Source organism: Hyalella azteca, unplaced genomic scaffold (genome assembly GCF_000764305.2).
Source record: "Hyalella azteca isolate HAZT.00-mixed unplaced genomic scaffold, Hazt_2.0.2 contig17292, whole genome shotgun sequence".
Taxonomy (NCBI): domain Eukaryota; kingdom Metazoa; phylum Arthropoda; class Malacostraca; order Amphipoda; family Hyalellidae; genus Hyalella; species Hyalella azteca.
In genome coordinates this window covers 93,153-227,162 of record NW_025947080.1, presented here as the reverse complement: position 1 = coordinate 227,162, position 134,010 = coordinate 93,153, and the positions used below count along the sequence as shown (strand labels likewise).

Below are 134,010 nucleotides of genomic sequence, written 5' to 3'. Positions count from 1 at the left end.
AAAAGTCTGCTTGACAGCGTAGTCACGGTAGCTGTAATTACTTTATTAAGTTTACTTCTTTGCAGTCATATTAAGAGACAAATCTTTAACGAACTAATACTTTGTATAATTTTAATTGTTGAGTGAAAGCTGCGCCTGCAGCCTTGCTGGCACGCAACATTTCCAAGTGAATTACCTTATACCTAGAAACTTAGCATACCCATACATGTTTTAAGCCTATAAGAAGTTCATTTTTTGCCTCAAATAATGTTGTATCGAAAAACTGGCGTAGGTGTATCGGGAATAATATATGAACCGTCAATATTAGAACTCCATCCTGCGGTACATCCTTAATGTGTCGGAATATGGTGCGTTTACCCTATTCCATGCCATGCCGATGCCTTAATAGCAACAGCTCAAAAATTTCAAACAGAGATAAGATTTTTTGTTTTTATTTTATATTTATCCACTGAGGAGGGCTACACTCATGAGTGGAGCGTCTGGGTCCAGGGTGAAAATAATCGCAGCATCACTGAATTATATATATATAGTCAATAAAAGTCAGCCAATCATGTTGCATACTAACATTGTTGATTCAATGATGGTTAGGACTTAGGCCTACTCAATCAATTGCATGAATTGAACTTAGGTAGATTCTTAGACCAAAAGTACCTAAGATAAATATGAAAGCATTTTTTGATGTTAGTAATTAACTTCTTAGAGTACAACATTCATTTCAAATTTAGCCTACCTAGTAGGCCTAGGATAGCATCATAGCTATTGAACTCAGAAAACCCATATCATAATCAATGATCAAAATGACAAATCCTGTGGACCTGATCCAGTCATTGCAATGATTGCATGCATAGCCTACTATAGCTAGGCTAAACTGATACGATACCTAAATCATAAAGCCAAGTACTAATCTCATTCTTATCAACAAAATTAGGCATTCTTCATGTAAATTACCACTGATGAAAATCTGGTTTTGTAAAATTAGTTAAAATATCAATGAATTCACTGTAGCCTTGTAGCGTAACCGTAACTGCGTAAGTCGTAACAAAATTCAATATTCAACACTCAATCAACAGCGGCATCTCTTCTCAGGAGAGCAGAACAGCCTACACTCAGGCTACAGGCTACACTCCCAGCTCCCTTACAGCTGTACAGGCAAGTTGCAATACGCTTGATTCGGCTTAAATAATAACTGAATGAAATACTCATCAACCGTAAAAATGACTACAGCTGCGGCAATTTTTCTAGTGACGTTTAAGAAGAAGCACAATGTTTTATTCGCAATGGAAACTAGCAAATTTAATTGATTTTCAACGACAACCTTCCGCTGAAAACATTATGTCCAATATTTGTTGTGTTTCAGCAGTGTTGCCATCCAATTTGGCTAATTTCACTTTCGAAAAATTTTGGCGCGATATTCTTCAAAATCATAACATAGCAACTTCAGACCACAATTTAAACAGGACAGTGCATTTTATAGATAAATTTGAGACATCTATGGTTACTGATTTGATTTAGCTTTTCTACCTGAAAATTATAATAATGAAACACCTATTCATATTAGGTATATCATAGTGATGTCGGCGCTGAGAGCCTGATGTGGCCTGTAGCCGATTCTTAGAATAGAATAGAATTGTCGGCCCTGAAGAAATAGGCCCATGGCCTGTTGCCAATTTTTGTACTTTTCGTGACTTGATTCCACAAGGGATCCGGCCTTCTGACAAGGGATTCCGGCTAAATCAAATCAGTAACCATAGATGTCTCAAATTTATCTATAAAATGCACTGTCCTGTTTAAATTGTGGCCTTCCGATCTTTCCATAACTGACAATTGATTGAGATAGCTGCTGGACTTCTTGCAAAGCCCCGTAAGTTTCTATAGGCATTTCAAGACTGAACATATACTTCTGTAGTCCTGCATAGCTTCGTCTAGTCTGTTCTTGAAGGCGTTCAAACTTTCAAACAAATCAACGATGCATGCTGTCAGGGAGGCTGTTCCACATGTCGGTGACTCGAAGCGGGATCAATAATAATAGCGGTTTCAGCGTTAGTAGGCCACAGGCCTGTTGCCGATGCTTAACATCGCAGAACATTCACAGCATTTTGCAGTCTCGAACTCGCAACTCACTGCTACAAGTCTGCAGTGCACAACCGCCCGGCCTCCTTGCTTATTCTGACCAGGAACTGGGGCACAGAGCTGGGATCGAACCCGCGCCTCTCTGCGTTTATCTTGGTACACTGAACTGTAACCACTGGGTTACAAAAGAAATGTTGTTGCATAGATGTGCTACAACGAAGTTTTTTAGTTTATAGCCATGGGCCATGGCCCTGGTGTTGGTTCTTGTTTCAAATTCTAGGACTCCTTCTGGCACCTTGTATAAACCGTGGGTATACATGTATACTTCAATGAGATCACCACGCCGACGTCGATAACAGAGGCATGGAAGCTTCATAATCTTCGTAAGTTTGATGAGAACCTTCTAATATGATGAATCAATGTATGATTTAATGAATACTGGGTCATTTTTTTTTATCTCTACCCGTAGTATATGATGAGGCTGAGTGTATATCTTAATCTTTCTGCAGAAGGCTTGCCCCTTAATCCCGGAATTATCCTTGTTGCACGTCTTTGAACACTCTCGACTACATTTTTGTCCTTTTCTAGTTTTGGTGACCACACGGCCTTTTCCAAACTCTAGGCTCGGACGCACGACAGCGAATCAAATAACAGCTTTATCTCTTCTGCATCTAGGTACTCGTGAATGAATACTAATTCTGTTTTAAAGCCGTCTCTAAAAGCCGTCTGATCAGTCCAAGTCTGATGTTGGCTATATTAATTGAACTTCAACATGCTTAGAAAATTTCAAAGCATTCTCGACATTAACTCTCAAGTCTTTCCCATTGTTGACTTCGACATCATTACTCTCTCATTGCAACTGTCTTCTCATTCTGTAATCTTTCTGTTAATTGTTCTGGGTGGGAATGGTGGATTACTTTACACTTGTCATCATTAAAACGCAGCTGCCACGTATCAGCCCAGTCTACTAACCCTTCAAGATCACCTTGCAACTGTACTTTTTGTGACGTGTTCATCACTGTATTATAATCTTTTGTGTCGTCAGCATACATCGAGCACACGGTAGACACAGCTTCTGGTAGATCGTTTATGAACGCAACGAATAAAACAGGCACGGAAACGCTTCTTTGTGGCACGCCTATGATCATTGAAGCCCACTCTGATACATTCGAATTATTACTGATACTTTGTCGTCTCCCGACTATAAAATCTCTTATCGATTTGAGTACATTACTCACAATTCCCAAGGACTTCAATTTACGCAACAGCCGATCATGTGTGACACTGTAAAATGCCTTGGCAAAAGCGAGGTACACTGCATATACTGGCTCCCATTCGTCAAGCAGGCGGGTTCATTCAAAGTAGAGAAGAGGTTACTGGTGCAGGATCTACCGGTAATAAAGCCATGTTGACGGTCTAACAGGAGATTATTAACAGTCAAATGATCGATCAATCGATCCCTAAAAACAGATTACATTACCTTGCAAACGACACTCGTCAAACTGACAGGGCGATAGTTGCCCGGGCAGCTTTTGTCACCTTTTTAGCGCATTTTTTCATATATGGAAAAAAGGCGCTATTGCGCTCGTCATGTCCGTCATGTCCGAGTACTGATCTAATTTTCTTAACAATGGTGTCACTTAAGCTTCTTTCTAGTCAGCTGGCAAGATCCCTTCGTTCTAAGTTTTTCGAAAAAATTACGTCAAAGGCTAGGACGGTTGCCAACTCTTTGCGTAATCTGAGGTGGAAACCGTCCGGCCCGCGTGACTTTTTAATTGGGATTTAGGGCGACTCGGCGCTTGAGAACTTCTTCTCCTTGTATTTCAAAACTTGTTAATTTAGAGCCAACTGGGCGCTCTTTAATAGCTGGAATATTATTAAAGTGCTCTTCAGTAAATGCGCCACTAAAAAACTGATCAAGAACATTAGCCTTGCTCTCATCAGAGGATATATTTCGTTGATCTTTGGAGGGGGGTCAGTCCTCTTGACAGTGGTTGGATATGAATATTTAAGATTTTCCGTCTCTCTTCCCTAATTAATTGCGGTCATTGTAAATCACGTAGGGTGGAGCGAAGAATCTTAAGTTTCAGTTATTTTTTGAAGAAAGTCGGGCTGAAGAAAGAATCCGCCGATCAACACCTGTATCAGGGGGGTGGATAGCTAGAGGTCAGTATAGCCCAAGTCCACAATGCGATTCATATACCTTCCCGAGCGTAATGCAGCCGGGCATCTTCACGGCTTTTGACACAAAGCGCCCACCACAACAGAGCCGTTCAGTCACAGGCCGGAGCACAACCGGCCGGGGCGCAACAGGCCCTACCGCAACAGCTACTCCTAACGTAACCTAACCTAACCTGCGTGGGATGGTCGTTAGAATCGACATGACATGAACATCATGGAATAACAATATCAAAGAATACAAAAAATAAAAATGATGCAATTATGGCAGTTAGACTGAAATATTTATTTCATTAAAAGAATTGAATTGTGGTGAAGAACTTATAGCGTCTTACCTCCTTAGCAGATGTTCACCTCACGACGTCGTTCAGAAAAATGATTAACACGCGACTGACAAATGGTTCCCCACTGGCATTCTAAACAAAACACACAATATTTGTTGGTACGATTTATGCATAAAATTATTTCGATATTTACTACACTTTCTATCATTCAGGAATTACACTTGTGTTAATCGTGTTCAAAAATTGATGATTAACTGACTGGATATTTTTATAATCCGAAATAAGCAATCGAGATCAAGATAATTAAGTAAGATATTGTTTCAGAGGTCGATAATCACGAGTTTCAAGGTTTATTAAAATTAATTATGAGATTCAAGAGAAATACTAATGCGAGATATAAATTCGAGTCACTACAGATCTACTTTTAAATCAGAAATACCATCCTTTGTCTTGCACTTCGAGTTAGCGTACGAAAAGAAGGCTTTCGGGTTCTTTTAGTGCATTTGTGGCAATATTTTTTTCGAAGGTTTTTTACTCATCATCGCTACGAGTCTGTAAATAACGCTGGTAATCTTCCTTCTCGGTTTTCAGCTAAGCTAAAACTGTTCATCGACAGAGCTTAAATTTATGTACACACGTATCAACTGCAGACATAATTTAACCGTGTCCTTGAGAAATGACCATGACACAGCCACATTCATGCATGTCCTTAATACAGTTCGAAATATTCACTGCATTCACTGCTTCACGGAGTTTATCATAGTCGCCTTTCGCAAAATTCAAACGCTCACGCTTTCGAGGCGTCCTCTCTGTACAGCACTTAAGACTGAAAAACAATGATTGGTGATGGCTTTTGCCCAATGGATCATGTAACATTGTTTCATCACTAGTAAACACCAGGAGCCTGTTTACTTCTATAATGGGATGATTTTGTAACGTGCTGGACTAGGAAGGAGTCTCTCACATACTACATGAACAAGGATGCTGGGGGATTCCCATCCCTAGTAGAGGATTCATCTGTCCAGTCTAATTCTGAATGATTAAAATCACAAACGATCAACGTGTGTGACCTAGGAAAAGTCTTGCTTTGTAAAAGACTGTTTAGTACTTCATCGTAATCAGATGAACTGTTTAGTGATCTATACACGACGCGTCGACGCCTATGAGGAAACTATCTTTGCCTCTGAGATAAAGTTTGCACCACACTGATTCTCTACAAGATTGGTGCTCTGCAGATAACTTGACTTGCTGGCCCCCATAAGAGGTTCTAACCCACAGATCTACACCTTTACTGCACTGCTCTTCATTCAAGTTATAAATACAATCAAAGCCTGGCAACTGAAATTCAACAGGTACAATTTTCCCCCGTGATTTTCAGGGAGTGTTTCTGTAATTCAAATAATGACTATGCACTCGTATGCGATTACAGTTCGCTTTTTTCTTGTTCAAAATGGAATCCAAGTTCGTGTAAAAACATTTAAAAAATTGTTGTGCAGTTTCACTTAGATACAAGCGTTTTCTTCTTACGTTATTTACAGGCCTGCCCATACTTTCAAAAAAAGTTACGAGATCGTAAGTTCATCATCCAATCATTGACGGCCTTTCAAGCAAAATCTACCAATCATAGACAAGAAAATAGAGCGTAAGTACTTACGTTCACTTAGCGAGTTTTGAAAGTAAGCTGGCAGGATCTTTGGAAATGACTTCTTACTTGCCTTCCAGCTCCACTGACTGACAGTGTGCGGCCGGTGCTGTCGTGACATCGGTTGACCTCAGTTACAGTGCTTTTCCGCCTGATTCTCTCTTTCTCTTTGGGTTCAGTGATTACAGACCCTGGGCCATCAACCATAAGCGTATACACCAGCAGCTTGAACTAATTATTTTTCACCAGAGATTCATTATAGACCATCTTCTGGTCCCCTACGTTAATAAATTGCTATCGAGTATATACTAATGTGTTTTACGTTCACCTCGTCCTTGCCATCGGCTAATAACAAGCGTACATCTGTATTTCTAGATGGCTTACCAAACCAATCTTCTAAGTACAATAATGCAGGAAGCTTGTTGGGGCGTAGAAAAACAAGAGTAATTATATATGGTGAGCAGATTCAAATACTCGAATTTATTGGGTTGTACCATTAATCTAGACTTCTGACTGCTTTTGTAGCTGTCCTGTGCAAACGTATAATAACATAGTAGGAGCGCGATCATTAATCCTTCTTCACAGGGCTTGCCCTTTAAGCCTGGAATTATCATTGTTGCAAGTCTTTAAACATTCTCTATTAAATTTTTGTCCTTTTCAAATCTCGGTGACCACACAACGTTTCCAAACTCTAGATTCGGGCTCACGACAGCAACAAACAACAGCTTCATCGCTTCTGCATCTAGGAACTCGTATGAGCGCCTGATTAGTCAAAGAAGTTTGTTGGATGTGTTAGCTTGCGTTTCATCATGCTTAGAAAATTTCAGCTCCTTAATTGTCGACATAAACTCCGAGATTATTTCCACAGCAGACTTTTCAATCATTACTTGCTCGTTGCAACAGTGTCTTCTCATACTGTAATCATTGTTCTTCCCGAGGTGAAGTTCTTACACTTGTCAGCATTAAACTTGGGAGAACAGAATACATACATACAGAATTAAAATAATTATCAACGTTACCAACGGTTTGTGACTTAAAAAATTTTGATATATAAATTTTATCTTGAATTTGATAATATATAACAGCTTGATTTTTCACTTGATCATCATGGCTGTATGTATGATTGTATGATTGTATGAACAGAATTCATACATAGAGAATTAAAATAATTATCAACGTAACCAACGCTTTGTGACTTTAAAAATTTTGATATATAAATTTTATCTTGAATTTGATAATATATAACAGATTGATAGACGATTTTTGTGTGAACGCAGCAAGGTTCACGCCAACAAATCACGAAGATATGTGAAAATGTTTTTTAATCAACTATAATGATATATTTTTACTTGGTATACGAGTCAATGTAAATAGTTGCTATAGAATTAAAACCAGTTCTAGAGAAAAATTTTATTGATATTGTTTGAGTTTTTAAAAATAAGGTACTCATTTATGCATTTTGGAGGCTTCAATAGGCGCTACTTAGATTACCATCAAATTTTTCAAGACATGCTAGTATTTTGATGAAGCTAATGAAAATACGGAGTGAAATATTTAAAAGGTGCTAATTACTTACGAGCAAAAAATAATAATCATACACGAGAAGCTCCACTAATGAAACATAATAAAACAAATCAATACGTAAAATTCCATATACTCGACTATATTATACTGCATCGTATTATTTTGGTCAGTTGGTTCGGTGTTTGTGCAGTTTGGCCGTTATTCTCGCCAGCTGCGCCGTTATTTCTTAAAAAATAAATAATGATAAAAATTTAAAAACGAAAGTCATGGTGACGAGAAAATTATGATCGTATACAATCTTGAAAAATCTTGAAGGCAAAAAATTGAAGAGCATACAAACACTGCAAGAAAAGGACGGTTAACAAAAGCTTATGCCCGAGCCCTAAATGTTTAGATTTTCTGCAGCGAAAACTCGGAATCATAATGTGGGCAATATAAAATCCTCAAGCGAAGTTTTTCCACTATTAGAGCGAATTCTGATCAATGAACTCGAACGAATTTGTGCACGATACAAAACACTCACCATTTTAGTGGGAATTTAACACGTTGACTACGAAGTGGTACATATGCGTACCACGAAATGTGGTACGCATAGTGACATAATCCTCATCATAGTGGTACATAATTTAGGTTGCCTAAAATTGGCCAAATCCGAGAACAAAAAAGGCCAAAAATGCCAATAACTCAAAATATACTAATTTATTTGTAGGTTACGCTATAAAAATTCCATTTATTTTCTTTTTTGCAGTATTTAAAATTTAATTAGGAACTACCCCTATCATAAATTTTAGCAGGCCAACGCAATTAAGAAAAACTAAATCACGGAATTTGTCCGGAAAAATAACCGTCTGACAACCCTGTTTAAAAACAGTACAAAAAATGAAATAATAGTACAAGATGAAGCAATCGCAGTCAACGTGTTAACGAAATTTTGAACTTTATTACAAGATATGGAGCTTCTGGCACACTAGATCGGCACCAGTGTCGAATACTTGATCCTTCAGAATGGTTAGAGCAATGGTAGTACAAATATTGGAACGTTCCGATTGGTTGGAGTAATGACAGGGGCGAATATTTGATAGTTCCGATTGGTTGAAGCAATGACAGTGATCGCTTTAATCATCTGGAGCACTAATTGTGCGAATATTTAATCAGTTCGATGACCTGGACCAAAGTAGGTGCGAATATTTGATCGGTTCGATCGTCTGGAGCACTGATGGATCGAATATTTGATCGAATCAAGCACCGGTTATGATTGCTCCTGATGAGGCAGGCACTGAGAGCACAATATGCACGATTAAAATAACGATAATAATAATAATTTTAAATAAAAACAACATTCAAAAATAAAATATGAATGCAAAATGCATTTGTAGGAATTGTCACAACTAATGAAATATAGATTAAACCAGCAAACGTCCAAAAAATTTATCGATGCACTCAACTTTCATTTTATGGTAGAATTTCATAATTTTAGTAATAATATTCTATTAATCACAAACATTATGCTTATAGAAATTAGTCTAATATCACGCCATGCTCATTTAAATCGAAAGTTGCAGTTCTAATTTAAATAATCATGTTTCTAGAAGGTATACTTAATTTATGCTGTAGAATGTGCTTTTAATTTTCCATTTTCAAACAAGTCTTCTTTTTGTAACATTTTTACGGCCGGTATGTTAATGAGAATATCGTTTTTACTTCAGCATTCGGAAGTTGGCAGGGCTACACATTTTCATATCTGCTGGAATCACGATCTGAATCGCCAAATATTTAGTCTCATGTATCGAGATCATGGTCGGGATTGTTAACTATTATCGGTAATACCTCAGTTACCAATACCATTGAAATTACTACTCGCTCATTTTTCATTCAGTATTCAACATGGTTGATCTAAAGCTCTCAGTGTTTAGCTAAGAAAATATATTGAGGAGCTACATCCCTACGCGGTGCTGATAAAGTCAAATTTAACATTTTTATCACCAATTTTTAAAAAATTTAAGAAATTTAAAAAATTTAAAATGCAAATTCTGACTTTTTATCACAAATAAGAATACACTAAAACATAATGGGATAGTGATTATCAACCATCTTACGAGTTTGATCTAATGAATATTCTGGGTCATAAGTGCAGAGCTTCTGTTTAAATTTATAAATATTGCATAATTTACATCAGGTGGGATCGAAATTGTATATTTAAGAGAGTTAGTAGAGTATGCGTAATAATTTTTAATTATCAATTTAAAGTGAACTATGTTGGAACAGATCAAATGCATAGATTATTAGCACTAGTAGTTGCAGAATGGTTTACAATAAGCGCTTCAGCTATCAAGTTTTTTCGCACTGGATGTAAAAAANGAATCCTACCTACATAATAACTTAATGTAAGGAATCCTACCTACATAATAACTTAATGTAAGGAATCCTACCTACATAATAACTTAACCCTGCAACTGAGACCTGCAGTCAGACACTGCGAGCTCAGCGGTGGGGCGCTCAATAACTCAAATGAATGAGTTATGATGAATGGAATTTCGGGTTTAGGTTAAATGTTAAGCATCAGCCAATATACCTTTCTACCACTTTATCTACAGCAACATCACAGTTGATCATCCAACATCGGGCAGTCTTAGTGTCATTATTTGCAATCAAGAAAATCAATAACAATAACATTAAAGTTATCAAAAGCCAATTTCTATAGCTCTTAAAATTGACAAGAAAATTATTAATTTTAGAAAAATTACTTGAATGCAGGACATTGTAATCAATCAACTAAATCAACAAATTAGTCAACTGAAAAATACCTTATAACTGTTATCATAATAAGAATGAATAATTAAGAGGATGAATGAATGATTTCAAGAGCAAGTGGGCAAATGATATACACAAGAATGAATAACTGGAAGAATGAATGAATTCAAGAGCAAGAGAGCAAATGACACACATATGAATGAATAAGTGGATGAATGAACGAATTCAAGAGCAAGTGGGCAAATGAAAAAAAAAACATAAGAATACATAAGTGGATGAATGAATTTGAGTACGATCAGTGGAGCTAGAGCTAGACATCAGTGATCGCTTCGAGTCCCGCGGGGCCTATACTTTCAAAAAAAGTTAAGAGATCGTAAGTTCATCAGCCAATCATTGACGACCTCTCAAGCAAAAACCACCGATCATAGACAAGAAAATAGAGCGTAAGTACTTATGATCACTTAGAGAGTTTTGGAAGTATGGCCCTCGAACGATCGTTTGAACTTAGAAGGACATCAGACCGTCATACCTGCAAGAATTTGCCCCAAAAAAATACAAACCTCCATAATGAAATGATAATGATAAGCCACATGAACTTGAGTGTTTCAGAAGGCTCTTCTCTACAAAAGTATGATATGAAAAAGCCGATCTACTTCGCACAAATGGAAACAAGATAGGAGAGATATACCTTATTCTATTTTAAGTATTATTTTCATTTCAAAGAGAAAGAGAGATATATTGGGTACTAAATTGCTTCTTGACATCGTAGGGAAAAGTCAAAATTATGGATATTATATAATGTTGATACAATACAGTATTGATATGGTGAAAGTAACTGGCAAGAAAACTACTATATAAGAAGCTCATAGTGTAAAAATTATTCATGCTAAAAACACATAAAAAGTTCCGCAGAAAAAACATCGCAAATACTGCAGTCACTATTGTGCAAAATTAAAGCCCTAACTGCAAACGTCTGCATTAAAAACTTGCAGAAATAGTGAAATGTAAACAGTAACTCCAACTTTATAAATTCTGCAGTCCACACTGCACAAAAACAACAGTCTTCTTGAGATGCACAAATACTGCAGTGAAACGGCGTAGCTGCTACAGCTTGAACTGCTCAAACAAGACAGCCCAAACTGCCAAAATACGGCGGTCATAACTGTTCAAATAGAGCACACAAAACTGCAAAAGTATGGCGGTCATAATGCTCTAATGGAGGAGCCAAAACCGCCGAAGTACAGCGGACATAACTGCTCTAATACAGCAGCTAAAACTGCCAAAACACGGCGGTCATGACTGCTCAAATAAGGCGACCAAAACTGCCCAAATACGGCGGTCATAACTGCTGCAATAAGGCAGCCAAAACTGCCCAAATACGGCGGTCATAACTGCTGCAATATGGCAGCCAAAACTGCCCAAATGCGGCGGTCATAACTGCTCAAATGCGGCTTTCAAATAGAGAACGAAAAACTGCCAAAATATGGCAGTCATAATTGCTCTAATGGAAGAGCCAAAACCGCCGAAGTACAGCGGACATAACTGCTCTAATACAGCAGCTAAAACTTCCAAAACACGGCGGTCATGACTGCTCAAATAAGGGGACCAAAACCGCCGAAGTACAGCGGGCATAACTGCTCTAATACAGCAGCTAAAACGGCCAAAACACGGCGGTCATGACTGCTCAAATAAGGCGACCAAAACTGCCCAAATACGGCGGTCATAACTGCTCAAATACGGCAGCCAAAACTGCCCAAATGCGGCGGTCATAACTGCTCAAATACGGCAGCCAAAACTGCCCAAATACTGCAGTCATTGCTGCAAAAAAATGAAATCCAAACCGCAATACGGATATCATTTTATTCGCGATGAGACTTTCTGGAGCATAGATATTATTTTGTCATATAATACGGAAAGGTTTTCGTGCTAAAAATATGATAAAACTATAACGGTTAATTGTGATAATATATAATAAAATATTTTAACGATAAATAATAAAAATAGTCGTTACTGGCGGTTGTTCTATTGCATGAAAAAATTAAGATATTATGATGAATTGTGACATAAATAAGTTGAGATACCGAATTCATGCATAAATCTCATTCTCTGCAACATTGAAAGGGAAGGAAATCTGCTGAGATTAGCTGTGTGCATCGAATTGTATAACACAATCGTGTAATCCAATGCATTGACCCTATGACAGAGTAAACAAATTAATTAATATTTATATGACTGAGGAATAAATAAATTTGGCCTGATAGGGCCAAGTATTCACCAAGATAATTAAGTTAAAATAAATACTTCAATATACTGTAGTCACTTAAGTGTATTGTAACCGACAGTAAAGGATGTAGTACTTTATTCACTCTCATCTGTAACCGAGAGTAAACTATAATTTACTAAAGACATAGTATTCAAACATTCACGCCCAGGACCTTAACCTATTTTTAGACTATTTTCGATATCGGATATTCAATATAATATAACTTCAAACAAGAACAATAAATTTGCAGATAAATATCTTCAGGAGAGTTCTAAAATCCTCTATATTTATATCCTGTAAAGTCTGCTTCTGCGCGGCACTTTGGGACCAGCGTTATTGAGCGAACTGAACGAATTTATCCTCGCGCCGCGAACAAATCCCGGACCCATGGGGAGGTTATGGGCATTTCTGATCCCGGTTAGTGAACTAGATCGACTCCTAAGCTCCGACCGGAAGCGTTCTCTTAAATCTAAGGTGGACTTTGCTTCCATGGGATAGTGAGAGTCGAGATTAGGATTAAATCTCCGACTCGTGCCTTGCGGTCTCGGTGAAGTAGGTCTATAAGCGCCGAAATGTTGCGGAGAAAAATGTGAGTCAGGTGATGCTTGATCGTGCTCAGATCCGGGCACTTGGATGGTGGGTAATGTAGGTGGGCAGGTGGGTGATGGGAGCTGTGGGGATACGTGGTTGGGGACGGGTAGGGATTGCGCTCCCCGTGTCTGGAACCATACCCTCTGGGAGGGAGGTTTCGGGGAGCTGTTTGGATGTCAAACGATCGTACCGTGCAATTGTATAGACGGCACTGAAGCATCTGAACCTGACTCCTCGGGTGGAGTCACCTGTAGAATTCATATTTTTAACATGATTTTTTAACATGGGCGGAATTGCCAAAATTCATATCTTCAAGATGAATGTTCAACATGGGCGGGGTCGCTAAAATTCATGCTTTCCAGATGAATTTCCAATTTGAGCCGGATTTCCAAAATTCACATTTTCAAGATGGATTTTCAATAAAGCGGGATTGCCAAAATTCATATTCTTAACGATCAAATATCAATAGCATTTGAAAAATATTCAACATATATATTATTGATTTTCTCTCGCTATCCAAAATGTTAAAATCAAATGCTGATATCTTGTTTAAAATTCTAAAGATGCACGAATAAAAATATTGAGCAAAGACATCAACCTAACCAATTAATAACAAACACCCACTCACCTCAAGCCCTATGGATCCATTAGCAGGGATTTTAATAGAACTCCGTCTCTCCCCATTCCCCAACGGTCCTCCCCCACACACCCCGCCGCTGGGGGAGATGCCTAGCTCCTCGAAACTGTTGATACGCCGCGTCGCCTCGAGACCGAACCTCAGGCTATTCGATCTCCGCATGAGAATGTCGTCCACACGTAGGGAGTTGGATCGACCTCGTAGGTATCCTGCAACGAATCATTTACTTTTGGTGTAGAATCATTTAGTATCGTCTCACTCGAGGCATCGCCTCACTAAGGGCATCGCCTAAATTGGCACAACCTCACTTGGGGCATCACCTAAAGTGGCATTATGTCACTTGGGGCATCGCCTCAAGGCATCCCTAACTTAGCATCGCTTGACTTGGTATTGACTCATTTAGCATCATCTCACTCGGCATCGTTATCAGTGTTGTTCACTCACATTAAGAGATTTGGAAAAAGCGATCAATCGTATTATTAAGCCTAAAAATCATTAGTGTCATATAATAATGGCAGAAAGAATTCTCTTCGACTTTATAATTCGTTGACTACCGTTTCCGTATCGTGCCAAGGATCGACACCGAGAGCGATCCGAACGCGGAAGTAAAAATAATATTCATATGTATAAATAAGATAATTATAACCTAAACTGAGTATTTTATGTTTAACGAGTTCAGTTCTGAGTAAAAATTTTCGTAAAAATAGCCTGGCTAGTCTTCCAAACATCTATTCAAAAGACGACCAAACTGAGAGTGGCGAATAGAATTGCTCATATGGAAAAAATCTAATTTTGAAAAGACAATGAATAAGTACAACTGAGGCGAAGTAAGAAGCAACAATTTGATGTAAAATTAATTTAAAAATTCCAACACACAAGCAAGGGATCGATGGTGACAGGATATTACAATCAAAGGTATAAACAGAATCGCGGTCCACCTAGAATGGACTTGCTATTTATATTGGTACTCCGACACACAATAATGGGAATTCAAAGTCAATTTCGAATTATTCTGATGAGGTTAACACGCTATTTCAGCTCGTAAAACGGCGATAAACAGTGATAGATATTGGAACGTTAACAATATTAAAATCGAAAATTTGAATTATGAATTTGAATAAACATAAAAATAAATAGATAAAATATAATAAACGTTCAATTCATAAGCATTGATAAAACACCTCAAAAAGTGTAAATAGCGCAGAATTTAAAGATTTTTGGGGTCAGTAGGAGAAAGTATATATCATGGACACATGGAATTTAAATTCCAATTCCTCCAAAAGAAATTTCAAAAAGCAGTGCAACTTGAAAATCGTAACGTTTGTGCCGATGTACAGCAGGAACGAGCTCTGAAAGGAAATTGAGATTTTAAAAACAATTAGGCCAAAATAAGTTCGCGAATAAAAAAACTCGTTTCCAAACAAACTTTGAGAACATTTTGTGACTATGAACAGTTAAGAGTTGGTTATGCATGCTGAGTTGGCTCAGAATACAGCTTTAAAATATGAATGATGAAAGTAAGCTCGCTCTACCGCCGTCATATCTTATAAAAAGCATTTCTGTGCATAGCGCGTACTGTTCAAGACAGCTGACTAATATACACAATGGAACTATTAAAAGCGTTATCAAAGCTCAATCATTTTATCTCTTAATTATTCTGTGCCTACAAACATTCAAGTTTGAAATTTTGTCGCATTATTTTGGAGGAAATATTAAATGGACATGGATAAGGAGGTATGGTAATCGGAAGAAATTGGGAAATTGTAGCAGACACATTCGAACACAGGGAAACTTCAATAACACTTAGAACAAATTTTTTGCATCCATTTTTTCGAATTCTAAAACAACAAGTTTCCTTTCTGTAACTTGTTTCATTTTTAAGAAGCTAAACCAATCGTCCATGCTGCCATTGGTAAAGAAGTCTTTCAGAGCCTTCGTAAACGGCCAAAAAATAGATAAATTACTTGCTGGTGTATGGGTAAAAATATTTAAAAAATGCCATCATTAAAAGAAGACAAAACATCTAGCAAAAAGAGACACGTCATGATTTTTTCCTATTTTCGCCATGCCCGACAATAATCAGGTAAGCCGTCTCTCAGCACGAGACAAAGTGGACCACAGACGGAAATGATTACGGGCGTTGAGAAGTAAAATATTAGGCCACAGAAAACCATTATCTATTCACTCATTTAATAAGTATTTCCAATAATTAGGACAGGTAATGGCAAATCCACTAAAATATTTTCATTAAATGAAAAAAGCCTGCATGGATGCATGTTCTTAAGCTGAGAGAAAAAGTCAGCTTCCGGCACAACACGAAAAGAGGTCTAGAAATTTGAATGGAAATGTGGGAGATAACATTGAAGCAAGGCTAAATCTGATGAAGGGGAACAAAATTTCATTATTAAAATATGCCTCAGAAAAGGTACTCTAAAAATTCAAGCCAATTATTGCAGTGCAAACGCAGACAGAACATCAGCCGCAGCGATGGCTTTTTGAGGCAAAAAAAACCTATTACGAGGTGAAAAAATATTCATATATGTCGGAAAATCTTTACCATGGAGGCACAACATTTAAAACGGTTTTTTTCTAAGCTATCACTTGGATAATTTTACACACGGGGATGCTTGCTTCCCCAGGAACGCTGGCTGCATGGAACGAAATAAATAGGATAAGTTATCTCCTATAATAGAAATTTTTCTCATATCTTTTTAATAATCTCCAGTAAGCTGACGGCTAAAGGGAAACGCAAAAATTTTATCTATTATATTTTCCTTGCAGGTTTTAAATTTGTTACTGTTACCGCCAAACTGTAAAAAGAGAATTTTCGATTTCGTTCAGAATCCTGTAATCATAAATCCAGTTTAAGCACATGACGATTTCTCGGGCTCAGGCAAAAACATGTTTCAATCATTTATCTCCGAATACTTACTCCTTGTAAAACATTTATCCCTGTTTCAGTGTCTAAAACTCTAGAAACAATATACATAACTTACCAGATCTTAGAAAATTGTAATTAGCGCATCGTGAGGATTTATAATTAAACCAATTCCCCGCAGTTATAAGTGTGATTAAGAAATTAACGTTAGAATTTCTGTCATAATGACGAAGTGTTAAGAAACTTACTCGAATATTTCTATATTTATTATCTAGCTGATTATGAGGCTTCAGAAAGTTTACCAGAGGAAATCAGAGTCTTGATGATGATGTACCAGGAAGCTAACTCGAGTCAATTAATATGTATATTCAGGTAATGAAGAATTATTTAATGCTAACCAGGGGAAATTTGTGGACTGTCGGGTAGACTGAGAGAGGTGCTCTTGGGAGCGGTGTGGAGGGGCGGCGGTCTGCTGAAGGTGGTGCTGCGACGACGAGTTTCGGCCAGGCTGATGTTGCTCTTACGTCGCGAGTTGTGGCGTTCAAATATCCGATTAAACATTAGGTGCCCGAGTGCCGCATTGGAAAAAGAGGCCACGAAAATACAATCTTGAAAGTAGATGTTGCGGATACGCGATTCAGACCGACACGGTCTGGATACGGATACGCTTATATCAGCAGATCCAGGCCGAGATTGCGTCTAGAGAGGGAAATATCAGTTAGACAGTCAGTTCATGCTTCTAATGAACGACATGCAGATTATGAGGCAGATTATGAGCTTCAAATCAATTTCCTGAAAATATGATCGTAAGTAGAATGCGAATCATTTATACAGAGCACCAGGATTAGAGCAGAGAGGCGAGGTTTTGATCCCAGCTCTGTGCGCCAGTTTCTGGTCAGAATCGGCAAGGAGGCCGGGCGGTTAAGCACAGCAAAATTGGAGCAGTGAGTTGCATGTTCGCGACCGCATCAAGCTGTGAATGTTCTGCGATGTTAAGAATCGCGATAGGCCAATGGCCAAATAAACGATGAAAACGCTATATTGCCATTTATATAAACAAGTTTTGGCAGTTAGAGGGCATGTTTCGGCAGCAGAGGATATTTCAACGCAAAAACTAATGTTTTAGACACCGGTTTGTCATTGCGGACGATTTCCGACACCGTTCAAGTTCCGTACCGTACTGAACTTGGTACGGAAAATCCTAGCATTTTTCGATGAACTATCGTATAATAGGATTAATAAATAATGAACTACAAAAATTAATTTTCGACTCACACTATGTCGCCTTCTTCGAGGTTGAGGTCACACGAAGGATTGATGATCACAAACGACAAAGAATTTCTCTTCTCAGAGACGTCGTCATAGGACTCCGGCGGTAGAGCTAGAATAAATATAAATCCAAGTTCATTAAATTAAATAAATAATTTATTGCATTATTGATATAAACCAGAGTAATCTTGCACTGAGAAGCTTGCAGTTAGGTTATTTATGTTGAGTTAGAGAATATAGTGTTTTGGTTGTAAAAAATATAATCAAACAACGGAATGAATTACATAATTTTTTTAAATTGAACTCACCTAAACTGGTCATTCGTGATCTTACGAGCTGAGCGATCTCAGCTCTCTCGATCTGGTTGCTGTGGCCTTCTTTGGGATCATCCGAAATGTTCAAGGAGAACTGAGAACGGAAAAAAATTATATATAGCCATAGAAATAGCTGAATGCTTCTGGTGGTGTCACACGGAATTAATTTGGCATGAATTTTACATATGTACATAAATTCTCGGGGCAACATAAACTTTAATGTAAAATCCATTGAATTTACAAGAATTTTTGACTGAATAAATTTAATTATATTCAACACGAATAAATGTATTTTTTATTTATTTTGGCGATTTTGAAATTGCACACAGTGTCTAATACAATATTTTCAATGATTGCACATGAAGTACATCAACATTGAAGTGTTTCAGTAGTAAATTAGTGTATTTCACTTCAAGTTACATATGCCAATAATAAAGAAAAAGAATAATTTTCCATCAGAAGATGTCAGACTAGAAATGCAATCGCATTATGAATTAATAACCATAATAATTGACAAACAGAATTTGTTATTGAAAATTTTTTGTTATTTAAATTTCGGGAAAGACCTATTTACAGGGAATTGGTAATTATTAAATTTAGAACAAAAAAATAAAATTATAGATAGGCTAATAGAAAAAAGCTAAGATTCCTTTAAATGAATTCATAAAGCCAACACTCATAAACAAAGTTAAGCAGCAAGATCCATGCTTCAGAAATACCGTCAGTTGATATTTAAGCTTCGAAAAATTAAAACTGATGCTCGAAACATGCTACCCATTTTCATTCACAATGAAAAATTTACATATCAATGGAAAAAGAAAGATTGAAAGTTTTTTTAGATCTTCATAAATGTTCAATCTGCATGCCTCCCTTGATGTCTGAAACTTTTTAAATCAGCCACTCCCTGAGCGTTGGATAGGACTCATAGGAAATTAAGATCTGTCTCTACACTTGAGGCCACCGAGATCACCTGGGCCTATACTTTCAGAAAAAGTTAAGAGATCGTTAGTTCATCAGCCAATCATTGACGGCCTTTCGAGCAAAATCCACCAATCATAGACAAGAAAATAGTGCGTAAGTACTTACGTTCACTTAGCAAGTTTTGAAAGTATGGTCCCTGGTCTCACTCCATCTTACTATTTCTTATTGGGTTACGTCAAGGAAGCTGTTAACGTCCCGCATCTACCAGCAGCTATTTCTCTTTCCATTGGTGCATGAATGATTATTTTTGAATTTATACATGAATAAATACGAATTCATTAAATTGCGTCCATCATGTAGTATAACCCTGTATATCTAAAACAAGAGGAGAAAAGACTATCAAATATGGAGTTACATAGATCTCATGAAGATGGAACACGGGCATATTGGAAATCATATCAATCATATGTAGAGAAACACTGTCAAATTAAGTAGTAAAATCATTGAATGAAGAGCAACACTACCAAGTTTGGGTTCAAGTCCAGCAGAATTGAGAAAAAAACACTGTTAAATATGAAGTCAGTTTAAGTAGCGAAAAATAAAACGTTTATGATATAAAATATTTATTTTACGCCTCCAAAGATTTCTGCTTCTCGTAGGGTGTGAGAGTTAGTGTAATAATCAGAAAAATTGTAATAAAAGGGTATTATTCATACTTAAAAATTGCTCATACGAGTTCTTGATCCGAAATTTCCCATGCAACGAAGATGATAACGACGATCAAGTGGTTTTAACGAGGTCGGATAATCATGATATAAATAAAACGTTTAAAATTAAATTATTTGTGTAAAGACATTCAGTAAATGAATAAGGGGATGTCGTTGTCCGGTGATTGTTGTTGGTGGAAATTTAAAAGGCTTGTAGCATAAAGCAGGCGACAAAAGAAAATGAAAAATTTTTAGGATATATAAGGTTATTGCAGGCGACAAAAGAAAATGAAACATTTTTTAGGATATATAAGGTTATTTTTACGATAAAATATACATAGAATAAATTATTATGCGGAGATTGTTAAGCAAATAATATATACTAGGGAAAAATTGAGGAAATTTTATAATTAATCTATTCAAGGATTGATGTGGTGGACTGAGGAACGGTATTGTGCACTAATAATTTATTCTTCGAATCAACATAATTTATATTCATGTATTGACACGGAACGAGAGTATTTATACACATCAAGACTCAATAATCATGTATCTTGTAATTTAGATATTTTAACGAATGTACATGCATGCAGTTCGGCATCTGTTGCAGAAGTGAAGATAAAACTCTACGAATGGGCCGTTCTATCAAAAAATAGTAACGAGTTTGTAACTACGCCAGCCAATCACTGACGATATTCTATAGTGGAACCAATCAATAAATGTTAAGAAATCTGCCTCTACGTGTACTTCGCCCACTGAGTGTACTTAAGCTAATTTTGATAGTACGGCCCCAAGATTTGTATGGAGAAATTTGCTAGTTTTAGGCAAGGAATACGGTGTATTTTAAACATTCTTTTCGTGATAAAAAATTACGGTGCCACGGACGCCGGATCCGCAAAAAATTCAAGTCCGTGTGTGACTCTAGAAAAAAGTCCGTGTGTGACTCTAGAAAAAAGTCCGTGTGTGACTCTAGAAAAAAGTCCGTGTGTGACTCTAGAAAAAAGTCCGTGTGTAACTCTAGAAAAAAGTCCGTGTGCGGCTCCAAATCAGCGTAGAGGGCAACGTGTTACCAACATTCATTGTGAAATTATCTGAAGCCGCTACATTTTCTCTTCAATAAAGCATTAGTTTAAATCTTTAAAGATGAGTGGATTATTAATCCACTCATAATAAGATAATAATAAAATTTGCAGATTTTCTTAGTGGTCGGTGATTTCAACATTGGTTAATTTCCATCCTTTTCATCCAGAAGTAGATGGATGAATACAATGTAAATGTTGCACGATTAAAACCATTCAATTGATATCCGAAGCAGATTAAGACAGATTAATGGTATTTGTATTCTAGTAAGAATATACGTGATATTAGTAATCTAATAATTGATATTCATATATACTTGACATTAGAAAACACATAATAATATACTTGATAGCTTGGATATTATGTGTTCTATACTGTAACATCATAAATAAAAATGACAGAGAAGTAAGTGGCTTCCGACAACTTTAACACATGAGGTGCTTGAGGCACGTACATGAAAGAAATGATAGAAAAAGCAAGTATTTTCCAGGATTATTTTTTTGTTGGGTCTCCCAAATTCGTGGAAACGAGGTCAAGGAGTCGCTACAAACGGGATTAGGCATCCAGAAAAATAGATGGGTAATTTTCTCCAAATCAACGACACTTTCTTACTCACAGTACGTATTTTTGCCGAGCAAAACTGGGTCAGAGTGACCCGAATAGGGCAACAAGTGCATCGTTCTTTGGACAAAATCCCACTCATTTCCCTGAGGATGACGTTAAACTTGCAGGCGACCTAATCAAAAGCCATGTAGGGAGGCAGCTAGGAGTTAGGGAGCAAATAGTGTTAGGATGCAAGTAAGTTTCAAAAAATGTAAGCAATTGGAGGCAGGGATTAGGAGGGAAATAGTATTTAGGTGAAAATTAAATTCTCCTGAAAATAAAATTTTAATGACTTGAATCCTCTCTCCATACTTGCTTCGTCTATAAAAGTTTGCCGGCATGTCATTCCCGAGGTTCTATGTTGGGGCTTCATTTGTAGGATCAGAAGAATTCAAATAATTTCTGTCAATAGTAGCATTCTTCGTTTAATTTGTAGAATTTCTTTGTGGCATTCTTTGCAGAATGCTACATATTTTTTTCCGATAATGAGTAAAAGAATTAGGATTAATAAAGATACGGTACCAATAACTCGACATAAATGTTGCCACGAACGGAGAAGCCAAGTGACACGATCAGTTCTAATTTATCCTGTCATAAAAAAGTTACTGAAACAATTTTTAACATGGAGTTAGCACATGAGAAATGGATTGGAAATACTTTGAACTTCAAACGAACTATTTTTTTATTTTTAGAAGGTATGGAAAAATAAAATCATTTTCCCTTCACACCAGAAAACAATGGCTGAACTAATTCCTTTTTTTATGACGGATTGACGGTAGACCAACGAGTTCCAACCACGATGTAAAATATTTCCAATTCACATGCATCTAATTCACTGACAAATCTAAAGATTCCACATCATCCCCAATGATTTAAGATTAAAGATTCATCTCCAACGAAATTAATACACTTTACGAAATTGTGAAATAACCGAATCTTTAAGAAACGTCAACATAGAATCTCGTGATGTAAAGATGCACATGAATTTACTGGTCATTATACCTTTTATCTAATAAACGGTTAATAAACGGATAAAGTTCAAAACGTTAAATAACGGTTAACGTTAATGAAGTTAAATCAACGGTTAACGTTAATGAAGCTAAATCAACTGTTAACGTTCATAACGTTAAATCAACGGTTAACGTTTAAAACGTTAAATCAACTGTTAACGTTCATAACGTTAAATCAACGGTTAACGTTTAAAACGTTAAATCAACGGTTAACGTTCAAAACGTTAAATCAACGGTTAACGTTTAAAACGTTAAATAAACTGTTAACGTTCATAACGTTAAATCAACGGTTAACGTTTAAAACGTTAAATCAACGGTTACCGTTCAAAACGTTAAATCAACGGTTAACGGTCCATCACAGTGATTACCTCGGGGTTGAGACTCGAGAAAGGGAAATTGGAAAAGGTTTCGGCTGATTTCCACAATGCTGGGAACACAGAAGCAAGCTGCAAATAAACATGAGATCATCTTGAAATGAAAATATTTCCATTAGGAGATGAGCGACTGAAAAGTTAATAAAAAAATTACAGAGGAAAATAAACGATTCTAATCACAATGGAATATTTGTTATTGGAAATAAGAAAAAAATTATATTAGTATGCAACATCTAATCGTAGAGTAGTGCTAAATAATTGTTTTTTAGGTAAAGAAATAGAAATTAATTTTTGTAGAAGAATATTAGCTACAAATAATTCGACCAATAATGTTGTTTCACTAGTCCATTTAATGTTCTTTTGAAATAATTTGCCATGTTAAGTCCTAATGGCACCTTAAACCAGGTATNCAATAAAACAACAATGCACCTGTTAGTTTCATTGAGAAATAACAAAAAACATGCGTTGCCATAAATATGGCGGACCCTGTATGTAGCTTTGCTATAATGGCTAAGTCTGCCGACCCTCTAGGCTAATTTGATTTTTAAAAAATTAACTGTGGAGCAATTCTGGCCATGGAGAGAAGAGTCTTACAATAGATTCAGGCACAAGTATTCCAATGTAAATAAATATAATGAAAAGAATCCCGATGAAAAGTTTCAAAACGGCTTTAAATTGTAAATTTTTAAAAGCCATGCAAATGAGCCCCCTAATTTTTTTTAAGGATGATATTGGCAGAATTTTAACTGATTGTAGACTCGTACTAATGCTATGAGTTATCAAATGATTAACTTTAAATTACACTTGGTCGAACTAAACAACACTGAGCGCCTGCGATTATATTCAAGGTTGAAAATAAAATTTAAGTAATAATAAAGATAGGCAAAGTTTTACTAAATATGTTCAGCAATGTCACATGTATACACAATTTACAATCTTACATCAGAACATTCATCTGGAGACTGAAGAAACAAATTAATTTTATTACAATGAGACGAAAAATATGAGCGAAATACCAATAAGAACTACGCTGTGACCAATAATTCCGCTATGTTCAAACCTCTTGTTTAATTCAGAAAAAATTTCAAGTTTGTTAAATGATCAGTAAAAATTGACTATATTTTCTATCAGGACACAGTAGATTTTTTATTACACGATATAGGTATTTTAAACGCTGAAAAGATATTAGTTATTCTCATAAAAATGAACTGAAATACACCAATACACGAACTTATTTGTGCATTTTGTTTAGCTATGTGAAAATAAGATAACTTCTCGAATAATGCTTTGAAACACATTAAAACACGAAGTCATTTTCGAGAGACAAATCTTTATTTTCATCCCATCATTAAAATTGATTTTAAAGTAAAAGTTGATTTTTTGTGGGGCAAAAAAACAATTGGCCGACAAAAAAATATTTGGGCTGCAAAAATAAATTTGGAAACGGCAGAACATATTTTAGGCAGCAAAAAATATTTTAGGCGGAAAAAAATATTTGAGGCAACAAAAAGTTTGTGCGGCAAAATGTTAAGCGGGAAAAAATTTTGAGCGGCAAAAAATTTTAAGCGGCAAAAAAATTTTGCGGCGGCCAAAAATATTTGGGCTGCAAAAAGTATTTGGGTGGCAGACAATATTTGGGGCGGCAAAAATTTTTTGGGTGGCAAAAAATTTTTGGGAGGGCACTCGAATGCCTCCAATCATGTTGCCAGTAATGAGTGTTAAATCGTTAACTTGCAACGTGGCAATCACTAGACGCGCTACTAACATTTATACTCACAACACACAACACAAATATGTATTCTTCAGATAAATAGAAGCCAATCGCTACACATAATGTCAACGACAAAACAAAATTATTGCAAGAAATTTAGCTCCACAAAAACTTTCAAAGATGCAGAAAAATATTTTCAAATTAAACCATCTTGCAGAAAATCAACAAACAACAAAATTTTGACACCGAACATGTTTCATTCTGCTTTTAATGGTACGCTTTACGTGTGCTTCACAATACTCAACACCGAACACATTTCATTCTCTTTAAACAATAAGATTCAAAATGAGACACGAAAAATTAAAAAAAATTCACAGAGGTATTAGAACAGTACCGAATACTTACGTTATTACTTGGCTCGAGATTTGAAGTATCTATAGTTCTGAAAATACCCATAGGAATCTCACACGTTGTCGAGCACAGCTTCTGGTATAGACGACCGTACGTTCTGATCCATTTATCCTGTTTCGTGATTTTCATCTGACCATAAAAAATAATTGATGGAATCAAATAATGGCATAAGAAACAATGAATTAACGTATTTATTTAATGACAGGTATATAGATTTGGAACGTGTGTTTAATTACTTAGAAAGTAGACTTCAGGGTATTACCTTCAGAATATTTGCGGCATTTGGCACCTTTGAGAAGATTTTGTACATATAAATTTTTTACTAACAATGAAAGAATCAGTACAAAAATATTCTTCTCAGTTTCCACGATATGGAATTTTAGTTATACAGGTAATAAAAACTTCGAAAAACTACAGATCACAACTTGGAGAGGCTAGAGTGTCATGGCAATTAGCTGCTTTTCAAAGGATATATTCATGGATACTTCAAGATATCAACTCGCTCAATATCCCATCATTAAATTTATAAATTTTAAATTATAATTAAATAATTCATAAATGCGCTACAGTTTTATTGAAAATTCAATTACTTAATACCAACACTATGTCATTGAAGTTACATATTTATACTTTCAGATTCTCTAAATGTGGACTTACGGAAGTAAGGAAACCGGAACTAAGTCATTGAAGTTACATATTTATACTCTCAATTTCACTTAAAAAGGACTTACGGAAGTAAGGAAACCGGAGCCAGGAGCTTGGTCGATGCCGAGCAGTAACCTGACGAAGGTGATGAGGTAGTCTTTAACGAAGGCCTGGTACAGGAGAGTGTCCAACATGCTGGCCGAGAACACCGACCCCGCAGCGAACGGCAGCCGGAACATGTATGAGATGTGCGAGCCTCGCTCCTTCTCCCGCTGCAATTATGAATATCATATATTAATGAATCGTGATATTTTTTATGAAGTTCTCAGTCACCTAGAGTGTACTCAGAGTCTCTTTTTAAGTTCTCAGTCACCTAGAGTGTACTCAGAGTCTTTTATTAAGTTCTCAGTCACCTAGAGTGTACTCAGAGTCTTTTCTTAAGTTCTCAGTCAGCTAGAGTGTACTCAGAGTCTTTTTTTAAGTTCTCAGTCACCTAGAGTGTACCAGAGTCTTTTATTAGGTTCTCAGTCACCTAGAGTGTAATCAGAGTCTTTTATAAAGTTCTCAGTCACCTAGAGTGTACCCAGAGTCTTCTATTAAGTTCTCAGTCACCTAGAGTGTACCTAGAGTTTTTTTTTAAGTTCTCAGTCACCTAGAGTGTACTCAGAGTCTTTTTTTAAGTTCTCAGTCACCTAGAGTGTACTCAGAGTCTCTTTTTAAGTTCTTAGTCACCTAGAGTGTACTCAGAGTCTTTTATTAGGTTCTCACTCACCTAGAGTGTACTCAGAGTCTTTTATTAGGTTCTCAGTCACCTAGAGTGTAATCAGAGTCTTTTATAAAGTCCTCAGTCACCTAATTTGTACTCAGAGAAATAGGCGAGGCTTTTGTCCAAATAGTAATGATCTTTTTGCCAGTTATGGGTCATCCTGACCTAGCTTGGCCCGAATAAAGAGCGTCTCAGTGCTACGTCCGCTCTCGGCTCGTGATGTGCGAGAGATATTTTGTCACTAGTTAGACAATATAACTGATCGTATTTTTCAGAGTGTAGTCTAATACCAGGAAAATGTTTTGTACATGAAATAAAATTGCTTTTGAGCAACCCTGAGAGTTAAAACCACATTTTTTATGATTACCTTGAATATTTTCGGATAAAATTTTTAAGATTGCAATTTGGAAAAAAAATCCTCTCAAATTCTATCAAACTGTAAGGTATACAAAAGTCAAACCTGTTAATTTGCATTAAAATTATTTACTGCACATTGAACTTTGATAAAAAATTGTGTGAAGCCCAAATGAGGAAGAGAGCTGTTCCCATTTACCTGGACTACGCAGAGTTTGTAGATAATTCCCTTCATTTGTAAAACAATAACCCTTTGTGCGCATAAGTCATCAAGTTATTATCATTAAAAGTTATTTATGTTTATAGTTATAAGTTATTTATATTGATAGTTTGCAGTGAATAATTAGCATGATGTTTTTAGTAATTGCTGTGAATGGGAGATTAACCTGCGTACGTTACAAAAAGTTCTGTTTAGTTATAGAAAAAGATTTATTTTAGTGATTTCTTTAACTGGAACATTCGTATGACATCCTATAGTATTGGTCATCATGGTGCAGATAGTGAAATATTTTACCAAACAAGCAATACAATAATGTGTAAAATTTTTAGAAAACTAAATCTTCATCTATAAAATATTTCACACCAATTTATATTAAGTTTAATAGTTGAAAAAATAGCTTGAAAAAAACGTGCAAATTAAATGGATAGGGCCGCTCTCGAAAAGCTTATGCAAGACGGGAGGTGTTTAAAAAGTATATCAAATGAAGCTAGGAAGCACAATTTTTAAATGTACGGCAAACAGCTCCCTCAGGGAATGCAGGGAAGATTCCCCAACAAAATTCAGGNATCAAGAAATTTCGCTTCAACAAGTGAAATCGGAAGAATGAAATATATCTGTAGCAAATACTTCAAAGCAGTTCCCAGAATAGCGTAACACCTCAATGAAACCGAGAGGGAAATAGTGCAGCAACATATTTATATGAATTTAAAAGCATGTTGCACAAGTTGAAAAAACAATGCATAATAAGAAAAGATGAAATGAATCATGAAAGCCCGAACGCCATTCTTGAACCAGTTTCGCAAAGCCAGGAAGCTGAAAAACAAGATGTCGTTATCCCCTCCAACTGCGAAATTATCAAAGCAAGTCATCGTTATCGTTATATAACAAGTTATCGTTATCGTTATCAAACAAGTTATCGTTACCCTCTCCAACTGTGAAATTTTCAAAATAAGTTATCGTTATCGTTGCAAAACCAGTTATCGTTACCCTCTCCAACTGTGAAATTGTTAAAACAAGTTACCGTTTTCGTTATAAAACAAGTTATCGTTACCCTCTCCAACTGCGTTATTATAAAACAAGTTACCGTTTTCGTTATAAAACAAGTTATCGTTACCCTCTCCAACAGCGTTATTATAAAACAAGTTATCGTTTTCGTTATAAAACAAGTTATCGTTACCCTCTCCAACTGCGAAATGACTTCCGAGTAGTAAACTGGCTTGCGAACGGTATTTTTGCGGTGGAAACTTGAACGATAGAGACTCTTTTTGCGTGTGCGTGTTGTGCCATTGACGCCGTAAACACGAATTTGTCTTCTGTTCACTCTTTCAGCATCGACACTTTCAGATTTTTCCTGTAGTTCAGAAAAAACAAAAATATCCATACAAATACAGAGAATAAAAAATGTATAATGATTGAGTCAGAAATATATAAAAAATAATCTACAGTTGGCATCAAACTGAAAAATGATCAGAAATAAGATGGTGAAAGAAACTATCAAAGGAAAATAGCTGTTCAATGATTAAAAAACTGATTAATAATTAGGTTCTTCCTGGACATAAGTTAGAATTTTATCAACTAAATAATCAATTTAAATATTAATAATAAAATCACAACAAATATTTAAATTAAAAGTAACAGCTCCTCACATTACCAATTAATATCCGCACATTTACAAAATTATACAAAATTAAAAAAGAAAAACAAAAGTAAGTCTCATTGCACCTGAAGAATTTTCATTTTCAAAATACGAAATAAAAACAAGGATTTTCGGACTTAAATAACGTCAGAAGAGACAGAACTTTGTGCGAATTTCAGAATAGCATTTTGAATGCTGCATTAATGTGTTAAAAAAGTTACATTAGAAATTAATATGCAGAAATTAATTAAGGTTTTGCTTCTAATATAATTTTCACTGAAAGAAACCCCAAAAAATGATTAAAAAGTTTTTCACTGCCAGTCAATGCCATTAAAATGAGTCAAATTGAAATGGGTTCATTTCGTATCGATCGAGTTCAGGTACAAATTTTTTTCGTACGACTGGAATAACCAATATTTATTATAACCAATGTATGTTCAATAACCAATATTTATTATAACCAATGTATGTTTAATAGCCAATATTTATTTTAATATCGGGGTTTTGCCTAGTAAGAATTCAATGCATTGATTTGCGAAGCTTATGTTCCACTACATTTTTTAAAGTCCACTTTGGTTAAATGAAAATGTTTTTTTCTTTGAAAACCAATCAGATGAAGGTTGACGAGAGGTTTTAATTATCTCTCCAGCCCCGAGAAGTAATCACATGTATGACCATAAAGTAATCTAGGAGTTTCAAAAGATTTTAATTTAAATTAATGAGAAAAAAGAAACGTTATAGGAAATGAACGATATTAATTTGAGGCGAAAACCTATTAATTTAAAGAAGTCAAAGTTTTGCAGTATATTAATAAAAAGTCAAGCTATTAACTACCATGACGAGTACAAGAAATGATATGGATTTCATATTGAAATTTCCTAACTTTAAAATCTAAAAAATTTAAAATAAAGATACAGTAAACGCATTTAAATCTCAGTACGCGGTCAAGCAAAAAAGAAATGAATAGATAAATTTTTAATATTATATAATGATATATATGGATATAAAATATACAAAATAATTAAATGTTCACATGATATGTTTCAAAAATTTAAAACTGTTGTTTTACATCTCAATAGCATGAAAGGTGAAGTTAAAATGTCTTCAGTTATGAAGGGGACTACTTTACATCATATAATTATTGTATTCATTTTATTGGATGAACTAAATAGGAATAGTGTAGTAATAGTAAGAAAATAATACGTATAGCGGTCAATATTTTACTAATATTTTCCTCCTGCTATCTTTTCTATTAACGAAGATATATTGATGAATGACTAGACCGTTGATTTTCCATCAAGTCTCGGTAAACCGTATGCTTTTGTTGAGGCCATAACAAGTGTGCATGATAATGTGGGGGAAAAATGAAGAAATATTTTTGTGATAATGATATTTGAACACTTTCATAAATTTAGATAATAGGTGCGTTTTCAGGTGAACGTATCTGAGAATTGCTTTCATTGAATTGCTAGATAATTTCAAAGATTTATTGGACAAACATGATAGTTTTGAAAGAGATGCGACACACAGAAAGCAGTGCGCGTCAATGTGACAGTAACAGCCTCTAACCTGCGCGTCTTCAAGAGCAGCGATGGCGCTGTCACGACGCAAGCATTCCAGTCTAGTCTGCGCACAGTATAATTTCGTCAGGCTTAATTAACTCGCTTCAACTAAATTGTAGAGAAATTCATGAATATAGTTACCAATTCAATCGTAGAGAAATTCATGAAAATAGTTAAAAAATTTCGTCAGGCTTAATTAACTCGCTTCAATGTAATCGTAGAGAAATTCATTAATATGGTTACATACTTTTTCAGGTTTAATTAACTCGTTTCAATTTAATTGTAGAGAAATTCATGAATATAGTTTAATAATTTCGTCAGGCATTATTAACTCGCTTCAAATTAATCGTAGAGAAATTCATGAATACAGTTACAAAATCTTGTCAGGTTTAATTAACTCGCTTCAATTTAATCGTAGAGAAATTCATGAATATAGTTACGAAATTTTATCAGGTTTAATTAATTCGCTTCAATTTAATCGCAGAGAAATTCATGAATATTGTTACAAAATTGCAAAATTTCAATTAACCAGTCCATGGTATTAGGACGAGGAATTTTTAATCAATTTTTTTGACAATTACATTTTAGTAAGATGGGGAAACTTTGAAAATAAAGCTTCTATAAAAAGCAGCGTATAAACAAAACTTCATGATATTTATTATCCATAATTAGATGGTAAATAATTATTATAGTTTATGTTGTTTTAAATGCTTGCACGCATAATGACGACGGATAACTTTAATTTAATAATCTTTGACTTAGATTTATTCAAATTGAGAATAAATGAATATAAGTAGTCTAGTACGAATTTTTGCTGTATAAATAAATTGAGCTATTAAAAGATTACCAATTAGCCAAGTTTGAGTGCCATATACTATTGATTTGAGGTTTGAGCAAAACATGCAAGTTAAAGTCATGTGTGTGTAGTAAAAATTTTTAGCGATTTATTTCGCTGTAAAAATGTGATTGTGATGCAATATAAAATATAGTAGCGGGATTCTGTGATTGATTAATGCTTATGAATCATCACGAGGTAAATATGTATGATAATAAATAAAACTAATTCTCTGGTCTTTAACAAAACTTGTTTAAGAGAAGAAATTCTGCCAGCCTATACTGATAATAAATAAGTGTACGTGAAATAAATAACTACGTTGAAGAGAAGTTATAAATTAAAGGATATGTAAATATTTAAACAAACGAGAAATTGAAATTATTGAAAAAACTCGGGAATCACGATGATACTTTTGTATGATATTTTTTCAAAGCATTTAAAATTTTCTTGACAGATTCACAAGATTCTCTGATCTCGCTGATGCTTCAAACGCTGAGATAACTGATGCCTGACAAAGGACTATATTTCAACATAATTAGACTATGTTTGTTGACATAGTCTAATTTCCGACTGTCGATGAATATGAGTAACAATACGATGTTAAATTAAGCACGATTACTTGAGGGAAATTGTCTTGCCATCTAACTTAAAAGGAAAAATATTTGTTATAATCATTTTCAAAATAGTCGAAATATTCTGGTCAATGCGAGACTGTTTTTCCTGACAAAAGAGGGAAATGTATCAGGCCGTTTCCTTGAAATACGGAATACGGAAAACTTTTACACATTTATTTTACAAAAAAATTCCGCTCAATAGTAGACTACAACACTACATTAAAAAGAAAATGTAGAGAAAATATAGCGGAAAGATTAAATGTATGTAGAAAATCTACCAATCTTCACATTGAAAACTCAAATGTACACAAATGTTTCCACCAGTAACGGCGACATGTAAGATACAAAGCCAAGAAACTTTCTTTTTCAACATAAACAGTTTTTTATCAAGAATTTCCTGTTAAATATCAAGATTACTTTATTTTAATCGAAAATGATGGAATTCACTGAAAAATGGTAATTTAACTAAATTCTTCAAATTTAGAATGGGTACTATGTGAATTTTCTTTCTAAATAACCATTTATGCACATATGTTGAATTCTAATATACCATCTTTTTGCAATTGGAATGAGATGAAGATGCGACGAACAAGGGAAATGAGATGGATGAGATACGTATGATATGAAAAATAGAACATTAGGCACATTCCATGGCGTAAAAAGACATGACGGTACCAAACGAGCTCTGATGGAAAGAAACAACGATAAAAATTATTTGGCAATGTAGAATGAATATCTTTTGACTTCTGTTTAAAATTGTTTGTCATAGGCGCGCGATTGGATTAGTAAAAAAGTTTTTTTTGTTAAGTTGTTTTGTGATTTTTCTATTTATTATACTGTTATCATATCGGTAATCGCTCTAATTTCGTCAGATTGGTCCGAAGTGGTTTTTTTCAGCACGTGACTAGGTTCTCGTATGAATAGGTTGCGGAAAAAAATATTACATATACATATGATGAATTAATTTATTCATTCCTATTAAGTTCCATCGTTTTTAGAGCATATATGTTTTGATGTCTATAACAGAGATGTCAGCATCCATACGTTATTATTTTTTTGGTACAAATGTTTGAAATTCCTAACAACGAAGTCGCGGCCCATATATTGTTGATATATAAAAATATATATATTTTTATATATATAAAAACTACAAAAATATAATAAACTAAATGTTAAAATATAATAAATACAGAAATGTTACACGACTTTCCAGATAGTTCATTCTGCCTCTCATCCCGGGGTTCATTAGTATTGATTTCTGGTTCCTCCTCAATGTAGTAATCGTCTGCCAGGTTAAACATGTAAATTTTTATTAGGAATAAATATTATTTTAATTAAAATAAATAACATTTACAACATCTGACGGACGCAGCAACTGCAGTTCGGTGGCCTTTTTTCATTCAAATGTAAAATATTTAAATAACTTATCATAAAAAATCATATGAATTCGCATTCCAACTATAAATATGAGGTTCTTCTAAGAAACAGAAATAGAAACATCGTATAGATGAAAAAAGTAAAAGACTAGTAGTCATAATAAAGACAATAAAAATGCATTGCTAGTTCATAATATTCAGAATAATTATTTATTCTGAATAATAATTCAGAATAAATAATATTCACTGATAAAAATCTAATTAAGCATGATAAGTCTTTAAAACTCAAATCTTATTATCTTAACGAAGTATTACAAAACATAATTTTGCAATGAAAATCTTGATAAAGTTCAGTTGAAAAAGTTGAGTTTTAAACAGTTGAGTTTAAAAAAAATTAAGTTTGAAAAAGTTGAGATTGAACAATTTGAGTTTGATAAAGTTGAGTTTGAAAAATTTGAGTTTGTTAAAGTTGAGTTTGAAAAATTTGAGTTAAATAAAGTTGAGTTTGATAAAGTTGAGTTTGAAAAAATTGAGTTAGATAAAGTTGAGTTTGATAAAAACGAGTTGGAAAAAGTTGAGTTTGATAAAGTTAAGTATGATAAAGTTGAGTAGAAGAAGTTGAGTGGAGTATTTTCCGAAGCTTTCACACGTTTTGTGATATTGCAGGGAAAATTAAAAAATATATATTCTTACCTGCTGACATATTGAATTTTTTTTAAACATTCGTTTTTATTTTTGGTACGTTTTGTAATGCATCACGACAATTTTATAATTATGTAGAGAGGAGGCAAAGAAATCTGTTTTCACAATCCAGATTCGTGGTAGCTAATTTCTCTTGTGCGACCAATATGGAAAAAATTCAATTTGGTTCGAGTCAAACAAATATGAAAACAAGAGCTTCAATTTTTTTTTATTTGCCAAACGAATTATTTTACGCGTAATAAATTTGCTAGTGTATTTCCGATCCCTAATTATATAGGATAGTTTCTGTCTCTTATACACATCTAGATGTGTATAAGAGACAGACTGTATTCAAAGAAATTCAAGATCATCTTGCAATTGCGCTTTAGTTGACGCATCCTTNTCAGTTCTTTATTTTTGAACAAACATGGAAAATGAACATATGAAAAATATAGATTTATGAATTATCAATCGACAATTAGTTTCCTTGTCAATTAGGATTACATTTTACGACCGGGTGATTTAAATCCGGATGAATAAATTCAAATTTTCGACACACACTCTAAACTTTACAAGGAAAATCTCAAATGAAAAACGCGAACAACATTAAAAAATTAAATAAAATTAAAGAAAAAAATAAATAAACTTAAAGTTAAGTACCACCTTTCAGCTATTCTGTTTAAATTAATACATGACAATTATTAGCTAGATTCATAATTGACAGGGAAGAAATGAAGATAAAAAGCCCACTTGAACATAGTCTGCACGGCAACAATAGTGTTGCAGTCAGATAGTGTGTCCTCCTCAGCAGAGTTGTTGAGTTCCTTGTTGACAACGACCACATTCTCGGCCAGGTTGATACCCGCTTGTAGGAGGTGGTCCAAACTGCGCAAATCAACGAAATCATCATACTTGATGAAATGAATTACGATGAATTACCAACAGTTTAGTATTTAGGGTGCAGTGAACTGCCATCAGTATACTTCTCAGGCTGTCTTAGCCTTTTTTATAAGGAATTATGATGAATTACCATCTGCACACTTTTCATTATCCTTGTATAATGAATTACTACGAATTACCATCAGTATATTATTCAGTCCAAGATTATCCTTATTATAGTGAATTACCATGAGTATAGCTTTCAGACTATCATCATAAATAAGAAATTACCGTGAATTAGCCTGAGTCTAGATTTTCTGTCAAGTTCCAAGGTCTGTTTTTTTTTTCATGGACATTGTCATCAACATCTTCATCAGTTTCATCAAGATTTCATCAGGTATCAACATGTTTTATCAGCTGTTTCATCAATATAGTCAACCTCAGAATCCCTATCATGAATGGAAATGGTTTCAGTGATCGTCGTTTTAGAAATGTAGTTCGAACGGAAAAGATAGATTGCTCTAAAAGGTAACATTGAAATAAATACTATTGATTAAATTGAAGCCAACCAAAAATATTGTACCATCAGAAGTAAAATTCCTCATCAACAAGCATCAGTTATTAGAGCCATGCTATACAAGAAACTCTGCGATGATTTAATGAAAAGACGAAATGAGATATAGAATAAAAAATATAACTCAGTACTCACTGCAGTGAGTGACAGAGAGCGCATTTTCTCGTCGACGAAAACTTGAGGTCACGGACGGACGGACGGACAGACAGACGGACGGACGGACGGACGGACAGACGAACATGGCGAGCACAATAGTGCAATTTTTCCACAAATGAGAAAATGCGCTAAGAAGTATAGAACATAATATAGAACAAAAACGTAGCCATAAAATCGTACCAGCTGATGGATCCGAACATCCAGTAGATGAGTGGGAACCAGGAAATGGCATCCTGGAAAGCTGGATCGGGGCGACTTTCCAGCAGCAGGATTATTGGATTTAGTGAAGACTTGGATCTGTGGTAAAATTTAAAGCAATTTTTAACAATGTAATGAAGGTTGTACACTCAGAAAAATGTCCCATTGTCCGAATAGTGCCGCAATTTTCTACACGTAACCTGATGCGTCGATTTGCTGGGCAAAACAGGTTCAGGATGACCCGCAAGAAGGCAAAAAGTGTAGCTCTATTTGTACCAAGTCTCACTAATTACTTTGAGTGATAGCTATGAAAACGACCATGGGTCGTTTACCCATAGCAACGACCTTACCTATTAATCGGTTCGCATCATGCATGTAGTGAAATAAAAATCTTGTGTTCGAACATTTGACGTTGGACGAGATAAAATCTCACCTTCGTATCATATATGTATGTATGTAGTCCAATAGTGAAATAAATATATTGTGTTCGAACATACGTTAGACAATATAACATCTCACCTTCGTATCATATATGAAGTGAGATAGTGAAATAAATATAATGTGTTCGATCATTTAACTTTAGTGTATATAATATCTCACCATCGTATATGTATATATGTACTGAAATAAATATATTGTTTTTGAGCATTTAACTCTAGAGAATAAAGTATCTCACCTTCATATCATATAAGTAGTGAAATAAATATCTTGTGTTCAACATTCAATTTTAGATGGTATAATATTTCATCTTCGTATAATATATGTAGTGAAATAAATATCTTGTGTTCGAACATTCAACTTAAGATGACATAATATCTCACCTGAAGTGCGCTCTCAACGGAATAATGAAGTTATATATTCCGTTACTGGCGTAATCAGCAGCCAAGATGACAGCTCTGTTCTGCCAGTTGTACTCTTTAGCTGATCTGTAGGAGCAATGCTCACACACCTAGACAAAAGGGAGACAAAACGTAGAAAACTGGCAACAAATTGATCAATTATTAGATAATACAAAGTTAAAATCTTTTTCTTTATTACAAGAAAAGAATTTTGATGTAAACTTCACCGTCAGGAAGAGATATGTAGTTGAGAAGCACAAATAAATGTGACAATTACTGCATTACATCGAGCTAGAGTTTTCCAATGTATTGCAAGAAATCGCATCAAATAGGTATTGCAATTGATCGTTTAGAAAAATATCAATAAACTGATCCCTTACCGCAATATTATTGATCTCTTACCGATAATAAACTGATCCCTTACCGATCCCTTACGTTAAGTTTTTTTTTCATTGCAAGTAATCGCTTCACATCGAGTTTCTATGTCGTATAAAGGAAATAACGGCGAATCAAAATACTTTAGCAAATGAACGCATTCCGAACAACAGGGAGAGGCAGAATATAGGGAGAATATTGACTGAACGAGAATATAGACTGAATGAATTAAGGGAGAATATAGATTGAATGAATTAAGGAGAATATAGACTGAATGAATTAAGGAGAATATAGACTGAATGAATTAAGGAGAATATAGACTGACTGAATTAAGGAGAATATAGACTGACTGAATTAAAGGAGAATATAGACTGGCTGAATTAAAGAAGAATATAGACTGACTGAATTAAAGGAGAATATAGACTGGCTGAATTAAGGAGAATATAGACTGACTGAATCAAGGGAGAATATAGACTGAATGAATTAAGGAGAATATAGACTGACTGAATTGAGGGAGAATATAGACTGAATGAATTAAGGAGAATATAGACTGACTGAATTAAGGGAGAATATAGACTGACTGAATTAAGGGAGAATATAGACTGACTGAATTAAGGGAGAATATAGACTGACTGAATTAAGGGAGAATATAGACTGACTGAATTAAGGGAGAATATAGACTGACTGAATTAAAGGAGAATATAGACTGACTGAATTAAGGGAGAATATAGACTGGCTTAATTAAGGGAGAATATAGAGTGACTGAATATAGGGAAAAGATAGACTGACTCAATTAAAGGAGAATATAGACTGACTGAATCAAGGGAGAATATAGACTGACTGAATCAAGGGAGAATATAGACTGAATCAATTAAGGGAGAATATAGACTGAATGAATATAGGGAGAATATAGACTGACCTATTATATGGAGAATATAGACTGACGGGGTTACGAACTCGTAATTATTTCAGAAAGTACGGCCTCTGAACATCATCAGTAAAATTAAAGAAGCACCTGCGCCAGCTGGAGGCAGCAGAAAGGTTTCTTCTCTTTGAGGAGGTAGCAGAGCGTGGGACTCACGCCGATGTACGGAGACACCGGCGGGAAACCTTTCACAATTCTGCACAAGTTCCCGATGTATAAAACACAAATTAATGCAATGAAGATTAAACAAATTAATTAATAAAGAGAGTATTACTTTATTTCTTGAATTAATTACAAAAGTTGACAAGTAGTTTATTTATAGTATACGTCATCACAGTTCCCGATGTATGAAACACAAATTAATGCAATGAAGATTAAATAAATTAATTAATAAAGAGAGCATTACTTCATTTTTTGAATTATATTCACAGTAGTTGATAAATAGTTAATTTATAGTATACGTCATCACAGTTCCCGAAGTATAAAATACAAAATTTGAGAACATAGATTAAACTAATTAATGAATAAAGAGAGCATTACTTTATTTACTGAATTATATTCACAGTAGTTGATAAATAGTTAATTTATAGTATACGTCATCACTGGTCTGAGTGAATATAAATAAATGTTTAATGCAAATGTTTAATGCAATGGAAGGTGAAACGCCGTTAGTAAATCTGGTTGTAGAAAACTTAACAGAGCGACTAAAAGCCTCTACAGAGCGATTGAAGGTATTTAACTAGTGACTAGTCTCTACAGAGCGAATAGAATATATACAAATCGATCAGTACCCTCTAGTATAAATTAATTACAAAAGTTTACATGTGGACCAGTAGCTTCTACTGGAAAGCAAAAATACCGCCAATATCGATTCACGACTAATTTTTAACAAGATTAAATGTTAAATCAATACAACCCACATGAATAATTTGAAAAATTATTCTTAACTAATTAATTAACATAAAAAATTAAATAAAAAATATAATCTAACGATGTTTTCTCGGACATATTAGAATAATAATTTGAAAAAGAGTATTCTTAATTATTTAATCAACCTAAACATATTAAAACAAAAAATATAATTCTTAATTAATTAATTAACATAAATAAATTAAAATAAAAAATATAATCTGACGAAGTTTTCTCGGAAGGCGAGCGCCACGGCACTTCATCGTCGAGCTCGTCGTCGCTCTCGCCGCTCGCCTCGTCGCTGCCGCCGCCCCCGTGGCCCGCCAGGTTCTGCGACGAACCCNATGTGTATAAGAGACAGGTTAGTAGGTGCGTTCATAGGTATGTTATTAGTTTAAAATCCTGGCACGCGCATGAAATCCTGGCACGCGCATGATAACCGAGAGCCGGCAATCTGCTGGGTACGTTGATAATTAGCAGGTACGTTAGCTGGTACATTAGTAGGTTAGTTTGTTGGTACGTTAATAGGTGCGTTAGTATGTACGTTTTTAGTTAGTTTTTTAGTCAGTAGGAACGCTCCTACTTAGTAAGTTCTTTAGTAGTTAGCGTGTACGTTAGCAGTTAGCACCAACCTTACAAGCTAGCACATACGTCACTGGTTAACATGTATAGAATACATACATATATACAAATGAGAGGCATGCATTGAAAAAAAGTAGAGAAGTATTACTATTAATTATCATTAATCAATATATCTAATACTAATTATTATTATTATTCATAATTAAAAGTAATTTTCATGGTCCCATTTTCAACATTTCCCTCGGCCCACCGCTGCGCTTGTAGTCAAGCAGCGTGCCGGCGGTGTCGGAGCGCGGTACGTCTAGGAAGTGAGCGGTGCCTAGTGAAGGGCTCTCGCTCTTTGTGGTGTCTGCGCGCTCCAGCTTATGGCGCTGGGGGTCTTTCTTCAGCAGCTCTGTACCTAGGAACACAATCACGAGTTACACAATGAATTTTATTGTTAAGGAAGCATTATTTTTGCTTGCGGAAATTCAGTTTATAGGACACGGGAAGTTAATTTGGGCCTCTGAAGGCATTTTTTTCGGCATTTCTGACCATAGAAATTCAGTCATGAGTTACAAAATTACGTTTTATTGTTAAGGAAGCATTAGTTTTGCTTGCGGCAATTCAGTTTTTAGGACACGTGATGCTATCTTGTGCCTCTCTGCAGGTCTTCCTTCAGCAGCTCTGAACCTAGAAATTCAGTCACGAGTTACAAATTACATTTATTCTTCATTTTTTGCTTGCTGACGATAGAATTCAGTTTATAGAACAGGGCGGATGTTAGCTTATGGCGCTGGGGGTCTTTCTTCAGCAACTCCGTACCTAGAAATTAAGTCAAGAGTTACAAATTACATTTATTGCTTCATTTTTTGCTTGCTGACGATAGAATTCAGTTTATAGAACAAGGCGGATGTTAGCTTGTGGCGCTGGGGATCTTTCTTCAGCAGCTCTGTACCTAGGAACACAATTAATTTAATTAATTGTGAATTATTTTACACAATTAATTTTATTCTTAAGAATGCTTTATTTTTGCTTGCGGACGATAGAATTCAGTATATAGAAGAGGGGATGTTAGCTTGAGGCGCTATGGGTCTTTCTTCAGCAGCTCTGAACCTAGAAATTCAGTCATGAGTTACAAAATTAGGTTTTATTGTTAAGGAAGCATTATTTTGCTTGCGAAAATTCAGTTTCGCTTGCCTCTGAAGGCCTTTATTCGGCATCTCCGAGCCTAGAAATTCAGTCACGAGTTACACAATGAATTTTATTGTTAAGAAAGCTTTATTTTTGCTTGCGGAAATTCAGTTTATTAGAATTCAGTTTATGTGTGACGGATTGTTATGTTGTGTCTCTGTGGGTCTTTTTTCAGTAGCTCCTCACAACGCAACCTAGAAATTCAATCACGAGTTACACATTTTGATTTATGATTAAGGAAGCTTTATTTTGGCTTGCGGACGATAGCATCCAGGTTATGGGTAACCGGATCTGCTTATATACGACGTTTGAAGTTAGGTTCTTGGGTATCTGGATTGTCCCTTCTTTATCAGCTCGCCATAAAAGGACAACGGAAATTCGGACGCGAGTTATACATTATAGGTGTATGGTAAGGAGTACCGCTTGTGGACGATGGTACTCAGGGTAACAGGATTAATGTTTTAGGAAAATTATTTAAAGTTTCCTTCTATCGCAACATAACTCTGTTACTAATTCCATGATTAGCGCAAATACTCTTAAGGGAAACTGTGTGTTTGCGGTGGGAATTAATATTCATTACAAAGTGTATTTTCAGCAGATTTTTTTTCTAGGCCAAACAAAAGTAACTAGACCGAGGTCATTTAGGCTTCCAGTATTTTTAGCTAGAGCTAGAGTGAAATTCAGAAAATCAAGACTTCCTGTCACGAACACCAACAACTCGAGGAAGGCCCCGTCAAAGAAAGAAGAAAACACAATTTGGAAGGAATTATAATTTTTCTGCCGTACTGTACAGAAAATTACTCACGGTCGCGGATAAGGGCCTCTTCTCTCAAGACTCCTCTTCCTTGTCCAGCCTCCCATTCTTCCCTTCGTTTCTCCACTTCTTCTTCTAATTTCCGTTGAAGCTCGTTCACGGAAACTGGAAGCGACAGACCTAGAGTAGTGACGGCGGATGAAACAGTGAGCAGCTAAGGTCAACATCAGAGCAACCGCTTTTGGACCTCAAATTCTCTGGGCTGATTGTCGGTCGGTCAAACTTTGTCAAGATCCTCTAGAAAAACGCCAAAAATATCTAGTATAGAAAAAATGTGACTGAAAACTCTTGAACTTTTTCGATTAAAAAATTATTTGCGGGTAAACATTTCAAAGAGAAAATCTAAGTGTAAATCTTGAGTTTGTAATGGAGGCTTCTTAGCCTAATAGATAGTATTGTTTATGTTAAGAATATAATATGGATAATTAAATTGGTTGGAAAACCATAATAGCTTTTTACTATTCTTTTAATGGAATGATTGTAGTCATCGAAAATTTAAACGGTGCTAAAAATTGTAAAGATTCTCCCTTAAAAGTTCACTGTACATGAAACATTAATGATAAATTTTGATCCATTTTAAAAATTCTGGTAGAATTGACATCAGTGACGCTTAATCATTTCATGCATTAAGTACTCGTTAATTGGCAATTGTTTTTATTTGAATTTAGTCAAGTAACACTGTAAAACAAATTTATTTATTGATAAAGTACGCCGACAAGTAAAGGAAATGCAAATCCTGTTGTCTGATGCAATAGTGAACTTTATTAGATAATTAACAGAGGATGACCGACCAAACAACCGCCACAACTTGATTTATATCGTGAAAAAGTTTCCAAGGAATTGAGAATTGTGCAGAAAGTTAATATTTTAAAGTAATTCGAGGCTATTAGAAAAACCCAGCGCTAACAAAATACTACTGAAACTGAAAACTTATTTAAAAGTAGAAACACAATTTTGATAGAATCCGATGTTTCCAGAAAAAAGGCAAAAAAAGAAAAACAAATCTTGAGATTTTTTTAACTACCATTTTATTCAACTTGATTGTACGTGTATAAATTTGTCCAACTTGATTGTACCAATAAGAAACATTTAAATTTTTGCGTACTACCCAAAATTACTCCTATGCAAAGAAGAGAGAATTAAGAGTATTGTTTAATCAGGAAATAAAATTGAATACGAATCTAGTTCAGCTTTAGAAAGCGAACACTGACGATGCTAAACCTAACCAGGTGCATGCTAAATTATTCGGCCATAAAATTCAAATTTTAGGATTTTATTTCTCAAAAGTATCAAATGAAAATGACAATTCCTTGGAGACTTTATCGCAAGTGCAATACGACGTAGAATGTCAAACGAGACATTTGTAAATACCATGAGAAGTACGAAAAGCTAAGTCAACTGTTACGTCCTTAACAGGATGTTAGTGAACGGTACACTTCAAAATAGATGCTTTTATACTACAACTACTGAGATAAATGTGTTGCGGAGAGGATAGTTTAAAGTTCAAATAGTTTACATTATGACAGAATACTATAACAGTTTCCTGAGGGATAAAGAAATACTTTACAGATATATTACCAAGAATTACAATATGGGAGCCAAGAATAATAGCTAATAGTGCAAGGGGAAGAGAAAGTGAAGTAAAGACAATCACTGAAAATAATAAGCAGAGAAAAATGTGCACAAAATGAACTAAATCTAGTTAACAAACGATGCGAGGAAATTACAAGTTAAGAGATAGTACAAAGAAAATAACTGTTAAATTACAATCACACAAAATCAAATGAATAAATTGAGTTAAAATGAAAATGATTTATATAATTGTTTTCCAAGAGTGCAATGCAATAGTAAAAATTGCAGTGAAAAAGTTTCTTAATTATACCGAGCTTGAGTGCAAATTTGAGTGCAAATTAGTGGCATCGTTAGGCACGGAGTGAACTCAAGGCGATGTCCACAAAACAAATGATGTTTCTTTATTCTTTAAAGTTTTAGCTTTTGAGAATAAATGATTTATTTTTGCAAATTCGACCAAAGAAATGAACATATATGTTTGATTTATTTAATAATTACATCAAATTTTATTTTTGTTCGTATATTGAATATATTGTGCAACATATTCTCGTGACTAAAATTTGTGCCATAATATATTTGACAAAATTAAAATTTTTGCCATAATATACATAATATTATTTGGCAAAAAATGTAGTCACGAAAATATGTTGCAGGAACAAATATGTAATGATTTGTAAACAATTCAAACAACATGTTTGTTAAGAATTTACGTGAGAACGATGCAAGTGTCTATACATTTTGTACATAATTTGAGCCAGTAACAAGATATATCTTTACTCTAAAAAGATGTCAACAATTTTATAACTCTACATACCGAAAATAATTAATTGTATTATGAAGTTTTAGGCAAATGAAGGCGGTTATTAAAATATTAAAGGCGAATTAATTCTTCGATTATTCGAAGACATTTATGTATAATCGATCTGTAATAAATTACGAATAAAAGCATAACTAAAAACTGAAAAAAGTTCACAGAATATCTATAGAAATTTATTATTAATAATTATTATTTATTCATTATTAATTTATTTTTTATTATTTGCATCAACATCATGGGAATTAAATTTATTATAATTGCTTTAAGAAAACGATAATTTGATCCTGGAATCATCCTAGGAACAAACATAATTCAAAGAGTATCATATATTGAATAAAAAGTGATGAAATGATGAATAGTATGATTCAGAAGATTGGCAGTCACTTAAAATAAAAGCTGTTAACTAAAACAACAGGCAGTCTCTATAAATTGTAATGACTTTAAAAAGAAAAGATCGTCATAAGATAAACTATATTTTTGCAATGAAATCTATGACAATCATCTGCCCTGACTAGTAAGATAAATGCTAAAAATGATAGAGAAAAATTAAAATATATCCTACTAGAGGTATGAGTAGTCTATATTTTAATTTGGATATTGCCGACTTTAAACATGAGTAGAATATTTTCGTCTACTTAGAACAATGTAAGCGGTCTAAGCGGGAGCTATTTTAATTCAAGAATTATATAATCAACAGGTAAATATAGGAATGATAAAAAAGGCAAATTGTTCGTAAATTTTAGATGGACAATGCCAATCGTAAATTCGAATTCAATAAAGGAAAAATTCAATCTAAATAAAAATTTATATTATGGTACAAATTGTTTATTGCTTTTGAATTTTATAAGCGCACGTTATCCGAAATTCGCTAAAGATATTTTGTAAAAACATGCTAACGATACTCTGACTGTATACTTGTATTTAATTAGTCAAGATTAATATAGGATTGAAATTAACAAAATGAATAGGCAGTAAATCCTACCGTCGAGACCATTAACTTTAATCTCGCAAAGCTCGCTGGGTTCGCCTTAAAGTAAAGGAAAATGCTCAATTAATTTTTAAAATAATTCATATGTAATAAAATTCTTTATAAATTAGTTTCAGGATAATCTGGAAAAATTTAGAGATTAAAACCTTCATTTATCATTATGATGGCGTTTCTCCAGATATTTTAAAATTTTTAATTGAAAAAGTTAGATATGAGTGACAAAATTACCGAAATTTTTCATAAGCACACAATTTAAACAATGAAAAGAAAATTGAGTAAAAAACAAAATGTTCGCTTCAAGGAAAATCTCGGTATACTGGAAATTGCTTTTGGCAGGTAATCACAACAGCAAAATTTGTACTCGAATCAGCAGCGTTTCAATGATCATTGATGTTTTCGAATCATCAAGACACAAAACAGCTAGTATCATCGACGCAGAAATCCTTAATAAATCATAATCACAAATGTACAATACATAGAAATGCACAAAATGACACAATACTTAAATTCTGACACCGACTAAACACCAAGAAAAGACAGCAAGAATAGAAAATACGGACTAAAATATGACAAAGTAACACCCGTGGAACGTGCAAACCTTACCCGATCTCGTGGTGGCTCGAGCTCTTTCTTCACATTCTTCGGCAATAAGTCCTTTCTCCACATCCTCTTCACCACGACGATCTCCCGTGGTTTTTTCTTCACCACTAGCAGCTTCATCTCCACCCAGTTGCTGCTCCGTGGATTTAGTGTTGGATACATAAGCAGTGCTCTCCATCCCTGTGTTGGATATTCTTCGTCCATCAGCCATAGTGGACGCGGTTGGGTTTTGACTGTTCGTATTTCCCACCACAAAGGCGCTATTTTCTTCCTTGGTGATGCTCATGTAGAAGCACACATCCGTCTTCCGCATGATGTGTCGTGGTCCGGGGTTCAGCAAGATCGTGTCTTCGTAAAACTCGGGCAGTTCCGCTGGACGGACTCCTACTAACGCTACGCCAAACCTGCACACGGTTGACCGATTGTTCGAATTCAAAATCAGGTTCAAATAAATCGATTAATTAGGTAATAAATCATTCAGATATCTAAAATATCATGCAGCCATCTTTCATATCACTCCTCTATCCAACAAATAATTCGGCTTTTTAATTAATAATTCAGCCATCTCGCAATTTATATAGTCATCTAATAAATTACTCTGTCATCTAATTGATAATTCAGCCATCCAACAAATTATATAGCCACCTAACAAATTATTCAGCCATCTAACAAATCATTTAGCAATCTAATAAATTAGTCAGCAATCTAATAAATCATTAAACCATATAACAAATCATTCAGCTATCTAATAAATCGTTCAGCAATCAAACAAATAATTCAGCCATCTAACAAGACATATTATTGGCGATGGCTGGTATCACGTGGCCATTGCTAGTATCTTTACACACATCAAAGACACATGGCATGAGTTATATCTTCACTCACTTTCTATGTGAGTGGAACGAAGCGTATGTGAAGCTTTTGCCCTCGTACTCCCCGAAGAATCGCGAGTCTTTAAGGTTGATGTGGTAGATTTCATTGCCGGAACATTTACCATAAAGTCGATGCCATGCTTCTTGCGAGGCCTGACCTTCCCTGCAAAAATATAATATTATATTATCGGTGAGTGTGATAATATAATATTATTGATATAATATTATTAGGTGATAATATCATTGTATTATTGATATTATCACTTGATAATCAGCTATAATATCATTATATTATCACGGAATGGACCAAAATAGCGCTAGTGGCAGGTTTAGTATTGAGGGAAATCGCGTGTTTAGTGAACAGAAAAATTATGTTTTGTTGTTAAACTGGATTTTAAAAATTGGTTTCTTGGGAGAATGAGTCGGAAAAAATGCTTTTGATTTCATTAGAAAGTGATAAATGTTTGTGTGATTTTAGAACGACAAAGTATGTACTAAAAAAATTAAAAAGTTATCGAGTTCGAGATATTCTGCACTTGCTAGCGAAATTGTCTTGGCAGGAAGAACCTAGCGCAAAGTTCAGTTTCTTGTGAGCATTTGCGTTCATGATGACATAAAGCCCACATATCTTTGGTACTTGACTTGGGAAATGCAGACGCATTTACCGTTGATCCAGAACGTTATTTATGGGATAAAAAAGAGACCAGAATGTCGCGCCCAGAAACCATGCATCAACGTGGCGCAGAATGGAGTGCAAATTCTCAAGCGTATTCCAAACGACTCGGAGGTGGTGTGAATTTATACACGTTTACCTAACGATATGCACGTTAACTTATTTGCAAGTTTTAAATAGTACATACGATGCCAATTAAAAGTCTTTTGGTAGCATATAAATCTGCTTAATCATAAATTCATCTGCTTATGAGGAATGAAAAATAGATCTATATGATAATATTGGCTGAAGATCCTGGGATAAAAGTATTTTGTACTGTATTTCCACCACTATATGATGTGCAATATATTTATTGAAATGTACCAGCTAATATGGCAGAAAATGCAGCCTTCAGAAGAGCATTGATAGAATTCACCGTTTAAGAGATGTTTAAATTAGCTTTACTCTGATCCCAAATACTATGCTTTCTACATCCAAATTTTTTTTCGTAACAGTAAGCTCGAAAGGTTTAGTGAATTAAATAAAAATTAAATAAACTAAAACTTAGAATAAAAATAAATTAACAATGTTCGCTTACCATGAACAAAAGTAAAGAAGAAATTCAACCTGGCAACAAGCTAGATTTTCAGCTTTAAGTTTACGTCGCTGGAGAATGGCTGCCCCAGCTTTTGCATTGCTAATGCGGATCCGATAAGCAAGGCTTTTAACAAAGACCTACGGACCTCACTAACGTTAAACATTCATGACGTGTCACAAGAGGTCAGGTCTTAAATCGTACTAGTTAAATTATACTATCTAACATCAAATACGCTACAAAACGCGTTAAAAATTATTATCTCAAAATTGAGGTCATAAATCGTACTAGTTAAATCTTTATCGCCATGATAAGTCCGAGAAAAAAACGTTAAAATTGATTAGCTATTTTTAAAGAGTGCATTTGAAAAAGAGTTCTAGGGATTCTTTAGATATTTTAAGTCCTTGAATCGAGAGAATCAAATTTGCACAATACGCAAACATGAATATTTTACGTGAAATTTACACACGAATTCTGTGAGCAAATGCGATCAAGTCAATGCACCTCCATAATCAGGAAGAAATGTTTTTTGCGATCCGATATTTCCGCCTAAGTTCAATTTATATTTGAAAATTACTTGAAAGAAAATTGAATATAATATGTGATTCAATAGTCGCTTGGAAGTCGCTGCCGAAACGTCGCAAACTGAACGCAGGCAAACGGACCACTCGGTTAGGCCAAAAGCCTCCCGTTGCTACAATCGATAGCAATTAGCAAATGGACTCGTTCGTACTTTACGATCATCGATAAATATTCTATAGGTTTGTCGGCAATATGAAAATATATCTCTTACAATGTCACTTTCCATATGCGTGGGATTAGTTCCCTACAAAATTGTTCACGCTCTGAACTGTAATCACAATTTGCCTTTTAGATAAATATTTTAAGCAATGAAATACAGAGTTGGTGATTCAATAGTTCAAGTTAAAACTTCAAGAATGTTTTTAGTACTTGCTTTATCTTGCAACCCCAAAATCACAATTTTCGAAATCATTCAACAAATACACTTTAAAAAATCGAAAGTATCAAATGATTTTCGATGAAAGTGGCCCTATATCAAAATTTTGAGTTGGTGGCGAGCCTGAATTAGGAACCGCCTAGGACTCGGACCGAACGTAAATCAGCTTCTCTATGTCCGCTTTTTGGTCTACATTCCGATCCCCGAATCAGAGAGCTACCAGAGCCTGGTGAGGGGACTGAATGGATTCTGCCAACTCTTGCCCTACGCTCAGGAGACCATAAAGTCGGCCAGGAGGTTCTGACTAGTCGCTGATTGCGATCAGTTGGCCAACTGACCCAGAATAACTTCTATGCGAACATATATGTTATAGTAACTCTGGGGCGGAGGCTGAAGCATACCCCGAATTTTGTTAGGGGGGAAGGGTCACGAATCGAAATGTTTAAGAAATAAAATCAATTACCTTTCTGGGATGAAAGGTTAAAAATACTTCAAGGAATGTTCCGTTTTTGACGGGAAAATATGCTCACTATTATGAGATATTGACGAATATTTTTAAATATTAATCAATAATAGTATTCTAGGATAATTACATGGAAAAATACATAAATTAATATTTATTGATAATTAATTAATTAGCATATATTATAATTATCAATACACATATACCTAAATTTTAATAATAAACATTATGAACACCATCTATAGACTCACTGTCCCCTTGAAGTATGCAGCAGCAGAGTGACGAGGGTTGATATGCCAGATTAATTAGAATATACTATAATTATCAATGCACATATACCTAAATTATAATAAACATTATGAACACCATCTATAGACTCACTGTCCCCTTGAAGTATGCAGCAGCAGAGTAACGAGTGTTGATATGCCAGGACTCATGCAGTTGTTGGCCAGTAGCGCGTACTTGAATTCGTCTTCACACACGACGTGCTCAGCGAACTTGACGTGTAATTTGTTCTCTGGTCGGAAAATCTGCACGTATTGAGGGATGCTCGGTGCAAAGTCCTTCACTGCCCAGGATCGCAGGATCGTGTGCTCATCCTGAGGATTGTGTGAAAAATTTGCAACGGTTTTATTTTTGAAAAGAAATTACAAATCCTTGGAACAAGTAGTTTGTGAATGAAAAAAGGCTCGATTTTGACGAAAAAGAAAGGTTAATTGCAACTGGTTGTGAATTAAATATAGTCAAATCATTAATTATACCTTCGAGTGCTGATAAGAAACTTTATCTTGACTTTTCTATTGTGTTGCAGTATTGAATAAAAACAGTTTTAACGGTTCATTGATCCAACAAGTTTGTTAATTCTACGCAGTTGCACAAGAGAAAAAATGCAAAAGAAAAAATACAAAACGTATTTTGGTACAATTTTTCGTCTGTGTACCAATTAAGAAAGATGCCTGAACTTATTATGCGATAATAATATTTTCTGTGTACACATCGTTACAATAATAGAATTATTTATATATTTATATCAATATAAAGATACCCAAATTCATATTGTTGAAGCAAGGAACAGATTGTGTGCATACGAGTTGCTTAGATTTAACTCTACATTAATTTATTTCATTTGGACTATTATAGAATTAGAATTCATTAATATTAGAGAATATGGAATTCATTATAGTTTACACGAATCATTCATCAAACCGGCATGAAAGCAGTTCAAGCTTGCGATTTTCCTAAAAAAACAATACTAAGCGATAGCAATTAGGATTGTTGATTTGCTCAAAGCAGTTTAATCGCCAGCACCTGGGGACTGTATTGACAACATAATAATAACGAACAAACATAATAAATACCGAGCAGAAAATAATGGACAGCAAGCAGAAAATAAGAAATAGCGAGCAGAAAATAAGAAATAGCGAGCATAAAATAAGAAATAGCGAGCAGAAAATAAGAAATAGCGAGCAGAAAATAATAAATAACGGACAGAAAGTAATAAATACTGTAACGAGTAGAAAATAATAAATAATGAGCAATAATAATACATAACGGCCAAACGTAATAAATAACGGCAAACACAACATATAACGAGCAGAAAATAATAAATAACGAGCGGGAAATAATAAATAGCGAACAAAAAATAATAAATAACGAGTAGAAAGTAAAAAATAACGAGCAAACATAATAAATAACGACCAAACGTAATAAATAACGGCAAACATAATATATAACGAACAGAAAATGATAAATAACGAGCAGAAAATTATAAAGAGCGAGCAGAAATAATAGATAATGAGCAGAAAATAATAAATAACGAGCAGAAAATAATAAATATCGGCCAAACACAATAAATAACGTACAAAAATAATAAATAACGACGATCAAACGTAATAAATAACCGCAAACATAATAAATAGCAAGCATAAAATAGTTATTGTAACGTACGGCCGCGGTTTTATCAGCGTAGTGGCGAGCCGCTAAAATGAAGCAGGCTTCAGCTTCACTCATTCTCGCCCTCGTCAAGTCTCCGTCCTGAAAATATGAAAAAATCAATATTATTACTCATCTACTTACTACAATTAGAAGAAATTCAAGTAAATAGATCAGCAATAACAGTAAAACCAGTAAGAAAAAGTGGAAAGCTAGTTTGGCATTCAATTCATAACATTAATGCAAGCGATTCAGCTGTTTTCATCAGGGCTGTTTCAGGGCTGAAAATTAATTCGCTCAACGAAAAAAGCCCCCAAGATAGCTGAATCTAGCAAATATTGTGCATTCGTTATCCTGCAAGACAAAACGGGTAAAAAGTGCAATCACGATATTGTATCTGCCTTATTGATTTATTGAAGCAAAAATAGGAAGGCCTAAGGATTTACTTTAAAAATATTCAGCGCATAAATAAACTTATAGGGATATTTTCATGGTTAAGATCGCGATATTGGTTCGGGTTTCTTGAGTATTTAGTGCGACGATACATAATAATAAACAAATAAATAAATAAGGGTTTCAAGCAAAGTTCTTATCCATCACGTATTGATTTGCATACAAACTAACCTAGCTATGTCCGTCTAAATAGAGATGACAATTCGCGAATATGTTCTCTGAATGGAACAAATATAAAATTAAATATTATTCCGATTTCATGTATCAGTGCTTAATGAACATTTAGCTTCCATTAAAATTTCAAATTCGTTCCGAATTTGTAACTTGACTATATTATTTACGATGTGCGTGCGAACTCACTAGGAAAATTTTGTTTAACTCGCCTTCAAACAGGATCCTTGGATGTTAAAAATGTTCAACCTTAAAGCAAGGTAATAACGATGAAGGATTAGTCATAGAACATGCACAGAGAATGAAAGATTTTTAATGGATTGAAGAATTGGGAAAGCTAAGAGATTATCAGGAACAATAGATATTGTTCAATGAAGATATTGTTTTGAGGAAAATAGCTTTAGATATTACTGCATTTAAAGGTATTGTTCTCAGATCGAATAACTAAGATATCCAAGAGAATGGGATAAATTAGATCAAAGTACAATGAACTGAAACAGCGGAGAGTATAGAAATATAAATTTTTCTCGAATTAAAGAACTAAGATATACGAGAGGATAAAAAATGTTTAAAAAATTAAAAAGTATGAGATTACAAAAAGTTATTGATCACAAATTGAATAACTGAAAAAATATAGGCCATTAGAAAAAGATATAGTCGTATGATCGAATAGGTTAGTCAACCCTTTGAATACACAAAATCGATTAGTCACACATTGAAAAACTGAGACATCCAAGAGAATATTTCCTCAGGTCCGTAGGCAAAAGTATAATCTCTTTTTTCACCCACTTTCACTCATTTTACCCAAGTTCATTTACAACAGGTAGAACGTACGTGTCTCAGATGCTGAGACACCTACGTATCTCACATGCTGAGACACCCACGTATCTCACGTGCTGAGATACCTACGTATCTCACATGCTGAGACACCTACGTATCTCACATGCTGAGACAAGTACGATTCTCGCCATCTGAGGCAACATCTGAGATATGCAAATCTTGCAATCATGTAATCACCCTCGAAACACTCCAGTGACGAGCATACACATCTATGCCTCTATACAAATAGATGTAAACAACGAACATGCATATAGACGTGTGTACACATCTGTGTATTCATCTAACTATTCAGCAGTGCAAAGTCTCAAGAACAATAGCCCTGCAAAGTTAAGCTTGAAGATTAAGGGAATGATTCAAGTCAACGCAGGGATAACAGGGCCTATGAAAGCAAGTTTCGGATCTCATTAGGTTGTGTCTCGGGAGCTTGTGTGAATAAATACAGTGAAGGTAAACATGGTGAATGTGAACATAGCGAACGTGAAGATGGTGAACGTGAACATGGTGAACGTGAACATAGTGAACGTGAATTGAATGTAAACAAAGTCAACGTAAACACGGCGATTGTGAATAAATTTGATGTGAACTCGGTGATTGTGAACATGTAGCACGTGAACACAATGAATGTGAACAGGGTGAATGTGAACAAAGTGAACGAGAGCCCGGTTAATGTTTACACGATGAATGTAAACACAGTGAATATGAATAGAATGGTCTAGTTTTTGGGAGATTGTGGTCAGGTAACATGAACAAATCTCATAAAAATCTAGTTGATGATTTAATTTTAGTAAAAATTATTTATTAAATTAATTATTTAATTTTGATATTCTGGAGAACGGATTCGGAAAACACAAAATAAAATATAAATGATAGAACGTCTGAAACTAGGAAGTTAAGTGCACGTGATAGCTGATCGTAATTAAAATAATTTATATTTTTGATAAGGTTCAGATAAAAACTAGCATAGTGCCAACTGCAGAGCCTGTGTAATGATACCGAACAACTCAAATTACTTAAATTATCACATTTAATGAAATATAATACAACATTATCTGGGATTTTCATATGTTTTCTTAACGAGAACATTATTTTGGATAAGACTGAAGCTATTCGGAGACTTTCCTCGTGAGACAAATTCAGAGACAAATCTCCGTAATATGCGCCGAGTTTTAGCTTCGTTTGTCGTAGGACCTGCGAACACTGCTGTCTGGCCTTACAAACCACAAGCATGACAGGTTATTTTTTTCAACGAAATCAAGCAAATGACAAACAATAGATTCATATACAAAAAGATTCACTTTTTTATAGAACTCAAAGAGATGCTCCTAATTTTAACGATTTTCGATCAATTTTGATGAACACAATACGTTTGTATACGAAAATATGCAAAACTCTCAATTATTCAACTTGAAAATGAAAAAAATCTATACAGGAATTAAAGCACAAAAAGAGTTTTTAAACGAAAAAATCCGCTAGGGAAATAACATCATATTGAATACAAACAATAAATGCAAAAATCGCCTAATGTACGTCACATCTTACTCAATGGAAGTTTGTAATAAAACATCACTTCGCATATGTGCACAGCCTTCATTGATGTAATCCGAGACGGAATTTCCTGGCATGTTTTTATATGTAATATTATCTAACACCTTAACATACTATCTTAAATGTAATATCTAGGCACCTTTGCATATTATCTTATATCTTTTCACAGTATCTTACATATTAACATATTATAGTACATCTCAACAATATTAAGAAATTAGTATCAATTTCTACAAATCAGAATTTATCATTTTTAGTCATTTAGTTATTTAGTTTGCGATTAGAGTTTTGCGTATTCATTCAGACTTTTCCGGACTTGAGGTTTTCATCAATTCAATCGTAAGTTCATTCATGTTTTAGTTACGCACTGGTAAGGACTTTCCACATGTCACTGTACATACCAGTTCTTGATATATTTGTGCGATAACTCAGTGCTTTATATGAACTTAACCTGTATGAGAGAGTTTCTCTAGTGGCAGAGGTAGTTCCTCATCAACATGTTATCTTACACTTCAGCATACTATCTTACACTTCAGCATACTATCTTACACTTTAGCATACTATCTTACACTTTAGCATACTGTCTTACACTTCAGCAAACTATCTTACACTATAGCATACTATCTTACACTTTAGCATACTGTCTTACACTTCAGCAAACTATCTTACACTTTAACATACTATCTTATACTTTAGCATACTATCTTACACCTTAGCACACTGTCTTACACTTCAGCATATTATCTTATACTTTAGCATATTATCTTATACTTTAGCATGTTATCTTACAATTCACTGTACTATCTTGCACTTCAGCATATTATACAATTAGCATATTATCTTACACCTTAGCATATTATCTTACACCTTAGCATAATATCTTACACTTTAGCATATTATCTTACATTTAATCATATTATCTTACTTGTAAATGAGGATGTGCGTAAAACTCATTGAGAAAATCCATTATTGCGTCGGCCTGGAGGTTGGTGCTGCACACCACCACGTGCTTCTCACTCTGCGCGCGGTGCGCCGAGTAACTCCCGCCTAATTTCTTACGTTCCATCCATGTGAACGCCAGCTGCTCAAACTGCGAAACACGAACAATATAAAAATTAATATAACAAAAGTTGTTTTATTTATATATAGTTTGATTAAAAATTAATTGAATATATTGGGTAAAGATGAGCCCAGGTTTGCGAGTTCCATCCATATGAACGCCAGCTGCTCAAACTGCCACACACGAGCAATACAAAAATTAATTTTGATAAAAGATGTTAAGATGTTTTATTTAAATATAGTTCATTTAAACTTTAATTTAATTTAAAATAATTCGCGTTCCATCCATGTGAACGCCAGCTGCTCAAACTGCGAAACACGAACAATATAAAAATTAATATAACAAAAGTTGTTTTATTTATATATAGTTTGTTTAAAAATTAATTGAATATATTGAATAAAGATGAGCCCAGGTTTGCGCGTTCCATCCATATGAACGCCATCAGCTCAAACTGCCACACACGAACAATGTAAAAATTAATTATCGCAAAATTTGTTTTATTTATATATAGTTTGTTTAAAAATTAATTGAATATTCTGGGTAAAGATTAGCCCAATCTCGCACGTTCCATCCATATGAACGCCATCAACTCAAACTGCGAAACACGAGCAATGCAAAAATTAATTATCACAAAAGTTGTTTCACTTAAATATAGATCATTTAAACCTTAATCGAAGTTAGAACTGATAAAAGTGCATCGATACACTCAACGAATCAATAGACATAAGAGCCTCATTGGCTGTGTCATCCCATTGGAGTAATTAAATATTCGGAGTATTTTCCGTAGACTATTGAACAACTTCATTATTAATTGCGAAAAACTTATTTCTTTTCTGTTAATTTTGCTGATGATAACATTTCTCTATTTTCTGGTGATTTCGCTGATAATTACATTGCTTGATTTTCTGGTAATTTCGCTGATAATAACAGTGCTCTATTTTCTGTTGATTTTGCTGATAATGACTGCTTTATTTTCTGGTAAATACGCTGATAACAACATTTCAGATGTGATCAACCGACATTCCCAAATGCCGTGTTGAAAAAAATGCATAAGATTATATATAACGCTGATGATATCATTTATACATAATAAAAGTGATTATTAAATTTAATTGAAGGCATTAATGATACATAATAATATTGTAAATTCCGATACGAAAAGAAAATATCAGCAAAATTTAATCGGAGATCAGGTATGAAATTATTGAGAATACACAAAATAATTCAACGCATTTTATAAACACTTAATATGCACCGCTTATTATAACGATGCATTTACCCTAAACTTCATTTCCTGTTTAACATTATAATTTCTACGTAACTTATTAATCGAGGATTTGAGTTTTGCTTGTCGGACTTTATTTTACAGCGAATTAATGATAACATTAGAGAATTTTTTCTATACATGGGTAGTGTCTTTTCTATGGGTGACATGATGCTGTCTGCTGCATCGATTGGAAATTTGTATAGAGTTTTAGGGTCACGGCGCTGGGGCGTTTAACGGCGCTGGGGCGTTTAACGGCGCTGGGGCGTTTATTCGTTTAGGTGGACAGTGTCGCTGCTGCGAATGAATATCTCCCAGGGTTTGGATTTTTTTTGCAAGCCTTGCATAGATATATAAATGAAAATTAACGTTTTATTGTGGCACAATTGTCAGTAATTTCATAAGCTGGCCTGCGAGAGTTGGCAATGGCTTTGAAGAAGAGTTTATCTAATCTGCCTTTCTCAAGATGGCGCTCGATATACTCGATCAAATGTGAGAGACCACAAAATACTTCTCATATTGTGCGTCTTATAACCATGAAATAAAATTAATATTTCATAAGATTTTCACGTAATTTATGCAGGAAAACATTTAATATCACCTTAATTAGTTTAGTCATAAAATGCTATAAATATTTTTATAGGTCACTGCAAGAATTTGGAGCATAGATCGCAGAAATATCTATCAATTTTGCAAAGTTTATTCGTTTGTAGCCCTTGTTGTAGCGCATGAAATGAGCACTCCAGAGGAACTCACTGCAGCGCAGGTTTCAACTCCGAATACCATTTATATTTTAGTGGCGTGACTAAGATGTTCATTGTTTTTCTTTTATTTGCAGTTTTTAAGCGTTCCATGGTATTGGGCTCGGATCACAGTAGATCTACCTCCTACAAAGCTAGGAAGAAATACAGGCAAAATTACACGCAAACGTTACAATTTATTTAATATTAAATTTAGAATTATATTTCAATTGTTAAAAATTAAATCGCAGAAGAAAAAGTTCCAAAATAGTTATTTAGAATTATATTTAAATTATTACAAATTAAATAGCAGAAGTTACAAATTAGTTTTACCTGAGTTGGTAATACGATGAGCGCCACACATATCATGATGACCATGAAGAGCTGGGAGGGCCAGATATCAGGGACATAGTCCCCGTAGCCCACCGTTGAAAAAGTGACTATGACATAGTAAACAGCTTGGAATAAGTTAAGGTCCCGATGACCAGCTCTCTGGAAGTGCTGGATGCCGCAGACACTGCAGAAGACGAGACGATTTCTGATCAAAATATTATTAACAATTCGGATAGTTTAGAAAAAATTTCGAGTGTCGAAAAAAATTAACGAAATTTTAAAAATAAATAATTGATTACGCAAATTTTCCTTTAAACTATATTAGCAAATGCATATTACAAAATGCAATGAACATGCACCTTAAACGTTCCCTTGTAATGGAACGTGCACTCCCACCGGTTTATTTGTTAGAGGTAATTCCCGCNACTGCATCATAAAAGAATAATTAGCCAGACAGCTGAATAATAATGCATCCTTTTTTATGATCGACTATTGATCATTTTACGGGAAGCTCGAAAATTATAATATTTTCGTACGTGAATATTTCATTTTTTTTTTAATTTTCACGTAAGCAGAATATCTTTTTTTGAACTCTCGATGTACTGAGATAAACAGTGCTGATTTAGAACCTCTGTCGTATTTGTTCCTTAGGAATTAATCAATCCCGTCAGATTTGTTAGAGGTAATTCCCGCCGGTTAATTTTCTAGAGATAATTCCCGGCGGTTTATTTGTTAGAGGTAATTCCCGCCGGTTTATTTGTTAGAGGTAATTCCCGCGGGTTTATTTGTTATAGGTAATTTCCGCCGGTTTATTTGTTAGAGGTAATTCCCGCCGGTTAATTTTCTAGAGATAATTCCCGGCGGTTTATTTGTTAGAGGTAATTCCCGCCGGTTTATTAGTTAGAAAAAATCCCGATTGTCGAAAATAAGTAATGGAATTTTGAAAATAAATAATTGGCTAGTTAAATTTTCATCTGAACTATATTAGTAAATGCATATTTCAAAATGTAATGGAACGTGCTCCGTAAATTGTGTTCTTCGTCTTCATACCGCATCATAAAAGAATAATTAGCCAGACAGCTGAATAATAATGCATCCTTTTTTATGATCGACTATTGATCCTTTTACGGGAAGCTCGAAAATTATAATATTTTCGTACGTGAATATTTCATTTTTTTTTTAATTTTCACGTAAGCAGAATATCTTTTTTTGAACTCTCGATGTACTGAGATAAACAGTGCTGATTTAGAACCTCTGTCGTATTTGTTCCTTAGGAATTAATCAATCCCGTCAGATTTGTTAGAGGTAATTCCCGCAGGTTTCCCTCGCGTCAACCGGGTAGAACTCATTACCATCGCGCTGAAGGTTCGAAAATTCTTTTCCCTTGACTCAAAAATTAATGCTTGATATGTGAGGAACTCTATCGAAGTGTTTCATCTTGCTTTTTAAATTGAAGAAACAGGTTTTAAGTAATGTAAACATCGGACAATTTATTCAAGATAAAAAGAAAATTATCTATGATCTTATGGTAACAGTCAGAAAAGTATATAAGAGGGGAGTTGCAACATATTGTTTTTATTTTGAATTCTGTTCAGGCAAGACTAGTAAGAAAATTCATAGTTACTATTAAGTATATAGAGACAGCGTATAAAATTCAGACAGAGTAAGACAATTTGTCGCATTTTTTCGCCTTCGAAGACCACTAATTAAATCAATGAAAATTGTTGAGGCAATTTCAAGTTTGTAAAGAATCGATTGAAAAGGATAACTCACGAAAGAGGTCAAAATCAACCTTATAAAATTAACTGTTATTGATGACAGTAATGAGGAAAACCAAAGTACAACTTTGTATTATTTTTCACTTACAGTATTATAATCAGTCCTAATCCAATAAGATCTGCGAGACGATTAAAACCTAGTTTACCTGATGTAAAATGCTCACGTGAGAATGCACGCGACGCGAGTTTCAACAAGGAACATTTTATTATGACAACCAGCAACGGTCGAAAAAAATATCGTTTTTGTAAACAAACAGTCACACAGTCTGGTTTTGATTTCAGCACGGTAATGTTAACAGTCTAAATTTAAAAGTAGAGTGGAAGATGTTCAAGAAAAAACCGGGGAGACAAAGAATTTTTTCGACGATTTATTCATCAAACAGTTTATAGGAACAGACACCGAGTTTATCCCTGACATTTTATCCATTAAAAGATTACATACATTATGAGAAATGTTTGGTAAGAAATGCCTATGTTACCCCAGGTCCGGGACTATGAAGTAAATATTGATGACGAAGATAGGAAAAATATTTTGAATAGGTGACGTCATACATAAGTTCAAAATTCAACACCACTTCAGGGTAAAATATTTTTGTTTGCAATTGTCAAGTTTTCGTGGAGTTTCAACTTGAAAACACACGTACGTTTTTGGCGGTCGAACCATGACAATAAATGAATTATCCAAATTTGGATGGAATAACTGTAATTAACAGATCCTAAATTGAATGCCGAATGTCACTGATATAAAATAAAAGAAACATGCATAAACATAAAATAAAACTTAGAATTGGAAAGGGTAAACTTTAAAGACTTATTGACATACTGGAGAAATAACCAATGACGCTCGTGGGTCAAATAAACCGCATGTGGGAGTTTGCGTATTTTCACCCATCATCGGTCTAATTAGCATACGAAATAAATTCGCAATCTTCCGGAGCTTGATTGCTAACTTCACAACTTAACGGGATAACACCATAAAAAGCCTAAAGCACGAAAACTTTCTAGTAAAATCCAATTCCTCGTAGCGGAGAATTCAGTAATAAAATTTAAGAAAAGTTTCAGACCACTTAGAGTCTGAAATGCTCTTTGATAAAGAGCTGCACCTGGTCGAGAAACTTTTACTAAATGTAAATGTAGACTGAATTAATGAAGAGACAACCGTAACGAAAAATGGCATTTGCAGGCTATGAATAATATATAATATCGTTCTACTTGCGTTTGACTCTAATCGGAACCATGTGATTATTTTTGTACTACAGTTTTTAATTTTATTATAACGAGTATTATTATTATAACGAGTATTATTATTATAACGAGTATTATTATTATAACGAATATTAAATTAAATTTTTTCAAATGCAGAGGGTATATTACTAAGGAGACAGAGAGAATTCAGGTAGAAAATAATACTGACCCGAATTGAACTCGAACAAAAAACTGCCCAAAAAATGTTTCCAGACTCACTTGGAAAAACTCCATTGAAAAGAGTTTTGAGTTAGAGATAGAGAAAACACTCTATCTCTATTGAAAAGAGAAATAGCTGACAAATAAATTCATGCAATCCCGTCTTAGAATGTAGAACGGAATTGGGATAAATAATTTTGAGTGACAATTTTTGAAGAAATATTGGTGTATTTTGAAGAAAGAATGGTGTATTTTGAAGAAATATTGGTGTAAGAACTGAAAAGACTTGCCTGGTAAATAGGATAAATAAATTTAAGTGAAAATTTTGAACAAATAATGGTGTATTTTGAAGAAATATTGGTGTAAGAACTGAGAAGACTTGCCTGGTAATTTTGAACAAATAATGGTGTATTTTGAAGAAATAATGGTGTAATAACTGAGATGACTTGCCTGGTAAAGACTAGGCACATGAAGGTGGCACTGAGTATCATGAGCTGCTGGCTCAGCGCAGACTGTGACCGCTGCATGGCCCGATGCAGGTCATTCTGAACAAAGAATTTAAATGAAAATATTTCATTTACTATATACGAAACATGAAAGGTTAGTGCAGGAATAATTTGAATATCTTGCATCGCTTCGTTAAATTCGAAATTATACAAATAGTAAAACCCTCATTAAGAAGTCTACATAATAATTCAACAATGAAAGTATTTCATTTACAATATTAGAAACATGAAAGGTTAGTACGGGAATAATTTGAATATCTTGCATCGCTTCGTAAAATTCGAAATTATACAAATAGTAAAACGCTCATTAAGAAGTCGACATAATAATTCAACAATGAAAATATTTCATTTACAATATTAGAAACATGAAAGGTTAGTGCGGGAATAGTTTGAATATCTTGCATCGCTTCGTAAAATTCGAAATTATAAAAGAAGTAAAACCCTCATTGAAGTCTAAATAGCAATTCAAATTAAAGTTATGGAATGATACGAGAGGTTGGATGTTTTGTTCCATACTTAAAAGTTGATAATTTTGCACAAATTCAAATGAAAAGTAGGTCAATGGCGAACAAAAGGTCAAGCCAGTAAAATAAATTACAAGATGGCAATCTTATTCGTAAGTGTGCCATTGAGGTCAGTTTGCGGGCGACTCGCGCTTTCAAGATTCGCGTCTCTGCTCCACAATTGTGATGAATGATCCACAAAATTCCGTAGACTTGGCCTTTAGCCAAAATAACTTTGCTCTTGCGGACTGTGCGGCCACAAGCCGGAACTCGATTTCTTTTTTTAGATATTTTTTTCTTTTTTTTGAGTTCAAATTTTAGTAAAAGTGGGACATTTTTCTGGGTCATGAGAGAAATGTGTTTCCGGAGTAAAAAGTCGATGGATTAAGTTAACGGAATTCATTTGTCCAGAAATTGAGTAATGATTGGGAAATTTTTATTGAAGTTTGTAGTTATTTATTTATTTATTATAGTATGAGAGGCTCTATAGATCATTAAATTGAATTAAGGATAGAATTTCTGAACCTTAATAAATAATTTTGGCAATTGCTAATACTTATTAATTAATAATTTATTATTAATTAATGTTAATGATATTAGCCTAAAAGTAATTTTGGGCCTGTCAGAAGTACCGTTAAACGTGAAGGAAATTTATTCACTAAGCGATATTCGGTCAACCCTTTATCTTTATTTGCATTCAATACCAATACATGGGAATTTTTTTACTCAAAAATACTCTGAATCGTGAACTTAAATTCTAATAAACCTGGGCAGTGGCATTTTTAACGCATAATTCAATTTATTATTGTGCATAAGATACCCAAAGAAGTTAATTCTATGTATTTTTCCTTGAGTAGTTCGCCCTCGCGAGTTATATATCATTGCATTCTTGAAAGTAATTACACTTTCATCATTTCATGGTGCGCGTTGAAATAAAAACAGCGAAGTTATAAACGCGTAGCTAGCAATCTACAAAGCGGGTGAGCCGATCGATGAGGACGGGGCAACCAATAACGCTGAATTTGCCGGACAATAACAAAGCTTGTCTACGGTACGCGAGATGTGAACAACCCACCAGCAGAGTGTTAGGGTCACCAAAGATCTTGAATTAATGCATCGTTAAAATTAATGATGTGTCTTGAGAATGGAATAGTTCAGTTAGTGAAATTTATTAATAAAATTTAAATGTTTTTGACGGAAATAGTGAATTTATAAATAACTGAGGAAAGGCGACTGAAAAAAAAGAAATCATCTATTAAGGATATATTGTGAAATGCTATTGAAAAAGTATGGAAGGAAGGGTCCAATGTTTTGTAAACTTATGTCAATAAGAGTGTACAAATTTACTGTGCCCATCTGGTGGACGTCGATCAAGTGGGTTACTTACAATTTAAAAATTAGAAACGATCGAATATGTTACTTGCTTATTTTAAAATTAGGATCGATGTGAAAGAAAAACGAGCATTCGGGAGAAAAATGGGCTATTTTGTCTATATAGTGACATACTAATTTACAACACGAGCACATATGTGATCACAGCATAAATTTACCGCCCTTTTATCGGGCAACTAGGGGCCATACTTTCAAAACTCGCTAAGTGAACGTAAGTACTTACGCTCTATTGTCTTGTCTATGATTGGTGGATTTTGCTTGAAAGGCCGTCAATGATTGGCTGATGAACTTACGATCTCTTAACTTTTTATGAAAGTATGGCCCCTGGTCAGGATGAAAACCACAAGGGGAAGAAGTGAATTGTTATTTGGACAAAGCGCCTCTCATTTTTTCGAGTGATAACTATTACAAAGATAAATTTGAAGAGACGTACACATGACGGCATGGATAACAGGTGAATAGAATTAAATAGGAAGAAATTACATGGAAGTATTAAATTTAGGAGAAAAGCAAGTATCATGAGGAATGCGATTGTGTCCACATGATATTTGGAATAACGCAAAATGGTTGAGAAAGAAAAATTATAATCAATATTTCTAACGTAGATGGCAGAACCAATTTCCAGGGATCCACTAAAATATAATGTGACATAAAGTAAATCTGTTAGAGGAGAGAAGTCTAACGTCAAATTAATTAACTTGAATTAAAATGATTTCACAAAAATTCTAATAATGATCTTCTCAATGTGCAATAAAATACGCTGATTATATTTACTTGACCAGCAAATTTTTAATGTGAAAATAGCATTTCAAAAACACCACGTCGATCATTTTATATGGACTAAACGATTAAAAAATAAATAGGCACTCTCATTCCGCATAATTTGTTTTGTTGGTTGCAGGCAGGCAACAAAACTTTCTAATTGCAACAGTTGTTGTTTTTAGAACTTTTGGCCTCTCCACACTGGGACCGATTGCAGAACAAAACTGCAAAAAAATATTATAAATAATTTCTAAAAGAAATTAAAATACTTCAGAGAACAGTTTTCTTTATTAAAAATTAGTTCTTGTCTAATCAATAATAAATTTCAAATGTAATTAATTACATATTGTTTAAACCTTAATTAATTCTGAAGCTAGTTATTTCCATGTAAGAACGCTGAATTCGAATTAAATTAGAGGTACAAAAAATTTTCTTTCGATTTGTGGAGTGCTTTCGTATCAACAATAACCTATGTAATAGTTGCATTCAAGTAAATATGTTATTTTATATAAATTATTAAATTACTTTTTTCAATTAAGATTTGTGTAAAGTTCTGGGAACCTACATAACTATTAACGCAGTTCAGTAATTTCATTTATAACAATAATTTTTCACTCAATCTTTCTGTGATTAGAACGTTGTACACTATGCGCAATTATCAGTTATAGAAATATCGATCACGGCTGCTCCCCGAATATTCGTTTTACCGAATCGAAAAATTTTAACAAGGCAACGCGTTTTCTCTATCCTGCCTGAGCGAACTCGGAAGCCTTTACATTCTTGAGCTCAGATGGCAGTTTCTTCCATGAGTTCCTTCCATCAGATGGCAGTTTCTTCCATCAGTTCTCATCTTCGCCATAAAAACAAGAGTCTTCGCCCTAATGGTGCAACCCGTGGAAATTTTTCGCGATGGTGACGAAGCACTTCCGTAACTTCAGACATAACGTGCGAAGTGTTCTCTTTGGGAGGTAAATACTTTGTTTGAATGTATCAAAGTTTAGTACGAACAGTGAAAGTTACGAGATTTGATCTGGCATGCAATTATTAATAAATGATCTAAGAGGGAATCTATGATTTATTTTTTGGTTTTGTTGATTCATCTTCGTCGATAAGTCTTATGGTCTGAATGTCTCGATGATTGTGCAAAAAAAGTTATTTTTTATGCATGAATTAATTAGTTACAAATTTCCCATGGATGAAAATTTTAGTTAATTTGTGTGTTGAACAAAGTCAAGGCCATACACCGGTTTCTAGAGTAGGTCATGGTTTCTACGATCCTGAGGCAATAAAAGAGACCATTTCCAGATCTCTAGAGAAGCCGACTTTCGTAAGAGATTTTGTAAGAGGTCAGGGCTCTTAGAACTATAGACAAGGTCAAACTCCTCAATTAAGTTCATGAAAAGTTTAAAGCTATTAGGTTCTCTATGGAGTAAGTCACAGAATCCTGAAACTTTTGAGGTTGTTAGAGCTTTTCGTTGAACCATAAAATAAGTCAGCAATTTTAGGTATTGGAAAAATATAACTAGATACTCACAAACATATTTTCGAGCGCATGTTTGGCCAACCAGCAGTTGAGGAAAGCCGGTAAGAATAAGTTCCGTAACGGCGGATAGCAGATCTGAAACAAAAGAATTTTTGTTAGTGAGAACAGGAACGGCAGCCAAGAAGGTTTCTGCAATAAAATTCAGTCACGCAACAACGTACACAGGAAAATAGCGGAAAGTGAAAATAGTGGAAAGTGATAGTAGGTGACGTCGCCGTAGGTATATTGGCCGCCCACTCGTGATGGAGAAAAGGGTTACAGTGAAATAATTTATTGCACGTAAGTCATATTCTTCTAAAATGACTAACGCCAGATGAGTTTTCTTCTTGGAACTTGTTGACGATATTTTTATTTTATTGGCATGCGTCACATCTGAAATATGTGATGCTTCTCCTCGTTTATATCGTACTCCTTGCAATCTTATCCATTCGAAATTTATTCCGTGTCTCTCAGAAACATTCCTAAAATTATATTTCTCATTAATAGGGTAATTAATTAATTCGTAGCAAATATACAGGAGTTAGACACAATAAGGGAAACACCTTATGAATACACGAAGTATTTTTAAAAAGATTAGGTCCACATTTTACGGAAGTTACAGCTTCAATTCTCCGAGGCATTGATTCAACCAAATTATGAATTATTTTCAAATGAATTTTAGCCTATTTTTACAACACTTCTCTTTAACTTCACTTCTTGTTGTTTGTCTGTCTGTCTGATACAAATCTTATAATTGAAATTAAACACACTTCTACTTATCCTATCGATCTGAAATTTTGCACACTTGCGTAAAGTTGGGGACAATGCATGAATCAATTGACAAAATAAGTAATTTTGAAATTAATAAATGTCCTTTTTCAATATTAAAAATCTGAAAAAAAAAAAATTTTGTCAGCCACTTATCTTATAATTGATATTTAACACACTTTTACCTCTCCAATCGACCTGAAATTTTGCACACTTGTGTGAAGTCGGAGGCAATGCATGAATTAATTGACAGAGTAAATAATTTTGAAAAAAATTTATATATTAAAAAATTGAAAAATTAATTTTTTTGTAATATTCGAAAATAAAACTAGAAATTCATTGTACATCTGTATTATTGGAGACACTGGATTCTTCATAAGTTTTGTCTTTAAAAAGTAATTTTTAAACGTATATTATCCAATTAAACCCGCTTACACCCTCTTTCAGTTAGACCCCAGTTTAATCCTCTTTCAGCCTGTTTTTAACCCTCTCTCAATGTACACTCGGTCAGAGATCGGAAAAAAGGTAAACGATGATTTGTCAGAGAAAATCACATTTTCCCCCAGCTCGAGGGACCGATTCTGAAGGTGTTTACCCTACTCTATACGCTGTAAAGCATTTGTATTTGAGAAAAGACTTTCGCTAATTGCAACTTTTCCATAGAATCTAGATTCGCAGCTCCTGACGACATTTTTTATGTGAAATAGGTTCTGTAGGTGTTTATTGAGGTCTGTTGTAATTTTTACGGACGTGATCTTCCGATTTTTCCAAACTATTTGATTTAGAGACCGACGGCATCTCTCAGACAACTACGACTTTCGGCCAGACCTGTGCTTTGCTGGGGACGTTTTTCCTTCTTTTCCAAAAGCAGCCATTACTTTCAAGACAGTACCTCTTGAAGCGTTAATCATTCGGGAAGCTTCTGTCACACTATGGTGCCTGCAATACGGGTACCAACAATTTGGCCTCTTTGAAATTAAGAGAGGTTTGTAATTTTTATGATGTTAGAGTCACAAAAATTTCCTAAAAATAGCTGAAAAAACATAATATATCATTTAGCAACAATAATAAACAATAAAACATTAAAATATGTCAAGTTTTTATTGTTTACAGCATTTCAAAAATTATGATCTCTAAAATGTTAGGTGTCGGCTCCGTGGACCTGCTCCGCTGCGTGGCTTATGTAATATGCTCCATTATTCTGTCTAACCCCTGCATGTTTAATAAGAGAAATCCAAATAGTTTGGCATTTAGTTTCATCCATAACCTCCACGACACTTTTTTCGGCAAAGACTAATCTACTTCATGAAAAGCTACGTCATTTACTTATTAACTTAGGAGGAAAATAGCGTAACTCATTAAACTTTAGCGTAACTCACTTTAGCGTAACTCACTTTTTGTGTAACTCACTTCAACTTAACGTCTTTATTCATCTTGATGGAATAAAAACATAAATGTTATTGCGATTTAGTTCATCAAAGTATGAAGAACTTGCGCTAATAATTATATAAGACCGCAATAATTAATTATGACAAGTTTCACGCTGTACAAAAATTATATTGGAAGAATTTTGAAATGAAAATCATAGAGTTCTCAAATGGAAATTTGTAAATCAAGAATTTATATACTTTATACCCTTCTACATTCATACGCAATTCGCTGAGCAATCAGAAATCGAATGAATAGTTTAAAAAAACATCAATAAAAATGCATGTATTCGAGCTTACAACAGTAAGGCAATAAATTCATCCGCTTAGCTAAGCATCGTTTGCTTACGATTGATTAGTGAACAAGCAACATTAGAGAGAGTACAACTCTTTGCGAACGAAGAATTCCATTGTAAAACAACACGAACTGTGGATTCGCGATACTCAACACTACAGTAAATAAAACATCAAAGACTTTTATTTCTCAATTCCAGAGTTGTTTCTGTTAAGAAATCCGCACACACTGAATGAACATAATCTCTTTGTTAAAAAATGAGTATAACGAGTGATTGAAAACTAATCTAAAAGTGTGAACGGCTAGGAATCTTCATGCATAATGAACATATATGCCGAAAAAATAATGAGAAACTATCTTTTCATCTCAGAGGCTTTGTTTACCCTTTATATCGTATTTTAATGAGCAGTCTAGGGATGACACAGGTGGGAAGACATTCAATCTAAAATAGCAGAACTGTATAAAGGTATCCAAGTTCCATCTCGATTTCATCAGCTTCTTCGGAGAAATTTAATATTTTTCAACTAATCTGGTGAAACGCAAGGTGTTCATATTTGGATCACTGACTTCCACAGGAGCAGCGAAAAGATAAAAAATGTAAAGACTCGAAAACTCGAAAACAAATGTAAAGACTTTACTCGAAAAATGTAAAGACTGTAAGCTCGAAAAAATTTGGAAATGGAAGCCAGATGAAACTAAACCAGATTTTTTGTTTACAATCTCCACATTGTTAGGGATTCGAATAAGTCTCATTTTTAAATCAGGAATTTTAAGTTTAGACAAAATAGTCTGATCGTTCACGTCTGCGCATCAGGAAGTTTAGGTTAGTTATTGTCTGGTGCAGAGTTGTGACGGAGGTTGGGGTCCTGTGTTATTAGTGTAGGCTAGTAATGAGTGACCGTTACGTGTATACGTATTAAAAATAGATTTAATTTGTTTAATGTTTTAATATGGATTCTTTTAATATTTCTTATCATTCTTATTAATCTGGCACTTACGTTTAACGTATTTTAATTTTTTTTACATTTTCAGGAAAGTTTAGAGCTTGAAACTTGGAACATTAAATGTTAACCATGCTGGAGCTTGACTTCCTCGTGAAACATTACTAAGGGTTGGATTTAAGGACGATCACGAGCCGTAAATGATCACGTTCATGCCTGGACTTAATTGGTTTTTGGGGGAAGCCTACATGCTAAATTTTCTCCTGAATTAATATGTATGATAAATGAATAGGTTAAATTGTCCAAATAGTGACATATTCTTACCCACAGCTCGAGCACTGCGTACGTAATACTAAAAAGGCGACTATAAATAAATAAATAAATAAACTGGTCTAATTAGGACTATAAATAAATAAATAAATAAATAAATAAATTAATTAATAAATAATAAACTTGAATAAAAAGGCCTGGCCAAATTGGGTCACGATGATGAACACAGTTGAGGGGAACAAGTGCATCGCTACTTGGACAGTCTCACCCATTTGTGTGTGTGTGTGTTTGTGTGTGTGTGTGTGTATGTTTGTGTGATGGTGATATCCCTAAATACAGGAAATATTTATGTCCGTATTGTGCAGAGTAGCGCGTACCGCCTCATTTTGTCATTAGGAAGAGAATTTGCTCGGCAAGGATAAAGCTTTTTATGGCAAAAAATCACATTCATGAACATTTTTCGCACTTTAGAAAAAATTAGAAGAACCTGTCAAGAATTTTTGAAGGCCTGGTCTCGGCTCAAAGCTTTGGAAGGAGCTCGGAGGAGCGAGGTTTTGTTTAAATATACACAGAGTAACAACGTATGAGTTTAATAAGTTTTTTTAGATGAAAATAAGCTGGACTTTGCTCGACATCAAAGCGTGCAAGCCAGAATGGATATGACGGCAAGTTTGCCGTAATAATTCAGCTGCTTTTGTGAAAAGGATCATCGTTAGGCTGACAGCAAAAGGATCATCGTTAGGCTGACATTAGGAATTCTCAGTTTCATTCCGCAAAAAGTTAAAAAAAAACATCTACAATGTCCTCATCTCGAGAAACTTTTAGGCGTAACATTTAAAATTCTGCCCTGCCAAACTTGCTGTCAAACAATGATCAAATTTGCCGAGGTACAATCTTTTTGATGATCATGAATATCTTGGATCAACATGTCGATGAGTTGAGTGTTGTTGAATAAACATGTTGAATAAACTTAAAACCCTGGTGTTCAGGTTGTTGAATTACTCACTGCATAAATACTTAGGATCAGATTAGGATAACTCATAGGTACCTATTGCATGTGAAAAACTTAATGCCAAAATTTATGAAGGGAGCTTTAATGCAACAGAGAAGCCGATATACTTAGTACTGATATCAGTTTAAATGAACACACCGAGTAACCGAATGTTCGAATGTTCGGCCTATTGAATATCACTTTTTTTCATCCTTTGATTGTGCAGCTAGGAGATGAGGCCAATGCCTCGTGGATGACAAAATGTTATGAAATTGGTCGTGAGAATCTCATTTCTCGTAATACCGTCCGGCGGCTAATAATTCTTGCAGTTTTTTTAAACAGAAAAAACTGGAGAGAGCCGGACTAGTGCTCTGCGGCTCGGAAGGGTCAATATCGCTAGAAGACAAACTCGACAGCGGTTACAGCGCAGCGATATTCGCAATGTCCCTTCAGTATTTAGAAGCGATGATATAGAAATGTTTTATCCCGACGGCATTCGACAGATCCCTTAGGCATTCAAGAGCAACGATATAAAAGTGCTATATATCCATCCAAAACATAAATACAATAAATAGAAAAACATAAATAAATACAAAGACGTAGAATTCTTATATCGCACGGAGATTTATCAGCGAAACTATATAAAAACGTTTTACGATCTAAATTGTTTTAGAAATCCTGATTGGGTGAGGTACTTATATTTTGAGAGCAGCTAAAAAATTGGTGCTTATCATTACTAATTTATGTTGTTGATTTGGAAAAAGAATATTAAATGTTTGTCATTGATTCACCGCAAATAATTCATAATTTTCCTATAAGGCGGCACTGCACAGCCATATCTGATAAGATAAGAACCGCGCGCCAGATGCCCGGCCTGTCTCATCCATGTGCCTCAGGATGGACGCTGTATTTGTTCCACAGAAAGAACTCGTGGAAAATAGCGGAAAAACACGTTTGCTAATTAATATAATGTTCGAGAACTAATATAATGTTTACAAATTAATATGCTCTCTCATATATCCTGCTTTGCGCTTACCACTCCTAGACTTAATGAAGAGTAAATTCAGAAATAATTAAGCCTGTTGAAGCTGTTAATTAAATCTCCAGAACAAATAATTATTGGCTTCAAATATCCTTAATTTATGATGAGACTGCGATGCACGATCGGGAATCAAGACATAAGAATTAAGGTGGATACGGATACACAACTTAGCAATTTCAATAATAAAATTTTTAGCAACTTTGAGGAACGGGGTGATTTTTCGACATCTTTGAGGAACGGGGTGATTTCTCAACATTTCTGAGAAACTGGATGATTTCTCAACTTGTATGTGAAACGAAATGAATTCTAGGAATCTTTGAAAAATTGGGGTTATTCCGTAACAATAGTAGAAATGGGTGATTCTTCTAGCATTTTTGAGAAGCGTGGTAAATCTTTTGATCTATCGAGTTACTCCGGGGCAATTGGGATGCGAAACTTGATTGTAGGCAAATCTTAGAACATCGAATGTATATTATTGATGTCTTAATTTACGCGAGACTCACCGTAAGCACGAAAGGGATAGTGTTCACAATCTCCAGCATGAAGTAGAAAGACTTGAGGATCTGCCAGATATTTCCCTGCGCAACGAGCATTAATCACAATTATTCTCAAGAAGTATATAAAAAAGTAGGAATCTTAAATCAATCAATCAATAAATCTGTTTTCAGTGTTTACTGAACCGCGTATCTAGAGTAAATATTTTATCAGGGTATCTTCAAGGTTGGTAATTTTAAAAGTTGATTAGTTTGAGTACACTAAATATTTATTTTGGAATCGGTTTCTAACATCGAAAATCAAACCGATGCTCTCTTTTATTGCAAAGAGTATGTGATATTGGATTTAATCTTCCTGGGTTTTCTGTTATAGTATAATAAATTGTCAGTTCAACCTAATAGTTTTAGAAATAGGAATAACAGAGAAAATACTTTAAATATTTTATAAATTCTGATTATATTCTCAAGGCTTGTTCGAGCAAGGCATACATATACTCATTCGCCTTCTTACATCAATTTATAAGAAAACCCCCGGTATTTTAAATTTTTCTACCGGTTTTAATATTCCGATCGTAATTCTAATGATATCGGAGCATAATTAATTGATATATGATAAGTGATCAAGCAATTTGTTACAATTTGACAACAGCAATCAAGCCATCGGTGTTTATTGTTATACTCAGAAAAGTTAATTGGTTTTATTAACCAAATAGTGACACTCTTTCTGCGCGTGGTACTGGCAAGCCTTTTTTCTCAGCCAAGCTGGATTAGGATGACACACACAAAATTAAAAAGAACATAGTAAATTGGACAATGTCTAACCCATTTATTTGAGTATAATTGTTGCCAGACCAAGGGGCGCAATTGTGTTACCGTCTCTGAATTGGGAGATTGGGGATCTTTAGGATCTATTATTTAGGATCTTTTCTTTGGGATTTATTCTTTAGGGTATATTCTTTGAGATCTATTCTTTAGGATCTATTCTTTTGGATCTACTCTTTAGATCTATTCTTTGGGATCTATTCTTTAGGATCTTTTCTTTGGGATCTATTCTTTAGGATCTATTCTTTAGGATCTATTCTTTAGGATCTATTCTTTAGGATCTATTCTTTAGGATCGATTCTTTAGTATCTATTCTTTAGGGTATATTCTTTAGGATCTACTCTTTAGGATCTATTATTTGGGATCTATTCTTTAGGATCTATTCTTTAGGATCTATTCTTTGGGATCTATTCTTTAGGATCTATTCTTTAGGGTATATTCTTTAGGATATTTTCTTTAGGACCTATTCTTTAGGATCTATTCTTTAGGATCTACTCTTTGGGATCTATTCTTTAGGATCTATTATTTAGGATCTACTCTTTAGGATCTATTCTTTGGGATCTACTCTTTGGGATCTATTCTTTAGGATCTATTCTTCAGGATCTATTCTTTGGGATCTATTCTTTAGGATCTATTTTTTAGGATCTTTTCTTTAGGACCTATTCTTTAGGATCTATTCTTTAGGATCTACTCTTTGGGATCTATTCTTTAGGATCTATTCTTCAGGATCTATTCTTTGGGATCTATTCTTTAGGATCTATTTTTTAGGATCTATTCTTTGGGATCTATTCTTTAGGGTATATTCTTTAGGATATATTCTTTAGGATCTATTCTTTATGGTATATTCTTTGGGATCTATTCTTTAGGATCTATTCTTTAGGATCTACTCTTTAGGATCTTTTCTTTGGGATCCATTCTTTAGGATCTATTCTTTGGGATCTATTCTCTAGGATCTATTCTTTAGGATCTATTCTTTGGGATCTATTATTTGAGATCTATTCTTTAGGATCTATTCTTCATGTTCTTTAAAATTTTAAAGCCCTAAGATAACGCAGCAATCGAGGCTATGTCTCAGAATGAAAGATAATTAATTTTCAAATAAATTAAAACAAAAATTTCATGAAAATGTCACCACATTAATTTCCACAAATCACCTAATGCCATAAATACGCATAGCGTATTCATGCAAACTTCACGCCCACAAAACCAGAATTATAATAATTCAAGGAAACACTAATTATTTATTATTACTTGTTTTAATTTATAAATTATTAATTAAAAGAATTAAGAGCTAATAACTCACCTTATAATTTAGATAAGCTAGAAGTAAGGCCTCTGATAACGATACAATAGACACAGCTACTTGCAGCACCCATAAAGGCAAGGGTCTGTTCACCCAGATGATGGCCTTCCAGTTGATGATGGGATACTCCATGAACTGCTCGTCTGTTTTGTTCTGTGACGCCTTGAAGATGGCGTTATCGGCGCTACCGCACCCGTAACTGACAATAAAGACATTTTATTAGTATATTGGCCTCTTCACCCAGTGACACCTGTAAACCAACGATTAATTTTAAAATTTTATATGAAATTCAAATATATATTGTATATTGTTAAAAAATAAAAATAATATATATTATTTTTATTAGTATATTGATAAAGTTAGAAAATATCTACGGATCTGTGTTGAATAATAATTAAAACATAATCTCCAATTCGTACATTGACAAGCGTAGTTTTATTATAATGATATCAGTGACAATTATTATAAACGTCATTTCATTACGCAACAGTAAGGACATCCGAATTTTTTATATTGATAAGAAATTATAATAAAAAACTTATCAGGTAATCTGAATTCGGGTATATAATATTATCAATCTTTGCACAGAATTAGTCATAATGAATAAACTTTCGACAATTGAATATCGATGCGAATATTGAATATTGACATCATGAGTTGATCACTCTATAAAAAATATAACCATAGCAATTTCATGCATGGCATGATAAATTTATCAACAAATACGGTATATTGAAGTAACTGTTAATCATTGAATTCTTATGAGAAGGGCTATGAATTAAAATATCTTGAATCGTTGCATTCATAATTAATTTTCATTTGCAACTTGTCAGAAAGTTTTCAAGTCGGCAACCCTAAAGTTTACAAGTAATTTAGCTTCGATTCATTGCGGGTGAGATTTAAAATCTCAAAAAGTTACTGGCAATAAAAGTTACTCAATCAAGTCCGCGCAGAGTTTTCGACTGAAAGTCGGGAAATATTCTGTATTTGTCAGATGGGGAAAAACTTTCGTTAGATCCAAACGAAGTTGTACATCATTTTTAGAAAACTGAATCAAATTTTATTCATTTTGATGTACCCAAAATTCATGGACTAAAATTTGCATTTATAATATGTGAAGTATTTCATCACTTAAATTTCGAGACGAATTTGAGAGAATCCACCTAAGAGCTAAAATTATTTCTTTAAAATTCTCTTGCAGTTTTTTCTTGCTTTTAACAAAACTCAAGATAAGTCGGTGCAGAAACAATGTTAATATAAATTTTTTGCATTTATATCTATTAATGATTCGATAATTATATTACACATCAAAAGAGAGACGTTAAGTTAAATTTTTCAAATTCAGTTCATGTACATCCGATTACGTTCCAAACATAATTAAAAAATATGCCAGATTTTGCATAGAAATCATATCAGAAACAAAGCTTGGCTGGCAAGAAGTAACTATTCAAACGTTCATGCCTAAAAAAAATTTAGACCACACCCGCAATAACCGACAGTCACGAATATCATTCAACACAAAACTTTCATAACTTCCTTCACTTCCTATAAATAGCAACCCAGTGATGGAAATAGCGCAGCAATGAATAAATTGTGACTGAGAATTAGTGGTTCGTTTGTTTTACGTAGCACAATGGCCGGACTTACGAAGGTACACAGAAGTATGAAGGTACACAGAGGTAAGAAGGTACCAGAAGTACGAAGGTAAACAGAAGTACGAAGTTACACAGAAATACGAAGGTAAACAGAAGTACGAAGTTACACAGAAATACGAAGGTAAACAGAAGTACGAAGTTACACAGAAATACGAAGGTACACAGAAGTACGACGGTACACAAGTACGAAGGTTCACAGAAGAATGAAGGCACACAGAAGTACGAAGGTACACAGATGCACGAAGGCACACAGATGCACGAAGGTACACAGAAGTACGACGGTACACAAGTACGAAGGTTCACAGAAGAATGAAGGTACACAGAAGTACGAAGGTACACAGAAGCACGAAGGTGAAGGCACACAGAAGTACGAAGGCACACAGAAGTACTAAGGAACACAAGCTCGCTATCTTCAATACACAGGAAGAGTTGACCTATCGAAAGAAGTCTCATCAAGTCAGGTAGTTCGAAGAGTTCATGCATATATGACTTGGAACATATTAAGGTCAAAGTATTTTATTGACTTAAATTGATTGGCATTCGTAACTTGACTAGAAGACCGCAGACAGTGAAGGATTTATGCTCGATGGTCGGTCATGCACTGAGTGTGATTATTGACTGCATGAGTAGCAGGATATAAATGAACAAATTCTGTGGCGGACATTAATCAACTAATGTATAGCAAATAGTCCTGGTTTAGCTTTCTTTGTTTGAAGGGGATAATTATTAATTATTTAAGGGGATAATTATTATTATCCCCTTAATTATTATCCCCTTAATTATTATATAATCCCCTTAATTATTATTATCCCCTTATTATCCCCAAAAATAATCCCCCTTAATTATTATTATTAAGGGGATTATTTTTGTTCTGTGGGATAATTATTTTTAAAATTGGGCAATGTTCAAGTAAATGAAAATTCTCTTAATAATTATCAATTAAAAAGACAGAACATTTTCATGGTCGCATACATTTCAGGAAAATTTACATTTTTAGTAGAATCATTCTCAGCACGTCATCATTTTAATAACTTATCACCTATTCAATCTCAAGACGAAAATGTTAGAGAATTCATCTGACAACACAGAATTTTTTAATTCAAGTCAATTTCAATATGCGGAATCCTTCTTGAATACAACGAAGTATAAGATAATATGGGGAGAACAAGTAAAATTATATGCAAATTTCATATGAACTATTTCTTCCTTCAAAAATATAACAAATCTAATAAATCGAAGAAATCTAAATATGAAATTAGATCAATGTACAAAAGTTTATCCACGTAAGGAATTTAAAAGCAAAGAAAACGCCAAGAAAATTCACCATATCGATATTGAAATCGTTTCGGAGTCCAGCTCCATCATCAGTTCGACTAAACTAAAATGAATAAAATCATTTCGGAGAATGATTAAATAAATGAATGCATATGAATTTCGGAGAAAGAATGAAAAATGAATAAAATCTAACGTTTCGGAGCTGGACTCCGAAACGTTTTCAATATCGATATGGTGAATTTTCTTGGCGTTTTCTTTGCTTTTAAATTCCTTGTGAACTTGCGATATAAGCAGACTGATAATATAAGTATTTATCCACGTAGATATACACTTCAGTTGCATGAATTATTTAAAAAAAATCGTTGAACTTTGTGTTAGCAAACAAATTAGTAAATCAATAAGAAAACAGTCAATTTAGATTTATAGATTTTACTTTGTAATCACCGAAAAACTTGAAAAGCAACTCGTAAAGAAAGTATTTATAAGTTAAAGTAGAAATGGTTATGATAAATAAGTAGGAAAAATGTTGAGTAGTAGAGTACGAGGTGCGGCGTAGCTTGATCGAAAGCAAGTATTTATAAGTTAAAGTAGAAATGGTTATGATAAATGAGTAGAAAAAAATGTTGAGTAGTAGAGTACGAGGTGCGGCGTAGCTCGATCGATTACGTCAATAAAGCAGCAAACATTGCGAGATCAGCTAAAAAAATGCGAGGCAGAGAACTAGAGTAAGAAAAAGGGCCAGCAGGGTAGAAATAAGCAAGAACCCTTAAGAGGAATAGCCAAGAAAGAAACTAAGAAAAGTCAGAAGGTAAAAGAGAAACAGAAACGACCCCCGTACAAAACAGAAGGTAAAAGATAAATGATGTGAGAGTCGGAGTGCCAGTGAGCAAAGAAATGATCAGCGAGCAAAACAATTCGCCCCCATAGCGCCCTCTGACTGAAGAATGATGAGCAGTAGAAACAATGAGACGAGGCACAATATGAAAGAGAAATAATATGCATAAAAAACAATGAAAAAGAGTGACAGATGGAAGAGAAATTACTAACGAGGAAAACGATGATTGGGTGACATAGCTTAAAAATAACACGTAATAATTAATTTCATTGAAAACTTCAAATTATCTAAATATGAAATGTTTTTCTACATCGACACTGCTAGCTATTTACCATTCACTTAAAATTCGATAGTATTCAAAAATTAAAGTTAGCGCATATTTGTAAATTTTTCAAAATTGAATTTTTACAGGCAAAATAACCCAAAATGCAATAGTAAATCACTTAAATCCTCACTGCATCATTCAAGTAAATTAAAGCACAAATTCATACTGAACTAAACAGAGCATAAAAAGAGTGATTAGTTCACCAACAAAATAACCGCAGAACCTCATTAACATAAAATGTAAGACCTCACCAACCGAAAAACGTAAAACCTCACTACCAAAAAAACGTATAACCACATCAACAGGATAAACGTATAACCACATCAACAGGATAAACGTATAACCACATCAACAGGATAAACGTATAACCACATCAACAGGATAAATGTATAACCACATCAACAGGATAAATGTATAACCATATAAACAGGATTAACGTATAACCTCATATAATCCGATTTTATTATCTTTATCTCGTACATTCAGCCAAAACACAGCTTAGTATAGCTAACGATTTAAGGAAAATAATGCTCTTTTTGAGTTAAATAACATTGGATTTTTTTCTGATTTTAATATTTTTAACGCGTAAATTATGCCAAAAAACACACCTTAGTACAGCTGAAACTGCAAAGAACATTCATTTTGAGTAAATTGTCACGCACAAAAAGATTATCACGCACACTACACAAAAACGATCGAATTGATGATTTTTTTATTTTTGATTTTAATATTTAATGCAAGTAACCTCGTAATACAGGTACCTCATGCCCTCATAAAATATGTATAACTTCAACAGTAACAAATAATTATGACCTCGCCAACAGAAAAAAGCGACCTCACAAAGAAAAAATATAACTCAGTACTCACTGCAGTGAGTGACAGAGAGCGCATTTTCTCGTCGACGAAAACGTGAAGTCACGGACGGACAGGCAGACGGGCAAACGGACGGACGGACGGACGGACAGACGGACGGACGAACATATCGAGCACAATAGTGCATTTTTTTCATAAATGAGAAAATGCGCTAAAAACTCACCAATTAGCACTGATGGGATCATCATCCAGTATCACACGGATGATGTACAGGACGCACGTCAGCAACTTGATCAGCAAATTGAAGATGCGGATGCGAAGACCTGTAAATAAAAATATTAAATATAAAAAATTCAGTGATAAATTCACTCTCATGTACATAATTATTACAATCGAGGTATTCTTCACTGAACGTGTGACTGCTGTAGGTGTATGGGAGCGATCATGGTTATCATATGAAGTTAAATTGATCATTACGGTAACGCCAATCTAATCATGGAAAGGGAGTAAGTAGGTGAATTAATCATGAAAATCTTCTGTACTAGGCATATTTAAATATCTGTAGACAGTTTGTGTCCTCATTTTAAATTGGCATTCCATATGTTAATGGCATGCAAATTAAAATTTACGCTTTAAATCTTCTTTACGAAAAAAATTAAATATCAGAATCCTGTGAAGCTTTTACGCAAAAAGCTTTTACGCGTAAAGCTTTTACGCTTTTACAAAAAAAAAACAATCAAAAGATACAACACGAAGCAAATATTTGTGCAACTTCTCATAATAATTAACTTGCGAAGAAAAATGCAATAGAATGACAAAGTTTAACTCGGCAACTTTTATTATTGAAAAATTGGTATTACGCTAAAAATACAACCGTGGAAATACGACAATTAAAATAGGATCATGGAAATATAACCACGAAAAGACCACCATAAAAATAGCACTATGAAGATACGACCACGAACGAAAATAAGACCGTTGCAATACTACCATAGAAATCCCACTAAGGAAAGAACACCATCGAAATATCTCAATGGAAATGTCATAATAACGTTTTCGCTATTTCCAAACTATCCAAAAAGTTCAGAAAGAAATTAACATGGATAGTTAAAAATAAAAATGATTTATCACTTGAAAACTCTTAACAGGTCCATAAAAAAGATGAATAAAATGTAGAGTCGAGTAGAGTCAGTGATTAAAAACAATGCTAGAAACATCATAAAATTGTCGATAGAATTCAATTTTTTCCCTATTCAGATGGATTCTGAATGCTCATGCATGTTACAAGCCCATCCGGACCAATTTTATTTATGATTTTATTTATTTGTTACGTAAAAATTTCTCTTAAACTTGAAGTTTCCAAGTTATAAGCAACTTGAAAAAGCAACTCAAATTAGTTTTGATTATTTAATCTTAGTCGTTTCTTACGCTCATATTGAAAATAGATCATTTAAAAAAAGATTTCTTTACATCCGAGTCATTTGGCCTGTCCATCGTAAGTTAAATGTAAATACCTAGCTGCAAAATAATAACAATTTAAATTTAATTATCTGCTTGGAAAACCAGTGGTTGAGGGATAAAAAAAAATTAGAAACAATGTTTTGCAAACGACAAAACTTATAACTAAAGGTATTTTATCTAATATATTAACCAACACATTTCCAACAAGAAATGGAGCAATAATGAAACTTCAGATCATACACATCGATTTCTGGTGTCACAAACAGTTAAAACATCATGATAAACACAACACAACAATGATCTACATTCAAATACATATAATTTTTATAAATTCGTAAATTTTTACTCTTCATTTGGATATGAAAGCATTAGGAATGACATGAGCTGCAGTGCATCTAAATTTCTAAATGCGCAACGTAGTGGCATTTGCAGGTAGCGAAATAAAAATAAAAAAAAACACTTACAAAAATAAGTTTTTGATGAAGATGAAGTTTGCAACATATTTTTTAGTTTATCGGTATTTCATTATTACCAGATGAGAGCAAGATGCTTCATTGGAAATTCGAACTTTATAATCAATGGCTCAAGCTTAATCATGTTATTCCTGAAGAAAAAACAAGGTTGTTAAACCTGTGTGCATATTTTTTTAATCAAAAGCTGAACTCAAAATTTGAGCCACACTATATAGGAACGCTTTGAATTTAATGAAAAAATTCTTTTGAAAAAAAAACGCATGACTAATAGGTCACGTTAAAATATACCATAAATATATAAAATAGAACTTAGTGATATTAACCCTAGGGGTGTAAATAGAAAATTTTGAGCGTTTCTATTTCTATCATTTAACGAAGAAAAGTGAGGAAAGAAATAATTGTGCACTATCAATTCAATTTGTATGAGGGTGAAATAGTGGGAGAAAATAGCTGCGTCAAAACATGACTCTCGAGACCGATAACAAAATAAAAAACCTTATAATGTATATAATAACTTAAAATTAAATTAAAAGTTTTAACTGAAATTACAAAAATTAATCCTGAAATCAAATCCGTAATAAAATTAAGCTGGTAGTAATTCTTCTGCGTTTATAATATTGTTTAGGGTAAATTTTCTCAGCATGTCGAGCTTAAATATGATGGATTGGTTCATTATTTAATTGAAGAATGAAGAGGTATCATTTATCTGAAGCAAAAACGATGGAATATTATAATTGCTTCAATAACATTAATGATACTTATAGCTGTATCTCGTGTTTGGTAAGATAGACCATAATTCAGTACCAAAATCGGTACATAGGTTTTTTTTTTACGATAAATTCATCGCGAAATACCTGCAAAAAATGTGTGAATGCTTGTAGAAAAAATGTCTGAAGATAATTACCCCCTCAATTTTCAATCAAATTAATTGCAGCTGAGCAGCATTAGTAGTATTTTAAATAAAGAGTTCGCGTAGCAAGGAAAGAAATGAACGCAATCAACGACAAAAATAATAATAATATCTGACACGTGTCATTAGATTGCACATTTAACTATCTCGATGTCGAACAGAGAATCCTGACTGAACATAATTTTTCATTATGCATAACAATAATGAAACGAAGTTTGAATTTTCCGCCAGAGTTTGCACTTCATGAAAACCTCATCCATGCTTATATGTTTTCATCAAATATTTTGAACCTCTGCTGCATAGTTCCTCCAGAATATAAGGCAGAAGGTTGATGCTCAGAGGATAAACTGATTATCGTTAGTTAATTTTTCGCAAAAACCTAATTCAAGTTTTCGACATTGAATTAGAGCGCCTTAGAAAAAAAACGTCTCGATTCATGCGAATGTTTTTATATAATTTATGTACACAATTTTTGCTCAATAATTTTCCAAACTTTAATTACTACAATGCGCAATTTCAAGTCTACAGGATTATATTAATTACTGCACTGTGTGATTCTACTTGATTCTACATCTCTACCTAATGTATACAGAAGTGATCTGTATACATTAGGAGAATATACATGGTTGCCATTGAGCGTGTAGCAGCGATGAACGTCAAATATTACGGGTGGTGCGAAACTACTCGCTTTATTTATTTAATGGTGCTTTTGGAAAGTACAAATTAACGGTTGCTGGTTCGTCTACCACGGCATCAACATCGATAATGTGGCTGAAGTATCAAAATGCCTTCCGAGTTCAAGATGCAAAGTATTGTTTGAAAAAAAAAAACATTACAAAATTGTCCCATTGTCATTAAATACTTGCAAGAAGCTTGCTTCTTCAAATGAAAACGACGCGCTATTAAGTTCAGCCCAACGGGCTGAATACTTTTTGGGGATAAAAATCAAAGTAGATTGTTAATATAATTTTTTTGTTGAAAGGATTTTCGTATTGCAAATGAATGAGAGTTCATTTGCACCAATAAAATTTGTTCACTTAACTCAGATGAGCATTTCATGGACACTAAATATCATTGCACACCACGAACGCTACTTGTCTAAATTGCCAAGTATAAATAGCAATCCAAAGAAGTGGGCAAAACATGAATTGAAAACTCAGGCTTCATTTTGATGACATCAGCCACTAGGTTAATGCACCTAAACATTGCTTCTCTGACCTCCATAACTGCGGGGATTTTCAATCTTGGACAAAAGTCGCTCGACGCGCGGCTTTAGCCACCGTGTGATTGGATTCCCATCTCTGACCACATCCAGAGATGACACGGTGGAATAACTGTATGTACTCAAACTCCGAACTCCAGAAAGTCTGCTACAGATACTGTGATGTCGAGTGGATCCGGTCTCTGTGAATGGGGTTTCATCTTTGGAAGTTGCTTGCGCTTCGTTGAACGTTGAGCTGTTGACCTCAACGGCCTTCGTGGGTTCAGATCCAGAATTGTGTTCATCAGGATCCATACAAATTGTGAAATCTGTATGACTTACTGAGGGTGTGAAATATAAGCCACTACTTCGATTGCTCTCACAATCATAATATTTGCTCGTTCTAATACATGTGTTGAGGTTTGACTGATTTGAAGCTCGGGAATTGCTCGAATTGTTGATTTTTCTGAGAAGAATATCATTCTTGGATTGACTGCAATGTGGTTCGTCTTCAGTCAAGGGTTCGTCACACCTAATATGACTAATGGTTTCGTAAAAGTATACGCTCTTGCCACCCGAGCTTTCTTGGCTGCTGGACGAATAGTTGCTGGAACTCGACTTGGTCTTTTTGAACGTCATGAATTTTTTCTTGGTGAGCTGCTTGAACTTTTTGCAGTGCGGTTTTGTCGGACTGGACCTCACACTGTCGTCTGAGGTCACTGACTTCGTGTCGACGTTATTTATGTTGCGAAATATGACTCTGGAAATGGAGTCTGGGTTGGTGGGTTCGAAACGCGTGGGAGGTGAAGTAGCTTGCTGACTCACGTCCATGGCTCAGGCCAAATGTCATGAGTTATAAAAAAGTCTCGTGATCTAGCCCAAGATATCTGAAAAGGTCAAGACAATGAGGCAATGCTAGTTTGTCACATCCCTTACGTGCAGCGAACATAACAAAAAATTAAACATTGAAAATGGGTACGAAATCTCCTGATTAAATATTCGGTAGAACAAGAAATCAGATTATTTAATAATATGATAAATCCTACACAACCCCCATCAATATGCACACTTGGCAGACTTTTTATGAATTTGGCAGACGGTTAAAATTCCCTCATCAACTTTTAATTTTCATGAAGAGACGATATTTAAAATTAACATCAACAATATGGGACAGTAAATTTGATCGTAAGTTGTTTTGCTGACTGGTAACAAAAATTCATCGAAAGACTTGTGCTTATCCATGAGAAGTGATAAATAGTCCAGAGTTCATTTTAGTCATGGTTCTTAGTCATAGGGTTCTTTATAGTCATAGTCGTAAAAAAGTCATAGTTCTTTTTATCAAGTTTTCTCTAAATACAATACGTGATAACATGGTCCACAATAGATGCAATACGTGTTCCTTCATTAAAAGAATGTTCAATGATGGTTTCATGACGAGAACATCCAAATATAATAAATATTTACCGATGGAAAATTGATAATTATTTATGATATGAGTGCAATAATTGATATGAGTGCAATAGAGTATTCTACAAGAACTGCGCTGATGACATGAAAAGAAAAAAAAATAGAATAAAATAGAGCGGTAAAACAATTTGAAAAAAATTCAAATAAATGAAAAATTTCAATGGAATGAATTCCGAACGAAAAATATGTTTTTCGATCAATAAATGTGACAAATAAGATTCGATATAATAAGAATTGGTCATGTGGTAATGAGACTAGGAAATATTTTGCAGACTTTGAATATAGTTACACAAATAATTTTGGAAATAGAGTGATTAAGAATACCATATGTAGAATGCACAATACGTTAGCAACGATACTGTATGATCATGTTTTGTTGTATAATCAGAAATACAGTCCTGAAGAATACCATGATGAATGAACTACACGTTAGCAATGTATCGTAGTCGACACACACCTATGTATTCAGAAATTATTGGTGTAAGTTTTGCAAAGCTTCCCGGCATTGAAATTGATCGATAATCCCAACGGCATCCTTGATCTTGTTATTAGATGAAAAAATAACTGGATAAACTACCAAATTGAATTGCAAATTAGCTTTATATAGGCTTCAAAAATTACGAATAATAGATTAGTCTTGCAATAATTGTTGTTGGAGAGAAAATATAATTAGGGAAGCTACCAACATAATGTTCAAACAAACGCATGTAGTAAAATAAAATAATAAAAAAATCTTCTCCTCACTCGATTGGTTTGAAATCACTCGCCCTAAAGGTCAGTGAAGCGAAATAATCAAATTTTTTGCGAAAAATGAACGCCGTTTCGATTTGAAGAGGCCAAGAGAATTTGTTCGTTAATGCGAGTTTAGAATGACGTCCAAGCGTCCAATAAGAGCCGTAATTGAAACTCTGACAGGCTATTAATCGCATTTGCCTGCACAATTACCTCTGATCAACATGAGAATTTAGCTACTGGGTTCCAGGGTCAAATGCAGCCTCTGATGTTCGGGCATTATGTGCTTTCGATATTTTAAAAAATATACCTCGATCAGTACTCACTGCAGTGAGGGACAGAGAGAGCATTTTCTCGTCGACGAAAACTTGAGGTCACGGACGGACGGACGGACGGACGGACGGACGGACAGACAGACAGACGGACATGGCGAGCACAATAGTGCATTTTCTCCATACATGAGAAAATGCGCTAAAAAGATCATGGATGGTTATCGTCGAAAAATGACCGCAAGTGAGCATGACACTATAAATTATGATCATTTATGACCATCTCGGAATTAGCAGAAAGATTGTTTCCACGATCGCTGCATTATTCTCGGTAATGAGGTAGCATAACCCCATGTGGATGTATTAACGATGATTTAACGATGTATTAACGATGTATTAACGATGATCGATATCAGTAACGATACGCACAATTATTGAGCGTTTCTTCAAAAAATAAATTCAACCCTACAATAACACAATGTTTCTCAAAGAAAAAAATACAGCGTTTTACCGACAGAATTATCGAGTTTGGTATCGAAAACACGAGGCCTGTCAGCGTGGGCACATTGAACTTTTTGCAAAGGGCAACCTTAGACAACATGACTTGAAACAACCTTAAATTTGAATTCAGATAAAACACAAATAAGCGAAGTATAATGGTTTGCTAGTGATTCCTCTATCAAGCTATTTCGCACCTAATGTCAAAATATAACATCGCCAAAGAGGCGGAAGGTCTCAATTATTCAAAATCTCAAGTTAATCATCACCCACAAGGGGCGGAAGGTCTCAGATGTCCAGCCCGCTGAAGCTGGCTCAAAAGAAGCAGCGTTAGCATCTCAAAAGAGACGAAGTGACAAGGAGGGACAGGTGAAAAGCAACAGAAACGAAGACACTCGAACAAGAGGTCGCTTTGTCAGCGTGGGCACATTGAACTTTTTGCAAAGGGCAACCTTAGACAACATGACTTGAAACAACCTTAAATTTGAATTCAGATAAAACACAAATAATGGATTGCACCGATTCAGCTATCAAGCTATTTCGCACCGAAGGTCAAAATATAACATCGCCAGCGAGGCGGAAGGTTTCAATTATTATTAAAAGTCTCAAGTTAATCATCACCCACAAGGGGCGGAAGGTCTCAGATGTCCAGCCCGCTGAAGCTGGCTCGAAGGAAGCAGCGTAAGCATCTCAAAGAGACGAAGTGACAAGAAGGGACAGGTGAAAAGCAGCAGAAACTAAGACATTCGAACAATAAGAAGTCACACGGGACGTCGGCCGCCTGCACGAGAGAGACAGAGAAGAGAAACGTAAGGAATCCTGCCTACATAATAACTTGATGTAAGGAATCCTACCTACATAATAACTTAATGTAAGGAATCCTACCTACATAATAACTTAACCCTACAACTGAGATCTGCAGTCAGACACCGCGAGCTCAGCGGTGGGGCGCTCAGGAACAATCCCCCTAGGAACGCGCGAAATCCCATAGGACTTCTGACGAGCACAGACACCCGTCAAAAGTCCCCCCTGATGGGACAAATAAGCAAAGAAAAATCATGAAATGATTTTCCCGTGCATGGGACAGTAAATTAGAAATAAAATAATGTATTGCCCATTATAGCCGCAATTGTTGTAAAATACCAGGGATCAATTATTGATAAGCCGTGCTTACTTGGTAGTTATCAAGAGATACTTATGAAAAAATCATAAACTATAGTCATAAATTAGGAGTATGAATGAATTCCATTCATATATTGAAAATTTGAAATGTCTTGGATGTTTAGATTAATGAAAGACTTTACTCGCTAAATGCTGACATTTATCTCTGTGGTTCTCAGCACACTGAATAACATTATTAAGGGTGGTAATTACAGTCACTCAAAGGGGGAGATGTTTGCATCAAAATACCAAGTTAAAAATAATTTTCTGGTGGATATCGTACATTCTAGAATTCCATAAGTGCATAGGTAAAAAAAATCGAAAATATTTTCTGCTCTTTGTCAGCTACTTGTACGCTGATCCTCGCCAGAAAATAGGTTGAGGCTCTTGAACACACAAGATTAGTTCTCAATTCCGCACCTTACAATGAAGAATAATTGTTGTGGCCGGTAAACACAAACGCAAAAATCGTCATTAGAGCTAATCTGAGCGCTTAAGAGAGGTACAAAAAATATCAGTGGGTAATAGACGGGCTACAAACCTAAGCAGTTATTAGACGTACTAAAATTTCAGTGGTTAATTAATAGACGGGCTGCAAATCTAAGCAGTTATTAGACGTACTAAAATTTCAGTGGTTAATAGACGGGTTACAAATCTAAGCAGTTATTAGACGTACTAAAATTTCAGTGGTTAATTAATAGACGGGCTACAAATCTGAGCAGTTATTAGACGTACTACAAATCTCAAATTTTAATAGACAGGGTACAAATCTAAGAAGTTATTAGGCGGAATTTAGATTCGAGAGATTTTGAGTTTCGCATGCAGAGATGCAGTTTGCATGAGGCCCTCCAGTGATTGAGAGCCTTATTGAAAAAAGAATTCAAAAGACAATTAATTGATTTTACCGTAAATCAAATTCCAAAGCACGCGCATAGCATTGTTATGCGGTAATATCCATTTTGAGGCGAAAACATTCACGGGCTAGATTGGCAACTGAAATCAATTATAGGTTGAGACGTGTATAAATGATCTAACAAAGACGAAATTCATGTGTGGGTTTTTAAATTCAGGGTAATGTGAGATTGCCGTGCTAACGCAATCCTCCGCGTTATTTTTTCACATTCATACTCGAAGGATTTTCGATATGGGGCGAGAAATTTTTAAGCCAGATACACCATAAAAATGTTTCTATCGGACCAATCGAGCCCCGTCCTTAACACGTGCGAATCCGCGTCATTTTTTCACATTCGTAAACGAAGGATTTTCGATATGGGGCTAGAAATTTTAAGCCTGATACACCATAAAAAAATGTTCCTATCGGACCAATCGAGCCCCGTCCTTAACACGTGCGAAAACTCACGCAATTTTTGCCTAAGAAATTCACCACTGACGTCCATTATCTACGTTGCAGTTCGTGACCGCTCGATATATTGAGTTTAATTAGGGCACGCAGTTAACATGGCAGGACTGTGCATGGTTACACTTTATGAACTCAAGTCTTCAGTAAAAAAATGAGTAAATATATAAGACTTTAAAGAGAGAAAGAGGGCATAATTAGGTCTTCAGTGAGTGAGAGCGAGTATACAATTGTATTCAGAGAAAGGGAATGTAAGGGAAAGAGAGAACGGGAAATAATTTTTCCAAGAAGGAATGTGTTCACACAAGTCTTCGAAGATATAACGTGTTCACAGTTCACACTAGTCTTCGAAGATCTACATAATGTGTTTACAGTTCACACAAGTCTTTGAAGATATAAATGTGTTAAACAAGTCTTCGAAGATATAATGTGTTCACACAAGTCTTCGAAGATATAATGTGTTTACACAAGTCTGCGATGATATAATGTGTTCACACAAGTCTTCGAAGATACAATTTGTACACACAAGTCTTCGAAGATACAATTTGTACATACAAGTCTTCGAAGATATAATTAATGTGTTTACAGTTCACACAAGTCTTTGAAGATATAAATGTGTTAAACAAGTCTTCGAAGATATAATGTATACATACAAGTCTTCGAAGATAAAATGTGTTTACACAAGTCTGCGATGATATAATGTGTTCACACAAGTCTTCGAAGATATAACGTGTTAACACAAGTCTTCAAGATATAATGTATACATACAAGTCTTCGAAGATCTAATGTGTTCACACCAGTCTGCGAAGATATAATGTATTAACACAAGTCTTCGAAGATCTAATGTGTTCACACAAGTCTTCGAAGATCTAATGTGTTCACACAAGTCTTCGAAGATATAATGTATACATACAAGTCCTTGAAGATATAAAGTGTTCACGAAAGTCTTCCAAGCGAGAAATTGTACAATGTGAAGACATGGTTTCATTGATTAGGCAGAATTCACTGAACTTGGAGTTTCTCCCATAAATCTTTCATGAATGTGAGTGCAAACTTCTTCAGTTAAAGTCCATCCACAGCAAGGTTACCTCAGGCCTTTCAGAGCAACGCTATATAATAATAACTTAGGGAGAGCCAGAGACTAAAAGCTCTGTAGGCTAAGTAGTTTTAGATATTTACTTATGAACAAGCATATAATCAAAACATTACTTGAAGTTACAGGAAACACAAGGTATGTATATTGAGTATTTAACATATTCAGGTTATTTAATACAAATTTCATGGTTACTTTCTGCGAGGAAAATTTTTTAAATTTCCATGATAATGGTAGCAGAATGAGATATTTGAACTACTATATTACATAGGAAGCACGAAACGATAACTTAAGTTGTTAAATTATTGATAAAACTTTTGAAAAAAATTCCCGAATCAGGATTCAAACAATGATTGATGAGAAACATCGCACATTATTGCAAGAAAAAATATTTGCATTATCATACATTTTAAGTAAATTATATAATACATTATTGCAAGAAAAAATATTTGCATTTTAAGTCAAAAATAAATGAATTGTCAAAATTAATTCGAGAAATAAGCAACACTCAGAGCAATTAGTGCGCCCATCTTCAAAAAACGATGCACTTTCGCTTTGTGACGGTCATCCCGTACCAGTTTGACAAGGAATAAGAGCGTATCAGTGCTACGTAGAGAATGTGCGTCATTATATGGACAATATGACACATTAATTTTTATGAGAGTTAAGATATGAATTAATATACGCATGAGGAAAAGATGAGTCAGCATTATTGAAGGAAGGCTTAGTGCGTTATTATCTGCCAGCGTAAAACTTGGTCTCTTGAAAATAAGTTAAGATGAAAGTAAAGTAAGATGCAAGTAAAGTAAGATGCAAGTAAAGTAAGATGCAAGTAAAGTAAGATGCAAGTAAAGTAAGATGAAAGTAAAGTAAGATGCAAGTAAAGTAAGATGCAAGTAAAGTATTCGAGTAGCTCCATTCCTACAAATATTTCTACATGGTACAAAAAGTATAAAATTAAAAAATTATAACCAAAAATTATAGTTTATTTATGTTAATGCATGAATAATCGTAATTACAAGTGTTGAATCGTTCATTTGTATGGTAAATGATGAAGATCTTAAATCCAAATTAAAAACTTTAGGGAAAAAGTTTTATGTGACTAATTAATAATTAAATGTTAGAAAGAAATGGAAAATGACAGCGTGACTTGAATAAACCGAGAAAAAAATTTACATCTTTGGTGAAAAAATACAAGTGTGTATCATTACATTATATTGAAGCAATATGAACGTCCGTAATTTTACAGCGATCTGAACAGAAATAATTTTTCGACCATTATTACGGTTAAATGAGAGGAAAAAAACATTCCTTTCCTGTTCCCGAAAACAAGATTTATTATTCGAAATTATCGTCGCATCCCTTAAATTTAGGCGGGAATAAATATTCTAATAATTTCTTAATAGAATTCTCTCTAAAATCTCAACGGTAAAGAATTTTACGCTGTACTTGAATAATTAAGGAACATAATTTAAACAAACGAATCCAAGAAACGTCTGCAATTATCACCATCGCCAATTTTGAGAATAAAGCACAAAATAGTCTAAAGACTCTTAAAGCTATCATTTCTATGAGTAAGTTGCAGATAACCACAAAATTTTTCAGTATAATCAAATTACACTAATGGACTTCCGGCACGCGCAAAATATAGGGGTTCGGTGTTCATCTCACAGAATTTGAACCATTACTGCTTGCTCTTGTGAGTTCTCATACAGTTCCCTTATGGCGGGAACTGTGGCCCTTATGGCACACAGTTCCCTGTTAGTGTAAATTAAATGAGCACTTAAGTATCATCATAAATTCATGAACTAACTGAACGCGCATAGGAGCGGTGTTCATTTCTCGGACTTCGAACCTTCACTGCTTGCTCCTGTGAGTTCTCACTAAGTCCTCTAATGGTAGTTAACTGTTTTTTGTATCTATTAATGAGCGTAACAGTATTACCATAAATTTAGAAACTAATAGTACGAGCAAAGTAGCGCTGTTCACCTCACGGAGTTCTAACCATCACTGTTTGCTTCTGTGAGATCTCACAAAGTCCTCTTATGGCGGTTAGCAGCTGTTTTGTGTATATTACACGAGAGCCTCAACCGAGAGTGGGAGTGAAAGTGAAGGAACTATCGATTGCCACGATACACAGAGGCTTCCATCATAATGGGAGCGATGGAACAGAACTTACTAGAAAACAAACTGATGAAGAGGACCAAGATCTCGGATTCAATGACCTATTGCATTGAATAAGCATATGCATAAGCAATGAGCAGATATATATGACCAAACGAATGTGAATAATTATCATTATTATTATTATTCTACGAAACAGTTATCGTGGCGTCTGGTTCAAATGAACTTGGAGGGAACGTTACACATAAGTTTAACAGCAAGCGAAAAATAAATAGACGCGGGAAAAGATATGAACGGACAAAAAAGATAAAGCACTTGATTTTTAAGCTCTGCGAAATAGTTTCATCTTTAGGCGTCGAAGAAACACCTGCAACAGCCGATATTACGGAAGCCGGCAGACTGTTCCCGGTTCAGGCGGCGGCGACCGGGAACGCTCTGTCGCCGACGGTGTAGATGGAACGAGCGTTCCCGGTCACCGCCGTAGATGAAACGACGAGGTCCGCTGTTGATGACGAACGCAGTCGTCTTCTAGAAGGCAGACCCGACCCGCGCTGCAGACATTCCGTGAGATAAAAGGCGCCAGACGTGAAGGCATTGGAACGTCAAAACAGCGACCTTGAACTGCGTGCGCTGCTGCATGCGCAGCCAGTGAAGATCGCGCATTATCGGCGTCACGTGGTCGAATTTTCGCGAATTGTACACGACTCGCGCAGCAGCGTTCATTATAGATTGCAGTTCATTTTGAGCCGTGGTCGGTTCAAAGGGTGTGGCATTTCCATTGTCCAATCGGGTCAGAACGAGCGCCACAACGAGGGCCTCGAGGACTGGCCGAGAGAGACAGCGGCTGACACTACGTATTCGTCGCGGAGCGCCAAAAAAAGCAGTGGTGACTTTGGCTACATGATTGTTCATAGGAAGCTCAGAGTCCAGCAGAATGCCGAGGTTGCGAACCGAAGACGCAAGCTCAACGAACTCGTTGCCTACGCGAATAGCGTTAGCCGGAAGCTGATGCTGGTGCCGAGCATCCGCTAACCAAATGAAGTCGGTTTTGATGCATTGAGCTGGAGCCGGTTGCAGCGCATCCAGCCTGAGACGGCGTTTCTGCAGACAGACATCTGCATACTTTCAAAATTCGCTAAGCGAACGTAAGTACTTACGCTCTATTTTCTTGTCTGTGATTGGTGGATTTGGCTTGAAAGGCCGTCAATGATTGGCTGATGAACTTACGATCTCTTAACTTTTTTTGAAAGTATTGGCCCCTAGGCCTATACTTATTGGCTGATGAACTTACGATCTCTTAACTTTTTTTTTAAAGTATTGGCCCCGGTCCTGCAACGCTGCAGCGTCAGCCGGTGCACCGCAGCCATAAATTTAGGTGTCGTCGGCGAACATATTCCGATTCAAACTATTTGAATCAATTATGCGCAATACGTCGACAGTGTATAACAAGAAGATGATCAACACAACGGCAAATAATACAACGGTAAATATGCAGTTATATTATTTGCGTATATGGTCAACGGCAAATAATCATTAATTCGGTACAAAGCCTATATTGACTTCTAAAATTTAACTAAAACTCTTGTGATCTGATGAAAATATGATTAAATCATAATATTTTATACGTGAAAAGAAAAGGGGAAGTCATGGATCAAATACATTATGTATATTAATATAGGAAGTGAGTTTTTACTAATGAATTTTAGTTTTTAATATATGGATATTAATATTTGTTATTACATTTCTAGCATTTTTTTGTGAAATCTTAATATAAAATGTTTAAAATTGAAATAAATGTAAATCTTAAGCCATTAAGGACAGTTCGATGCATCACAGGCTAAGAAATTCGTGAACCGATAAATTGAATCTAAAAAAAATTCGTAACCGATAAATTTAATTCAGGGATAACTGTTACCCCGTATGATTTACTTAAAACCGAAATAAAAATTGCCAGCTGACCTGCAGAAATCGAACCTTCTCATAAACATATCACTATAATGAGTGCATTATAGACCTCAGATCTGACATATGAACACAGAACCGCTATCGTGATAGCCCGATAACAAGACAGGATCGATTCGTCGCTCCCGTGGGAGGTTGGAAGTATCTACGTCATGGCCAAACGTCACAAGCTAACGCAATGAAAATCAACGTACTTTACGTCTACAGGGTTTGCTTTCATGGGAAATTTCTAAAGTTGAAATTTTCATACATCGTTTGCAGATACATCATTTGGAGATTTAATACAAATGTTTAATAATACATTTTTCATATATCGTTTGTAGATTTAAAATTATTACATTTGATGTATGTCGAAGAAGTGAGGTTCAAAAAATATCAGTTTCAAAAGAATTGAAGTTACGAATGAAGAAATGTAAAATGAATTGAGCTGGCAGAAATGTCCAAAGTGAAAATTTATTCGATAATAATGAAAACAATGATTCCATTTTTTTTATACAATCATTTTTCAATGATCGCAATTTTACAATTAAAGTGCGTTAATATTGAGCAGCAAGAGTTTTTCTTGAAGAAGTTGCAATATTAATCGCTTTATTGATCTCATTGTCAATACGAGCTCAGATAGCGTTCGTGTGACCAGCATCAATATTTCAACGGTATGGACAACGGCAATTATACGTAATTAGGCATATGAAAAACTATGAAATCGTAGGGAAGATATTTCATAGCCTTTGTTACCGGACAGGGATACATCCAGGTTCATTTATAGAGAACATTTAATACCTTATAGCCGAAAACCTTGAACTGTAATATGAACTGACCCATCAAGCATCTGACGATAAATTGACGTCAAATTAAACGTTTTGCGTCGAATAAATGTTAATTAAACGTTCCTTACCAGTCATTTGCCTGGTGGGGTCGTTTTGTTGTTATGATATACTACTTGAAAAAGTGCAAAAAACTTTCTTGAGGTGCACAAAAGGGGGAAGAATTCTACCACCAAACGAAAAACGAAAAAATTTCATTATGCCACATTACTGTACTAATTCATATGAATATATAATTAAAGTTCGAGCCCATAAGGTGCCAGTTAATTGCAATCATGAAACAAGTCAGCATAAAAGAAAGTTAATTTTACGGAATATGAAACAATTTTGCCCCAAAGGGTTAGAAAAGCTACAAAATTTTGAAAAATTAAGTTATGAACAAAGAAAAAAGCATTCAAGTTTAATTGGAACATCTCAAAACGAATTCAGGACCGGCGAAAATTTGACGTAAATCAAAGATGGACCTTTAAAAAAAATGATTAGGATTACTTCCAAATCAGTATAGTAATGCAGTCTAAGAAATGCATTCAGGATTCAACTGTAGTAAATTAGCGAAATGAATTGCAATGACAAAAATTAGCGGTGACCCAACGAATTAAGCAAGCTTTTAATCTCTAAATGCTAAATGAATAAATTTTCTCTGCTGAAGAATACGTCATTAAAAAGCATCTAGTGCCACACAAGCTTCGATGTTGTGTTGAATCGACTCTTATAGTATAAATTATAAAAAGCATGTGTAAATAGTATACAAATTTTAGAACATAGAGTTTTTAAGGAACGAGTATTAATAATAAAAACAAATATATATTATAAAAAAACATTGCAAAAATTCCATGTTCAAGTTTCTCCAGCATTAAAAAACGTCAATATTCAACGAAAAACGCAAAATGTTTTTAGAATATTTTATTACAGTGCATACGCAATATTAATGATAAAACGTATTTATGTGAACATACTATTATGTATTTATTGTTGCATAACTGTAATTTATCTTAGAATCAATAATATGTTATATTATATATTAATTACAGATATAGTAACTTATCTACAATACTGTATGTAATAATATAAATAGATATTGTTCATAATTTATATTAGAATCAATAATATGTTATATTATATAATAATAAAATGTTTTGTTTTCATGCGAAATAACTCACTGGATCTCTGGTTCTTCACGAAGTAAAGATGTTAAAAAACGTCAATATTCAACGAAAAACGCAAAATGTTTTTTAGAATATTTTATTCCTGTGCATACGCAATATTAATGATAAAACATATATATGTGAAAATACTATTATGTATTTATTGTTGCCTAACTGTAATTTATATTAGAATCAATAATATGTTATATTATATATTAAAAAATGTTTTGTTTTCATGCGAAATAACTCACTGGATCTCTGGTTCTTCACGAAGTAAAGATGCAGCCTCTCCTTCAACGTGTTCTCGTTCACGTAGTATTCAACTCGTACTCTGAAAATAAAAATTAAATTAATTAATTAATTTAATTAATTAAATTAATCAGACTGATTAATTAATTAAAAATTACACATTAATCAGAAAATTTAAACCAACTGATGGAAAAATTCTTTCGATTAGGAAAATATTGCTACCAGTTGGGTGATTATGAAGGACCAAATGTAGGATTTTCACAATTTTATTCATAAAAAATTATTCACACTATATAAATAAAAAGACAATTTTTATTTTCTCCCCTCAAATTCCAAGCTAGGCATAGCACGGTGTAAAGAGACGAAACCCAATTCAAAACTATAAATATTGTACAATATAAAATAATACAAAAATAACAAGAAGCAAATAGTACAATGAATTCAGTTATTATTATAATACCAAAAAATAGGTAGAAAAATAAATAGCAAAAAAATAAAACCAATAATACCACCAAAATTTTAAGTAGCCATCAATCTATGATTCGCACATAACTCAACTAACTAATTAAATGCTGTGAATCGCTGAGTATTAATTTATCTTAACTATAGCCTAAAAATTAATTTAAGAGTCAAACCAGACCCAATTCCATTGAATTAATCAATTCAAAATACCATAAACGTTACTACAAAAAATCGACAAAGCCTTCATCTTGTCAAGTATATGCCGCGGTGCCTTTATCTATAAAAGGGCAAACCAGGAGAATATGATATAATTGTGTTGTGCAAATGTTTTTATTTTATTAGGAAGCTAGACGAAATATTGCCCGGTATATAAATAATATTTGATTAATTGGAATATTTTACTAAACTACCTGCTGTATGAGTAGCGTGAATTATGAGGAGTGTTTAGCGGCCACTCAATTACCTGCTGTATGAGTAGCGTGAACTATGACGAGTGTTTAGCGGCCACTCAATTGCCTGCTGTATGAGTAGCGTGAACTATGAGGAGTGTATAGCGGCCACTCAATTACCTGCTGTATGAGTAGCGTGAACTATGAGGAGTGCATAGCGGCCACTCAATTACCTGCTGTATGAGTAGCGTGAACTATGAGGAGTGTATAGCGGCCACTCAATTACCTGCTGTATGAGTAGCTGTATAATACAGGTACTAAGGCGGATGGATAGAGATTGTGCGTCTCCAATGATGAGTTTTCAAGCGGAAGCTAATCTCTCATCAGCGAGAAAAAATTCTATTACATTCCATTAATAATGATCATGTCAGACCAGACGGTTTCAATAGAAGGCTAAGTTATATTTACGATGATAATGTTACAAATAAATTATGGATGTTCAAATTTTAAGAGGAAGGCATGATTAATCTCTAGAAATTAATGTTAAAAAGTATGGTCTTCGAAATTTTGGGATAGGCACTGGGCAAAGAACCAATTGTTAAATTGATCCAACATAATCGATAGAACACCAAGCGACAGAGTTACCAAGGAATTAGACAAAAATCTTTTTTGTCTAGCAAAACCACAAGTTTAGATCAGTTCCTTAAAAGCTCGCCAAAGAATCGCTTTACCGTCTTTGCTCAGCGTCTCAGGCTTTCCCCAGACCAAACACAGTCTCCCTCTAACGGTCCGTATTTCAAGGAATGTAAACTTTCATCTTGCCGTCCGTTAAAATCTTGCCAAACTTCCAATATCCGACAACAAAAACTACGTTTGAGATTTCCGCGGAATGTTGCCGCCACCATCGATAAATGATGAAATTTATCATTGAAATCATTGAAAAATGATATATAAAGGATCGAAATCTTTTATAAATCAAAACAAAACATTGTGAAAGGAGCTTTAAGACTTCCAAACTAGTCTTGTCGACGTATTTATGATTTAAGTGTCCAAATCATAAATACGTCGATAAAATCCAAAATGTCGAGAAATTGATCAATAAGAACTTAGGTTTTTTAAACCTAAATGAAAACAATTCTTCGAAAATGTACTTGTGCAACTGAAATATCAATTGAATAAAGAGATTTATCATAAGAAATATTTTAATGCAATAAATACTATAACAAACTTTCGAACTTTACGCAACATCGATTAAAAAATGTCAGACGAACTATCAGAATCGAGGTTATTTGAATAACATAACATTTGGTATGTAATAGATCGTTACGATAGAGATCAATCGTCACGACAGAGACCGTCCCGACATCGATCAACGATCGTCACGACAAAGATCATCGTCAAAACAGAGATCAATCGTCACGACATTTCTCGTTCATTTCTTGACGCCTTGAACACAAGAGAACACAAAAGGTTAAAAATAGACAATTGTGTCCAAACAGATGTCAGTTCAGATGTTGTTCGAACGATTCATTCGAGTCAAACAAATGCAGGAAGGCATTCATCACAAAATTGTAGTGTTGCTTACGTAGGACGAGAAGTTATCAATCAAATGATATAAATTCAAGTTTAATATACCGCTATTAATTTGAATAAAATAATAATGTCGCTGCAAGGAATAAGCAAGTTTTAATTACATCCTAAATTCGAAATACTGCTGCAAAGAATAGGCCTGTCTTGAAATTCGTTTGTATTGCGGCGGAACTCAAGTGCGGCAGTCAAATGTCCAAAAATAGAGATATTTCAGGAGCTAACCCTCATAACTTAACTTAATTGAAACAATGAATTAAAAACAGGACTAACCATTCGACAAAATACCCATTTCCTAAACAGCCAGCATCCTAAATCGACCCAGCATCCTAAATATTTGTCGAGCTCAACTTTACGCTCAAGCAACTTTGTCGCGCTCAGTTAAACGTTTCTCAAAGGAAAAAAAAATTCAGCCACTTTTTAACCATTCAGGGTCAGTAACGTGAGTCGAAAGGATTAGCAACTAATTCGTATCTGAGATCATGAAATCCGAACATCTTTTTAGCGCATTTTCTCATTTATGGAAAAAAATGCACTATTGTGCTCGCCATGTCCGTCCGTCTGTCTGTCCGTCCGTGACTTCACGTTTTCGGTGACAAGAAAATACGCTCTCTGTCACTCACTGCAGTGAGTACTGAGTTATATTTTTTGAATCTCCATGTTTGATAAAAGGAACTTTATTGGAAAATTGTAGCGAAATCAAAATCTTGGTAATGAGGTTTTCTAAGCTCACACATAAGCAGATGAAATGACGATTGAAGTTCTCACCTACTTCCGAAAAAATGTATGGGTTCAATACGACGGAACACAGCAATACACATGAGAAAGTAATGAAATATCAGGAGTATTATCCGTAGACTAAGAGAATCGATGACCAAACAATGACAAATTTTGATCAGCCCAAACAAAGTCTGACTAAAGCTGCCTCTGCACTGGACAATAAATAAGTGCTAAAAATAGGCATCTTGTGTTATGTGTGAGAAAAATTCAAACTTGTTTCTATGCAAAATATAGCTTTAAAATTAAATATTCAATAAAAAAATAACAATTCATACGTAGATAAGTAAAAATGAGCATTTCAGTTAAAAAACTTTTAATTATTTATCTAACGCAGAGGACAATTGAAAATTGTATAATTTAAAGTAGAAATATTTGTTGATAATACTACAAATAATAGCTCGCGTCAGTCAAGAGAATGCCGAAAAATTTAGATGCATCACCGATCGGCTGCCAAATATTAAAAAAATATTTTTTTAATAATAATAGTTTTACTTTGATTTAGCTAATATGATTTAGATTTCCTGTCAGACAGATTGCTTTTCTTTTGACCTACACTCAAAAATAAAATGTCTCTACAATCCATAAATAAATAAATAAATTAGTTGAGGGAATGCGAGAGCAAGCGATCCCTTCAAAGTAATCGTAACTTGAGAGGCAAAACTTTCCTTCTTTAGAGCGGCGGCCGACGTCACCATGAACAAAGGTACAGGCTTAGTTGTATTGGTATCTATGTTAACATGGTCGAAATCACTTAACTTATCAATTTATATAAAAATACTCAGTTTTTAGCGCATTTTCTCATTTTCGGAAAAAGGCGCTATTGTGCTCGTCATGTCCGTCCGTCCGTCTGTCTGTCTTTCCGTCCGTGACTTCACATTTTCGTCAACGAGAAAATGCGCTCTCTGTCACTCACTGCAGTGAGTATTGAGTTTTATTTTTTCTACTGTTAAACCTTCATCGTAATTTATGCTTGTATGGTTTAAATAAATCATATTTTAACAATCGTAACTAGCACAGCACCAGCATCATGCTAGTGCGGCGTAACTAGCACAGCACCAGCATCATGCTAGTGCGCCGTAGCTAGCACAGCACCAGCGTCATGCTAGTGAGCTGTAACTAGCACAGCACCAGTATCATGCTAGTGCGCCGTAACTAGCACAGCACCAGCATCATGCTAGTGCAGCGTAACTAGCACAGCACCAGCGTCATGCTAGTGAGCTGTAACTAGCACAGCACCAGTATCATGCTAGTGAGCTATAACTAGCACAGCACCAGTATCATGCTAGTGCGGCGTAACTAGCACAGCACCAGTATCATGCTAGTGCGGCGTAACTAGCACAGCACCAGTATCATGCTAGTGCGCCGTAACTAGCACAGCACCAGCATCATGCTGCTAACTTGACTGCGTTTAGAACTTGGTCAAGTTCAGAACCATGTTACGTTCTGGAACTTAATTACTTCAAGGCGCAAGTAAAGCTCTGAATTTAGTCCCGTTCAGGACGTAGCTGTGCTTACAACTAATTAAGTTCAGGAACTCATTAAATTAACAACTTTTTAAGCTCACAAAGTCGTATGTAGCATTTAGGAAAAATTTATCTCGGCAAATCGTTCCATTCAGATAAAATAATGAATAGGGTTTCCCCACGTTCAGGCCTAATTTTGCCTTGTGTCACATTTCGTTCAAACTAAACGTGCTCGTAGCCGCGTTAGTGCTCACTAAACTGTTAATCTTGCAGGCAGACCACGATTTTCAATATATTCGCTAGAGCACAGTCTAGATTTATTTAACACGCGGGAAGATACAATCTAGATTTTCATAGTCGGGGTGATGACACAGTCTAGATTTTCACAGTCGGGGTGAAGATCCAGTCTAAATTTTCCAAGTCGCAATGAAAACAGTCAAGATATTCAAAATCGCCTAGATATTCAAAATATTTTCTTCTTCTACTGCATCCTCCATGTGTATATTACCGTCATTATAATTTTTTTCGGATTTATCAAAATTATGTACTACAGGCCCGTTAGCGCAGCCGTAAGATGAGTAAAAAATTTTCATTTTTTAATGGTACAAGTACCTTTTCTGAGTTGTTTTTTACTTAAGAATTAACTGTTTTTGCACGCCGTGTTTGCACTGCGTAGAAATTTGGTAGTTCTTTTGCCTTGCAGAGAATAGCGGGCGACGAGACGAGTCTCGCGGGAGTCTCATGGACATTGTGGAGCTGGCAATGTCTGTCTTATTATAATAAAACGACACCGTGGACTCGTTGCGAAAAAATATTTGTAGGAAAAATGGGGACAATTCTTTCGCCACTAAAGCGGTCGGAAGAGCAAGCCAGTGAGTCTAATGTTTCTTGTTGTAAGATTAAGGCATTTGGATAAACAATTTAGTTTTCATTGTCTTGAAATTAAACTTTTATAAAACGAAATTATTTTCTTCATTTAAGATGTCCTCTAAGTTAATCATGAAACTACAATGTTCAATAAAAATTATGACTTAAAAAAACTATAAATGTCTCTTGGTTCCGTGTGGAGAATAAAAGCAACAATTACTTCACATATGAAAAAATTAGATCAGTACTCACTGCAGTGAGTGACAGAGAGCGCATTTTCTCGTTGACGAAAACGTGAAGTCACGGACAGACNATCTAGATGTGTATAAGAGACAGATGTTCAGCTGATGGTGGCAGCTGATGGTGGCAGCTGATGGTGGCAGCTGATGGTGGCAGCTGATGGTGGCAGTTGATGGTGGCATCTGATGGTGGCAGTTGATGGTGGCATCTGATGGTGGCAGCTGCAGTGGATGTACGTCACTGCAATCGTGATCTAGCAGGTGCCAATCAGCCGGTACAGCGAGAGCAACAGCAGGCGGCCCCAACAACAGCAGCATTAGTTACAGCATTGAGATGCAATCAGCACTAATAACAGCAACTATTTAGCATCAGTATGGATGCTTCAGCAGCACGGAACGCAGCACAAGCAACAGTTGGCCCCACGAAAGCTACACGCGTGCAGAGGCGCTGCAAAGGATCGATGAAGCAACAAAGGCTGAAGCGTTGCGTTTGCCGTGCATCTCTCCAACAAAGGCGTTACCCAACATTACGTCACTCTACATCACATAACACCACACTACATCACGCGCCACCATCACGCGTTAATGTTCATCACGCAACTCATTCATACACGCATGCACTGGCCACCATAATACGGCAAAGTTTTTTTCGCGGATTTTTTTAGCAGAATCGTCCATGTTGTGTGTTTCTCACGTGGATTATTCATCTTAGTAACCAAGTAAACCAGCAACACAGCTTGCGATGAAGCATACGGCGCTGTGGTTCAAATAATACAGCGTAATTAATTATAAATTAATACAGCGTAATTAATTATAAATTAATACAGCGTAATTAATTATAAATTAATACAGCGTAATTAATTATAAATTAATTACGCTGTAATTGGTTCAATAGATCAGTGCGGGCTGCCGGTAAAAAAAATCGTGTCATTGTAAACTTGGAGAGTATACAGAAAACTCAAAATTTACGAAAATTTAAGTTTACAATTTTTTTCAGTGATTTTGGATTGGAAACTGAAACTTTTCGATAAATATTCACGTTATTCAGTTCAACGGCCATAGGTCGATATAAATGGAATATTTTTCATTATATATATTCCACATTTTTAATACAGGGTCGAAATATAAGGAAAGGAACTGAATTCAACATTTCAATTCATAATGGTGCTGGAAGGTAAGATCATTGGGAACGAGTCATAGACTTTAATATCATAAAATAAGCATGAATTTATATGCATTTATAACTATCACAGCCCAAACATTTTATACAATGAATATCATGACAGATATTTTTTTCATCATGTCCCTCAGGGAGAGAAACCCAAAATAATTATAATTAATCATGATGATATTAAAATAATAAATCAATAATGTTGATTTTAATATGAATGAAATAAAATTTTATCAACAATTACCGAGCGAGCTTAGCCGAATTAAAAACCATGTATCGTGCAGGTATCCATAACATTGCGGTATGATTATAACTAATTAATTTTCTTTAATTTCTACACTGAAACATTATCATGATCAACTTAATAAAATTACATTTATTTATCAACAAGCTTAAGGGAAGGAGTCATCAAAACACCCAATGATAATAAGCTTTCCAATTAAAGCAGTTTTACACAATAATTTTCATCAAATAAGATAATAATATAATATATAATAGATAATATAAAAATAAAAAAGATAAAATGAATAATATTGTAATTTGCGTCATATGAATGATAATAAAAGAATATACGTTTTTTTTAATTGGAAAGGTCAAAAATTTGACAATATAGAATAAAAAATATTTTCAATTCAAAATATTGTCACATAAATATTGTCAATTCAATAGAAATTGACAATATTTATGTAAAAAGTATTTAGCAAAAATTTACATAAATTCAAGACAAAGAGTGAAATTGTTGCCAGTAAATCAAGATCGGCAGCGTGTGATATGAAATTTCTTTACACACCAGATGATTTTACTGCAATTGCATTAACAAAATTAATCGTAATCGATTCAAATATAAAAAAATCAATGCACCGGAAGCAGTTTACATGCGCAATAAGCCTCCATTCATTGCTGTAAAAAATATGTTATAGTTTCCCCGGATTATATCGGTAGACTAAAGTAAAGCTGTCTAAATTTACTTAAATGAACTATCTTGAGAGTTAAGTGTCGGCAAAATTTTTAATTTTTTGTTGAATGAATATCGTCTTAATGCGAATAAATCAGACACGCTATACTTGTGCTCCGCTGTGGGAGTTTTGAAAGTCAGGCTTTTTCTTTTTGTTGGATGTGAATTTTCCCTAATCTCGTTCATAATGAAGTTGCGAAAAACGGCATAAAATCAAATTTTCGTAGCCCAGCCAGTGTAATGGCAGCAAAAAATTCCGTGTCACATGCATTCGGTGAGAATGGTCGAGATATGCACAAAAATGAAATGATTTATTCATTTATTCATATATATAATACATTTCACTGCTGTATAATTTCATTATGTCGTTGATGACGTTGAAAATCCGGGTAAAATTTTGTGCCAAAAAAAATCATAGCCACATAAATGAAAAATTGCAGAAAAACTTTTCGGGCAGAACTGCAAAAGTAATGGAAGATTAGATGTTGGCAGTGGGTTTGATAACAGTTATTTTGTGAAGGTTATTTCCTTAATCGCAAGTCCGTCTTTATTGCATCAACAAATCGAAGTATGTGCATAACTATATATTAGGAGATTTAATAAGAAAGTAAAGAGAAAGCCGAGAAATTTTGATGCAGCACCGATCAGTTGCCATATATTCAAAAAAATATTGTTTTACGCGATTTTATAAACGAAAATATAGTTTCTCTTCGGTTTAGCTAATATCATTTAGATTTCCTGTTCGATAGATTAAGTGATATCAACAGTAAATCTATAAACAATATCGATGACACACATTGGATAAATTTAAACCGGGCCAGTAGGTCGTTGCAATTCATGCAAATTTATGTTGGCTGGGACTTATTTCATTGTGTAATTCAAATATGTGAAAACTATTGTGTAGATATTGTAATAACTAATTATCTTGCGCCGTTGAATGTCCTAACAGCAATAGTTTTGGTTTTGAGCGAACGAGTGTTTCGTGGTATAGAAGTTGGGGTTTGTTTCGTGGTACTGAAATATTGAGTGATGATATTATTATATATTATTATTTTTGATAATAACTATATATACTTTTGCCATACTTTTAAAACAAAAATTAATTTTTTATCATTATTTAGTAGAATATTATATTACATTACATTATATTATATTATTCACATAACACTATTTATTTATTTTTTATTAAAAATTAATAATGAGTGAATTTAAGTAGAAATCAGCTTTCACAACAAAGAGGTCTGTCGACGGCTTAGTTAGCAAGCGTCAACAAGCAATCAGAGGTAGGAGACTTTGATCAGCGAGCGTCATTTGACTGAGCTTTGAATGCAGCAGTTGGGGCCTTCATTAACAATGCAGGGAATTACGTAGGGGGCGCGCTGCCCCACGTATGTGTATTGCGTTGCAAGAAACCAAGAGGCAGGTATTGATTCCACTGGATAAATACTTTATGGTAATTATTCATTTCTAGGAGGGGTTTAAAAGTCTATTCCGGAAGCAGGCCATCTGAAAAGTATGAAATCATTGAGTATTCAATGAGTATGGAATCTCTCTGTAATTCAATGTTTAAACTATGTTCTGCGCCAAAACGCTGGGCCTTTCTAGCGGCTCAAGGCTCGAGCGAAACTCTGGGCTTATCTAGCGGCTCAAGGCTCGAGTGAAACTCGGGCATATCTAGCGGCTCAAGGCTCGAGCTCGCTCTATTTTCTTGTCTATGATTGGTGGATTTTGCTTGAAAGGCCGTCAATGATTGGCTGATGAACTTACGATCTCCTAACTTTTTTTGAAAGTAAAGGCCCAGGTCCACGAATACGCATGCGGGTAATTTTTGCCGGATACGCATGCGGGCTGCGAAGGCGATACGTTCGATACTTTCCCTTGCATTTTCGGGTATTTTACAGAAAAATCAGTGACATGAAGGGGATTGTTATCAAATGCAATTATTTTATTGGACTGAAAATCTGTCAAAACACCGATAATATGAAGTTAACGAAAAATTAATATTAAAATAACAGTTCTCAAATTTAAAAAGATTTTTCTTTTAAACCGTGAATTTAAATAATGAATTCGCATTAAATGCAACCCATTTAAATATTACATAGGCTAACAAATACTTGCTAATACTAGCATTAACTCGTATGTTTGAATAGGAATGTTTGGAACTTACATCGTATCTGATTTTTAGAGGGCAAATATATTTGAATGAAAATGCGACCATTGATGGAATCCAATTACAAACTCCCAATGGTAATCTGATAATTTGATTTATTTATAATGACATGTAATGATGTACCATGTTAAATAATCAGGGAAAGCAAGCTCATACAGGATAAAAAATAATTTTTTTTAAATTATTGTAAAACCTTCCAAACATTTTCCCTGTAAAGGTCCTAAGTTACATATTTCCCTTGCTAACTACGGAAATATGTTTAGACTGCAGCTCAATAAAATACCTAAATTTCAAGATCCTTCGCATTTCAATATGAAATTTTAATCAGTCTTTGGTGAAAAATTTTCAATTCAAATTTAATTAGTCTTATAGGTGAAACCTTTTCAATTCAAATTTAATCAATCTTAGGTGAAACATTTTCAGTTTAAATTTAATCAATCTTAGGTGAAACATTTTCAATTCACTAAAACAACCTAGAAACTCAATATGGGTAATTTTGACGGATTAAGCTAGATATCGGACAAGATATGATGTGTTCTTTAGTTGCTTGTATTTTTTGCTGTTATACTTGAGAATGTCATGAGCTATAGAAGCACAAAGAACCCCATCGAAGAACCGATCAATGATTTTTGCGATAAAGCCATCATAGACTCAGCGTTGCACTCATCATTAGATAAAACACGTAAATGTCAAGTTAAATATCAGACGAATATTGATTGTCCAACACGGATGAGGTCCACAGGCTATTTCGGGGTTCAAGGAAGTCTACATTGACAGGAAAAATTATGATGCATTTAATAATGAAGGTTTTCAGACAATAATGAAATACTTTGTTGCAGAGAAGATTTAAGTTTTGTTTAAAGTTTCTTTAATGATTTATCGTTGTTAATTTTTAAACGTGTATTATAGATTGGTTGTTTTACGACTATCGATTATCAATTTTTAACTCAAACATGAATTTGGGGATAATAGATTCGAAAAACCATTAACGAGAACTTTTTTTGTAATTGGTAGGTAATATGCATAAATAGTAACATGGCGTGGAAGCAGCACAGATAATGTAATATATTTGTTAATCATATGTACTGATTTAGAATAAAAAAAGTTGATCATACGTTGAACAGGGATGTTTCAAAAATAACTGGTAAATAAAATTTACTAAAACACCTCATCGCACAATTACCAAGTAACTTCATCCTAATCTATCCATCAGAACAATGAAATATTAAATTTGCTGGGATTTAACTAATTTTTGTACATGTATTCACATTGTAGCAGATAATGCTAATAAATATGNATATTGAAAAAATACGAAAAAAGTAAAAAAACAAAATCTAATTGAGTGACAAGGGACCCTGTCTCTTATACACATCTAGATGTGTATAAGAGACAGCTTCATAGCTGTCACTAGCCAGACTAGCGTAACTACTTACCTCGGTATGCTTTCATAGCTGTCACTAGCCAGACAGTTGTACCTATAACTAAGATGGCTTGCCATGTTTTCCATTGTGCACCATTCTTGTGCGCGTTAACTTCGAATATTATTCCAATGTTTCTTCGTTTGCACAGTGCAGATTTATGGCAAAAATGTTCTCCGATAATTAAAAATATTTGCATGCGTTATTTGAAAAAATTTATTCGCAATAGAAGCGCCACATTATACGCTTGGCGTTATCAGAACTTCAAAATTGTCAAACGAAAAACATATAAACGTGAAATTAGAGTTTCAGTACAAGGGCTATAAATTTTCAACAAATGAACACGGGATATGAGTTTGTTAAAGGGTATCATTTCGACACAAAATCTGGTAAAAATTAAAAATTGCAGTCAAAAAATGTATTAATCTAACCTCGGCAACTGCACAAAGAAATTTATTCATGAGGTTTCGTGGATTTCCGCATTATTCATGACCAAATCATTTTAAAATTAGAACAAAATATTCATCGAGTGAATCATTTTACGAAAGAATAAAGAAAAAATGACGGTTCAATGTTCAGCACTCTGGTATTTGTAAATTATTCCATGTGGCATGTTATAAAAAATATGAATATTCCACACACTTGAACTAACAATCAATGTTGAAAAAATTCAATGTGTATCCTCGCCGTACAAAGAACACACTCATTAAGGATATATGAATATTTAAATATTTATACAATGAATATATTTTCGAAATAGGTTTTCATTTTTCAATTATATTTTTAATAAATATCACCGTAAAGATACAAACGACATTCATTTTCAATTTATTTATAATTTTATTTAACTTAATTTTTTTATTTATTTTTATAATTTATTTTTAATTTATTCAATTTTAAATATAATTTTATTTATTTACCAATTTATAAACGTCGTATAATTCATATATAATTTATAATATATGAATCAGAAGAACGTGTTTTATCGTAACACATTTGTTAATTATTAGCGTTGCAATGCACTAGAATTGCACGCTTTTTGAACAGCTTCATGTTAACAGCGCCAGGGGACGCTAGTGATTGCGTCGTAATTTATTTGCGTTTACGTTCTCGAATATAAATAAAACTGAAGCTAGTTAACAATAAATGTTAATATCAAATTCAATTAGCCAAGTGGACGTTGGTAGAGCATTCATAAATTTTAGATATTTTAGTAAAATTAAGCAATAGAAATATAAACAGAAATAGATACGTCAAAAAAATATAAATGAAGCAGACTCACTGCAGAGCAATATTCATAACTATATCTTAATTTCTTCATGCTTTTTTAATATTTTCAATTGATTTTCAACTAATTACATATGAATTTTAATATATTTTCAGTAATTTATAGGCCAATGAATGAATCGGAAGGAAGGCAATATGTATGCAAATGAACGAGCCAACATTGGCATGAATGCTACACAATGTATTTTAAACGTCGTATAGTTCAAATATAATTTATAATATTTGAATCAGAAGAACTTGTTTTATTGTAACACATTTGTTAATTATTAGCGTTGCAATGCAATAGAATTACACGCTTTTTGAACAGCTTCATGTTAACAGCGCCAGGGGACGCTAGTGATTGCGTCGTAATTTATTTGCGTTTACGTTCTCGAATATAAATAAAACTGAAGCTAGTTAACAATAAATGTTAATATCAAATTCAATTAGCCAAGTGGACGTTGGTAGAGCATTCATAAATTTTAGATATTTTAGTAAAATTAAGCAATAGAAATATAAACAGAAATAGATACGTCAAAAAAATATAAATGAAGCAGACTCACTGCAGAGCAATATTCATAACTATATCTTAATTTCTTCATGCTTTTTTAATATTTTCAATTGATTTTCAACTAATTACATATGAATTTTAATATATTTTCAGTAATTTATAGGCCAATGAATGAATCGGAAGGAAGGCAATATGTATGCAAATGAACGAGCCAACATTGGCATGAATGCTACACAATGTATTAATGTCCACACATTGTATTGATGGACCGTCGACGATATCAGCCATTAACATTCTGTATGGTTGTGTGAAACACAACCATACGTGCGTGAAACACAACCATGTGCCTTGTGAATATCAAAAATGGAGGACTGTGTGAAAATGAAAATTAGTGGGCAGTGTGAAAGTGAAAATGGAGGGCTGTGTGGAAGTGAAACAAGGAGAGTTGTGAATAAGTGAAACACGGAGAGCTAAATGAAAGTGAAACGTGAAGGGATGTGTGAAAATGAACCATGGAGAGGTGTGTGAAAGTGAGACGTGGAGGGCTCGATGAAAGTGAAACGTGGAGGGCTCGGTGAAAGTGAAACGTGGAGGGCTCGATGATAGTGAAACGTGGAGGGCTCGGTGAAAGTGAAACGTGGAGGGGTCAGTGAAAGTGAGACGTGGAGGGCTCGGTGAAAGTGAAACAACCACGCCTGATTTACTAGCCTGATTCACTGAAGATTTATATGTACGAACTTAAATGAATGAATGAGAACTATTTAACTTCTTGAAAACCAATTTAATGTCCTTGAATAATTGCTTGGCTTTTCCTAATGGTTTTTATCTTTTATATCATTATGCAGATACATAATAGGTTTAATTAAGCACTATTTTGTTAATAAATATCATGATAAAAGACTTTTGGATTATTTCAAGATTATCCGTTGAGATAAATCGAAAAAATTAGAAAAAATTGTCGAATAACAAATTTTGGTACAATTTAAAGCGTTTTTAATTCATGCCAGACGTTGAAATTTCGCATACATGATCATTTACTCGCCCATCGAAATTTCACCGAGAGCAAATTAATGTTTAAAAAGCGTTGAAGAATTTTCAAAAACTATATAATAAATATTTAGAAGAAAAACATTTTTGTATTTTTTTCTTCACTGAGTGCAGCCAAATTGATCATTCAGGATCTCTTCGATTTAAAAACGACTCGAAAACAATTTCAACCTCATTAATTTGTAATGAAGATAATCGGTTTGCATTAAAATCGCAGAACGTATATTAGAATCAAATTTTTTAGTGCAAGAGAAAGTCAAACAATTGACTAGCTGAGTCTGTAATGTTGTACTCAAAATGAATTAAAAAAATGAACATAAAATTCAACAATAATTTTTAATATGAAATACATCAGGAGCTTTTGATGACAAAAATTTGTGCAAAACTAAATTTAATGAGGCGCGGTCTACGTAAGTCAAATTTCAGACCAAAGCGAATTTCCGGAGCACAAAATGCACGCGCCCTCACTCCGCCGGCTCTGCAGAGGCACTGAGTGCTTGACACGCGACCCAGAGTGCCGGCGAGCGAGTAAGCCAGAATATTTTTTATAACATATCACACTTTTAGTTTTCCCTCACTTAATTTATAAAAATTTATTGAAAAAATACGAAAAAAGGAAAAAACATAATATAATTGAGTGACAAGGGACCTGGGACGATGATAGATTGTCTAAGTTAAGTACTCAGTACCACGTTACGATGGGGAATTTGCTGAGAAAATTAGATTTTATTTCAAAATGGAACAACCATAAAAACAGTAAATCAACTAAAACCTAATTAAGACTGTTAAAACAATGAAGCAGATAGTAAATTTAAGTAAAACTAGTTATAGGTCTCAAAATCATAGAGAATTTAATTGCCGAAAATTTTAAAGATATAATACTTTCAGCAACACCCTAAAAGCGTTGAAATTCAAAGCAATTCACTCTATCCATAAATGAAACTACGACAATGTGAAACAAGTTAAATTTTTTTACAGGGAAAATCAATTTTACATTTTAGTGCAAAAAATTAAGGACTAGATTCGGCAGAGCTGATTCCTATTGATGGCCTTTCAATAGAAAAATTCATGAACTGAATAAAGAAACATTACAAATTCCTTAACATGATCGTGAAATTGACGTCTTAATGAGTAGTAAAGCCATTGTTAGGGAATAGTATCAATTTATACAAATTTGGAATTATGATTTTTGGTAATGGTAATAAATCAATTTGCGTTTAGAGTTTTCCGTTTTCGTTTGGATTTTTTCCGGACTTTAGGATTTCATGAACTGATTTTGATTGACAGTAAATTACACGAGTGACAGAGGTCACTCCTGTGTAGTAACTCACCCCAGTACCATGAAATATTTTCAAGGATGCATTTTATCACGCCGAAATTTATTCAACTACAGTCGAAAGTTGTTATTTATAAAAATGTTATAAAGTTACACAAGATTTCGGGAGATACTTACAGTAAATTTATGGAAAACGAAGTAAATTCTAGAGAATGCACTCTGGGAAAATTCAGCACAAAATTTTCCTAAGTAAATATGTAGCGACCGTCAGAAATTTTTCCTTATTAGTTTCACGCAGAAAAATCACCGACAATTGAAAATGTGCGATTTCTTTCAACATTATAACGAACATCACGAACAAACCTGGGGATGTGTGCCGCAAGTTCTAGGTCTGTAAAATATACTCGTTTAACCCAAGGCAGATGAAACTAGTATAACGTCAATAAATTCGTCAAATTTGAACAACAGCTATAATATGTCGTTGGAGAAAATATTTTGATTGATGTTATAGAAATCAATAAAAATTACCTATTTTTGTATAATGAACGAAATTTTCGTTCATCTGGATAATATGAAACCGTAAGTTTCAGAATGAAAAGAAAATTCTAGACAGAAAATTTTCGCACCAAATTTAAATATTATCACTATTTTATAGGATGCAAATTGGGTGTGCTTGAGCCACTGATTTACTTCTATTAATATTATGCACATTTTTATTACTGATTACTTTCTAAATAATCACGTGGCTCCGCCCCTCATCTACCGTATTATAGGATACTTTACCATGTAATTCCCTACTTACATCAACAGTCCTATAAAACTAGGATCCCTCTTACCTGCAACCTTCACGAGCGGGATTTAATAGGAGAAAAATTCTTGTTTTAATCGTTAAGGCGTTGAGTGGTTAGCTACATAAACGTGGCTCTCAACTCTGAAGTATCCACTGCTTGTTGATGAGTTAACAGTAAGTAGTCTCTTTTTCCACTCCTTATAAGCATCCTTCTCAACACCTCAAGTAGTATCCTACTAAAAATTTTAAATTTTATCATGTATTTCAAGTAATTTCATATATGTAGATGAGCTTTGAATCGCCTTGCCGTACAGTGAGTTCAATTTCTTAGTTCGGATTTCTGGTTTCATGTCAAACGCGAATTTTTTTTGGTAATTTTTACAAAAGTTTTACGCGGGGTTTTATGTTTTATATAAGATTTTTATGTCGGGTTACAAAAGTTTTATGTACACTGCAAGCATTATTCGGCCCACTCACTATTTTTAGTTATTTTTTTAGTCCACCTGACTTTAATGAAGCAAGGTTTTTTGTGCTCGAAGGGCAGACCTAAAGCAAGACAACTTGTGACACGTGGTTAAATTCTGAATCTTCTTAGTTTTCCGCGAGTTTTTCAGGCAAATTTTATTACAAGAAACATATTTTCAGATTAGAAAAATATTTCAAAAAAATATTTTGAAATTTCTTAGCATTGAAGCAGATATTTTCATCAACGTTTGAATAACGTCATAAATAATGGTTGTATAAGCCTCCAGAAAACGACTGCTGCACTTGATACTTATTCATTTATGAATTATTTTTAGGAGAACTATAAAAAAATATATCTGGTGATATTTTTACGTCGTCCAACAGTAAAAAAAATCTTCATTCTACACGCGTCCTCACTCACAGCATGGAATTTTTTACAATTTGTATGAATCGCTTTGCTGAAGCCACAAACTTAGTTCAATTTTCCACTAGTCACTATTTTAACGAAGCCAAATTATATCAATATTTTTCAAATCACTTCTGAATCAAATTATTCGATAACAATAAGTGATTAGAAATTAATCCTTACTTGATGGTAAAATCAGAAACCAAACACAATTTTTACCGTCGGTGATTACCTCTGGACGTAGACTGCGAAGCAGCAGCTGACTTCAACAAACTTTTTTCCTATTTTTTTCATAAATTCAGAAAAAGATTTTCAGTTCAGATTTTTCAGTATCCATTCGAAAAATTTATAATAGGTATTCTTAAACTTCACAGCTATAGAGTATTAAGAGCACTTTTACCACCACTTTTTCAGAAAAATAGTTTCACGTATTTGGGAAATGTTAAGACAATTTACAATACTTATACAAAAAGATATTGAAAATTAGCATCCAAATCAATTTTCACATTTATTCTACAAATTGTTGTCACTTAATTAATAAGATCGAATGTTATATAGAATAGTTATTTTCACTTATTTTCTTGTAAGTAATTTGAAGCTCCACATAGCTGGGAATGACCCACACACGAAGTTAACTTTCTTTAACAACTAAGATAAAATTTTTTCGTCACTGCTAATAAACTTTTCACTTGTCGCTAAACCTGTCTTCCGTAAATGACATTTTCTATCGAAAGTCACTGCACGACCTTAAATGTGCTCAGATTTTTTCAGTAGTTCAGTTCTTGAGCGGGGAGAATATTGGTCGGATAAATGAAATTTATTACATAGAATAGCACAAATATAGTACAAGTATATAGAAGAGAATATATAGAATAGTGCAAGTAGTACTAGTAAACAAAGCACTCTTTAGATAGTGATTCCATGTAGAGCTGCTGTCTCCACAGCTAGGCAGGGTCCTGGAGTTGACGATTGGTGCTCTATAAAAATATTCGAGTTTTTTCGGTAGTATAAAAAATATTCGTATTTATTATTGAAACTTCGTCTATTGTAAACATTTTGTCCTGTCAAGCGGCGGAATAAGGGAATTTCAAATATATCTTCTCTGTATAGGAAATTTAGAAGAGAATATATAGAATAGTGCAAGTAGTACTAGTAAACGAAGCACTCTTTAGATAGTGATTCCTTGTATAATAGAGCTGCTGTCTCCGCAGCTAGGCAGGGTCGTGGAGTTGACGATTGGTGCTCTATAAAAATATTCGAGTTTTTTTCGGTAGTATCAAAAATATTCGTATTTATTATTGAAACTTCGTCTATTGTAAACATTTTGTCCTGTCAAGCGGCGGAATAAGGGAATTTTGAATATATCTTCTCTGTATAGGAAATAGTAAAATTTACAATTCATCAATGGGATGTTCGACCGAAATTTATGAATTTGTTGAACAAGTAAAATAATGAGTCAACCACCGATATTATATTTTACAAAGAAAACAATAGCCTTGCTCATGAAGTATTCACGCTAATATCTTCGGAAACTGAAATTGTTCTGCGAAATATTAAAGGACAATTAGAATCAGTTACACAATTAAAAGTCATTTTTACACGTCACACAATTATACGTCAATAATTTGTACTGACTTTTATTCACTGAAGATAATAAAACTAAAAAGCTACAATTCAAAAGCTTTAGAAATGCATGGCATCAAAAAAGTCAATGCGCGTCCGTAGAATCTGAACAAACGAAATGAAATTTCTGACATCACAATACAATACGCACAATATTAAATAATTATGGACATTTTAATATATTGCATACAATTTCTTACAATATAATAACAATACAAGGCAGTGAAATCAATGATCAATTTATAAATGATCGTTTCATCCAGGAAACAATTGCTTGACTAATCTTGTACTCACTGAGGTTGATGAGGAGAGTTAGCAACCTCATCGAGACTTCCATGAAAATAAAGCCACCATTAAGATACGATGTCCTACACTTACTAGCACGCGCCAACTTTGCTGCCTTAAGAAGGAAACTTCCAAAGTAATCTTGAGAGCGTTGAATTTTCGCCGAGCCCTTTGACTCAGGTCGTTTTTCAGGTAACTTGACAACAGGGAAGGTAAGAAGCCCGATAACTTTTCAACTTACACAGCGGTGCTCTGCCCCTGGGCCACAAAAGTGCGTTGTCAGAGCTGCCCCGGAAAATGCGGCGAAAAAATGACGTAAACATGAGCGGTAGAATGCGTTCTTGATTATTAAAGCCCAACCCTAACGGCGTCGATAATAGCTCCAGCCATCAACAAAGCAAACGTCTAAAAATAATATTTTTTTCTTCAAGTCAAAAATATACTTGCGAGAAGACTAATACTAATAGTTAATAATAATGATACTCATCTATACTTAATACTTCATACATGAATTATTAATGTTGAATACTGATTAAATTGCGCACACCCTACTGAAAATGATTATAGTTTCACTACATAGGGAATTTTAGAACGACAAGTTCCCGCTTATCAAGTTTTTCAATCTTGAGCAGTAGGTTGAGATTAACTATTTCTCCGAAGACCGTAACAACGACATCCATGCTTGCTATAGAACTTCATCTATCCTCATCTAAGATCCTCATCTAAGGATCCTGATATAGGATCTCCCTTCCCAGATCCTGATAATGGCCGCCCAATGGGACCAGACCTTCATTCCAAACTCGGTCCCGGTGAGGGAAAAGTTCCAGGCTCTGTTGCAGGTCAAGAATTATAACAAAACAAAATAATTACACATTGAAACTATATTTGCACCGTGCAAAAATATAATAATATTTGTTACGTTTATAAAAGTATACCATTTATCGTACAAAAACAAAATTTTTATTACTCACAGATATTATACTATAGCAATAAAAAATTCAAATAAAATGCCAGTCATTCCTTGCGCATTGCGGTGAAATTTGGAGCCGTTTCAACGTCCATATCGAGGAGTATTTTTTGTAACCGTAATTTTTAATTCGGTTAAATGGGAAGGGAGGGGCATATAAGTAGGCATAAACTTATTTACATGCAGTTTCATACGGCTATACACGGCTGCACCAGCATATACGCGAGCACGTCTAATGAATTGCAGTTTTTTAACCTAAAACCATGAAATATTTTTTCAAATTCGATTCACACGAACAGAATTTCGATAAAGAACACGAATTTGAGTTCTTAATTATTAATTAAGCATTCTTAATTAACAAAAGAAGCATAATTAATTAAGCATTCTAATTAATAATTAATTAATTGTTCATGATTGCTGAATTTTAGTTAATTACCTAATATTTAAATATGTTATTATTAGTATTGCGTTACTTTATTTAATAAATATCATGAAGGAATTTCTCATTAATTAATAATGAATGAATGGTCTGAACGAGTACTTTTATCCAGTAATCGTTTACATGGATCAATAAACGAGTTGAGCAGTGCAAGTATCAGGTACAGTATCAGGTACAGTATAATATAATAGACTCTGTCGAGGAAATAATCGACAAATCATTTAGGCTCGCGTATAGAAAACGTTTCAGCGCTTGCGATGGGGGGTGACTTATGTACAACACTGTGGGAAATGATGGGAAGATGGGGGTTTCCGCGGCAATGGTGAAAGGGTGTCTATTGGAAGGATGATGGATGTGTGAAATGATGAGTTGTCCTGTGGAGTGATGAAAGGGTATCATGCAACGATGATGGATGTGTTCACTGGAATGATGGGAAGGTGTCCCGTAAAATGATGAAAGGGAGTCTTGTGAACTGATGAAAAGGTGTCCCTGTGGAATGATAAATGGGAGTCATGTGTAGTGATGAAAAGTATCCTGTGGATTGATGAAAAGGAGTCCTGTGGAATGATGAAGGGTGTACTGTGGAATGATGAAAAGTGTCCTGGGGAATGATGAAAGGAGTCCCTGTGGAATGATAATCGAGAGTCCTGTGGAGTGATGAAAAGGTGTGGAATGATGGAATGATGATGTGGATGTCCTTTGACGATTATAGATAAAAAATTATGTCCGATAAGAAACGAAAAGGGAAGATCACAGATTTAAACAGATCTTTGGCAAGCACTGGCCACATCTGACGACTGGCGTTATGTATGAATAATTAGTTAATCACTACACTTCAATAAAGTAAAGTCAAGTAACGTGCAAAAGCACATCTGTATTCTCAACTCAAATACTTAAAACAATTTACAAACCATTTATCATTTACTATTTCAAGATAAAGTGCTGTGCAGTGTAATTGTAGAACCGACGAAGAAATCTACCGCTACATCTGAAAATTTTCAAATGAAGGGAACTTTTTTAGACGAAAATAAATATATAAAATAATCTCAAACGCGTGTGAACTGCAAAAGCCAATTCGAGCATTAAAATTTTTTCTCACATTGCACTAGACTCGTATTTATGGCGGAGTGCAACAATTTCAGGCATTGTAATTATTTTCCATCCAGAGCATCCGTCCGGAACTGAGCTACAAGCTCCGCAGTTTAGGAAAGTTTTTGTTTCCGCTCGAAGCCCAGGCGAACTCCTACAAGAATGCGTGACCTCGAAGCCCAGGCGAACTCCTACAAGAATGCGTGACCTCGCAGCCCAGGCGAACTCCTACAAGAATGCGTGACCTCGCAGCCCAGGCGAACTCCTACAAGAATGCGTGACCTCGCAGCCCAGGCGAAATCCTACAAGAATGCGTGACCTCGCAGCCCAGGCGAACTCCTACAAGAATGCGTGACCTCGAACAAAGTCCATCCCTAGATCAGGAAGATAAGATTTTTGAGGAGATAATATCTCCAGAAGAGGTCAATCCCCTTCCAATATAAAACAGCGAGTTTTAATCGAACAATATATCTGTGTACTTTTTTATGGTAAGATAGTAATTAAATCTTGAATAAGAACATACGTTAAAACTTGAAAAAAATAGATAAACTAATCAGGAAGCACGACATATCTCATTGTACATGAATTTTTATGTTATGAAATCTAAGTAAAAATAATTGTTATTAGCGCGGATTGCTAAAGAAGTCTCCAGCGATCCTGCGTTGAACAAAGCAGTGCGAGGATAGCAAAAAAAAGCCCCAGAAAATTAGTACGTTAGCGTTATCGGTTTCTGTTATATGAGGGAAAAATTAGAGCAAAAACTAAGTTCTAATTATGAACTACACATCGAAGCTGGCCTCTGAGGCATCGCTAGATCGATGAAGATCTATAGCAGGCGATGCAGGTAAAGAACAGATGTCTAACAGGCAATGAACAGGTTCGGAGAATACGGTAAAAAGATCTGTGATCTTTAATTGGCGTTGTAGATAATGAACAGATAACCAACAGGTAGTGAAGGAGATCAGGGAACACGGTAAGCAGATCTATAACAGGCGATGCAGGTAATGAACAGATGTCTAACAGGCAGTGAACAGGTTCGGAGAATATATACGGTAAACAGATCTGTGATCATTAATTGGCGTTGTAGATAATGAACAGATGACCAACACGGCAAGCAGATCTTTAACAGGCGATGCAGGTATTGAACAGATGTTCAACAGGTAATGAACATCTTCAGGAACATCTTCGCCTGTCACATCGGTGACAGGCGAAGATTGGTCTACTACAGACGAAGAACATACATATATCGGTCTATGTCGAGATTCACTACCAAATAACGATGAAAATGAATCCAGGTTATGACTAGATGACTTTTCACTAAGTCTTCACTAAGATGACTTTTCACTATGACTTTTTCACTAAGCATTGCAACATTTGTCCAGTTATTGCTTTACCAAATTATTTTCCATCGCCAAAAAAAAAACTTTGAACGTCAATCGGCCATTGTACTCCGCGAAACAATGCTAAGTCAAAGCTGAATAATTTTTTTTTATCACGGTGACAGCTGATAAATATATATCAAGCAATTAAACTAGCTGAGAGTACAGCTTTACAATTCCAACATCAGCATGTTCAAAAGAGTAACCTTTTCTGATAATATTTAATTTTAAATATTCTACACTTCTTCACAGGGAATGAATTGACAATGAGGTCCCAAGGCGCTGTAGGTTGACATTTACTTTGCAGAATTTAAAGTAAATTCCAACGATCTTTGCTAGCCCACAACGATCTTTGCTAGCCCACAACGATCTTTGCTAGCCCACAACGATCTTTGCTAGCCCACAACGATCTTTGCTAGCGATCGAACACGTGCCATTGATGACCGAGACCAGGATCCGCGGTAATCAGTGCCGGAAATTTAGTAAGATAATAAAATTGACTCGATCATCACGCCGCGAATTATTATTGTTACCGCAAATAACATCTGTGCAAAAGACTCGAGCGTGATGAATAATGTACATAAATCTTGACTGAATTTAGGACCAGTCTATGTGAGTGATCAATAAGATGTGACCTTTTCTTTGCTTTCGTAATCTCAAGGACGAAATTCATCTCGAGGTTTGGATTCCTTCTTTTTTATAATGATTCCAAATACCATACAAGGGACAGTAAAAAAAATTATTTTCTCTCATTTTCATCTCCTCCTTCTTTACAATGAGGTCCAACATCATCCAGGGTACAGTACGCATTTTTACCCAATAACATTCGCCACATAGCCATAAAAATATAATTGAGGCCTCATTATTTTATTTTATGAAGTTTTACTTTTTTAAATTAAAATAAATGTTAATTAAAAATTTTAAATTTTTTATGAAGTTGTAACTTCGTCATCCAATCACTCGCGGCTTTCAAATTTGAATGCACCAATCACAGACGAGAAATTTACCGCTACGCGTATCTAAGCGAGTTTTGATTGTAAGATCCAAGAGAGTGTGAATCGTACGGCAATTCAATCTAATCAGTTAATGTTGACCACATGAGATATCATCTATTTTCAATAAACGAAAAACACTGCGAATTTTATCAGCTGCTTCACCTTTGCAGAGATAATGGATAATTTTCCACTACAAACACCATTACCAGGAGAGATGCAGAATAACATGAATAAAAAGGCTTTAGTTATCGCCAGTAAGAAGGTAAATGGGGCAAAGTTAAGCGGGGCCGATATAGGCTTAGGGACGAAAAAAATGATCAGTGAGGCCGTCGAGAGCTTCATAGAGGCAGAAACGGCTTTACCAGGGCGGCAATTTCAAGACTAAACTGAAGGAATTTAGTGGAATTGCATCTTTTCACTGCCACACGACAAGTATAAATAAGTGAACACATTGTAGACTTTAGTACTTATACTAATACTAATAAATAAGTGAACACTAATAGACTTTAGTACTACGTATACTAATCACTGATGAGTAATTAGTATATGTAATAGATGCATACACTAAGAGAAATGATATGTGCGAATTGTGACACACTTTCTCACCCACAGCACGAGCGGGAGTAAAAATGATGCGCTATTCTGCAGGGCCAAACTGGGTCAGGATGACCCACAAAAGGACAAAAAGTGCATCGCAATTTCGAATAAGTCTTCCTTATTTCACCGATCGAGTTTAAAAAACATAAAGGATTGCGGCGGCCTCCATTTTTTTGGAGAGACGAAGTAAAATGGAGGAGTGCTCCATTTTACTTCCGTCAATTTTAGGTAAAGCTTAACAAAAATATTATTTTCATTAAGCGTTCCATGGAGTTCTTAAAAATATATTATTCTTATACGGTAAGTAATATGAAGGAAACATGGTGGAGCAACATTTAATTAAAAAACATTCAATGTTGCCTCACATTTAAATTGTATGTACGGTCGAGCTAGGTCATAGAAGGAATTTTCTAGCAGGCATTCCATGCTTGCATGCTCGATGAGTTTATTCTTTACGTTAAATCTTATTAAATTAGTTTCAGAGAAATTCTTTGTGTGCTAATGAGACAGAACATGGGTTTTTAAGACGGTTATAATCCACACTAAGGCTAAGGTAGCTCCGTGAAACTTTAAATGTTGCCACGTGACCGGTGAGCTAATGCCAAATAGAAATAAAAATTGTGCCTCAAATGTCAATATAACCATGAATATTATTCAACCAAAAAATGCTCCCAACGAAAAAAGTACATTGTTTAAAAATTTTATAATTCTACGGTACAGCATAATCAATGCTGGTGATACTCTGCTATTGATATTTGGTCAAATTCACACTTATTTCTGCGAGTGTCTTTAGGTTGGAATCGACACTCATAGAAATAAGGAAACTTCGTTCAAATACCGATGCACCTACCGTACATGTGTACATAGTGGCAAACCAGAGATTTTTTAGAATAGGTTCATTATTAATTTCTCATTTATTCAAAATTTAAATCAATATTTTGTGAATGATAATGCTGGTCTCAATGATACTTTGCTGGTACAAACTCTGCTTTGCCACCGTACATGTGTATGTGTGTCATGCCGACGCAGTTTGTCAATGAAACGTATCATTGCTACGACGGCTCTTTGCTGGTGCAGTGGGTAAAAATCGAAGTGTGTCATCACTTGGACATGACAAATATTCATTTTTCTACGCCTATATATTATAGATATACTCAAATGTATATTTGAAAAATAACTATTTAGTTCACATGAATTAAACTTCATCGATAATAAAAGCAGTCTAAACTTAAGCTCTAAAATTGGAAACGATATGACACTATTTCTCCAAAATTGTGTGCAAGCGGTCAGGTGGGTAAAATTTTAAATATTATGTCCATTGAGTGTAAATTTGCCGATAAACCTTTCCTGTCTAATATAATAAAATTATTAAATTTTAATAATTGATATTATTTGTCACTAAAATGATAAATACACTTGCATGTTAAGACAGTAAACGAAATTTTTACGAACAGAAAAATTTCCGTTTATTGTTGATTAAACATCACAATAACACATAAATGATTGCTTCCTGATATCAGTTTAAATAAATATGATTAAACCCACTTACAGTTTTTCAACATTATTAATACGATACCCATTAAAACGCTTTATAATAGGCAGTGTGAACCAAATATTTATCGCAACCGCGTCCACATCACAGCAATGTTGCAGCTGATGAAGGAATGCACCGTTATTTATTATGCAAATATAGTGCCTGCGTTCATGTCTATGAGAACAATATTGGACGTGCTCCCTTGCAAAGGGCATGCAGAAGCGTTTTTCCCGAGCAAAGGGCAACGGGTAGCCAAAAATTGCATGAAAAGCAATCAAGGTAGGTAGCAATCCTTCGAGGTAGCACGAAATAGCGTTATGGACTTAAAATTTTATTACCAAAAGTCACTCATATACTTTATACTGGAAATGATTGCACAGCATCATGAAAACAGTAAAAACTTATTGATAAATTTAAATTTTAGCTCTAGTATATCTTGTAGTTTTCGTTCAGGTTTCCAAACTGAAAGAAACAACAGCGCAATTGCTGATTTTTTAGTTAAACGCACTGAATCAATCGAACTTTTTAAACCGCAAAGCACACTCCGAGAGCCTCTAATGTACACTAAAGCTAGTCAGAAGGATCGATCATCAATGGATCTCAGACAGTTGAAAAATATAACTCAGTACTCACTGCAGTGAGTGACAGCTAGAGAGCGCATTTTCTCGTCGCCGAAAACTTGAGGTCACGGACGGACGGACAGATGGACAGACGCCCAGTGACGCTCCAAGTGACTATAAATCAGGATTTGGGACAGACGGACATGGCGAGCACAATAGTGCATTTTTTCCATGAATGAGCAAATGCGCAAAAATAAAAGAAATATGCCAGAAGACGACCGTTGAAAAGTTGTAACCCACCGAGGAGTTGTCTGGAGAGTTCTAAAGGGACCAGCAGAATGTTGCTTCGGGGCTCAATTTCTTTCTTTCTGATGAATTTTCAACATCTTCGTCAAGCAGCTCAGGAACATGTGCAGCATGTTATAGAGAACATGCTACGAGCAACACGCTGCAAGGAGTGCTCAATGCAACATTTGAATGTAGGCGAAGGCTCCAGCACCAAATCCTGCTGCCTCGGTTGAGCGCATAACATGCTTATATATCTTATGTCTGACTACGAGAAGAAATTTTACAACCAGTACAGGAGCTAAATGTTGAAATTTGCCGTCAAATTATAACAGCCATCATCGCCATCGTCAACAGCCGTCAGGTTGTCGAATAGTTTCACAAATAAAAGTAAGTTGCTAAAACTAATGTGGTGGTTCACCTTAATGAAATTCATCCTTAAACATACAAGATTACAAAAGTATAGCGTTTAGCAATGTTCTTAATATATAGCGAAAATAGTAAGCAGATGGCACTCCTTGTAGTACATATAAAATGAGCTTGATCGTCGGGCAACGTCGGGCGACAAATAAAAGAGGGATGATGAAATTGAATATGATATAGTGAGAAGTTAAAAAATTTTCAGCCCTATATAACGAAGACTAGCTTATTAAAGTAACTGGCATCGTTTCTCAACTTCATGAGCCGAATTTTTTTCATCTTACACGGAATTTCATCTTACTTTTTTCATCATACAGAACACGGAAAAGCTCTCGCGGCTTTCAAATCTGAATGCACCAATCACAGACGAGAAATTGATCGCTACGCGTACCTAAGCGAGTTTTGATTCTAAGACACAAGAGAGTGTGAATCGTACGGCAATTTAATCTAATCAGTTAATGTTGATCACATGAGATATCATCTATTTTCAGTAAACGAAAAAAAACTGCAAATTTTATCATCCGCTTCACCTTTGCAGAGATGACGAATAATTTTCCACTATAAACACCATTACCAGGAGCGATGAGGAATAAAATGAATAAAAAGGCTTTAGTTATCGCCAGTAAGAAGGTAAATGGGGCAAAGTTAAGCGGGGCCGATATAGGCTTAGGGACAAAAAAAATGATCAAGCTCATCAACACTTAGGGGCCGTCGAGAGCTTCATAGAGGCAGAAACGGCTTTACCAGGGCGGCAATTTCAAGACTATACTGAAGGAATTTAGTGGAATTGCATCTTTTCCCTGCCACACGACATGTATAAATAAGTGAACACATTTAAGCGCAAGCATAGACTTTAGTACTTTCTATTTCGGGGAGACTTTCAGTTTGTGAAGAAATAGAATGCCCCCCAACAACATTTATGCGCAAGCATAGACTTAGTAGTAGATTAACGTGATGAGTATACGTAATAGATGCGTACACCCAGAGAAATGATATGTGCAAATAGTGACACACTTTCTCACCCACAGCACGAGCGGGAGTAAAAATGATGCGCTATTCTGCAGGGCCAAACTGGGTCAGGATGACCCAAATAAGGTCAAAAAGTGCATCAATATTTCGAATAAGTCTTCCTTATTTCACTGTGTTTAAAAAACATAAAGGAGTGCGGCGGCCTCCATGTTTTTGGAGAGACGAAGTAAAATGGAGGAGTGCTCCATTTTACTTCCGTCAATTTTAGGTAAAGCTTAACAAAAATATTATTTTCATTAAGCGTTCCATGGAGTTCTTAAAAATATATTATTCTTATACGGTAAGTAATATGAAGGAAACATGGTGGAGCAACATTTAATTAAAAAACATTCAATGTTGCCTCACATTTAAATTGTATGTACGGTCGAGCTAGGTCATAGAAGGAATTTTCTAGCAGGAGTTCCATGCTTGCATGCTGGGTGAGTTTATCCTTTATGTTTAATCTCATTAAATTAGTTTCAGAGAAATTCTTTGTGTGCTAATGAGACAGAACATGGGTTTTTAAGACGGTTATAATCCACACTAAGGCTAAGGTAGCTCCGTGAAACTTTAAATGTTGCCACGTGACCGGTGAGCTAATGCCAAATAGAAATAAAAATTGTGCCTCAAATGTCAATATAACCATGAATATTATTCAACCAAAAAATGCTCCCAACGAAAAAAGTACATTGTTTAAAAATTTTATAATTCTACGGTACAGCATAATCAATGCTGGTGATACTCTGCTATTGATATTTGGTCAAATTNAGCTCCCTGTGACTATAAATCAGGATTTGGGACAGACGGACATGGCGAGCACAATAGTGCATTTTTTCCATGAATGAGCAAATGCGCAAAAATAAAAGAAATATGCCAGAAGACGACCGTTGAAAAGTTGTAACCCACCGAGGAGTTGTCTGGAGAGTTCTAAAGGGACCAGCAGAATGTTGCTTCGGGGCTCAATTTCTTTCTTTCTGATGAATTTTCAACATCTTCGTCAAGCAGCTCAGGAACATGTTGCGAGCAGAATGCTGCAAGCAACATGCTGCAAGCAACATGATGCAAGCAACATGCTGCAAGCAACATGTTGCGAGCAACATGCTGCAAGCAACAGGCTGCAAGCAACATGCTGCAAGCACCATGCTTTGAGCAGCACGCTCATTTTAGCATGCTACAAGCAAAATGCCACACACAGCACGCAAGAAGCAAAAAGCATGATGCTGACGACAAGCAACACGCAGCCAGCATCTTATAAGCAACATGCTACAAGTAACATGAGATAAACAACATGTAACAAGCAGCATGCTCAATGCAACATGCTACAAGTAAAGTGTTACAGAGAACATGCTACGAGCATCATGCTACGAGCAACATGCTACGAGCATCATGCTACGAGCATCATGCTACGAGCAACATGCTGCAAGGAGTTCGCAATGCAAGATTTGAATGTAGGCTATGGCTGCAGTACCGAATCCTGCTGCCTCAGTTGAGCGCATAACATGCTTATGTCTTGTGCTTGACTACGGGAGAAAATTTGACTAGCATGCAGTACACTGAGTACAGGAACTAAATGTTGAAATTTGCCGTCAAAATATAACAGCTGTGATCGCATGATGGGTATTCTGTCTGTAAGATGTCTGTATGGCTGAAATTCACAAAATTTTGCAAAGGCAGAGACGGAGAATCAACAAAATTAGTTACGTTTTGGCCATGTTGGAAACAGACCTGCTCCTGAAAAAACTATTCATCCTTGCAAAAAAAATCTAAGTAGAATTTGTAGAACATCGTTGTTTCTCGTAGTGCCAAATTCACTCTGCAGGAAGAACGGAATTGCCGCCCACGTTCCCTCTACAGGCCCAGACAAGAATGCCTCCTGTCCTAACAAAATTTAGAGTCGCCCCAGCTTCTGGTACTTCAAATCAGAAGCTGACGCATCCGTAGATTATCATCGGGTGTTTTGCCTGGACTGTGTCTGTCTTAGGAAATGAGGACCCTGCTCCTGTCTGCAAAATCTGCGATCGCAGATAGCAAAATTTAAGGTATAGGGAAAAAATCTTATGAAGTATCAAGAGTATCTGGTGCAAGTCTTTTCTGAATGTACCCCGCGCTTTGATGACGTGGAGGTTGTCGAATGGTTTCACAAACAAATGTATGTTGCTAAAACTAATGTGGTGGTTCACCTTAATGGAATTCATCCTTAAACATACAAGATTACAAAAGTATAGCGTTTAGCAATGTTCTTAATATATAGCGAAAATAGTAAGCAGATGGCACTCCTTGTAGTACATATAAAATGAGCTTGATCGTCGGGCAACGTCGGGCGACAAATAAAAGAGGGATGATGAAATTGAATATGATATAGTGAGAAGTTAAAAAATTTTCAGCCCTATATAACGAAGACTAGCTTATTAAAGTAACTGGCATCGTTTCTCAACTTCACGAATCGAATTTTTTCATCTTACACGGAATTTCATCTTACTTTTTTCATCATACAGAACACGGAAAATCGGTCAACACAAGACTCTGCACTCAACATCTCGCGGTGTCAAGAAAGCATCCCGAATCTCAGATTAAAGGCCGCGGTTTTATTAGGATGAAGTTTAATCGGAACGACAGGTCGTAAAACCGCGGGATGGCTTTGCCTCGCACATGTTAGAATTCCTGGAAACTTCATACCAAGCGAATATTGCGTCTAAGATCCTTAACAAAAAGTCAGAAAGATATTTGATCTGTTAGAAATACGATCAATTAAAAGTATCATAACAAGAAGCATCTGAAACCAAATATATTGCTCACTAAAAACATTTACTACTGTAAATATTGTGTAAGTAACTATTTACTACAAAATAATTACTGTCACCGGGTTAGTTTTATTATGCTATAATTATTCCATGAAAATGAATGAAATAATAAAGATTTATCAACTTCGCCACAATTACAATTCGCCAATTTATAAACCAGATGTCTGGAAGGAAAATTATTGAGAATTAAACAAGGAAAGAGACTTGTAGACAAGATAAATAAATATAAGAGAAACGTATGTTGAATTTGGAGGAAATTGACACTTGGAAACTGAGACTAAAAATGTGTACCTTACTATTATACTCTTATATTAATGAAGGGAGAGTGTGAACATGTCTGGGAGTGAAAAGGAATCATTGAAATAGTTTCACCCTTAACAGTATACGTATTTCAGAGGATCCTGAAAGTTAGGCTTGGAGCTAGGACCTTTCAGAGACTTAAAAATCCTAGTCCACGAACGTGGACTTTGAAGTTTTATCAAAGTTAAAAAATCATCGTGTCAAGTTTCCAACCTCTCATGTCAGAAGCCATACCTACCGTGAAGAATGTAGAATGTATCTCCAATCAAAAATGTATTCATTATGAAACCGTATGTATTTTTTGGCGAGTGGTTTTCCCGGACATGATGTAGCATAATGTTTTCCTGAATCGAATTATCATGGACAGTCTTTTTTTAGTGCAGTACTAGACAAATTCAAAATAAAGTAATAAATATAATAAAAATAAAAAATAATAAATAAATAAACTAATAAAAATATGTGGGTTAAAACAGAATTATCTTTCAAAAGCGAAACTTAGCAGATGGAAAAGGAGCTTTCCGTTCCACTAAGAACAAATTATGTAGATTTCATGCATGAACTCCTGCGAAAACATTCTCTTATTCGATTAATAATTATCGAACGCGAGCTAAAGAGTAATGGAGCTGTCGGAGCCAATACGAGCGGCAGGCCAATCATTCTCGAAATGATGGTCTTATCAAGGATTGGCTTTGGTTAGCTGGCACCCGATATTGTGCTATAGATCAGGATATTGGAGCAAACGAATACCTTGCCAAGATGTATGGACATATAAAATAATTGTGCAATTAGAAAAATAATAATTAGAAAAAGACAAACCTAACCACTGCAGAAGACAAATTTGAAAAATTTTAACTTTGAAACTTAAATCGAGCATCTTAATTTTTATAAACCATCATTAGAGAAATACAGGTCAGAAAAACACTCAATATTAATGTTAAAATGATAAAAATCTTGAAACAAAATACAGCAAAAATTCAAACTATTAAAGAACTTTTATGCTTGATTCCTTGAAGAACATGTCGCCATGGTAACTGAAAAGTTCTTGGTTTTATATTTCATTTTTAAGAATTTGCTTCAGTTGACGCTGAAGGAACGAAACTATCACACACAGCCTCCGCTTAAGGTTCCGGTTACGGATGAAATTCGAAATTCAGAATTCGCTAAGCACCCCTTGGGGGAATTTCATTTTATATGTGCAACAGAGCGGAGAAATTAGATCAGTGCAACAGAGCAGAGACCGGTGCAACAGAGCAGAGACCGGTGCAACAGAGCTGAGAACTTAGACCGGGGCAGCAGAGTTTAGTAATTGAAAAAAAAAATTTCCTTCAGGGAGGGAATAGAAGTTGATTTGTACTTCTAATGGGAACAATTTACCGGACGAGTAGAACTTCGGTTCGTCGGTCGTCATCGGTTTTCCGGAGGGCAAAAAATACTGTAAAAATTGCCTGTTTTCTTTTTCTTATCGAGCTTTTGCAAACGTTGTATAATTTCAACTGTCATTGGCTATGGAAATGTAGAAGAAAAATAGTACATTACTTTGACGCATTGTATTTATGTTCGTATAGCCTGACACGAATATCAATGTTAAATCACAATTTTTTGCTCATTTCTCAGCGTAAGAGATAAGACTTATTTCTCAAGTTTATGACGAAACACAAGTTAATAGATAGTATATTGATATAATAATATGTTCTGTACCAGTTCAATCATTTTTCATCTTATACAAGATGTCAGAGCAATCTTTTCTCGGTCATAATTATTTTATCTAAACTTTCCTGTTGCAAAAAACGAAATCTCAATTTTTCGGAGACTTTCAACGCAAAGAAACTTTAAACAATCTTCAAGTTCTCTAGACAAACAACTTACAATGGATCAAAAACCCCTAAATCAGAAAATAGCGCATATGCAAGAGCTATCCAGTAATTTAATTTTTTTAGAAAAAAAGATGCATAGAAAGAGCACATGCAGAAGTTAAGCTGCAGTTCCAGTTTGAGATTTGCTAAGCTACACGATTAAAACACTGCGAAAAATGAATGAGCCTTTGTTCCAACTCCGGAATCCGGAAAAATGACGTTTCTGTACTACGTGAAGAAAGTGTGTCGCTATTTGGACAATGTAATCCATCCATTTTTTGAGTGAAAGAACTGAATAAAATCGTAGGAATAACATCATTAGTGGTGTCAACTGCCCTCTGTTGTCATGGCAACCACCGCAAGGATTGCGTTATCTGAGATCCTGATATAGCGATATTGATGCTCACTGCAGGCACCGTTGCAGAGGTTACTAAATTTTCTACGTATTTGCTACGTGAGGCTTAAACTACCGGAAACAAATGTAAAATATTAGAAAAAATATTGATGAAAAGTGAGAAATAGCAGAAATCTATTGAAGCAAATGAAAAATTCTAAAATATATCAAAGACAAATAAAAATTACCAGAAATATTTTGGAAAAGAATAAAAAATACCAAAATAAATGCACAATTAGTGAACCAACAAAATGCTACGGTAATATATGAAACAACAGGTAATATGGAAACTATATTAAAAATAATGCATAATTAGCTGAAGATTCAATACTGTTCCAACATAAGGTGTGAAAATTGTGAGAACAATTAAAAAAAATAACAATTGTGTCTTTATCCTAAACTGAGGCAAATATTTCAAACACGTGTAATTGCAATGTAGCAAAAAAAGTTTAAATTTAATGAGAAAATAAAAAAAATTAATAAAAAATTAACGACATTCTGATTCCCACGAATTTTTATGAATAGGCTATACGTACAAAATAAAGTCTTGTTCATGACGTAATTGCATGAGTAAAAAACTTGATGGAGCTATTCGAAACACAGTTATTTTCGAAATTATAACATGAGAATATAATAAAGTTAAGAAGTAATATCTCAGTTAATTAGTTAACGTACAGCGCAGTTAATGATAAAATTTCCACATCTATTGCGATGAATTTTTATGCGTTTCTTCAAAAGGCTGTTTGGTGGTCGACGCACGGCCGTCGATCATGCCGCGCAAGGCTCGGCCGTAGGTAACGTCGCGCAAGGCTCGGCCTTACCCTAACAAAATTCGGGGACCGCCTAGGCTTCGGCTGAATAGTCTCACTATACACTCGGCGCAAAGTTATTCTGGGTCACCCTAACAAAATTCGGGGACCGCCTAAGCTTCGGCCGAATAGTCACTACACTCGGCGCAAAGTTATTCTGGGACAGTTGGCCAACTGATCGCAACCCTATCAAAATTTGGCGAGCCTGGCGAGCCTGAATTAGGAACCGCCTAGGACTCGGACCGAACGTAAATCAGCTTCTCTATGTCCGCTTTTTTCTCGGCCGTAGGTAACGCCGCGCAAGGCTCGGCCGTAGGTAACGCCGCGGAGGCTCGGCCGTAGGTAACGCCGCGCAAGACTCGGCCGTAGGTAATGCCGCGCTAGGTTCTCGCAGGTGCAATCGATGCGTGTCATTAGCTTAGCGTAAGAATTTCATTCTTGCCCAGCACCTCATTGGTGGCTTTCACTTAACGAGCTCAACGAACGACCAATTAAAAGTTTTTAGGAACTCATTCCCGAGTTTTAAAATGAGTCAGGAAACTTGGGCTCGAAAACTCAGTCCATGACCCAGAAAATTCGAGCCAAGCCCCTGAATTTAATCATAAAAAATGTGTTGGGTGAACAATAATAAAACTTTAGATTAAAAAATAGTGAGTGAAATTAACTTAAATTTATTTACCTTGAAATATTTAATTTAACTTGAGAATCCGATTGAAAACACAAAATTCAAGGTGGAATATAATATGAGGCTCCCTTGTCAAAATCTGAGACGAGAAAAACATCCATTATTCAAGAGGTCGCATATTAGATGCTCCAATCTAAACGCCAGAAGTCGGAACTAAAATCACATATCGTGGCTTTCAAGAAATTAAGTTCGAATCGAGAAATAATTTTTTAGAGAAATTTAACAGAATACTGGATGGTGGGATTGTTATCGCTCTCCTACTGCTATAGTTAATATCAAGAATTAAACTTGCATTAACTGACACCGGCATCCAATTCGAGCTAAATTCAAATGTCGAATCGAGAAATTCAAGTTAATATTATATAATGGCTCACGTCGATTCTGGACCTGCTAGCGACAAACACTAATAAAGGACGATTGGGATTCCGCGTGTATGCATTTATCGAATCCCCTTCAGTCACAATTATGAAATTGCTTGGAATGAATGCTATTCCAATCAAGTGTCATCTGGAAACTTTATAGTTATCTAGTCACCGATTTTTCTCGCACAACTGATCAAGAATTAGCTGGTACAAATTTTGCCGACTCTTCTCTACTACCTACACTAACATAAATTAAAACTCGCTTATCATAAGTAATCATCCCCAAAAAGCTGGACAATATTATATAAACAATCATAGTGTTCTCATCTTTATACTAGGAATTTAAAAGCGGAGAACACGCCAAGCAAATTCACCATACCGATTTTGAAAACGTTTCGGAGTCCAGCGTTTCGGAGTTGGACTCCGAAACGTTTTCAATATCGATATAGTAAGTTGCTCGGCATTTTCTTTGCTACTTAAATACGGATACTTTGCTAAAGAATACTGATAAAGAATACTTTGCTAAAGAATACTGATAATATAAGTACTTATATACGATCTTTATAGGGAAAATGAAGCCGAAAATTGTTTCCAAGAATGAAACGGAGCATTCTGAACTTTTTTAACTGCTTAGAAATATTAAGCAATCTCTGTGGAAAATAGTTAAACAAACAACGAACGAAAGCGAGGTGAAAATGGCTAAAAATTAAAAATTTCCGAGCCCCACCCCTCCCCCCAGAGGAACGATGCCGAGGTGGCTGGAAAGCAAGACAACTTCGCGGGGCCGGACAACCGCGGGGACTTTGGACCGAAGTTTGAGGGCGGAAAATCCGAGGTAATTCTGGGAGCTTCTCCCCCCGAGATTTGAGGGGCTTTAGTCTGCTATGAGTCTCTAAATATCCGGAGGTACTGGTTTATTCCAATAGTATTACACGACATTTTGAGACTCATATTTTTCAATTATTTTGCGTGGCATATATGATTAATTATACAATTTTAATTATATAATATAACATTACGGAAATAAACTCGCTCATTCTAATGATATTACATGGCACAGTGAGACTCATTCGTTTTATTGATTTTAATTAATACCTTTGGTAACGGCAGGCATGGGAGTTACACGGCTGACTTAGATGCTACACGACAGGCATGGTCGCTACACGGCAGGCTTAGAAGCTACACGACAGGCTCGTTTTATTGATTTTAATTAATACCTTTGGTAACGGCAGGCATGGAAGATACACGGCTGACTTAGATGCTACACGACAGGCATGGTCGCTACACGGCAGGCTTAAAAGCTACACGGCAGGCTTAGAAACTACACGGCAGGCTTAGAAGCTACACGGCAGGCTTAGAAACTACACGGCAGGCTTAAAAGCTACACGATTGGCATGGTCGCTATACGGCTGGCTTAGAAGCTACACGATTGGCATGGTCGCTATACGGCAGGCTTAGAAGCTACACGATTGGCATGGTCGCTACACGGCTGGCTTAAAAATTACACGACAAGCATAGTCGCTACACGACAGAAGCTTCACAAGCATGAACGCTACACGGCAAGATCGAACGCTACACTGCAGATTTCGAAGCTTACAAGCTTTGTTACAAATTCTTTCAACCAAGACCTAAGCGATCTCAGGTGCCGCTCGATCCCTAACTACACACTCAGTCTCACTCAAGATGTCGACCTCGTTTGTGCAACAGAGTGGTATCCAGAATACTTGTTTCGCTAATTATATTATAAGTAATTTTGACTTGTATATGAGATAAATGACATCAAATCTACACATTATTAGTGAGGAAATCTTGATGCCGACAGAAAGTAAAAACTCAATTTAAATTTAATGGCATGTGCATACGATTTTCATTATTTTCATATAGATTTAAAATTTTTAATTAGAACATAATATTGGGCTGAGACAAAATAAGGAAAACGCCTGAGAAATCCACAAAACATATTTTGGTATGGTGTAGGTCCACTTTTTTGGGCAATTGCAGCCTCAATAATTCTCCGAGGTATTGATTCATACAAATTGTGAATTGTTTCCAAAAGAATTTCCCTCCATTCTTCAGTTAAAATTCCCTCCAGCTCTTTTGACGACAATGGCGACGGGAATCAACTTCCGACTTGGCATCTCTAAAATTGAGAGATGCCTGAATATTATCAAACCATAAATGTTCGATAATATTCAGATCTGATGGTTATGATGGCCAAATGAGATGCTCAACTTTAATAGAATGTTTTTCATGCTATTTTTCAATAATTCCAGCTGTGTGGATAAGGGTATTATCATCTTGAAAGATGGCATTCTAATCCGGAAACGGCGCTTGAACCATTGGGTGAACTTGGTCCTCCAAAATTACAAAATAGTCACGGCTGTTGATTCTTCCATGAAGAGAAATTATTGGCCCGCCGGATTTCCAAGGAATAGCACCCCACATCATCATAGATCCCACAGAATGTTTTGCACGGTTAGGAGGAGGCAGAAGGGATTAAATGACTTTATTGGCTGTCTACAAGAGAGCGCAAACTCGGCCATAGGTTGGAAATAATGTAAACGACATATAATTCGTCAGAGAAAATCTCATTTCTCCAATGCTCGAGGGACAAATTCTGGAGGTTTTTACAACACTCGCTTTTCCCCGCAAAACAAGACGAACACTTGCCCAACTTCGGTCCGGAAACTTTATTCTACTCAACAGCTACAAAACTCGTATCGACAACAACATCAATAACATTTGTCCACACTGCCATCTTTTGCTGGACGATGTGCCCCACCTTCTCGACTGCATCAGCAATTCAACAACCCTCAACATCATATAGATCTATGGCGAAGGCCCGTTCAAGTGGCTTGTTGTTGTCACCAGCCTGACTGCCGCGCTCGGCTGGGACAACAACAACAACGTCGAGAGGAGACGGGACTCTGATACTTAATTCCCGGAACACCGGATAGATTCTACTCCCAAACTCAAAACTTCAGAAAAAATACAATTGTTACAAAAATACGCTCTGGGAAGGGTGAATATATCGTAATCAGAAGAACAACAAGGACGGTACACTATTTAGTGCACACGGCACCGAACCGCAACCTACCAAGATGGAGAACAACAAAGAGGACTCGATA

The 134,010-nt window shown here is 34.8% G+C and overlaps 1 protein-coding gene across 1 annotated transcript; it reads right to left on the bottom strand.

The window, feature by feature from the left end:
• Positions 1-12,499: 12,499 nt before the first annotated feature.
• Positions 12,500-95,319, bottom strand: LOC108678216 (potassium channel subfamily T member 2; the record flags this gene model as incomplete). The annotated part of the gene is made up of 30 exons (XM_047885201.1): positions 12,500-13,551; positions 13,932-14,149; positions 17,217-17,426; positions 18,092-18,199; positions 18,396-18,495; positions 23,091-23,168; positions 25,213-25,347; positions 25,950-26,135; positions 28,381-28,554; positions 30,409-30,465; positions 34,630-34,792; positions 35,697-35,813; positions 36,536-36,663; positions 37,944-38,049; positions 38,989-39,092; positions 39,395-39,402; positions 39,595-39,744; positions 41,323-41,436; positions 45,312-45,712; positions 46,194-46,343; positions 49,230-49,447; positions 50,796-50,882; positions 54,715-54,879; positions 57,187-57,370; positions 60,819-60,913; positions 65,066-65,149; positions 71,291-71,365; positions 73,407-73,605; positions 78,533-78,632; positions 95,238-95,319. Coding segments are annotated over 30 exons (4,068 nt in total), but the record flags the coding sequence as incomplete, so codon positions are not given.
• Positions 95,320-134,010: the final 38,691 nt, after the last annotated feature.